This window comes from Triturus cristatus, chromosome 1_2 (assembly GCF_964204655.1).
Source record: "Triturus cristatus chromosome 1_2, aTriCri1.1, whole genome shotgun sequence".
Lineage (NCBI taxonomy): Eukaryota > Metazoa > Chordata > Amphibia > Caudata > Salamandridae > Triturus > Triturus cristatus.
The window spans coordinates 605,014,931-605,159,109 of NC_140580.1; positions in this window are offsets into that span (position 1 = coordinate 605,014,931).

Genomic DNA, 144,179 nt, shown 5'->3' on the forward strand with positions numbered 1-144,179 from the left:
AAGGAGGATTCATTGCCAATTGCTTCTGAATTTTCTTCTGAGTTTTCTTTACACTTTTGTAGGTCATCTTGGAGCCCAGGGATAGAGTTTTTACCGATTGTCTCCTCATGGCCGAGTAGCAGGCTAGGAGTAGAAGTTGATTGGGGGTTAGAGCCTGGTGTTAGCACCAGGGCCGAAATGGGGGCAGTATCAGGGTTAGCAATGTAAGCACCAGTTTGATCATTCTGACCCCCTTGACCTTTCTTTCTATTCTCCAAGGCCCTGTGTACTTTTCCCTTGCTTGGGCCGAAAATGTTAGTAATTAGAGTTTGACAGTTGCCAGAGTCCCTGGGGTTTTTTGGCTGAGATTTCTTGAGTATGTCAGATCTCTGAGTGAACTCCATGTTATCGCATTTTTCAGACTGTTCTGCCTCATTGACCTTGCCCCACTTGTATCAGTGCATTTGGCCCGATTTTCGGCAATCATTGTGGTGGGCTGTGTCACTAGAATTGTTGTGGGGAGAGAAGGCTAACTATTCTTGGCTTTTACGGATTTCCCACCCCGTCCTGCCATCCTTACTTGTCTGTTGTCAGTCCTTTTCTGCAACAACATAGCCGCAGAGCATTTCGAGCACTCATCCTTGGAAACCAGGAAGCAGACAACACACCCCCAAGTGGTCCGCATAGCTCGGGTGATAAAGGAATGGAAGGAATTTCATTCGGAGCCAGCAGGGCTCTGGAGATCGCCAAGAGGATTCTGATCAGCTGCTCAGAGGGCGAATCCGGCTGCAGGGCAGGAGACGTCAGCGATACCGGATCCAGCCGAGCTGAGACGGGAGTTGGCGGCGGGAGATTCTGATTATGCTCCTCGCCTGTTCCGGGTTGCTCGAGTCGAATCACGAGTGTGATCACGGCGTGCAGGTATTGAAATCGATCCATTAGAAATAGTTTTGATGCGCTTGATGCTTTTGTGAGGGCATACTGTACTTTCGTCACAGCTTCTGGGGGTCTGACCGGCGGAGCATCGCGGATGAGATGTTACTCAGATGCCATCTTGCCTCCTCTAAGTCTCTACATCACTCATCTCAGGCTTCTAAAGGAGCAGGAGATAGTATTATTCACAGGCCACTGGGCCATCACTTTTGCTACAAGTACTCCCTTTTAACTCCACCTAGGATGAATGCCCCATGTCACCTTCATCAATATCAGACCAGATGCAGATGTCAGGAGTTGCAAAATGCAACCTTTTTTCTTTTGGATCAAGCAGCATGTGTTACCTCCATGTTGTCTTCAATTCCTGGCACAGTCTCTTTCTTGGATGTGTCAAGTATGAAGTTGAAGGCTAGGGAGACTGCCATAGTCTCTTAGCCACCAGATTAGTTTCAGCTCCTGATGCTCCAGTGTGGTGTCAACAACCTAGTCCAAGATATGGTTCTCCACTGTCCCCAACTTCACTGGTGTTCCCAGCCCAAATTGCCTTGGCACTCAGCTGGGCCATCATGGATAGACAATTTTTGTGTGGATCTATTTCCCCATGCCTGATCACAAAACTGTTTAGGGAGCTTAAGGATGGTACCATAGGACTATTGTGACATGTATCCAAATAGGTGTCAACAGATTGTCTTAGGCAAGGCTTTAAGGGCTCTTGTTGAGACCCCTGCTGTAGAATGAGGGTGTTTATACCTTTGTGGCTGTAACAACGTAGCCCGTGAATGTAGCCCAAGTCACTGTAAAAAAGGCTTCCAGCAGAATATAAAGAGTTGAAATAAGCCTTGCTCTCAGCCTCAAAGTCCCTGTAGAACAGGTAAAGGTCTAAAAAAAAGTTTTGTTCTTCCTGGGAATCCCACAGCACCATCTCTGATGGTACAGAAGGCTTTTCTGCTGGTAAAGTGACTTCCTGTGACATGGGCAAAGGCAAGGTGTTTGGAGACAGAAGAACATTTACAAGTTGCGCTGTTTCTTCCTGAAGCACACACATCTCAAAACACATGTGGTGGGTTACCACACAGGTGTGTTACAGGCTCTGGCAGGATTCCACAGTATACTTCTTGCTCGCAAACTATGCTCAGGCATGTACACTCTTTTCAACCTGAGCAGAGAAGCTGCTGAAAAGGTTCTGCTGGTGTCTTGGGACGTTGTTAAAACTGCCACCACGACCACAAACTCTGTTCTGGCCCTGCGCAGGCATTCATGGCATAAGACAACCTTCATAAATCTGAAGGCCAGAAAGCTAGTAGCTTACCTAACTTTTGATTGAGAGAACTTAGTCAGTACCTCAATGGAATAGGTTCATCGGCAGTAGAAGAGAAAAGGGCTTAACACATTTGCTGAGCCCATCCATGCGATACTGCCAAGTCTTTCCCTGCTCTTTCAGTCTGAATGTCTTCAGTGTTCAAAGCTAGGTACATCCTTTCATTCGAGGACACTGGGTGTGACCTTGACTTCAGGAAACATGTTGCTGAATAGCAGATGTACTGAAGGAAAGAGCCCAATCCCGCTGGCCCCAAGTGTAGAAAAAACTCTCAAAGGCTTGCGCCTGTTGACCTTCATCCATGTCAGAAGAGTGTCTTCAGGCTTGTAGGCTTTCTTTCAACTACATACCATAAATGTAGACGACCATAAATGCATGGGTCCTTTTAGTGACAGTAATGAAAAATGGCTGCTCTGCTGCTTCTATGGCCTCTGCGATCCAGACTACTCGTGCCCTAGTTGGCATCCCAGCACTTCTAAGGGAGCAAGAGAGAAGAATACAGATAACCCCCAAGGTTTTTACTTTAGGGACTGCGTGAAGCACAAGATCACAATAGTATCACAGTAATGAGTCTCCCGTGTTTGTATTTATCTGAGGGCCACACTAATCATGATCTATGTGAGCCCCAATTGGCATGCCAGCGCTTCTAAAGGAGGAAGAGGGTTTCCTACTTTAAGGAGTAATCTTGCTTTTCTCGATCCCAGAAACTAGCCATGATTATTTCCATTTCTTGCAGAAGTTCCATATGTTGACTTTCACAATTGTGGGGTGTGGGTGGTGTGGAAAGAGGTTTGGGGTGCTTAGCAGGAGGAGGGGCATGTGGAGGGGAGGGTTCAGATATCCATAATGACTGCTTGTGTTACTTCAGTGCACCTGCCAGACAATGTGACTGATTTATAGTTGGAAACCAGCACTACCAGTACAAGGCACTACCTTTTGGTGTCATCACTGATTGCCAAGTCCTCACAGGATTTTTATTCCTAGGTAGCATTTCTGGGTGATTCTCATCCAAATTCCATCAAGTGAGGAAACACCAGCCCCACTTGTTCATGATGCTTCAGTCCCTGTTTAATCTTAGAATTTAATTGAATGGTCTCAGTTCCTACTTGAGTCTATACAAAATGATTCATTTTATGAGTGGTGCTATCCAAAAGGATTCATTTTATGGAGGATTCATATCTGAAAGCCTTCACTTTTTCAGTGAAAATTACCGCAATTTATCAAATGGATATTTTTTCACTAAGACCTGATAGGTTTAGAGGGTTCGAGAATGGAGGCCTCTTGCACAGGGCATGCCCCTTTTGTCAATCTCTACATGGTTTTCCCACTGGATGTCCAGTCAGTGAATCCTAGACAGACCATTACTGATCCCATCTTTGCAATTGTAGGTACATGCTTTCTCCTTCTTGGTGGGTGCCACTTCCGCTTATTCTCATCTGCATCTCATTCGCCACTGCCTTCTTAGAGTATAGGTAGGGGTGTCACTTTTCAGGAAAATTCATTAGTTCTTTGCAGAAAAGGTCAAGTTCTTTCCAGCACATAAAGGTATTGTTGCTAAAGGTCATCTTCTGTCATTGGTGACATTAGAGCAGTGAAGATTCACATAAACACATCATCTTAGTTGCCTGTGTGCTAGCATGACTTTGTGGCAGTTGATCTTGCAGTGTGGCATTTTTCTGCTAGAATCAGCAGCATTAGAGTTAGCTAGGCATTCTTTCCCCCTCACAAGTGACCAAGAACTCCAACTCCAATCCGAGGCCTTGAGTTGACCAAATAAGGGAGCTTAACAACACATTTGAAAACCATGTGACCAATTGGCCATATGGGTGATCAGAGGACCTGGATCCCCTAGGTGAAAGCTTTATGTAGTATTAGGGTTTGGGGATGGATGTTGCTGTATACCTTCCCTCCAACTACTGATTCCACCGATCCTCCAGTCTGGGTACCACAAAGGGTCCACGGTGCTCCTCAGACCTGCTCCATCATCTCCCCAGCTCTACTTGAATGTCTCCATTGCTTCAGAAATCAAAGCCTCAGGCACTGGTTGCACATTATCCAAACCAGAATTTCAAGAGTCTACCTGAAGCTCAACCCAACCAAGACAGAATTCCTGTTATTTGCCATTAACAATAAACAAGAACCAGAACAAACCTGGCTCAATTACATGAGCCTTCACTGCTTTGTAGTACAATTTTTACCTAAAGCCAAGTCACTTGGGTTCACTATGGATACCAACCTCACTCTCCATGAACACATTGCGAAAGAAAGACAGCCGGGTACCAGCCTCTCTTCTGAGCCAAACCATTTGTTCCAGAAAGCTACTTCGGAATTTCTATTCCAGCCCTCATACTCTGGCATCTGAATAGTGCTAATGATCTACTCCAGGGCCTCCCTTAGGGGCATCCTGCACAATGAAGTGCACTTCATCCAGGGACTGAAGAAATTTGATTGCAACAACTCCATCCTGATGAAACTCTGTTGGATTCCCTTTCTGGCCATCATATTCTTCAAAAAACAGTTGCATCATTTATGAAACTATCACAAGCAGTGCCCCTGCTTCTCTTGCAGACAATATCGCATCTCTGGTGGATCATGGTACACCTGCAGCTGGACTGCAGACAAAGAGGTGTAAAAAAAAGAAAATATGAGAGCGCAGACATGTTCATTCGTACACCTTGGATCTGGAACAACCTATTCCTGTATCCACCTGGACCGCCCTATGCTGCGCCTATTTAGAAAAGAGTTGAAGACTCAGATCTTTAAAGAACACTACATCAACAATCCACAAGCCAGCTTCCTCTCCACTTACTTGTTAACTTTACGCTTGTCTTTGACCATGTACAGTGCTTGGCCTTCTTGTGGCTATAGAAATGCCGTATACGTACATGATCCCCAAGGAGAAATATGGTAATGGAGGAAGGGTGTAAGCGCGACCACGTATTCACACATCTTCTGTGCATAGTTCGAAGAACTAATCTTTGTACGTCCAGATTTATTTTCTGAGGTCTGACATGCCCTTACGCAAGGGCAGCAGTTGATAATAGATGAGACATATTCATTTGTTTCAAGTTGTCCCATTTCGTCTTGGGAACCTAAATTGTTACTAGTTAGGTAAATTCATAAACATTTTGAGTCAGTTTCCCCCAACGACCTTAAACTGATTTCACAGCAGACTTTCTTCAAACATTTCACAGTGTTTTATAGGGACAGTGGTGTTCCAGGCTCTACCCTCCTTCATGCCAGTAGTACTGTTGGAGCATATTCTGCTTTGATCTGTCAGCATTGCTAGCCGAGAAGGCAGCTCCATTCATTGGACCAACTTTTTAGTAACTTTGAAGACCGATGCAACCCTATTGGCTAGTAGGCCACAGTTGTAGAGAGAAAAACGCCAGGTATTGCTCATTACTTTGGAGGAGCCCATCCTCGATCAGGTGACTGGGTCCATTCTACCAGGGTGAAGGTAACATCGGTGGACTATCGGGATGTGCCTGTCAGAAAATACCAGGTGGCTACCCAACATGCATTCTTCTGACATTACACTCCTTAGGCTTCTGGGCTCTAAAATATATGGCCTGGAAGTTCTTCACACCTGGATTGCCCAGGTCACAGCTGCCTAATGGTTTTATCCTTTTCTTTCTCACTGTCAGTTCCAGTGGAATGTACTCAAAAGTTGATAATGGTGAATAGCCATATCTTTATGGTGGTTTTTACTCTGTAGGCAATTCACCACTAAGTGCCCTCCTTATGACCTCAAGCATTCAGGTAATACACGCAAATTGACTTACCCTTTCAAAACGGGAATTGTCAATAGTGCATTTTGGTGCATGCATTGAGCTTAACGTTATATGATTCATGCTTTCATACTACCAGCACAAAATTATTTGGAACTTATATTTGCAGTAGCAGTGATAGTTACAGATGACAGTGCTTGTGTAGGTGATGGTACATGTACAGGTAGTCATATTGGTGCTACGGATACAGTTTGTACTGGTGGTACGAGTGGGTGGTGTGGTAGTGGTACAGGTATGTTGTTACGATCTCAAAAAGTTATGAATTGGATCTGTATACTAGTTTCATAATCATTATCATGCAGATTGGCTGCTGAGCACTCTGCATACTAAATGAGTAGCACAGCAAGCAGGTTAGAGGTGCTGTGGATCAGAGCAGGAACTGGGATTGCATCATCCGCAATGACAAACAAGGCGGAGCAGAGGTTCACAGGGTGATGCAAACTCCGTTACTCATAAGTGTCAGTCTCCTTCCGGACGGGAAAGCAAACATCAAGTTGGTAAAATACCATCACTCACTGCCTGATAAACCAGACAGCAAATTGGGCTGTACAAAGCGTGACTGACATTGCCTACAAACTAATGGTAGAGAGGACAGGCCCAGTCTCTGATTCTTTGTATGCTGTTTTGTGAGCTGAACTAAAGCGTGAATTACAGTCTAACAAAGCAATGGCTGAAGAGGGCACACCCACATCCCTTTTCTGTATGTAGCATTACTAAGAATATGATGTATTCACTTTCAATATTACAACAGGCTGGCGAGATGTCTCTAGGGCAAGCTAAGTGAGGTGTGACTTCTATCCAAACATAAGTTTGGAGGTCAACAACACCTCTGCCAACCCTGTACATTGAGTTAAAAAAAAGTGAGTGAGACCCATTGGGTAAAGTAGGGCCTGGTCTCAAGTGTTCACGGCCAGTTTAAAATGGGGGTTCTGGGTGTGGAAGCAGGGCCGGCTTTAGGGCAGTGCGACCGGTGCGGCCGCACTAGGCGCTGGCCTGTGGATGGGGCGCTGACCTCAGGTGGGGGCGCTGTGTTTAGCAATAATTTATCATTGGCGAGATGAGGGGCACTAATCCCCGGTGGAAGTGAGAGAATTGGAGGAGGCGGTCTTGTTTTGTGGGGGCACCAAAAATGATTGCCACACCGGTTACCACCAGCACTAAAGGCCCTGTGTGGAAGTTCTTTAGAGGGTAGTCATAGGCTGTGGACAGATGGGCTTTGCGAAAGACGTCAGTGAACTTCTTTTGCCTTGATAGCAAAGTTCAGAACCAGAGAGGGCTGTGCATGTTTGAAGTCATTCCTTTGTCCGATCAGTTCTTTTGGTTGTTATCTGGTCCTATAGGATTTGCCCTGAAGCTGATAATTAACTACTTTGAAGCCTCTGACACTAAAGATTATCTCGAAAATATATGCATTTTTTAGAAAGGCCTAGGTCTTTTAAGAGGGGAGGGAAGCATTTGGACCATGAAAAGGGGTCGGGAGCATTGTGACCGAAGAGGGAGAAGATGGGCATATCTTGTCTCAACCCATTGTTGATCAATGACATAGGAACTGAACCAACTAAAGTTGGAACACTTGACTCCAATAGCTTTGGATCAATGATTAGGCAGCGCATCATGAATGACTGCTCTGATGGCCATTGAGAAGTCAAGTGGTATGAGTATGTGTCACATTTTTTGTAGGGTGTAATAGACGTCACACAAATGTTTTGTTGTGTGATGTTTCTTTAGCCTCTTTCCAACTTGCAGCTTTTTCTTGCATCAACTAATGTATTGCGTACTGCTTGCTGTAAAATGTTGTGTGCTGCTGGACAGTCTAGTGTTTCTGCCAGCCACTCCCCCGAGGGCTGGTCCACACACACACCCCGTCACCCCTCCAACACGGACGTCACCAATCAGGTGACCCCGCTAATATAAGGGCCCGAGTGCACGTGCTCGTGGCTAGTGTTCCAGTACCATACCTAAGTGTCTGTGTTGTCATTCCGACAGTATGTGGGCCTAGGGCCCAGAACATAACACTGGCGATGATCGGGTTTTGCCCGCGTGTGCAGCCGCCGCTTGTGAAGGTAGGGTGAAAGGAATGTGCTGCCCGTGTCTAGGGCACCCCTTGCAGCTGGCTCAGCTCAGCGGAAGTCCCGCGGGGCATGCGAAGAGCCCTGGGGTGTTAGTGTGGTGATTGGGAGCCCAGCCTGCACCGGAGGTGCCCTTCAATGTATGGCAATGCAAAGTGGCGGCACCCAACCGAAGAATTGCTGAGGCTCCGGCGTGGTGAGAGAGGAGCCGGTGGCGAGCCCTGCCAACAACTTGCTGAGCCCCCAACTGAGGCCCGACCGGAGCCCACCCGCATCAGCCGCGATGACCCAGCGGACGCGGCCAGCAGTAAAACGAGGCGAGACCCCCATCGTGATACTGGAAGTAAGCGGGCGGTCCGTGGTGTGAAGTGCCCCCAGGGTGAAGGTGGCGCGGCGGAAGCCCACTCCGCCTCGAAGCGCCTGCTGGCGAAGAGCGGATGAGCGTGGGACCGCACTGCTGTGACGCCGGCCGCCGGAGCTACTGACTGCCGTGAGGCCGAGTGAGGCCCTGACCGAAGAGCCCACGGAAGCAGGAGCCCACCCTGCATGTGAGCAGCACAAAGAACCCGGCGAGCATGAGGTGAGCTAAGTGAGGCTGCTGCGGTGGGGGTGAAGAGTGAAGAGACTGAGTGCGGCCAGGGCCGCTGAAGAATGTGCACTGCAAAGTCGGGAGGTGGAGAAGCTCTCGCTCCCTGAGCACTTAAAGTACACGTTACCCCCGCATGGCCCGGTTAAATTGATTCACTGTGAAGGAGGGAAGTCTTGCCACATATGATGAGTCCCGTACAGTCGCTTCGGGCAGCGGCAAGACCAGCTCAGCGAGTGAAGCGGCTGCAGAGGAGCGGAAGTGCATGGCAAAGCAAATGCGGCCAAGAAGGTTGTGAAAAATCGAAAGTGACTGTCTGCGGCAGGCGCTGCCAAGACATATACTGCGGAGAGGGGGAAGAAGTGTCCTTTCATCCAGTTAACTGAAGGTGCACCTAGCATGACGGTTCACCCCCAAGAAGAGAAAAAATAAGAGACTCACCGCGGTGAAGATGGAGGTCCTGTGGAGGCCAGCAGTCAGCATGCTTCACGGAAGGTGAGGCTGGCAAACAAAGGATAGGAGCCGGTGGAAGAATATTCCTGCACATGCGTAGTGCCGGACCGGAGGAGCTGTGTGAGGCCAGCAGCGTTGGGAAGATGCAGACAGTGGGGCGTTACAAAAGCAACACTGCCATTGTGTGGCCAATGAGCAGCACTGCACCTGAAACGGAGGAAAGGGTGACGGCAAGGACTGACCCCGAGAGCATGCTGCACCATTCTCCCTCACCAGACCCAGATACCCTGAAACACAAAAAAATTCACAGTATCACAGAGAGCACAAAGAAAACAGAGAGGGTGAGGAGAGCGTCGTGCACGCCCCTATCAATGGTCTGCCACCTACACAAGGATGTTGCCAAGGATCCTAGTTTTTCAAGAGCAGCCATATCGTAAAGCCTAAGGAGAGCCAATGCACAACTGCACCAGAGAGAGAGAACCCAGACTGCTTTCCAAAAGAGGCAGTGCAGATGAGCTCATTTGGATTACCCATAGAGACTACTAACTCTCACGCCTGACTGCTAGGCCCAACATTGGCAGCCAAGAAAGCTATCCTAGCAGTGAAGAGGAAACTTACAGACTGTTTCTCCTACCCGAGGGGAAGAGCACTTCTTGATCCTGATAGCAGGACGTCATCACTACAACAAAGAACAAACTGGGCAAAAGTGTATATAGACAAGAGAAGTATCAAGGGACCAAACAAGGTCCAGTGAAGGCGACAGGACTGAGAAACAATAAAGCCCATGAAGACACGGCGCACAGGAGAGTCCCCCAGACCCCCAGGCCGGTGGAGAGAAGAAGAGACCCCCCAGGCCGGTGGAGAGAGTGAGAGACCCCTCAGGCTGATGGAGAGAGAAGAAGAGACCCCAGGCCGGTGGAGAGAGAAGAAGAGACCCGCAGGCCGATGGAGAGAGTGAGAGACCCCTCAGGCTGGTGGAGAGAGAAGAAGAGACCCCCAGGCCGGTGGAGAGAAGAAGAGACCCCCCAGGCTGGTGGAGAGAGAAGAGACCCCCAGGCCAGTGGAGAGAGATGAAGAGACCCCCAGGCTGGTGGAGAGAGAAGAGTCCCCCTGGCCGGTGGAGAGAGAGAGACCCCAACCAGGAGAGGGAGAGACACCCTGCTGCCATGCACACAGAGCCACCCTGATGCCACTACCAATGCCTTCAGTCAGAGAATTACCTACCCGGAAAAGCTGAAAGTGTAGTGAAATGAGAGAAGAAGCCACGCAAGTGACAAGCTCTAATGAGAAATGCGAGCACTGCACACCAACTTGTGGTGAATGGTCCCGTCGCAGTAAAGAGAACCTGGCTGATATTTCTCAGAAAAGAGATAGACAAGTATACACACTATTTGTGGCAAGTGACCACCACAGCAAGAAAAGCAAGTATACAGCGCCACCGCTGCCAGAGCAGAGGCAAGGAAAAGAGGAGACGGAAGGGCGATTACTCGCCATCTGCAAAACACTGAGGAGATTCCCAGAAGGGAGAGGGGCCCCGGGTGGCCCGAATGCAGGAGGAAGAGAGATCATAATCACCCCACCTGCACCAACGTCGCCCAGCAGTGGGCCAGAGATTATTCAGGGAGTGCCCCCAATACTGGCTTAAGACTTTGGTGTGCAACAGTCCGTTGCATGCAGGAGGAGAGTTTAGCACTCCGAGTGGCACGCCACCACTACTGACGCAAGAAAAGGGAGATACTTACCTCCCACAGCAACCATCAATTACAGCCGGAATATACGGATCCCTCAAAGCACGCCTACTTCCACTACCATCCCTGAAATTGGCGGACGCACCTGAGAAGACGCCCCGTCCTCTCTGACAGGACTGGACCGGTGAGAGGTCTGTGGCGGGAGCAAATACAAAGCTCAGAGAACACGACGGAGTGAGCAGGAGATCCCTACGAGTCTGTGTGGCCTTCTCACCACATTTTCAGAAAAGCTACGGAGTGGAGAAATACAGGACGGTAACGGTCATATTACAAGAAAGCAGACGACAACTGGTGCGCAGTGAATGTCAACAAAGGGAAGCCGTTTACCAGAGTGCACCTTTTAACACACGCCAGCCACTCGGGTGCGGGGACGTCATTCTTCTCAGTGACCATCAGCCACCTGTCGCCGACTGCGTAAAGAAAAGGGCATCCCTGTTCTGCTTACACAAATGCCAAATCAGAAGAGCTGCACCAAGTGTCCAATGAGTATCATGACTGCAAAGATTCGCCAGTCATCCCTACTCACTGCCAGTCATCACCACATGTTGGGCGAGTCGTCTCATGGCATCCACTCCATCATCTGTCATGTGCATCACTACCATCCTTGGAGCATCAAGTACAATAACTGGAGTCCTACACCACTTGCCAGAACAAGCGAGGATCCGAAAATACAGTGACCATCTGTTTAACCGGCGCATGTCCTGATCCTGGTAGCGAGAGCATGTTTCTGACCAAGACACATCCACCCCTGAAGTTTGCACGAGTGACGAGGCGGTGGCTCCAGAGTCAGAGCCCATATGCAGTCCCGGGGCAACTCATCCCAGGGGCCTCCCAGAGCGTGAGAGATGGACTTTACTGTGCCCCACCAATGGATTCCAGGAAGTAGCCAGGCCATCCAACTGAGAATTTCAACAGGTCACAGAATGCCAAGACTGTTGTCAAAGGATCAAGCGACACAATCGTCCGGTGTGTTACAGTGGACTCATCTATCCGCTCCTGATGCACCCATGTTGAACAATAAGACACTAATTGCCTCACAGCAAGAGTACGCTGGACCGATGAATATCACGTAGGTGGACCATCCCTCAACTAAAGCGAAGCTGAAAGGTCTGGATATCATCAGCACCGTGTTCGTCCCTAGATATGCCTTGTTAAAGTATGGACATGTGCAAAGACGTCTGGGTGCTCCCAGCTGCACCTGTCCACCGCTGTCCTGCGAACTACATCTCTGAACTATAAGACTTCCATTATTTTAGTTGTTTTTCTCATTCCTTCCAATAGGTTGGACTTTTGTTTGTTGTTTTTCGTTTTATTAAAATTTGGGAGGAATGTTGTATCCTGCTGGACACAGTCTAGTGTTTCTGCCAGCCACTCCCCGAGGGCTGGCCCACACACACCCCCCCTCACCCCTCCAACACGGACGTCACCAGTCAGGTGACCCCGCTAATCAAAGGGCCCGAGTGCACGTGCTCGTGGCTAGTGTTCCAGTACCGAACCTAAGTGTCCGTGTTGTTACTCCGAGAGTATGTGGGCCTAGAGCCCAGAACATAACATAATCAACCTAGACCATTTTTGATTGTGATGTGGTTAAAAGCAAGTACAACCATTTTGTAAAACTCAATCACGCTTGTGAATTTACAGAACTGGCTGTATATTCTGAGGCATTCTGTTATTTATACTTTGCTGTCTGTTTTACAGCCCTGCGCACTCCCAGGAAAAAGTGAAGACCATGTTTGGAGTTTTTGCTCTTCTAACTGGTAATTGCTCAAGCTATTTCGCAGTTTGCGTTGATTGTATTAAATGATTTGTGAACATGTCATTATTTGGGTGCTTCAAAGTGATTTTCAAATTGTTGAAATGCAAACATGTATACACTTGATTTCCGAAAGTTAGAGGGGGCAATAAATGTGCACTCTTGATTACTCCTCCCCTCTTTGGAAATGTTTCCTCACTTGTAGTATCATCAAAGACTCCTTGGAAAAATGTAGTTTTTCTGGTGTACTCGCATGGTAAAATGTATGCATGGATAATTCGGAGTACTGAAATTCGAGCCAAATGTCACGGGCAGCTTTGTAGTCATGTGAGGTAGCATCAGCTGAATCGGGGTGTGCAAAAAGTAAACTGAGGGCTGCTTTGTGGTCTTGTTGTCTGGGGCCTGCTGTACCAAGCCATTTTAGGGCAGCACAGACCCTTTGATTCGCAAACTCACAGGGCTTCCGATGTATTAAACCCATTTTGAGAGTCAGAAAAACATTTGCGACTTTCTAAATGGATACACCGGCCCATAATGAATTGCAATTAGGAATGTGGGGGGCTTGGAAATCTAGCAAGATGGCAGCTCTCTTCTGAGCTCCGGTGATCCTGCGGCCCTCAACATAGGATTGAACATGTTTGTACCATTATACCAACTCGGAACTATTTGGTATCGTTCCGAGAGGCGGGTGTATGCTCGACCGAGTTTTACAGACCAGGCTTGAGCTGCGTTTACCTGAACTCACAGGGCAGATTTAGAAACCCATTACGCCACTGTTGCGTCACTTTTCCCATGCTAACTTTTCTCATGCTAAAAGTGACGCAAAAGAGGCGTAAGGGACTTGTACATCTGTCCCTGTTTACGGAGCTTTCACGGCGGCCAGCTCTGCTTTTCTAACTTCATTCGGCTGGATTCCACCTTCCAAGCCCCTGCTGCACATTCAGCAACAAACGGAGCCGTGACACCTACCCTACATCTTCGGACAGCAATCTACTGGTGGAGCCCCGGATTGTTTCTTGTCGGTTCACTGAAGAGCACTGAGTGTAGCTGAACCACCTGCTATCATTATTGCTTTCATCTACGGCCAGACTCGCTTTATTCAAAGACAGTTCAGCAATGCCTGATAGCTCGTGGGCTGATCCATGTGCTCATTAGCTTGTGGCTGGATGTCGACCATCTACTTAACATTTAGGTGTTTTGTTGCTCGCAGCTTTGACCAATTATGCATGAACATGTGCCTCATCCAATCTAGCTGTGATCTGCTTGATGACATGCCAATCGGCAATGCTGCACTCATGGTAGACATCCTTTTGCATGCATGTCCTTTTTAATGCTATAGCAGAAGATGACATGGTAACCTTTATGACCCCCACTGACTACAGAACATTGCTTTTCTTAGATACTGGTTTAATACCCTTAAAGTATGGCAGTAGTTTAAAAACCATCTCTTTTTGTGCTTTTCTGTTATTCATACCTTTCACTAACCACATTGCAAATGGCTTTGTAAGCTGCTAAAAACTCCCTTTTATCTACTTGTACAACAGGTATATTCAATTTCATACTAGTCAATCACTATGCAACTTGCCTGTAAGTGGCTCCTGTTTAGTTAAGGTGCTCTACGCAATGGTGGACCAGAGATCATAGAGAATACAAAGACTACAAAAAGATGGGAAATGTATGGGAAAGTTACCATGTCAAGAAAAACACAAGAGGCACTGATACCCAAATCGCTTGTTAGAGAAAAAACAGATAACCTCTGGTGTTGAAGAGATATTTTGAAGAAACAAAACACTGTGGGCGACATTGCTCAGAGTACCAAAGCTAATATGTACTTATTGCAGGTGGAAGCAGCTTAGTTACTTGGGTCTATATTGGCATTATATTACTATATTTAGCTGCATCTGCAACTTTAATGTATCTATTATCCAGTATTGGGGTATCTTTCATAGATTCACATGCCTGAATCATTCCCCGTCGTCGAGATGGGAGTCCCACAGTAAAATATTCAAGCAGTGCCTCAAATACTTCATAGGCTATAATGGCCCAAGGCCATCTAAACAGTAGACTATTTATGTCCTTTTTAAAAGGACCAAATGTTGGCATCCAGCCAATCAGCTGTTACACCCTCTAGAACACTCCCAGCAGAGGCAGGTTCTCCTCAGATTTTCACCGCACGTCTTGTGAATGGGAGTCTCCCTGAGTGCTACTCAGTTTCTTCTCCTCAGCAAATCTGGACATCATGTCAGACAAAAAAGGCCTTTTCCGCCCTTGTAAAACCTGTGGGAAGAAATGGGTCCATGTGGATGATCCACAAAAGGATTGTATTTATTGCCTTTATCCAAGGCATGAGGTGAGAGATTGTAAGATATGTCGCACCTTCTCAAACAAGACCCTCAAGGACAGAGAGGGAAGGCTGTTATTGTGGCTCCAAACCACAAAACAACAATCACATTCGTCTGATGAAGAAGAGGACAGAGCTTCAACGTCCCATAAGAGGGCTAGTTCCAAGGACAGTTCCTCAGGTGAGGGAAGAAAACATCTTAAGCCTTCCCAGGACTCAAGGGTTTCATGTAAGGAGAAGGCAACTAAACACGCCTCTGTTCCCTCATTATCTCTGCCCTCTACACCTGTCAGGAAGGAAAGAGATCACCCTAGAGCTTCCTCTTCTGATCCTTTGAGTAGGAAATCCTTGAAAAAGCCATCGCCGATGATAATCTCTCTCTTGTCAATGACAATCCGTGTGACATCGTCGACGGCTACAGTGACGACAACGGCGATCCAGTCTCCTATTCTCTCTACCGGCGTCTCCATACCCACAACGAAAACCCCATCGACGCCCCTTCGTCGGCTTCAACACCCTCGACGGAGATCCAGATGACGACTGACTCGTTCACTGGTGGTCCGTCAACGAAGACACCGCCGATGGCAGAGACATCGTCGATGAAGATACCGTCTATGAAGGCACCGTTGATGAAGATACCGTTGACGACACTGTCGTCGAAGATACTGTCGACGATTACACCGTTGACGACAACACCTTCGACAATGAAATTGCCTTTCCCCATAATTTCTACACCGTCGACGCCTCCGTCAACGAGGATTACTCAGCTCACTAGAGTAACAAAGACATTCTTACGACTGTCAATGCAGGACTATAGCAAGGTATTACCTTTGCTTCCATCACATCTGTTGGAAGGGTATGTAGAGGAAGAGGATGATGATGATGGCCTCTATAGGATGGCTCACAGCCCATCTGAGCTTCATGTGAAGTACCAGGAGGATGACGAAGAGGATGAAGACTATCAGGAAGAAGCGCAATATTACCAACAAGGGTATATGGCTCTACGTCATAGTTATCAATTTAACTTTCGACCAGAACCACTCCGAAGGGACATGACCCACCTGCCGCCATAGTCAATCGAGGATCTACAAGCCATGTTGGCGGATTATAGACAAAGGTTCCCTCCGCAGCAACATCAGTCAGAGAATCAGGTACCTCAAGTGGAAGAACCTGCAGGTACAACAGGTCCTCAACCACCTAGCACATCTGTGAATATGCCCGGCTCTGGGCCAGTCGACCCCGGAGTACAGAACACTTCCTCTTCGGAAGAAGTTGTAGAGGAAGGTGAACTGCCAGATCCAATATCTGCTCCTGACCCTTGGGATGACTTTGTTATTCCAGGATTATGAAATCACCAGCATCCATACCACCAGTGCTGCCTCGTGTGGAGAAGTATAGGACTCTGGATGACTCTTCATCTTGCATCCTAAGCCAGATTTGGTCATCTCCCAGGCTGCGCAAAGGCGATCTAAGAATCCTGCTACCCCGATTAATATCCCCTAGATAATGAAGGGCATAGAATGGACATTCTAGGAAAAAGATTTTCTTCAATGGCAGCTGTGACAATCAGGGCAGCGAATGCTTTTGCCATTATTGGCCGCTATGACCGCCAGATGTGGTCTGATATGGCAGGGCTAATAGACCTCATCCAGGAAGAAAACAGACAAGATGCACACAAGATACTGCTGGAAGGTGAGCGTGCAGCTGCAAAGACAATTGACTGTGCCCTTGACGTGGCCAATACTGGTTTTAGACAGCTAGCAGGAGCTGCTGTGCTTCCACGTCAAGGATGGCTAAAAGCAACCACCTTTAGACCTGAGGTACAAGCAAAGGTTCTAGATATGGCTTTTGATGGTGAATCAATCTTTGGAAAACACATTGATGAAGCACTATTGGCAATTAAAAATGATGCAGACACCGCAAAGTCATTGAGTGCTCTGCAGTACAGAAGGGTACCATTCAGAGGTGCTAAAGGGCGAGGATTTGCCACTTACAAAGGAGGATACCAGAGGGCTCAACAATATCAGCCATATGAATCTCAATATCGGCAATCTTATAACCCTCCATCTTATCATCAACCATCTACAGCTGGTTTCTCTGGCCAGGCAGGCCGCAATCGAGCACCCCAACAAGGCCGCGATTCAGGCAGAAAACAATGAGCACATCAGGGTACCAGCCCCTCTTCCCTCCCTGCCTGTGGGTGTGAAAATTTCCAGTTGTGTGCAACGGTGGCACGAAATAACATCAGATCGCTGGGTGATGGACCTAGTCACCAAAGGTCACACTCTAGAGTCCCTTCAGCGGCCGCCAACCACTCCACCCAGGGGTCCCCCTCCCCCTCGTCTTCACTTATTGCGAAAGGAAGTCTTGGCCATGCTGGTCAAAGAAGCAATAGAGAAAGTACCATTCACTCAAAAGGGAAAAGGTTTTTTATTCTCATTTTTTCCTAATAAAAAAGAAATCAGGGGAATGGAGACCAATTCTGGACCTAACGAATCTCAACAAGTTTCTCAAGAAACAGACTTTCAGGATGGTAACGCGCTCCGATATCCTGGGCTGCTTAAACAAGGAAGATTTCCAGTGTCGGCTCGCAGTGGAAGTGCTGCGGGGTGGGAGAGGGGCAGGGTGGGGGGTAGTGGAGTCAGACATACGACGTCCATGAGTTAAGTAAGTAAATAAATAAATAAAACTATTTATCTTGCGCGCGCTGCAACGCGCTCCGATATCCTGGGCTGCTTAAACAAGGAAGATTTCCAGTGTCGGCTCGCAGTGGAAGTGCTGCGGGGTGGGAGAGGGGCAGGGTGGGGGGTAGTGGAGTCAGACATACGACGTCCATGAGTTAAGTAAGTAAATAAATAAATAAAACTATTTATCTTGCGCGCGCTGCATCACCAACGACCCCTCCCCCGCCCCGCCTCACCGCCCAGCAGCACTCCCACTGCGAGCCACCACTGAAGATTTCATGACTTCGCTCGACATGGAAGACGCATATTTTCATATCCCAATCCATCTGAAATACTGAAAATTCCTAAGATTCACGGTGGCTGGTACCCACTATCAATTCAAGGTGCTCCCATTTGGCCTCAAATCGGCACCACTGATCTTCTCCAAGTGCCTGGCGCCAGTAGCGGTGACCCAACGGTCTCAGGGGTTTCAAGTATTTCCGTACCTCGACAATTTGCTGCGCAAAGCAACAACTTGCGCAGGAGGCCAATCGAGCAACGAAAACTTGCCTTCAGATGTTCAATACGTTGGGACTCACCCTAAAAAAGGAAAAATCAGTTTTACATCCAACTCAAGTAATATCTTTTCTGGGAGCGTCCATAGACACTATCCAATGCAAAGCGTTCTTATCTCAGGAAAGACGGCTACGTCTGCAAATGCCTGCTAAGACCATATAAAAAAAGGGTCAGTTTCCATGCAAATGTACAAGTCGCTCCTGGGGATGTGCTTTTCAGCGATAAATCTGGTGCCTCTAGCCAAACTGAAGATGAGGCCTCTTCAAGAGGAACTGCAAAAACAGTGGCAACAAGCTTCGGGATCCTTCGAAGATGTAATTCGAATCACAGCACAGATGGTAGAGGCCCTGAAGTGGTGGCTTCAGGCAACAACTCTCAGACAGGCCCTTACTTTCCTACAGAGCACCCTAGATTTGGTTCTAACAACGGACTCTTCCATGGAGGGCTTGGGAGGTCATTTACAGGACTTACAAATTAAGGGCAAATGGTCTTCGGCGCAAAGAAAACAGCACATCAACAGCTTAGAGCTCAAAGCCAAATTCCTATCTCTTCAAGTTTTCCTGCCAAGAATAGCAGGCTCCTCCGTATTGATTTGTACAGACAATTCGACCAGCATGTACTATGTCAACAAGCAAGGAGGAACAAGATCCATTACGCTATCTCAGGAAGCGCAGGAATTATGGGAATGGACAGCACACCATGGGATCTCGTTTGAAGGCAGAGCATGTCAGAGGTCTGCACAATACCCGAGCAGACACACTAAGCAGGTCTCAGTTCAGTTGTCATGAGTGGGAGCTCAAACTGTCCCAGTTGGACAAGATATTTTGAAAATGGGGGAAACCAGCATTGGACCTCTTTGCAACAAAGGAGAACGCCAAATGCCAGTACTATGCCAGCAGATTCCCTCTAGCAGGGTCAAGGGGGAATGCCCTTTTAATACGATGGTCAGGGATATATGCCTACGCTTTTCCCCATTTCGTTAATTCCCAGGGTACTAACCAAGATGAAATCAGAAGGCTGTCGTCTGATCCTGATAGCACATCGTTGGCCCAGGCAGTACGCGTTCCCAGGAGTCGAAGCCCATTCGCCTGCGGCCATCCTCAACGATGTTATTGAGGGACAAGGGCCAAGTGAATCATCCAGACCCACACTCTCTTCATTTGCATGCATGGCTCCTGAATTCTTAGAATTTAGGGACTTAGATATACCGCAAGAGTGTAGGAAAATCATTGCTAAATCCCGAGCTGACAGCACTATCAAGACATATCGTTTGAAATGGATACAATTCTGTTTCTGGTGTGAACAAAATAACATTCACCCACTCCAAGCTCCTGCTGAGCATATTTTGCCGTATCTCCAGATCAGCTCCTGGTCACTTATGAACAAGGAAAACAAGGAACAGCAGTAATAAAGGCCATTGTCTCCAGGTGGGTCTCATCCGCGATCCAGTTCTGTCACACAAAGGCAAGCAAGCCTCTGACAACAAGAACTAAAGCACACTCCACAAGAACATTTTCTCCATCAGCAGCTTTGTTTGCTGGAGGGCCATTGGACAAGATATGCCTTGCTGCAACATGGAACAATGTTCACACTTTTACGAACCACTACTGTCTGCAATCTACGCAGCGGGAGGATGCAGCGGTTGGCCAAGTGGTACTGCGCCATCTCTTCAAATAAGGTCAGCCTCTTTGTTTGGGATAAGAGGAGCTCTTTCTTTACTTTAATCAATGTATTTTGTATATCTGAAAATGTATAGACAAATGATGATACAACTGTATTTGACTATTTTTTAATATATGTGAATAGTTGTGTATCTTGGAAGATTTACCTCAACCTTAGTGGTTTAAAATTTTTATTCTGCTAGAATGTTTTAGTGCAAGCATTTTATACAGGATATTGAATAAATGTTGGAAATGTTACTGTTATATGTCTATTACATTGGGAGTTTAAAGTTACATATCTCCCACCTTCCGCTAACGACAGTACAGTTTTTTGGTACTGCTTGCTATTCTGATTCAGGCATGTGAATCTATGAAAGATACCCCAATACTGCATCAGAAAATAAGTTACTTACCTGTAGCTACGGTTATCCAGTATTGGTATCTTTCATAGATTCACATGCAACCCATCTTCCTCCCCGTGGAGTCAGTTCTACATTAATTTTGGGATCCATACTTCCCACTTGTGCTTAGAAAATCTGAGGAGAACTTGCCTCTGCTGGGAGTGTTCTAGAGGGTGCTAACAGCTGATTGGCTGGATGCCAACATTTGGTCCTTTTTAAAAAGGACATAGATAGGCTACTGTTTAGATGACCTTGGGCCATTATAGCCTATAAAGTATTTAAGGCACTGCTTGAATATTTTACCGTGGGACTCCCATCTCGATTACGAGGAATGATTCAGGCATGTGAATCTATGAAAGATACCAATACTGGATAACCGTAGTTACAGGCGAGTAACACATTTTCTTTCATTGCATTGTTTATCAACACACTGTCATAAGCCACCTACCTGAATCCCAGATGATTCCAATGGGGCGATGGTGCTGTCTCCCGAATCCTCCCGAAAATTGCCCTCTGTTTACAGGAGGAGACACTGCTCTGGTGGCAAATACCAGGGGGAAGGGGTTGGGATGCAAGAGCGTGTAGAGTAAAAGATGCTGTGGCTCGGCTACCCAGCAGCAACACTGCAGCAGCATTGACACCAGCTGGTTGAATGGTACCGACAGATATGGTACCTATAAACAAGCAAATAGTAAAGCTTTCGCCTAGTATTAACTATATCTCTTAAGGTATCATCTCACGAAAGCTTTTCAAATCTTAACCAACCTTTAGTTTTGTTGTTTTGTTTTCATTTAGATTGTCCATAGAGGCCCCTTCATCAAAGTTCTCAAAACTGTAGTGAGTATGTGTAGGAAACTGGCTCTATATATACTACACGAAAGTGAGGTATAGTGTGTATAGAGTCCAGGTGGGATGTATGACGTTACAACGCACACTTTTACAACGCATGCACTTACAACGCATTTTTTACAACGCATAATCCATTACAACGCATGACATTACAACGCATGTCACTACAACGCATTTTTAAAAAATACCTTTACAACGCATTTCCATTACAACGCATACTACCTTTACAACGCATACCATTACAACGCATAATATTAAATTACATTTAAGGTAAGTATTAGATAGTATAGGGGTAAAAGTTACTTTTCTAACTCCAGGGGGTGCAACAGTAGGGTAAGTGTTGGATAGTATAGGGGTAAAAATTACTATTTTAACTCCAGGGGGTGCAACAGTAGGGTAAGTGTTGGATAGTATAGGGGTAAAAATTACTATTCTAACTCCAGGGGGTGCAACAGTAGGGTAATTGTTGGATAGTATAGGGGTAAAAATTACTATTCTAACTCCAGGGGGTGCAACAGTAGGGTAAGTGTTGGATAGTATAGGGGTAAAAATTACTATTCTAACTCCAGGGGGTGCAACAGTAGGGTAAGTGTTGGATAGTATAGGGGTAAAAATTACTATTCTAACTCCAGGGGGTGCAACAGTAGGGTAAGTGTTGGATAGAATAGGGGTAAAAATTACTATTCTAACTCCAGGGGGTGCAACAGTAGGGTAAGTGTTGGATAGTATAGGGGTAAAAATTACTATTCTAACTCCAGGGGGTGCAACAGTAGGGTAAGTGTTGGATAGTATAGGGGTAAAAATTACTATTCTAACTCCAGGGGGTGCAACAGTAGGGTAAGTGTTGGATAGTATAGGGGTAAAAATTACTATTCTAACTCCAGGGGGTGCATCAGTAGGGTAAGTGTTGGATAGTATAGGGGTAAAAATTACTATTCTAACTCCAGGGGGTGCATCAGTAGGGTAAGTGTTGGATAGTATAGGGGTAAAAATTACTATTCTAACTCCAGGGGGTGCAACAGTAGGGTAAGTGTTGGATAGTATAGGGGTAAAAATTACTATTCTAACTCCAGGGGGTGCAACAGTAGGGTAAGTGTTGGATAGTGTAGTGTAATATTATGCGTTGTAATGGTATGCGTTGTAATGGTAGTATGCGTTGTAATGGAATGCGTTGTAAAGGTAGTTTTTAAAAATGCGTTGTAGTGTCATGCGTTGTAATGTCATGCGTTGTAATGGATTATGCGTTGTAAAAAATGCGTTGTAAAGGTAGTGCGTTGTAAAAGTTGCATTGTAAAGGTTGTTCCCCGTCCAGGTGACCCCAGAGGTAGGCAGAGGTTAAAGTTAGATAGAACCTTACTCTATTTGTGGTAGAGTGGTTGAGTAGTAAGGCAGTATCAGAGGTCAGTGTTAAGCATTTGATGTACACACTCAGTCAGCAAATTAATTTACACACTCAAGAACTGAACTCTAGGCCAATTGTTTTTGTATAAAAAATATACTGTTGTTTTATTTTAGAACCAAGCAAGCCTGGCACAGGTAAGCATTACATACTTTACAGTAATACTTTGCTGAATGTAGAACAGTTTGAAAATGGAATAGGAATTGTACTTTGTTTGATTTACAGGGGATGCAATAGGTTGCAATACTTAGCAAATACAGTACAATAAAATGAATAGGCTTTTTCAGTAGATTACAGGTAAGTTACTTTTTACGTTACTTTTCTAACTCAGTGCTGGATACCTAGATTCAGCACTGGGACATTTACTGCAAACAGGTAAGTAAATACATTTTGGTTATTCGTGCGATTTTAAAAGAATATTTTTAGGCTTCAAAACTCCACACTTAGAAACATTTTGGGAGAAAATTGTCACTGTAATCCTATGGAGGGAAAACAGGTTATCGGTTCAAAGGTAAGTTATCGACTGTGGGAGTTAAGGTTCTGGGGTTAGACTCAGGGGTCCCCCAGGGTCAGTGATGCACTCTTGTTACACCCTCAGCGGCACTAGGGCAGCCGGGTGCAGAGTGTTGAGGCCCAATTTTATCCTACGGGGGATAGGGGGTCTCCGGTTGGTGGCTGCTAGCAAGCAGGCCACACAGCTGTGGGAGCGAAGCCCCTAGGGTTTAGCTCAGGGCAGGTGGGGTTGCAGGTCAGCACAAAAGGTGCACCCTCAGAGGCACTGGGGCGGCTGGGTGCAGAGTGCTGTTTTGGCGCCGGGCGCCCTGTTGTTTGCTATGAGGAGACTCCGGTCAAAAGAAACACTGCAAGCTCGGGGACGAAGATCTTCTGGGTGCAACCACCACTTCAAGGGGTAAGTTGGGATGTCTTGGGTTGGTTAGGCACCGTTGGTTGGGGCACACAAGGCCGTGGGGCGTCAGGTGCAGGGGTGCCTTTTGGCGTCGGAAAGTCTTACCCGCTCTTGCTCGCCGTACAGGGGATCATCTGGATTGAGACTGCAGGCATCGGCTGGGGTCTTGAGGCTGGTCTGGGATCTCTGGATCTTGGGTCACAATCGCCGGGGAGACATCCTCATCGTGTTTTTCCACTCGAACTCGGGCTGGGTTCGGCGGGTGCAGAGTGGGCTGGATTTGCGTTGTCCGGCCGGAGCCAGAGGTTGCAGTTGAACAAATCCGGTGTTCACGGGAGAAACAGTCTTTGGAAGTGTAGGCAGGCAGGTCCTCCGGGGTTTTTGAGGTTGCTGGCTGTAGGACACACCAGGATTTCGAAGGAGCAGATTTGAGGGGAGCCAGGCCTGTAGGGCTGATGCCAAGTCAGTGGGCGTCGTCCTCTTGTTAGCTCTGCACGGCTCTTCGGTCCTTCTTCTTATCATCTTTCTTTTTGTTTCTGGATCTGAGGAAGCAAGGTTCAGGGTGCCCCCTAAATACGAGATTTAGGGGCGTTATAGGTAGGTAGAAGGCAGGGACCAAATGGGTCCCTTCCCTGGGGAGGGTACACCACCTATTGGGAGGAGGGCATGAGCCTGTCCCTGGTTGGTTGGGTCCCCCATCCTCAAGATAGCGGGGACTCAGGGTTGTGCTTCACCTCGCCTCCCCCACCTGAGGGGTGGAGTTGGCAGAGGTGGGCACACCTCTCTCCCTCACTTGTTTTTCCCGCCGGTTCTCCCGCCCAAAGTGGGGGTCAGAACCAGTGGGGACCAGTTGCTGAAAGCAGCAAGTGGTCTGGGGAAGCTCACAAAGGCGGCATGCCTTTGAAGCTTCCCCTTCGTGAACCCTGCCCATCCTGGGGGAGGATGCTTGGCACCTCGTCCCAGGATGTGCATTGTTTCAGGCCCCCGAGAGCAGCAGGCTCTTGACCCAGGGGTCCAGAAACATGTCTGTTGGTGCAGCCTCAGCAGCCACTCAGTCGGGACACTAGAAGTTGGTTGAGTTTCAGGGGGCATCTCTAAGATGCCCTCTGTTGTGCATTTTTCATTAAATCCCACACTGGCATCAATGTGGGTTTAATGTGCTGAGAAGAGTGATACCAAACTTCTCAGTTTTCAGTGTAGCCATTATGGTGCTGTGGAGTTCGTAATGACAAACTCCCAGCACGTTATACTCTTAATGGCAGCACTGTACTTACAAGGTCTAAGAAGGGACTTAGACACTGTAGGGGTACAGGGCTCATGCACCTGTACCCTCACCACTGGTATAGGGCACCCTGCTAGAGGGGTGACTGACCTATGCCAGGGCAGTGGGTTGTAGGCAGGGCACACAGAGATGTGTTCCATGTCGACTCTTCACTATGTTTGGCACCAAAACACGCAGCCTGCAAAGGAAGTGTGTGAGTGTAGTTGTACAGGACCTCTAAGGGTGGCACAATGAGTGCTGCAGCCCTTAGAGGCCTTCTGTGGTCACAGTGCCCTGGGTACATGTGGTACCATTTTACCATTTACCAGGGGCTGACCTGTGGCCAGAGATGCCAATTGGGTTAGTTTTGGGGAAAGAACACAGGCCCTGGGAACCTGATTGGCAGGGAACCAGGGCACACCAAGTAAAAGTGCATAAGTAGTCTGGCAAAAAAGGGGGGGGGTTACTGCAACAGAAACCCACTTTCCTACAGTATGATTTAAGCATCAAACCTACAAGCACATTTGGACGGGGCTAGCTTCACTGAGCTCAGCGCATATTGAAATCAAGTCTGTTAATGTGTCACTCCTTTTCTTTATGTTCTTTTTTCCATTCAGGTTTAGACTAATGCGGGACGTTCTTTGGGGTGAGGTAAAAGTGGGAGAATTAAGGGAGCTGGCAGGACAGAGTCCTTGAAGCTGGGAAACAGGTAAGTGGCAGATGAAGAGGGTAAGTGAAGGGGAGAAGTGTGGACGGCCTTTAAATAAGACTGCTTTAGAGCGTTCATAAAAGTCACGTTCTAATTGTTTGTAAGAGGGAACAGGTCCAATTAATTAACTTGATGAGGCTTCCTTCTAGAAGGTGCTTTAGAATGTTCACAAAGTTCACGTTCTAATTGCTTATAGCAAGAAACGGGTGCAGATGATTAATTTGAGGCTGTCTTCTAGACGGTGTTATAGAATGTTCACAAAGGTCGCGTTATAATTGCATATAGCAAGGAACAGGTGCAGGGGATTAATTTGATGAGGGCTGTCTTCCGGAAGGTTCAAATTGAGGTCATCTATGCTGGTTGCCTGATGCTTATTGTGGTGGATTTTCTGGATGTTTCTGTGGCGCCTGAAACCTGACCTTGCATATTCATGGAAAAATCTTTGTAAAAGCTATTAAGCCTTTTCAAGTAAACCGCGGAACACCAGCTGCAGATAGCTATTACCAACAGCGTGTAATATGGTCAAAAATCAGGGTACAAGACGGTTGTTCATTCATAAGTGTTGGGAGGAATGATATGAGTTATGCTGGTATATTGTGATAGTCACGAGAGGTGAGTTGTGGCAGGAATCCTGACAGTTGCGCCTCCCAAAGGCATTCTTACAGGTCTTGGTTTGGTGGGGTGGAGGGCATGAAATCGTCTCACCAGACGAGGGGCATGAACCGAGGAGGCCGGTTCCCAGGAGAAGTCTGAAGGATCTTAACCGTTCCAATCTATGAGGTAATATAGTTTTCCCTGAGATCGTTTAGAGTTCAAGAGACGGTGAACTTCCTACTCTTGTTGGCCATTAATCAGAATGGGTGGGGGTATCTTTACGTGTGGCGGGGTGGTATGGCTTGATCAGTGAAACAATGGGTGGATAGTGTATTCAGGGGGAAGCTGTATCTTGACGGTGACTGGATTAATTAACTTGAGAATGTCATAAGGACCTATAAACTGTGGCCATAGTTTGCTTGTGCCTTCTAGTTCTGGGTGTCATATTGATAACCATGCCCTGTCTCCTTCCTTATATATAGGTGGGGTTCTATGCAGGTCAACGTGCAGGTCAACGTGTGCTTTTCTGACCATTTTGGCTTTTTCTAAACTTGTCCTAGCTTGTTTTTTAGTCTCATGTAGTTATTCCAATCTTTCTGTGACAGAAGGTAGCATGGTAGATACTCCTGATATATCAATGGGAAGGGCCAGATGGTGTTGTCCTGACATGAAGAAGAGTGTGTAGTTTGTGGCTGAGTGGGTGCTGTTATTATAAGTGAATTAAGCTAGGGGTAAGGCATGATCCCATTGTCCTGTGTATATGGATAGTAAGCATCTTAGTGTGGTTTCTAGGGATTGGTTGACCACTTCAGTTTGCACGTTGGTGTGTGGGCGGAAGGCAGATGACAAGGCTACCTCTATTCCTAACTTATCACAGAGTGGTCTCCCAAATTTAGAAGTGAACTGAACTCTGTGTTCTGAGATGATTTTAGTATGTAGACCATGCAGTCTTACTATATGCTTGATGAATATTTAACTACATTCTGCAGCGGTGGGTATCTTATTGAGGGGGATGAAATGTGCAATATTTGATAACATGTCAACTACTACTAAAATGGTAGTGAAGGTATTGCTTGCTGGAAGGTTAGTAATAAAATCCAGACTAATGGTGTGCCAAGGAACTTGGGGTATAAGAACTGGGGGATAGGCAAAGGCTGTAAGAAGCCTGCAAAAACAGTGTGAGTGTTCTTGTGTTGTGCACAAGTTGGGCAACCAGATACGTATTCTTGTATATCCTTCTGCATGTTGTTCCACCAGAAGTTTTTTGACAATTCCTTAGGGTTTTCGTTATACCTGGGTGCCCTGCTAATGCTGTCGTGATTCCATTGAATTACCTGACGTGTTAATTTTATAGTAGTACAATTTCTGACCTTGAAGGAACAGCTTGTCTGTCATATCATGGTTAGGTATTGTGCCCCAGTGTTTAGCTTATTTGACCTTGCTCAGCACACAGAAACTCAGCTACAGCCCTAGACCTGCCGCTTAGTTAACAATTCTGCAACAAACTCTGAGAAGAGTTTTGAGAACTGAGAAGGGCCTTGGTAATGCTTAACAGCATACTCAAGGGCACCCCAAGCAACCTAAGCTGGCATTGGACAAATCTTGTCCTTGCCCCTTTCTGAGCCTGCACCTGTGCTGGTATTTGACGGCATCTGCCATTGCTCTGATTGTGCTCCATCACCCCTCAAGGAATAGGGAGGCTAGCAGAGTGCAGTGAGCCCTCTAAAAGCCATCTGTGCCGCATGATTAAAAGCTCAGAGCATTGGGGGGAAGGTAGCAGCAATGCTACTTTTGAAGCTGGACACTGTGCATCTTACATCCATTGCCCAAGTGCATCACTCTCACATCGATGCGGGCCACAAACTGCCAGGTTCCAAGATAGGCAAGGTGTAGGAAGCTGGCTCTTTCTAAGATAAACCAAAAAGAGGTGTATCGTACAGAGAGTCCATGTCAGGCATTTTCAACGAGTAGCTCGTGAGCAACCAGTAGCTCTCCAGGTGCCTGTGAGTAGGTCTACTGGGTGAAGCCCAGCCTATTATTATAGAAGCTTTTGCTTGGTTGAATTATTATATGTATACCAAAAGTACAAATACATGTATTCGAAACAAAAATGTGCATATTTTCATAACTCATAAGCTGATGTTTGGAGAAAATTGGTTGAATTTTCAAAATGTATTTAAACCTGCTATCTGAGTTGGAGAGATATGTTACTCATATTATTACATTGGTGCCAGGGGGATTGCAGCTATGACTTTTATGCATTTCCCACATAAAGGCATTTCAAATCGATAATACTTTTTACTGATGGCAACCCTGCACCAATGTTATCACTGCTGACAATCTTAGAAGGGATGATCACCATTACATCACTACTATTAGTAGCTCAAGATGATTCTTTTCATTGAACAAAGAAAAGGTTGGAGACCCCTGGTCCAGGTGTTCCCTTGTAAGTGAACAGGGGCTTGCTCTAGCAATCCCAAGGTGCTCTTCTAGGGGGTAGTGTGATCTAGCATAGAGGAGTGTTAGACATCTGCAAAAACACACAATAGTCAATAAATGATGCGTACAACTCAATAAGGAGATCCACGCCAGTTTATAAAAAGAAAATGTATCTTTATATATGCTTAGGCACCAGAATCAATACGATCAGGTAAGTACGTTTCGCAAAAGAAATATGTTGACTTTTAAAAAGTCAGCACTTTGTGCATTTTTAAGAAGTCATAATGTTATGCTACGAGAGGAAAACCAAGTACGGCATTTAAGTACAGTACAGTGACTTATAAGACCAATCTCTGGGACTTAAGGTGATTATCGGGGAAGGTCAAAGGCAGCACCAGCAGGTCACCTCCTGTGGCACTAGGGCGGCCGGGTGCTGTGGTGCAATACAGCGCTGGGTGCCCAGGTTAGTCAATCGGGTCAGTCTTTGTGAAAAAAGGCTGCAGATTTTGACTGGGAGGCCAGTTGGGTTGAACCACACAAAAGACTCAAATCTTGCAATGCTAGGGGACTTGGGGACACCAGTGGTTTTCTTCTCCTTGGGCCGGTCCGGCCAGTTGCAGAGGGTCTTTGTGGTGTCGGGTTTCTTTGTCCAGGAGCACTCGCAGTTGAGGGGCCTACACACAGAGGCTGCAGACAACGTCTGGGAATTCACGAGGGGTGAACCCAAAGTGGACCTAGTCTCTTGAGGGCTTGGAGACCACGCTGGCACAGTTGTCTCACTTCAACACTGTTATGTGACCGGGTAAGGTCACCTAGCCACACCGCACATTTCCTTACATTGTCCTCTTTCTGCACAATAAAATTTTACTGTGACCTTTTGCACATATTTGCGTGTGTGACAGTGTTAGATTTGTTTCTCTGAAACTGCTTTGCTTACACATCTGGCTTTCTGCAACATTATCATGATGCCTCAAACACTGAGTACAAGGCATTTACGCATACTGTACTAATGTTGTTCTATCTTTACTGCGGGGGCAACAGGGCTGTCTGCATACCCATAACAATACTAATCTGCATATACATTGCAAGAATGCTTTTTATTATAAAGAAGCATTTCCGGGGGTTAGCAGAGGAGACACTTCAGCTGATGTCAAGTGGTCCCAGTATGCCAAGCAGCTGCCTAACCTCTCCGCTAAGGGTGTCCAGTTCATGTGCAAGACAGTGTTCTACATTCTTTCTCACCGGGTAATGGGGTTGGATCATCCCGTGAGGGATTCTTGGCTATACACCTACATACACTCTAGATACACATATAGAGTATGGATTGCATAGTAGGAGTATGTCTGATTACTACTTTGTTTTATATGTCTGCATATATACACTTTTTTAGCACCACGGTGGAACTATATCTGCTTTGGTGCTCGCAATCACTTTCATATGCTTCAGTGTGCTGATTATTAAACATATTGAAAACGTCCCATTGTTTATTCTGTATACTTCACTGAAAACAAGAGTGCCTGAGTGACTGAGCGAAAGGGTTCTAAATCAGTTACCACGATCCCAGAGGGGACAGGGTTGTCATGTTCAGTTTTAGCCAGAACCCATTCGCTCCCTGTTTGGGTTGGGGGGCTTATGGAGGCACTGTGAGCTAGCTGGTCTCTAGGACAACATATCCTTCAGAGGTACATGGAATCAGTCTAAGCACCTCACCCAAAGCTTGTCATCCACTAACACGCAGAGTCTATGGATTAGTGAGAACTACTTGACATGGCACTGCTAACACTGGTTGGGTTCTTATTTTTTGAATCGCCTGAGTAGTTCAATCGTGTCTTCTCAGAGATTCCTACACCCCACCAAATCTGAGACACGGATGGTGGTTGGGAATTCCGCCTCAGCTGATTAGGTAGACCCTATGTATTGGCTTTATGTTATTCAAGCTTGAAGGATATAGTTCCCAAAAAATTGTTAAACTATCTCCAAAATTCATTTTTAAACTATGGCTAATAAGGAAGAAGGGGCACGGAACATAGCAAAGAACTGCAGACATGCGGTTACACTAAAATTATTAGATTTTGGTCGTCCGGCTGCGGGTGGAGACGTTACCCTCATGGTTGAGGGACAAGAAGCATTCAGTATAGAGATATTCTATTCCTGGGTTAAATTCCCAGCTGCAAATGCTCGTACACAATTGCTTCAGACCTACATTGAGGATGAAGCACCAGATGAATACACTCCATCTGTGGACATAGAAGTTCCTCTATCTTACTAAGAACATATTAATTGGATTAAAGGTGCCCTCCCACACACAGTATAAAATGTGAAACTCGGTCCGCTCAGCAAAGAAGGAGCAACCTGGACGGTCTTATCTGCATGCAAACCGCATCCTGACACTTCTAATTTAACTGCAGCAGAAATGTATACACTATGTGGAGATTTTGTTAAAATATCCAGAAATCTTACACAGTTCATAATGCAAACACACAGTAAACCCTGAGCGGACTGCTCAAGTTGCACAACCACAATTGCCTTCTACGGGTATAAGCCCACAAACACTAAATCCTGTTACGGGAAAGATTCCCACCAGTCTGGAGCCAATTCTGTTCTGGATAACACAAAAAACAAGCCAGGTTTAAGCGTTTTTTCCCCTTGGGGACCACAGGAAAACCACAGAATACTAACTATTTTCTTACAGATTGGGAATGCCCCCCAGTGGAAAAGTGCATCACTTGTGGTACAATCTTCACTGCCGTTTATACAAGAACACATGGTACCCCTTCTCTGGCTGTTTTAACAGATGTGTTGAGGCACCAACAGAATAAGTACGGGGCAGCACCTGCCCTGGACTTCGGGATGAAACTGATGGGCAATTTTGCCACAGTGTCCGCCAATATGTTAAGCAGTTGCATTAGCTATACGCCAACGCTAGGGGATCTCACTTCTGCACCGCAGGAGCATGAATTGGCAACATTTATCGAAGAACCTATACAAGACTAGGTAGAGATAATTTGGAATCCGGACCTGAAAAACCACAATTTAAGAGTAATTCTGAAAAAGATAACTCTAAGCCAGAACTCAATTCTTCGATGAGGAAGTGGGTTAATGAAAAAATAAAGACAAGCAAAGATCACAATATAGGTCTTCTCATCAGGAAGCCACTGAAAAAGATACAATCTCAGAAACCGCAATCACATTTAGAAACTGACAGATATCAATATACTGATACACGTTCCTCTGGTTCTTTTCTGGAGTCATCCGAAACACGTTTGGAGAGAGGTGGACTGTCTGAGCGCAGATCGAAAGAGCACGTGAAACCGAAGGAGTCACAATGTCTTCTAACTACATTGTTAATAAAAAAAGAAAAATCAAAGATTCCTCAACCTCAATTCAAAAAGTCAGACTTAAAATCAGGCATGACCAGAATACTGAGGACTCTGCTTCTGAACGGGGAATGGGCAGTGACGATGCTGGACAGCGCAGCAGAAGTCACAAAAGCTCGCTGGAACCTGATGGATTATCTGGCTGCAGTAGTTCTCAGTGAACATATCACGGTGGAAACACCTGATACTAGAGTAAGTGTTCCTCATCATTTATACAAAATCACACTCCAGTTGAAGGGAGATATAGCCAGAAACATCAAGGATCTTTTTTGGGAGAACTTGACGTATGGTTACGATATTCTGTTGGCTGAAAAAGACAGGTTACCAGAGTTTGTAATGGAATGCCCAGATGGGGAAACTGTAATTTTACCTGCTTTTTCCGACCTCGTTCCAGACTAAGTGAAACATTCTTACTCCAAGGAATGGGTGTTAGCGCTAGCTTCTGCATTATGCCAAAATTACGTTGGGTGGGATGATGAGTCACCTCATCACTAGATCCTGTTGAAGTCAACTCCTCGACCCAGAGACAGCTAAAAAACAAGTTAGGTTAATCCGAGAACAACTTGAATACCAAGATGTAATAGAAAACTGCACCTCATCAATAAATAATCCTTGTTTCCCATAATGAAACCAGATAATTCATTCCGTCTAGTATTAGATTAGACATTTAAACCCATCTACCCGCACATTTGCAGTACAAAATGAACACAGTGCTACACTAATGAATAGCATTGTGCAGAAAAAATACAAAACACTAAATATCGCAAATGGATTTTTCTGCCAAAATATAGCACTTGGAAGCAGATATTTGACAGCATTCTCAGCGCTAAACTCACGGGGGCAATTTTGTTGGTAGCCCAGGTGTATAAGATTCCATACCAAATTTTCAAGGCAGATCTCAACACCTTTAAACAAACCTTCTTAAAAAACCTGGGAGCACCATTATACAAACTTGTATAGAAAGTCCTCCACGTTCCAATGCTTTACCATCTCCCCAAAGGTTTCCCCCAAGTAGAGACATCCGTTTTTGCTAGGAGCATTCGAAAATGTTTAATCTGAAAGGCAGCACAATACCAGTTAAAATCAGGTAAAGCCAATCCCCTTTGTTCAACTTGCATCTAGGTTTTTCTCAAGATAGCCTAGCTCCTTTATGGGCTCAAATAAAACTCACCACCTTCCCCTGTATTTTATCAATGCCCTTTTTAGGGAACCCAAGAGGGATAGCATTAAAAGATAGGTTAATTTAGGAAGCATAACCATTTTTATCAAATTAACCCATCCAAAGATTGTCAACTGGAGATTTTTCCACCTACTTAATAGGCTTTCAATCTCTTTGGTGACCCTTAACAAATTAAGATGCAGGATTTTATCTATACCGTTTACTACTGTGATACCCAAATATCTGAACTTGGAAACAAACTTTCCCCTCCCAGTCCGTTATGTTCTAACACATAACTCCGGTTTTAGCAGTGTTTACTAGGTAACCAGAAAGAGAGCCAAATTCCACCAACAGTTGTTTGACTCTCGGAATTGAAGTCAGAGGGTCAGATATATGAATTAATAAGTCATTGACATAAAGCGCGACTTTACAGCTATAAGGCGGGGAACTAAATGGAACAACAAGGGCATCCAGTCTCCTCTGCTGGGCGAGAGGCTCTAGATAGATGTCAAAAAGGAGATGAGATAAAGGGCAACCCTGCTGTGTCCCTCTTAGTATATTAAAACTGGGGGATAATTTACCATTAAAAAAGATCCTGGCCGATGCTCCCTCGTAGATCGCCCTAAGTGTATTAATAAATTTAAGGCCGAATCCCATTGAGCTCAAAACCTCCCAGAGAAAGACCCAGAATACTCAGTCAAATGCCTTAGCGGCATCTAACGCTGCTACAGCCAAGGGGGCAGATCGTTCTATGGCAATATCTATTGTGCCGATTAACTGTTGGGTCTGTTCCTGTATATATTTCTTGGGAATAAAACCCTTCTGATCTGAGTGGATAGACTGAGGGCCGAGCTTAGCCAATCTCCCCGATAAAATACTCATTAAGATCTTATAGTCCGCATTAAGCAGAGAGATTGGCCGATAGAAATGCGCCCTAGTGGGATCCTTAAAGGGTTTCAAAATAAGGACTATAGAGGCCTTTTTCCAGGATATAGGGACCTGTCCACCATGCCTATAGATAGAATTAAACAGAACTTCAAAGAATGACATCAACTCCTCAGTTAGAAGGCTATACACTTCATTTGGCAGAGCATCGGTACCTGCAGCTTTACCCTTACTCCCTTTAGTTATACTCAAGCAGATCTCCTCCTTAGTTATTGGGGCATCAAGAGCCTTACTACTCACATCTGTTAGATTGGGGAGCTGCAACTTCCCCCTGAACCCCAGAATGTTGAAAGCATGCTTTAGCCTTCCACTCAGAAGGAAGGGGGAGTACAAACTTAGTCAGACTTGGTCTCATCGGAGGGAGTGCACCCCTGGGAAGTATTACAATCTAAAACTGGTAATGAGTTGTCTAGATTTAAGTTTATCCAACTATCCTCCTGGTTTGTGGCATCAAAAAAGGAGATTGGGGGTGACTATGAACTGGAGTTTTCTCTCCAGGACATCGGACCTAAGAATAAGGAGGTGGCAAGGTGGTATGAGAGATTCCTGTGGCAGAGGAAAAGATGCCACTGTCCCCTTATTCTGTGTTGAGGGTAACCCTCTCAGAGGAGGACATTGAGCCAGTTTGGGATAATTCATTGAGGACTTTGTACTCAACTGTTTAACCCGCTAATCTGAAGAGGAACCATTTCTTCACTACTAATCGCCTCTATTGGACTCTATACAAAATATCCAAGTTCGCCCCTCAACCCCCCCCAAGTGTATGAAGTGTGGTTGCATAGGAGCTAATTATGTTCACATTTTTTTCTAATGTCTGTACTTTAGAGACTTTTGGGGCGGCATAGAACATGCTTGAAAAGGTATCTTCGATCGGGAGATCAAACCTAATGCAACACTTCTCCTCCTAGGAAATTATGGAGCACTAAAAACGCTGGTGAGGCGGCCTCATTAAAGATTGCTCTTTTATTTGATTCTTATCACTAGGAGGGAAATTTGCATGAAATGGAGGGACCCCTTGCCTCCAATTGCGGAAGACTAGGTAAGGGCCTCAGTTAGGATATGCTGTCTCGATCAGGGGACAGCAAAGAGCCCTAATCTGTCGAGATGGTCTAATTTTCTAATTTGGGGTCGCTGTGTGGGTGTTTGCTATCCATCCCTATGATTACACCGATTCACTGGCTGATTAAACCAGATTATGTGACTGGTTTTCAACTGTAGGCCACATGGATTCCTGGGTACCCACCACACTCCTCTTGCAACATACAGGAAGTTCAGATGGAAGCTTTGATAACTAAAGAATATTCCTCTCCAACAAGAAACAGTAAACATCAACAAATTATTTCTTCTCCCTGTTGAAACAGCCACTGTCCAATCAACTAGTACAGAGACACAAATTTGTGATTCGACAATGCAAAGACAATAAGATCTACATCAATATACTAAAGATTGAGTCATCTTCCCCATCTACAAAACCTGCTGAGCTGCCAAAAATAAACCAAATGGCATCTTGCTACTTCGTGGACTATGACGACTTCTCATCGATTCATCTGAACATGATCCACTATTGCCCCTGCCTCTCCCTTTCAAGCTACAAGTGCATGCTCTCTATCTTTTGCTGAAAAATAAGTACTTTGTTACTTCTTGGTTATACCTGTGGGTTACAATTGGATTACTATTTCTGGCCATCTGGATTGGTTTGGTGACTGTCTTTTTTCTGCTTCCGAAGGGACATTGGAATTAAAACCACACGTATCATCACACCATGAACAAAGAGTTCAGTCCCTGATGAACATTTCGGAAGTTCCAGTTCCTGAAGGAACATGATATGTATGGTCTGTTGTAATTTCCTCCACTGCTTTATTGCCTTTGCTTTCCCTTTGCTATGCCACTTTTCCCACCACCTGTAACATTCCCCAGTTGTACATTCCAAGGGAGCTTGCTCTGGAATGTTGGAACCTTGTCAGTTGACAGACGAGTTAAGTGGATGGCTGAATAAAGAAGGTTTTACACCTGCCTTCCATGGTCTTCTTCATTTCTAATTTACAGCACTGGCGACAAACTACTGAGAAGGGGGCAGTCCAGCCATCTCCCCTTTGTGTGCTCTCTCCATCTACTAGATTTGATGATCCTTCGTCGAAGGCAGTCTTTGATGTATGTGGTCAGGATGATCACCACACTAGCCAATTGTTGAATCGGAACGCTTCAATCACAGGTTGCAGTGAGGTACCGACGTGAGTGAGCCAAATTATCAACGCACCATAGGGAGTGCTGTGTAGGTTTTCGAGGGCAGTCTCAGCGTGTGAACAAAGACACGAGGAGTCTTCGTCATTTGGATTTTAGCGGAGACCTCACTTAACCAGATTTGAAAGGTTGAGGTGTGCTCCTGTTCCCCTCTAAGCATCGGCGTTGTTTTCCTATCAAGTGGCTGCTTCTAGCTCCACTGCGCATGTGTATAATGGAGTCACTACATACTATGAAGTAACGTTCCCTGCCAGCAAAGTGTTCTTTAAAGCAAAGGATGCCCCGGGGGATCGGAAGGTACTGGGCCGTAAAATAGAGATCAACAAGGTGGTGGAGTACAAGGAGTACACGTTAAGCAAAATAAATGAACTGCCTTGCTGGCTCAACTGTCCTTCATTCAAGATTCACGCAAGTATCACAGCTTTACCTGCCTAAAAGTACTTTGCAGACAGTCAAGGAGCCGTACCTAATTTATTAGGAGTGGTTGGTATAATTTCATTGGAGTGGTATCAGGAAAAAAACATATAACAGCCATACAGTGGAGCATCCTCCATGTTCATTGATTATTTTGGTTAGTGCTAAAGCACCATACATTCATCTACAACGAGGATACAAACCTCTTCACAGTGTGTCTTGGAGTGCAGAAAGGAAACTTAATTCATATATATCTACTCTTAAGACAATATCTTAAAGAATAATGGCTTCAGTGAGCATGAGTCAGCCTCCATCGTTCCTTAATGAGATAGGAGAACCAGGCATATCCTGCTCCATAATTTGGGGGTATATGGCTGGAAAATTTATGAGACCCTACCTGAACCTGAGAATGGAGGAGAAAGAGAACAAGAAGTGTTGGACATATATGCAAACACAATGCTGAAATCAGAAACTCATTTGGTGATAAGATAAATAGTAGTATTAGAACATCACAGGTTTTGTAGATTGCAAGGAAAACAAGAAACCGTAACTAATTACATTGCAGCTTTGTTGGCTGTTTGAGTAAGTTGTGTGGTTTTGGTAACGTCACAAATTCCTTAATAAGGAATCAGTTAGTTCAGTGCACAAATGACGTGCAAATCCAAGAAAAGTTGTTAACTAAAAATCCTACTCACAGAAAAGCGGTTTCAATTGCACAATCGGTGGAACACACAGCTAAGTGTATCAAGGAGATGAAACCTCCATCAGAAATGGTTGTAAATGTGCAAGAGAGTTTAGATAAGGGCAAAATCTGTAACGTTAGGAGCAAGGAAGTAATTCAAAGTAAATTGCCACAGAGTGAAAGGAAACTTATGTGTTTCAGATGTAGCAGCAGCAATCATTTAGCGAATAATTTACAATGTCCAGAGAACAATATAATATGTAAGAAATGCAATAGAAGAGGACATTTTGCGAGAGTTAGTAGAGAGGGAGAATTTAAAAGAGAAATTGCTGAACATGGTGGACATGTCAAGGAAGTTAGCTGGGAAGCACCTAATGAAAGGAAATATGTTTTTCAAGTAAGGGACATCTATTGCCAATGTGAATTTAATTTATCCCAAATGTGATGTATTTCTCAACAAGAATGCAGTTATAATGTAGGCGGATTCCTGTCGCCTTTTACCTGTTGAACCATTCAGATTTTGATAGAATGAATAGAGGAGAATATGTAATGCTAGATAAACCAGACACTTCTCCAACAGGTTACACTAAGGGACCCACACCACTTGTCAGTATGAAAGAGATGCTCATCGAATTCAAAGGCAGAAATACTGTGGAAAAAGTTTACATTGTTGAAACTGGTTCAAATTTATTGGGATGGCAACATCAAAAAGAGTTAGATATAATTATTGATCCCAATAACCAGGAACAAGTTTTTTCAATGGAGGAAAACAAGACTGGTGCAAGAATATGTGAGGAATTTCCAAAATTATTTTCAGAAAAACTGGGATTACTTTGTGAATTCCAGCACAAGATTAAGTTACAAACAGGAGCTAGACCCGTAGTGCATGAGTCCCGCCCTGTGCCTCACTTAATGAAGGAACCATTGGAGAAAGAATGAAACCGATTGTGTGGTATGGGTATCATTCAGCCAATTGATTCTTTCGGGTGGTTGGCACCGATTGGTATCGCATCCAAGGTTAAGGGAGAAGGCATTTGTCTATGTTTGGACTTGCGTAGTCTAAACGAGAACATCTGGGTTGAAAGATACCCACTTCCACACATAAACGAGATGCTTAGTACAATGGGACAAGCTAAATACTTCAGTGTTATTGACCTCCCCATAGCCTACCACCAAGTAGACCTTCATTCTGATTTTAGACCCCTTACAGCATTTATTACTCCTCATGGGGCATTCATGTTTCTTTCGGCCTGGGAAAGGCTGCAGCAGTATTCCAGAAAATAATGCACCAAATCTTTAAAGGGGTACATAACACACTTTGTTTCCAGGACGATATTTTGGTACATGGACAAACTGTAGAATCCCATGACCAAACCCTCAGATGTATTTTCAAGAGATTGATGGACGTTGGGTTGACAGTGCAGCAAACTAAGTGTCAGATCAAAGTAGCGTTGGTAGATTACTTAGGGCACACTATTTCAGAAGATGGGTTCAGACCTAAACATTGCTAACTGCGTGCAGTGAGGGAGACCTCTTATCCGCAGAGTAGAGATGAGCTCAAATCCTTCCTAAGGTTAATAGAGTATTTGGCAAAATACATTAAGAACTTTTCAGGCAAATGTAAATGGTTGCGTGATCTTTTGAAAAACAGTAAGGATTTGATCTGGCGGGATGACCAAAAAAACATAGTTGATTCCTTGAAGGAAGAAATAGTAAATTCACCGGCTTTAGGTACTTTTGACCCCAGGGAAAAAAACATCCTGACAACTGATGCTTCACACAAAGGCCTCGGTGCCACACTTTTGCAGAAAGATGGTAAGGAAGAAAGAATTATTGCTTTTGCATCCCGGTGCCTTACTAAAGAAAATAATATTTACTCTGTTGTTGAGAAAGAGGCCCTGGCATGTTTTCGGGCAGTTAAACATTATAAATTCTTCCTCTGGTGTTTACATTTTACTATTCGTACAGATAACAAGCCCCTTACATTTATGTTCGTAGTCAAGGGAATGGAACACAGCACTCCCCGTATATGAAAATGGATGCTGGATCTGGAAAATTTCTGCTTCAAGGTTAAGTATGTTCCAGGTGGTAAGACGAAAATTGCAGATTTTTTGTCTAGGTCACCTTTACAAGTAGAAACACAAGAAGAAGTTTTAAACAGTCCTTTTTTGTCTATCATTGAACCTGTGTTAACTGAAAAAGAATGGGAAAAATGTATGGAGAGGGATAAGAATTTGAGTATGGTCAAGGAGTTGATTGTCAATGGGTGGCCAAAAAAGTGCAGTGAAGTCAAAGAGGAGATCAGGACTTCTGGGAGATTTGATTTGAACTTTGTATCATGGGAGGTCAAGTTTGTTGTAACAACAAGATAGTACCACCAGAGGACTTGAGAAGGAGAATTGTGGAATTGGCACACGAAGGACACCTTGGCCGAAGCATGACTAAGAATAGAGTCAGAATAAATTTCTGGTTCCCTAGAATGGATTCATTAGTGGAACTAATTGTGAATGATTGTTACAGCTGTGTTAAAAGTGACACATCTAAATGCACACACAAGTTCCCTTTATCTGCAGTTGCTGTACCTCAGAAACCATGGAGTAAGCTTCCCATGGATATAATTGGACCGATGGATAACTTAGGAATTTACAAGTAATATATGCTAGTCTTGATTGAATACTCATTGCATTTGGTTACGCATAGATTTGTTCAAAGCACTAGTACTAAAATTGTCTTGCCATTCCCTAAGGATGCATTTAGCAAGGAAGGTATACCATCCACCATTGTCACCCACAATGGTGTCCAGTTCACATCTCAATAGTTGAAAGAATCTTTGCAAACACCTCAACATCAAACATGAAAGAACTGAGTTCTATTGCCCCAAGGCAAATGGACTAGTTGAGTGGGCCAATAGGTTGATTAAAGAACCTATTCAACTAGATGTTGTAAATGGTCAAGATGTAGAATCATCTTTGCGTGGTTGCCTTTAGGCATGTCCTACCTCACCCAATCTCATCACAGGCGTTTTACCATTCGTTTCCCTCAGAGGAAGAGAACCTTGTACTAATATGAACCCCATATGGTTGGGTGGAGGTATGGGGGTTTGTTCTGATAAAGCTAAAATCACTGAGAAGGTGGAACGACATCAGAGGAAGTACAAGAAATGGTATGATGGGAAGAATGGAATGAAAAATCCCACTTGGAAGGAGGGTGATTGGGTACAGATTAGAATGAACACTAAAGAGCATCAATGTCATAGTAAGTTCTACCCTCCATGCTGGGTGACCAAAGCCTACAACAATGTGGTTTTGCTTGAGAATGGTCAGTTATGGAGTTCTAATAGAATTGTCAAAAGCAGAAATATTTGAATTGTTTTTCTCATTATGTGTAAGGGAGGTGTGTTGTATTTCCTCCACTGCATTATTGTCTTTGTTTTCCCTTTGGTATGCTCCTTTTCCCACCCCCTGTAATGTTCCCCAGTTGTACATTCCAAGGGAGCTTGCCATGGAATGTTGGAAACTTGTCAGTTGACAGACGAGTCGGAGAGTGGATGGCTGAATAAAGAAGGTTCTACACTTATCTTCCTTGGTCTTCATTTCTACTTTACAACATGGTCCTACTGAACCTTTGCAAATTCTATATTTGTTTACATTTTCTTTCAATTATATCATCACCTCTAGTACTATTTTTGATGATTTCGGACATTGATACAGTGCATAATATGCTAGAAGATCTAGAGCAATCAACTGCATTTTCTTTCGATGATTTGTATGATGGTACATCTAAATATGATGATTCGTTCGGTTATCAACATTATGGCCACCACTTTCCTCTTAAAGCGAGAATCTCATGTGCTGTTTATAATTACACCCAAAGGGAACACTGCCGAACAACACTAAAAGGTATTTCAAAAATATTTACACAGAAGTTTGCCTATTTTTCTGGTTTTGACACATCAGACCCAGCTTCATATTATAGGCTTGCACCTACACCTGCATAAGACAATTATGCTCACAAACACCAAGCTGATATACTCTGCTTCTTTTCTTTCCCAGTTGCCTGTACAAGGTTCGACTTTTGGAAAAACACAATAGATACAAAATCAGTTTGGGGGACAAAGGACTGGCAGGCTCATAGAGCTGAGATTTTGTTTAGAGCATGCCTATTACCACACCAAGTGATTTTCCTGAACAAAACTGTGCAAGAAACTTCATGTCGTGGAATAGCTACGATGAAGGACTAGAACACACCACGTATTCCCACTTTTGCACGTTTTGAGAATTGGCAACATTTCACATGATACAGTGAGGATACACTAGATGCCATGATACGCAACTGCTCTTACAATTCGTCAGACCCCAATGGGAAGGGATTGTTGGTTTGGCTTTTAGACACTAATGGGCGTCAGTCCAGTTTCCTGGATAATGCCGAAGGGTTTAAGATCAATTGACCTGAACAACAATACGTACAATCCAAACACTCAGGGTTGTAATATTGTACAGTGTTGGGAAGTTATGCCTTGAGTGGCTAAAGACCGCACCACTGTCTCAGGTGAAAAAACACTTGTTTCTTCTGTCAGAGGACCTGGATCTCAGGGATTTTTTGTTAGGTCCTCAGAACCCATGTCAAAAGTGCTTCTTATATGCCATATACAACAAATTATGGAAAGTTTCTCAAAAGGAGGCTGCTGAGAGGCTGCATGAAATTGATAGGATTAATGTAGAAAAGGCTTTAGCAGTGGATGACAATGGCATGACCATGTTATCCTGTAGGATATATCCTTTAGGCAACATAGTGTCATCTGCAATTGACATAAAACAGCAGGACACGGACAGTCACAACTCCGGGCCATTGTGTTAAGCTGGACACTTCAAACAATATGTTCTGGTCACGACCCGTGACATTATATTAGCACCTCTAGTCTGTTTTCTTCATACGATCTAACCAAACAACATATATTGATGGCACATAGAGATGCAGAGTATACCATGTTGCATATTCAAAAATGTGACCAATTACCTTTCACCTTTGCCAAAATGCCTTACACTGATTGGATAATCCATGGATGCATTACCCTACCAGTCACGACATTCCAATTCCAGTATTGTCTACAACATCCACAGGTAGGCAGGTGCGAAGCGTTGGGGGAAGGATTTGTACATGATTACTGGGAATTACCTTTCAAGTTCAGATGCAGGAAGGAGGACACCGAAGTTTTTCTCAGCTGTTCCAACAGTGAGAATGCTTTAAGCGGGTCCTTAGTATGCAAGAACATTTCACGTCACAAGGCTTGTAATGCATTGGTTGCAAATTTGTCCGGTTATCTGAAGGGTTCTCTCGCTGCTGTGATCCGTCCGGTTTTCAAGCTGTTCTTTGATTCTCTGAGCAAAGTGAAAGCCATGCTTTTTCAAAAGGATGTGGCCTTAACATCCCCCAAAGAGACGTTTGATCTCCAAGTCTTGGTCCGCATGCAGGCTCTACTTCATACTAACTTCCCACTGCATTTTGGTGAGCTGGTCCACCGATTTTTAACATGTTTGACACAAAGGATGTAGCACACTTTTTTCAATGTATTGGCTCTGGATTGGTTATAACCTTTCAGACAGTTTTCGGAGTTATATCATCATTCATACACTCCATACTGGGAAGTTTTTTTGGAGGTCTTGTTCTTGTCCAGCTACTTGTGTTGCAGGGATTCTGCACATACAAAAACAGCAGTTGATGGACAGAATGCAGAGCAATGTCATACATTCACCCCAGTACAGAGATCTGGACCTAAATCCCATCATTTTTTTTGCTCACCATGCCATTCCATTTTGAACCCAGCCATATGCAAATCAGTCTTGACCCTGTGCCTCATGGGAACAGTCCAGCCCGAACTGCCAAGCCAGGTCCTTCCTGGACTGGAAACAAGCATCCTAAGACCGGTTTCGGGGTTTCACCCCTCTTCAGCCAGGATAGCTTAATTCCAGTGGCATGGAGAGCACGGGACCCACGTCTGGGCATACCCGACCCACTCGGGGTGACAAATGCAAAAAAAACAGTTGATGGACAGAATGCAGAACAATGTGCAGGAAACCAGGACCTCAGTGTGTAGTGGAGTACCAAAATATCCACCTCGGAACCCAGATCCCCTATCCGACTAGCTATAGTGTCTCATTCGTTCTCCGTACTACAGCGACGCTACCAATGATTAGACATCCTAGAACATGCTACTCCGTTCCTCTCAGGATACGTGGGAACAAGAACACTCTTTCGTTTAAACTCTCGTACTTGTCCACAACATGAGTAAATAGAGTTGAAGTATAGTTTAAAACGTTTATTTGAACTAACATGCTCTTTAATGCAGTACACAAGCCAATACTAGCAGCAAAATGCATAAGATCAAACAAATCAGCATAGTTACAATTCCATATAGGACAAATGGGGAAATCATATTATAATGATAGTGGAAACAGGACTATAGCGCCTTGCCACCCTCCCCGTGCTAGAAGCTAGTTTATTATAATTATAGAAGACCTCCAGGCTTTGTCAGGGGGACCCTATACCTCCGAGTTCAGATGCAGGAATATACATCTCCGGACAAGCACAGCTTTTCTATCCTGAAAAGCGTTTTCTCCAAGTGTCTTAACAAGCATGCACAGCCCATTAATCTGACTGTCTGACAGCTGCTTGCCCGTTGCTTGGCCACATCTGAAGCCTGCATTTCGTGTAGCACACAGGGAGGTCTGCTGTCTACACCATCGTTACTGCTGCCATACTCACGAGCCGGCGAGCCTGGGACTACATTTCCCATCACCCTTAACGGCACGCACGCCGCGTACCGCATCACACATGCAAGGAGGTGCTTAAGAGGGGGTCAGGGCTCCCGCTGCGCGGGAGCCCATTAATCTGACTGTCTGACAGCTGCTTGGCCGTTGCTTGGCCACATCTGAAGCCCGCATTTCGTGTTGCATGCAGGGAGGTCTGCTGTCTACACCATCGTAACTGCTGCCATACTCAGTAGACGGCGAGCCTGGGACTACATTTCCCATCACCCTTAGCGGCGCGCATGCCGCGTACCGCTTCACACGCGCCAAGAGGTGCTTAAGAGGGGGCCAGGGCTCCCGCCGCACGGGAGCCTGTTAATCTGACTGTCTGACAGCTGCTTGGCCGTTGCTTGGCCACATCTGAAGCCCCGCATTTTGTGTAGCACGCAGGGAGGTCTGCTGTCTACACCATCGTTACTGCTGCCATGCGCACGAGCCGGCGAGCCTGGGACTACATTTCCCATCATACTTAGCGGCGCAAGCACGCCGCATACCGCATCACACGTGCCAGGAGGCGCTTAAGAGGGGGCCAGGGCAACCGCCGCGTGGGACAAGCACGGGCATGTCCGCGCTGCCCCTGGGCGAAGCCTGGGCTAAGGGCAGGCCTGTCCGTGCCCGTCAGGGGCTGGAAGAGGCTGGGCTGGGCCTACCCTCTTGGCTTGGCATCGGAGACTGATGGTACACTACGAAGTGATTATTGTACCCTAGAGGCTAAGGTAGGGAGGCGTTGGGCCTCGCACGTTCTTACAATCGGCAGATTTTTATACTGATATATACTGCACTGTTGGGGAAGCTGCACACCAAAGCCGAAACGGGGTTACTAGTAACACTGAGGGTAAAATGAGTCAAAAAAAGATTCTTAAGGAAAAACAAGTTTCTGGACATGTGGGAACCCTGGATGCCTTTTTAACAAAGGCGGAATCTGTCCTGGCCCATGAAATTGAACTTACTGAGAGAAGGCTTTCTCTGGATACCCTGATTATGCAAAAACGTTCTTCTTTGGGTGGAGGGACTCTAGCTATCGACCGATTGACGTCTGGCCAATGAGTAGATGATTCGAATACTGCCACAGCTCCAGCAGTGAATCCATCTTTACCTACTGCCGATATAGATGAGGAGTGCAACACAGCTCAGGACCAATTAGTGTCCAATCAAGTGGACAGCCTGTCCGGAGGGAGGTTCACAATCATTGTGCTTAAGAACTAGAGCCTCCCAGTACCAAGATGAAAGTGGGAAGCCTAAGTCAAGATTGGATCTCCCCCAGCTGCCTGTCCATATGTTATAGTTCTGGTTAATATCCCAGAACTGAAACCAAATATGACAGAAAGCACGGAGCAGCTTATAACTAAATCTAAGCATTGGCTATCTAAGTGTCTCAACGAAAACGTCAATGCCTTCCATAATATTATTATGGCTAGGCAAGTCTCTTGGGTGGGAAGAGCTCCCAAAAGTATCAAAGGAGATTGTATCATAGTGAACTTCGATAACCATCATATAGAGGGTGAATTATTATCTGTTCTACCAAATATGCCATCATTTCATTCTGAAATCTTTGCTCTACCTTTGGGGTTTTTCTATAAACCCTGTTCTACACCACAGTTATCTATTGTTAGTTCAAATGCTCATTGGAGATCATCCCGTTTCCCATTTAACCAACTTCTCCCCCCCATAGTCTCACCGTTTCCTTTAAGGAATAGATTTGCTGCTTTAGAAGGCCTGTCCGCTTGTGACTGACTGGATTCTCAGGTTACATTACCTAGTGGGGATGATGTGTTAGAGTTACAAAAGCTGTCACCCTTGTGCACAACAACCCCGAGAGAATCACTCGGGATCTATAGCGGTTATGTCTTGGAGTATTGCAGGTTATAATCAAAAGAGGTCTAATATCGATTGGTTGTCTTTGTTGACACTGAATGACATAGTGTGTCTTCAAGAGACTTCGGAAATAGATCCAATATTTTTGAGTGGGTACCGCACCTTTCATACTCCTGCTGTACCGTCACCTGCTGGTCGGGCTAAGGGTAGTTTGTTGACACTACTTTCCAATGCTTTTCCTTTTAAAGTAAAGTCATTTTTGAATATGTCACCCTATTACCATATTATTGTAATTGAATACTCTGTGTATTATCGTTGGCTTCTTATTGCCTTTTATAATAATAAATTTGGAAGCAAACAAGCAGAGGTGCTCGCAGATTAATGATTTGCAAGATAAATGCACCAAACCCTGCAATATAATTTGGCTTGGGGATTTTAACATCTATCCATATGATAAGATACATGTGTTAGCTTGTGGAATACAGCATGATCATGGGGAGAGTGCCCCTCATTTTTGTTACTCAGAATATGGCAACAGCTTAAATAGATTATTAATAATAAATAATCCAATATTTTGAAACACTTTTGAAAACTTAACTGATCAGTTAGAACCTACTTTTTAAAATCATTTTTCTTCCTCTACCCTTGACTATGTCTTGGTCTCTGACACTATAATAGGCCTTTTTTCTAATTTTGAGAGTGTGTTTTACTCATTCAGTGACCACGCTGCAATAACCTTTTCTATGCAATCCGTAAAGAAAGTTGAATGTGCTTTTAAACTTCCTATAAATCCAGTAATTGCAAGAGAAAATGGGATTGTTTTAAAGTGGGAAAAGTAGACACAGAGAGATTGTTGACCAACTTAGTGTCCAACTGTCTTGGAGAGATAATGTTTTGTTTAGCTCCAGTTTTACATGACAGCATGATCTCGGATTTTGAGCTAATTTTAAATGATGTTAAAAATAGTTTAACCCGTGTTATCCGTAAAGGCTGGCGCAAAAAATATAGTTGGTTCGATGATGACTGTGATAAAACATTAAAAAGTCTACATATATCCTTGAAGTCTAAGCCTCGAAATATAATATTAGTGAAAGGCTTGTGACAAGCTTATAAAAAAGCAAGAATCACCAGGCTTAAGATTTTAAAGGAAGAATGGTGGGAAAATCTGCAGAAGGCTGCAATATTAAAAAGCTCGCAAGCATTTTGGTCTTTGATCAACGCTCCGTTTCTAAAAGATGAGGAGGCTATGAACACAGACACCAACGTTGACCAGGAAGATTGGGTGACCCACTTTGAAGGTCTTTTCAGAGCGGGAGACACGACAATTTTACAACCTATCTCCCAAAATTTAGAAAGAACTGAGGTTGCTGCTAGTTTTATTCTTGCTGAAACTAAGCATGCTTTAAACCAATGTAAACGAGCAAAGGCTCCGGGACCGGATGGAGTCCCTATTGACTTGTTCTTAGATAACCAAGATCTTTTGGCTTCACTTTTAACAAATGTTTTTAATAAAATTGCTCAAACAACTGCACCGCCATCGTGGAAGACAACTGTAATTGTCCCAATATATACAAGCATTTGCAATGCAATAGGTCTCGCATTTGCACGAGTTTGAGCTATTGGCATTGCAAATGACAATACCTTTTATTTATGTGTTTTGAAATCCTGCAAGCGGTGAATTAACATGCACTTTGTACTTATAGTTGTTGCTTATGAGAAGCAAGGCTGGCAGTAAAAGAGGCGCAATGACTGCCAGCAATGTTTCTCTGAAGCAAGGACTATAAATTGCATGTTTACGCACCGCTTGCATGTTTTCAAAACACATAAATAAAATGTATTGTCATTTACAATGGCAATAGTTGAAACCCTTGCAAATATGAGACCTATTACATTGCCAATTTAAGCTAGAAACAGGTAATACAGCAGATGATGAATGTGCGATAAACCCATAATTATATCTAAAATGCTGCAGATGTGGTATCACATAAATCCAGTGACTGTGGCAAAACTCATGCCTTGCAGTTTGCGTACAGGTCTTAGTGTCAAAAGCTCTTACTGATCTACATAAAATACAAATTTCATCTGCATGTTACAGCATGTGCTTTGCAGAATATACATTAAATCTCTATGCTGCTTTATTAGTCGTGACTAGACAAAACACAGATCTCTCCAGCAAGTGCATTAACCACTAGCTATCTTATTATTATTATTATTCCCTGAGATTTAATGGGCACACAAAGATATCCACAGCAAGTGCCTTAAACCCATTAAATATTTTTAAATGCAGCTTTTGTAACCGATTATGGCATGCCTTAAGATCTGATGTCACCTCTTGTGATGTCACTTCCCTTTTGGTTATGGGGTGTGATGCCGATTCCTGTGAAAGTCACAGGCAATGTCATGCACCGTGATGCCACTTGCATATTGCCTAACGTGGTTAGTCCCCACAACTTTTTGTTTTAGGACTTGTGCCCTGAAGTGATTAATAATTTGCATATTACGGTAAAAAAATTGTGTCTACCTCTGGATTAAATACACAACAAAAAGCGAGTTTGTTAACTTGAAAAAGCTATTGTTCCGGAATTTCCGAATAATATTTTGAATTCCATTTCTAAGAGTACTTCAATTACCTCCACATATTTCATCACAAGTTATTAAGGCGATGCTTTCCCTTAACTTACGGTTCTCATAAAAGACTATTTGGAAAAGTTTAATAGTAACGAAGGAAGTCATAAACTCACACCAAGTCTGCAGCTGCAGGTTTTTTTTGTAAAGCACATTCTAGGAATGCCTGCAGTCCACTGAAATACCAAACGTACATTACAAACGTTATCGGCAGTATAGGATGAACGGATTTGGAAAGGGGGTAATTTAAGGAAGCTTGTAAGAAGGAAGCGTGCGCCAGACAGAGATGAACACATGCACTACTTGGGCGCAACAAAAACACATTATCGAGTATGGCCTGCATTGTTGCAAGTGAATGACGTAATTTGAAAAGCACCGTGTCTCGACCGCAATGCCCGGTAAAAGCTGCTATTCGAGCTATTATGTTGAAAGGGGTAGGTTCTCAGTGAAAACGACGCAAAAAAGTATTCAACTCAAATAACTCTAGAGCAATATGCACGTAGAGTCTACATTGTAGATTGTTGCCACGGGCTACACTTAATGTGAACCACATGCTGTGCTCTACAGAGACTGCACTTCTACGTGGTACAGCTTGTGTCCATCTTGGAACAAGCGTTGGCCGCACGCGAGCGGCCGGAGACGCAAAATGTGGTGGGGGAGGGGGAGAAGCGGGAGTTGTGTGTTCGCGTGCGTCATCGCGATCGCTCGGAAAGCGAAAGTGATCGCGATGACGCACACGAGTTTTCAAAGTGCTGCTGGCGGCCGGCTGCGCGTGTGCACGATCGCGTGAACGCAAGCGTTAGGCCAGCCAGCAGCACTTTGAAAATCCCACATACAAAATGTCTCTTCGAGCCAGCGCAAGCGCTGGGGCTCAGCGAGACCTAATAAAGGGGAATAGGTCGATTGCGAAAAACTACAGACCTATCTCTCTGATAGATTCTACTGCAAAGCTAATGGGCCGACTGATTTTAAATAGACTAGAGGATTGGGCCTTGTAAAAAAAATCATTATCCCATGCCTGTTTGGTTTTAGAAAAGGGAAAGGCACTGTGGATCAGTGTCTGAACCTGAGTCTAATTATAGCTAAATACACGGCTGCAAAAAAAGGTAATCTCCATTTAGCCTTCACGGATCTGTCCGCAGCCTTTAACTGCGTGGCACAGCCAAAGCTGTGGCAGATCATGGAGACAATGGGAATTGACTCGAATATCATCAATATCATCCGTGACCTGTGCTCAGGTGCCACAGCCTGTGTTCACTATGGAAGGGATGGTGAGTGCACTAGATCTTTTAAAATTGCAAGAGGTGTGAGGCAGGGCTGTGTTTTTGCCATCTTTTTATTCGCACTCTATACCAACGGTGTAGAATCTGCACTGTTAGATTCCGCTCCAGATGTCCCTTATATTAATTCAGCACAGGTCCCAATTTTATTATATGCGGACGATGCTGTGCTTTTAGCTCATTCCAATAATGCACCGCGCCGCTTAGTCCTGGAATATACAAAATGTATGAATAATCTTGATATGAAAGTTAACTATTCAAAATCTTTTATTCTAGTAGCAGGTACCAAGCAGCGAAATCATCCGCAAATTATTACTGAAGGGGAAAAACTGGGAGCTGTTGATTCTTTTAACTACTTAGGGATAATGTTTGACCCCCAAGCTAATTGGTAAAAGATGATTGCTAATAGAGGGTCACAGATGGAAAAGAATATTGGGGCACTAACCAAATTTATTTAAAAAACTGGCTTAAAACCTGTAGATGTAATAAAAACAGTGTATCAAGCTAAGACCATCTCTGCTGCCGCCTATGGAGCAGCTGTTTGGGGAATGAGAGATTGTTCAAAACTACAGATTATTGAAGATAATTTTTTCAAAAGGGTCCTTTCTTTGCCAAAGTCATGTGCCAACTATAAGTGCCACATGGAATTGAGAGCACCGTGGCCCCGATTCTAATGTGGCACTCAGTATGGCGAAAGGAGACCCTTGCCTTAACAAAAGAGATTATAAAGGATGTTTTGAAATTAGATGGGGTAGATAATATTACTTGGTTAACTTATGTTGAAACCACATTGAAAGCAGTCGGGCCACTCGTCTTTTTTTGGATCCTACTACTTGTTGTTCCATCTCTAAAAATGATCTAAAAGCACAATTACTCTCTAGCAGACAGATAAGAAGGGGAATTAAAAACATCAATCTGTCAACAGTAAAAACATACTTGGCTTCTCCGAGTATAACGCAAATGGACAAAAATACAATATACCTTTCCTTCGTCACTAATTTACAGCACTGGTACATTCTGGTGAGATTTCGTTTAAACTATATCTCGCTTATGTTGGGCTCCCCCGTAATGTTTATGTTGTCTCTGACCTCCCATTTCGTCCCTGTGATCAGCGATCTGTACAGAATGATATACATTTTTTGTTCTTCTGTAAATTTTATTCTGATGAAAGGAAACAATTTATTATTCCCATTATGCGTAAAATGAACTTCAAACAGCATCGTGTGGCCCTTTATTACCTACAATTATTACCTGATCTGTTCACCTGTTTCTCTTTGGTGTCCTTTTTATTATCTGCCTTAAAAAAGAGACGTACAATCTGCTAAAATTATATTCCAAACAATGAATCGATTTTATTGTACTGTGTAAATAACTATGAATTTAGATTTGAATGCAACAATTTTAATTTCTTTTTATACTCTATTGTAATGCTGTGAAATGCTGTGAAACGTCTGTTTTATCTGTAGTATACTTTTTATGCCTACATTGTGTTGGCAAAATAAAGTTATTCTGACTGACTGACTGGAATGCACAGTAATATTAAAAGCACCAGATTTCCAGGGTTGCAGCTGTGTTCTATGTTATGGCTAGGGACGTGAGACTGACCAAAGCAATTCAACAGAGCTCATTGTTTTTTTACCTTGAACACGCTGTGCAGACAAGGAGCAGAGTGTTCAACTAAATATATGAAATACAGACAGTTCTCATGTGAAAGCGAGCAAGGAAAGGGTTTACAAGAAATGTGCCATGTAGCAACGTGAGCAAAAGCGGCAAAATGGCGGCCAACCATATACTAACTTATGGTAACTTAGCAACGTCCTCTGGCGTGTCCATATCCTCACCACACTTGTGGCGGGGATTCTTATTTTAATTTTCCTGCTCCTCATCCATGAATGTGTACTAGATTTCTACCTTGGATCCCAATTGGTTGTGCCATTGGACACTGAGGTACCGATGGAGCCCTTTAAAGGCACAGGGTTACAGTTGTCCCTGCGTATTCCTTTGTTGCTGAATGCGTTCTTCGAGCCACCATGGAATTCTTTGGCTCCTAGTTACCTGGATACAAGCTCTGCGGTATGCTTACAGGATGTCCCTCCCACAGTGGCATCTGTGGGAACTGGATGGAACCACCTTCACTCTATAAACCTGCTTCGAGGTGCGCCACTGGGAACGTCGTCTGCAGCTGCTGGCAGCGATGTTGCGACTTACATATGGAACACATAAACAATTGGCTATTCTATTTGGTGGGAACTCTTTCTGCACATATTTGCATGCATGACAATGTTGGATTAGTTTCTCTGAAACTGCCCCGCTTACACATCTGGCTTTGTGCAACATTATCATGATGCCAGGAAAACTGAGTACAAGGCCTTTACACATGCTGTACAAATTTAGCTCTATCTTCATCCACAGGGCGATAGGGTCATCTGCATACCCATAACAATGCTTATCTGCATATGCATCGCAAGGATGCTTTTTATTCTAAATAAAGAAGCATTTCTGGGGGTTAGCAGAGGAGACACTTCAGCTTACGTCGAGGGGACCCTGCATGCTGAGGCTTTACCAAGCAGGTGCCTAACCTCTCTGTGAGGGTTGTCCAGATCATTACCAAGATGGGATCCTACATTTGTTACCACTAGGTAATGAGGTTGGATCATCCAGATGGGGAATTCTTGGCTATACACCTATATACACTCTAGGTACACATAAAATAGGGATTGCGTAATAGGAGTACGTCTAATTACTACCTTGTTTTATATACGCCTGCATATGTACACTGTTTTAGCACCATAGTGGAACTATATTTACTATTTACTCTTTTGGTGCTTATAATCACTTTCATATGCTTCTGTCGACTGATTATCACAGTACGTGTATTCTATGCAAGAATCATGTTGGTTCAGTAACTTTATTGAAAACGTCCCATTATGTATACTGTATACTTCTCAGAGAACAAGAGCGCACGAGTGACTGAGCAAAATGTTTCTCAATCTGTCACCACAATCCCTGAGGGGACAGGGTTGTCACATTCAGTGGTTGCCAGAACACATTCGCTCCCTGCTTAGGTTGGGGAGGGGGGGCTATGGTGGCACTGTGAACTAGCTGATCTCTAGGATGACATATCCTATTGGGGTGCATGGAATCAGTCTAAGCACATCACCCAGAGTTTGCCATCCACAACCATGCAGATCCTATGGATTAGTGGGAACTACACAACAACACTGGCTGGAGGGCTCAGGTGCAGTGGTGCTTGGCGGTGTCTGGTTTTGTGTGGTTCCAGAGTCCTCACTGTTTTTCGTGGGGTGCTTGCAGGATGCAGGGTAGAAGTTCTGCTACTCCACGGGAGTTCTTTATAGTCTTTATTGAAGGCAGGCCATCCTCCTGGGCTTTGGATGAACAACAGCTGCAGGACAAGACGTTTTTGGCGCAGGTTTGGCAGAGAACAGCAGACAGACCAGCAGGGCTGGTGCCAAGTCAGTTGCTCTTCAGTCTTCTGCTTTCATGCTCTTCAGTGTCCTTTGTAGGTTGTCAGGGTCTGCTTTTCTGGTGCCAAGGACTCCCCTAAATACTGAATATAGGAGTGTTAGGGTAGTGTAGGGTAGTAGTCAATGGGTTACTTACCCCTGGGGTCACGACGCCCCCTTTATGACCACTTCCTGTGGAAAGTGGGCATAACCTTGTAGACAACCTTAAGATCAATCATCCTATGAAGGGAGAAATTAAAATCCCGGTTCATGTCACCGGATCAATTTGCATTATAGGCGAGTAAAACTCTCAAAGGTTCTACATCTCAAACGCATCCTAGTGGCCCCAGCAACCCTGTGACTTTGATAAGTGAAGCATCTCTGACCACATCGAACAGCATCACCGCCACAAACAGTAGCATGAACAAACCGGCAAAGCACCTTGCTGCCAACTCCATCTTCTTAGAAGTAGACAAATTAACCAGCAAGCCCCGAACTAAGAAGCTGAAGAAGTGGCTTAGGAAAAATATGGAAAAAAACCCAGCAAGATAGCAGGCTGGGTGCAAGCCTCAAACCCTGTCCCAAGATTCATAACGTCTCTCCTCAGCCAAAACCGCACCCCAAACTGTTCCTAAGTTACTGACCCCATTTGTGTTGACCCTTCCCACCAGCTTATGATCACCCACTCCCTATCACAATCCCTGCACTTAGGACCCACAATAATGATTCTGTTCACCAAAAATCAGCTCCAACTTCTGGCAACACCAAAAAATCCTTGTATACCCAGTTGGGAGATGTGATCCCCTCTGTGGATCATGCCCTACCTCTACCAGGAACTCAATTAGCCAAGAACATGGGCTCACCCATGGGGGTACTATCCCACAAACAGAAGAGCTCCCTCAGTAACTCCACAAATAATCCCTCTAGTGTAGGTAGCCCAGAAACATGACCATCCATAAAGACTGTAGTCAACCAGATGTGGGATGACCTACACACATCATCAAATCTTATTAGGGCAGAACAATATCTTGTACAGGGAAAATATCTTTTGTCTCCTTCAACATATTTTGATATGGATTCAATATCAAACCAAAGATATTCGCAGAATTCAATTTCACAGACTTGCTTTATTTACAAACACAGAATCAATGATTGTCACTTAGAGAACCCCGTTAATTGCAACCCAAGTTGTTAGCAAAAAACACACTTTTGCACAGTGGGGCATTTATAGACGTACTGCAGAACCCGAAAAATACCCCAACATTTTGAAAGCTGCAGCCATCTACCTGATTGTAAATGAATCACAAGCATTTTACGGGGAGCAAACGGTGCCTCAAATCTTAATAAACCGAATAACCTGAGGATTAGTGAGCCCGAACAAGAATTACCACGCAAAACTCAACTACAAAGTCCAAGGTAGACTGAGTATGGATTGCAGCTACGCTATCATCCAAGTAGGACAACTGCTCCTAGCAACTTCTACAAACGTTTGAATGCAGAGATCACACTCCGTAGGTCTAATCAGACCATGACTTCCTGGAACGTAGCAGGCCTAAGGCAGATCCTAACCCAAGATGAGGCATGCAATTTCGCCAAGGAGGCTGACCTCTGCTTGCAGGAAATATGGGCGCTGTCACAGATACAGATTGCAGGCTTTCATGGCCTCCACAAACTGGCTTTTAAAACAAATCATTTCGGACAGCCATCAGGTGGCCTTGTAGTCCATACAGCCACAACCACTAATCTTGAAACTACTATAGTTGACATGGAGTGCCCATCATTTTGGCAGCCACAATCAAGGTAGCGCAAACTCCATAAGAGGGTAAAACAAATTTAGTTAATCAACGTATACCTAAATAGTCACAGAAGTGGTAGAAATGCCATGATTTCAGCCTTTTGTTCTGCGCTCGCCAATTTAGTTTGCAGATTCCCTACACATGAGATCCTAATAACAGGTAACTTTAACCCGCACCGTCTTGACAATTTGGTGGACCTGCATTACAACAGATCCGATTTATTGGGGGAAAATCATCCCGTCTTAAAACCCATGAACTTACTTCCTTAAACACCTATCAAACTAGCAATAAAATTCTCAGAGCTCCATACCTTCATTTTGAGGCATCATCACACCAGACTACACCTTTGCAAACGTTATGCTATTGTCGACATGCAAAGCTTATATGGCCATGGAGAGAACGGAAAGAGGTCATCCAGCCACAATACAGTTTGGCTTGGAGCTCCTCCCATTCAATCAACTGAACATATTAGGTGCTTCCAGAGGCGTGGAAAAAACTATGATGTTAGGGAGACTAGACTGGCAAAAGTCAAGCCTGGACCTATTTGACATCTGGAAGAAGTATCTGACACAAATTTACATTAATTCCGGCAACGCAACTGGGACTCAATTACAGAGAAACCATTGCCCACCAACCACTGAGAAACTCTGATCAAAGAACGCACCATGGTACACCACTGGACTAAGGGAAGCAAAACTGCCCTGAATGCTGCTACCAGAAGATACATCAAGGATAAAACAAATCAAGTGGCCTGTCAGTTGCTGACCAATATAAGGAAAGCCCACTGTACCCTTCTGTTGTAACCAAAAGCAACACACATGTAATTTGAGTGGCTACATTTACAGTCCCTTCTATCCCCTAACAACCAAGACAAGTTCTGGCTACACATTAACACACTAAACAATAAATGTACTGTCAGACGGAATGGAGTACCAACAATGTAAGGAAATTATACACAGATGTCGATTCCATAGATCTCCTATAGAGATGCCCACACCTGGCAGGATTTAGACCCAGGGATTAAAGACGAGAAGTATGGGCCCAAGGTTTTTAATTATTTGTCTATAAACCCATCAAAGCCATGAGAGCCATTGGGGCTCCAGACCCCAGTGGTCTACTGAGTGCACTCTTCTGGGCCGACTTGCTCATCCCCTTGTATGGGACAGCTTTCAATCTTCAGCGGTCCTGCAATCATGGAAGGGATCCATCCTCTGGTCGATTCATAAAAAGGGAAGCAGTGCCACAAATTAATTGTGTTATTGGATGTTGAGGCCAAAGTCTTCACAAAAATTCTATTACATGAGCTTGAGGCATGGGCGGCTGCAGTAAATATACCAATTTTACCAAACTGGCTTTAGACACATTCTTCCACTATTGACAATATTGTTGCCTTGTATCAGGCCTATTGTGCTGGTCGCCTCTTATTGTGTTTTGTAGACTATTCTGGTTTTGAACAAACTTTGGGCAAAGCTAGCAGAGTGGAGTCCATGTCATGACTGGAACAGACACCTCTGCCACAAAACAAATCTTGAGTATACTGGGTCTGAGAAAAGGGTGTGTCTTAGCCCCTATGCTGTTCACTCTCTACACCACAGACATCGGCTGCACATTGGCAAATGCAAAGGCAAACACAATCTCATCAAACAGCGGCTCTGTCTGGCTCCCTAAGATTCAGTATGCAGATGACTCGCTCATTCTGGATCACACTAAAGTGGGCATGCAGAGTGCCCTCAACAAGCTTCACACTTAAATCACAGAGAAAAAGTTGACAGCTAATCGAGAAAAAACAAGTGATTTACAGCAGGTACAAGAAGAAGGAGAAATTAAGATGGTGGCTGGGGAACTGAACCATCTCCCAAACATTCAATCAATCAATGAAAACTTTATTCGGATCGTTGAGAATCCATAAAAGTACAAAAAGACAATTATAAAATCGTACAATAAAATAAAATACTGTTTGCACATGAGAAATAATCCATCTAAACTTTAAGACATAGTAGACCGGGCACGAACCGCAGTTTTTAAAAAAGAGCTCACACGAAAAACAAGTTCATCATCGTCCAGGGCCAAAATCATTGAAAATGCAAGTTCCAGGCTAATAGGTTTTGTTTTTTTAAAATACGGAGTTAAAAACCATTTAATATACTTCATATAAAATTTACAGAAGAATAAAAAATGTAGAGTTGTTTGCCTGCTCTGGGAATCACAAGGGCATGGCACAACACATTGGTCATTAAAATTCCATAGAGGGAAGCTAAGTGCATGCTTAATGGTGCCTGCCCTAAGGCGAAATATAAGGCCTCGCTCCCAATGACTCAACGGAAGGGTTAAATATCTGGGTGTGGGATGTATTATAAAATTACAGGCTAAATAACCAGAAACACTAGATTTCAAGGACTCCCTTGCTACCCTTTCGACATCAAATAACGTATAAAGTACTTTTTTAAATTCACATTTAGTGGGGTGCTTAGTGGTGGAGGGTTTAAGAAAAATGTCTTCAGAGTTCACGCTGCGAAAAATGCTATGCACTCCTGATAGCCAGGGAATGGTCATACCCCTGTCGCAGCGGAGGCAATCCTCAATGATGTCCCTAGTCAGTTTGGCAGCGGGGTTTTTCCAGATCGACAGCCAAAAAAGGGCTGGACGAGCACGGATAAAATCCCCTATAAAATGCAAACCCAATTCCCTATGGCATATAAAATGTGGGGAGGTAATGGGAACACAGAGAAGTTTCCTACAAAATCTATGTTCCTCTGTAATTATGTCTGAGCAACTGGCAGTACCCCAAACCTCAGCGCCATAGGTAGCAACCGGGACGCATTGAGTTTTGTATATTTTTAGGATAGCAGGCAATGCCCCGGTCAGTTTTGGACGGGGGAGGCTCAAAATTGAGTTAATGGACTTTGAGAACTTACTCCTGGCGTGGGCGATATGCCCACTCCAGGAGTTGTTCGCAGCAAAGACCACTCCCAAATACGGGAAACTGCCAGTTGACCCCAGTCTTTCTGCCCCCACAACTATGCTGCCAATATGATGCCTCTTCGGGCCGCAAGACATTACAAAAGACTTTTTAAAATTGGTCTTCAGATCTAGGGAATCCATATGTGCAACAAAGCCATTCACCAATATACGTAGTGCATTTGGGGTGCGTCCCATAAGGACCGCGTCGTCTGCATATAGCAGTGCGGGGAGAAGGTTATCTTTTATGGACGGGACATCACCGGTTAGAGAGACCAAATGTTTGTGTAGGCCGTTGATGTATATTATAAATAAAAGGGGGGCTAGGACACATCCCTGTCTAACCCCTCTGTTAACTGTAACAGGCTCGGAAACCTCACCCCCAGTGCCAATCCTGACACAGGCCTTCAGATCCCTATGCAAATAGGCCAAAAAGTGTACCAGCGATTCATCCAAGCCGTAATCCAATAAGGCCTTCCATAGTAATGACCTATTAACAAGGTCAAAAGCGGTGGATAAATCCATGAAGGCCAGATAAATTGGGCAATTACGTGCTACGGTGTACTTGCCCAAGATAAGGTTCAGATTAAGGCATTGCTCCGCAGTTCCCACTTTATTGCGGAAACCCAGCTGACAACTCTCTAAAATTTGGTTGTCCTCGGCCCATAACAGGATTTTATTATTCAGTTATAATTACCTGGGGTCTTTTTTTGTGAACATAGGCAAACCCAGTGTTCATCATCCCAAACACATCAGCAGAAAGGCCCAGGCAGTTATATTTGCTTTTTGTAAACTATACCATAAACTATACTTCCTATTGGCAGAAGCCATACTGCCAGATGCGCAAGCAAGTTCCTATTTTACCTCTCTTACAGCCCACATGCCTAACTAGGGTCACTTTCCCCCGGGGAACAGCCATTACAACGCGGTTATTACCACGCTGTGCAGTTACATCGCATGCGTTACAACGCATGCGATGTTACAACGCTATGCCATTACAAAGCAAGTCTGTACATCGACTTGCGCTAGATGGCGTGCTAACATTACAAATAGTGTAGTTTACTATCCCAACACCTTCCCTACTGTTAAGTGGACTCTAGTTGGAATAGTAAATTACACTTTTTTAATGTCAGCACGCCATCTAGCGCAAGTCGATGTAAAGACTTGCGTTCTAATGGCATAGCGTTGTAACATCGCATGCGTTGTAACGCATGCGATGTAACTGCACGCGTGGTAAAAACCCGCGTTGTAATGTCATACATCCCTTTCCCCCATACTAGATAAGTGTCAGTGCAACGCCTACGCCTACAGGAGGTTGTTTCAGCTCCCAAAATAAACCCCTGTTCGCTGCTTCACTTGGAGTTTAGCCTGAAGGGGCAGGACAGTGAATGCAAGGCTGCATTCCTTAAATACTACTATGCTATACAACAAGCCAAACCAGACACTTTAAAAAGGGCTGCAAGTGATTTTCACCTACCTTTGGTCTGATACTTCAGAGAGGACGCCTTAGACCTAGATTTTTAACATGGACACGTTAGTGTCCCTCACCGTTCCTTACACAAGCATAAAGTCAATACTGAGGAAAAAGGTTGCATACGTTTTGAGTAAGGCTGTTTCAGCATCTGTGTATACCATCACATATGCTGCCTCAAATATAAAATCTTTTGGTGAAACAAAGTTGCAATCGTATTTAAAGGTGGCACTAAACAAGGATACTAGACACAGTAGGGAGTGACTCATGGTGGTTCCAAACAATGAGTTTTGCTCTTATTGGATACCACTATCAGGAAGAAGTCCCTGTAGATTCTGCAAGTACAGAAAAGTCCATGCATCACCTGCTTTGCTGATGCGCAGAGTTTTTAACTGCATGCCGTGCTTTATTAAAAATAATGTTCTTGTTGAATAGGGTCTCTACCTGTAACAATGCGTTGGAATTCTGGATGACCACCACTGTACCCAAGTATTTGACATGGTTTGGGAAATTTGCCAACATCATTTCCACTGACATCAGGCAGTGAAGGACACAAGCACCTTGATCACTGTCACTGTGGTAGGACAGTCCTTTTATATTTATTATTTTAGGGTTCTCTCGGTATGAAATCTTTCATATACTGTTTTGGGACTCTATTGCTTACATGCTTTTATTGGTTTTATCTTCTACCTAAATCACTATGAATAATTGTATCAAGTTTAATTGATTGAAAAAAATGTATTGATAGTTATATCGGACCATATGGCCATAACTGTTTCATTAAAAATTCTTTCTTCACAACCTAAATCATGTGTATGGCACTTGAATAAGGAATTACTCCAATGACTCAGGTGTCCGAGATTTTGATTGTGAATTATAAAATGGGAGACCATCTTAACCCTGCGTAGCATAGACCAATCTCCCTATTTGATTCCCTAGCCAAGATAGCAGGTCATATTATCTTGACTAGGTTACAAAATTGGGTGGAAGCTTACGGCATCTTGTCACAATTCCAATATGGGTTCTGCCAGTGGTTAATTTGTAAAATAAAAAGTGCTGGGGCTCTCCTCAGGAGGCAGCACTAAGAGGAAAAATATGCTGGTGCAAACTGCTTCCTGACTAAAGCCCCGGCACTTATTAACCTGGAGAGAACTTGGCCTAATGGCTAGAGCTGCCGAGTTCGGAGCTGGAGAACCCGGTTCGAGTTTCGGGGTGGCTCAACATCCTATGAGTCTGGGAAAATCATGTGCGTTCTAAATAAGTGTTTCCTTAACTGGTGCTATAAGCACCGGTGCTGAGAATTAGGTGCTTGTGCTGAGCACCGCAAAGCACCGGCTCAAATTAAGCACTGGATTCCGCCCTGGAAATGGGACATTACAATAGGGCCTGAACCTAAGCATGCTAATCGGAAAGTAGACCAGGATCAAAGACTGTAACATCTATCTGGCCTTGGTCGATTTGTCATCAGCCTTCGACTGCGTTTTCATGCTAAGTTGTGGGTAATAATGTGTGACATGGGGTGGATGCATTGTTTATTAGCTTTCTAAGAGAGCTGTATATGGGATGTAGAGCCAGAGTAAGATACGGAACCAGGGGGGGTGTACACTATCTTTTAGCATAGAGAGAGGGGTAAATAGTGTAGGTGTTGTACTAGCCAACCAATGTAAGGATCCCCCAGAGGTAGGACATCGCCCTGTCCCAGCCCTCCTCTATGCTGATGATGCTGTACTCCTGACTGGAACTCCCCTTGATCTACTGCGCCTTCTTACAAATTTAGTTGAAAATATGCAGGACTTAGGACTGCTAGTCAACCAATCCAAAACATTTATTATGAAATGTGGGAGGAAACCAGCAACCTGTTGAGATATAAAAATGAAGGGTACACACATTGGTTTAACAAACACTTTCTCATATTCAAGTATATTATTTGATTACAAAAATGCTCATGGACTCATGCTATTTTTACCAGGAAGCTGCAATTTATTAAATCATGTATGGCCCTACGTAACTTTGCGAGAAGACTGGGCACAAACTCTCCTGCCACATGAGAAAGATCTACAAAGCCAAATGCTTGAGTGTGGCACTATATGGAGCGGGAGTCTGGGCACACCCAAATGCATAGCACTGCAGACTGTGAAAAATGAACTTGTAAGGTACCTTCTTGCTACCCCTAAGACGCCTCTGTATATGTTTGTCATGCGGAATTGGGGGTTTTATTCCTTACAGATTTAATAATGTTGCAGCCCATTTTATTATGGTATTATTGGGGATTGCCTCAAGGCGACCCTATCCTCACGTATACCCTGTTTTTTTTGTGTGGTTTAAAAAAACACTTTATTTACCATTTAAACAAATCACAGCAATGTGATCAGAGTTGCTCACTGTTTTGACATTACCATCGAAGCAGGTACTATGAAACATAAAGGATCGATACCAATTGTGTCATGGCTCCGATCAATAAGAAGAATAACAACAGCCAGTTGGATGAAAATAAAAGAAAAACACAATCACCACGGTCCCCCCCATCCCCTAGCAGAATCATACGTTGATTAGCGGCGGAGATATGAACCCATCCAAACCCAACAATTAGAGGAGCGGCCATATAGCGAGAGGGAACCCATCACTACAGGACAGGGAATCGCACTGGACATCTGTCGTTAGTGGACCATGAAACTGTCTATTCGACCCCGGTAGGGACAATGCTTAGTTCTAGCAGTGAGTCAGAGGCTTGACGAATGGATTCCGCAGAGGACCTGTATGGACCCCAAATGTCCTTGGGACAGGAAGAGCTAGGCAGTGTACTGGAATACACTTCACTATTGGTATTACAATGAGCCAGACTATTCAGCCAACTCTGTAAAGTGGGAACTGACCTACGACCCCAGTGAATAGCGATTTCTCTTTTGGCCAGCAGTAAGCTGAGGGATGTGAATTTCCTAACGGTTTTGGGGAAGTTCACCACATAACCCAGAAGTGCCACCTCCGGTGTGGGGTGAGGGACAGTTTGATCATGTCGCCTAGCGTTTTGTGCACTTTCTCCCAATATGGTTGTAATGTGGGGCAGGTCCAGGTGAGGTGTGCGAAATCCGCGTGTGGGGCGTTGCATTTATGGCAGGTGTGAGGTCTGATCGGGTCAAGCCTATGAGCTTTGGCAGGTGTGAGGTAAATTCTGCGCAGAAACTTAAAATGTAGCAATTCATGCCTGCTGTTGAGTGAAATGTCTTTTGTGAGTGAACAGCATTTCACCCATTGGTCATCTGTGATGGGGCGGCCCAAATCACCCTCCCTATCCTTGCTGTCCTTGTCGTCATTAACAGGCAGCACCCCAGAGCATGCCTTATAGAGTTTAGATATGAGGTGTACACCGCTTATGCTCTCGATGATGAGTGAAAGTGGAGTGAACGAGTCCGGTTCGATGGGAAATTCAGGAAGCGTGGCCCGCAAAGCTGAACAGATCCGTCTAAAAACAAAGCTGTCCATAAACGTAGCGTCATGAAACCGGTCATCTTCCGTTGCGTAAAAGATATGTCCGTCGGAATATAGGTCTCCCAGCTTTGTAATGTCAGACTTGGATAAAGTACACTGTACCAGTCTCTCACTCGTTATGAGTAGCCAGCTGGAATTGGGGAGAGGAAGAGCTGAGGAGTATAGTGTCAGAGAACCAGTGTACCGTTTAAGTTTATCCCATGCCCAGCTGGTAGTAGAGACCGTCTGTATAGCATTAGGGTCTCTGGGCACACCTTTAGGCAAGACGGTGGACAGTCGCTCAGGAAGAACGAAATCTGCTTCTGGGCGGAGGAACGGGATCCTTGCGTCGGGATGATACCAAAGGCATAGCTACATTGAGCAACGAGATAATATAGGTGGAGATTCGGCACCCCATACCCACTCCTCTCATAAGGCAGAATGAGAACCTGCCAGCAGACATGCACCTGTTTGCCCTCGCAGACCAATCGTGTGAGGTGCGATTGTATCTTGGAAAAGAAACTGTTCGGGAAGGGGAATGGGGATATTGTTAAAAAGATATAAAAATTTGGGGAGCTCTACCATCTTGATAATGGCTACTCTGCCAGCGATGGACAATGGCAGCCGCAGTCATCTCACCACCTGGGCCTCAAGTGCCCCGACTGCCTGGCCATAGTTGAGGCGGAGGATCTGGTCCGTATCCAGGTGGATGTGGATGCCCAAGTATTTGACGGAATCAGAGCACCACTCGAGAGGGAATTCACATGTCCATTGGGTTGTGCTGGGGGTTAAGGGGAAGATAACTGACTTGCGCCAGTCGATGACTAGGCCGGAGTGCTGCCCAAAATGGAGAATCTCTCTAATGAGCGGCTCTAAATTCACCTGGGGTTCTCGTACAAACAGGATGGTATCATCCGCATACAGGGAGACGAGAAGGGGACCGGTGTTAAATCGTAGGCCCCTCTGCAGATGCTTTTCCTGGAAGTGGCGGATTAAAGGGTCCATGGCAAGAATAAATAATAAAGGCGGCAGAGGGCACCCCTGGCATGTGCCGCGGGAGAGGGGGAAAGGTCGAGATAGTGTCCCGTTTAGGCAAAGTCTCGCCGTGGGGCGGCTGTAGAGTAATGCCGTGGTGGCTATGAATCCCACCGGCATACCCATGCGGCGCATGACCGACATGAAGAAAGGCCATTCCAAGGTATCAAAGGCCTTCTCAGTGTTCAGTAGAGTTGCAGCGGCGGGAACCTCGGTGCTAATTCTGTGGAGGACCAAGAACAGTGTACGAAGATTCAAAGAAGTCGAACGGTGGGGGACAAAGCCAGATTGGGCAGGAGAAATAATGAATTCCATCAATTGGGATAAGCGATTGGCGACAATTTTAGCGAGGATTTTATAATCCAAATTAGGTAGGGCAAAGGTCTGTAGGATCCTCATAAGGACGGGTCTTTGCCAGGCTTGGGGAGAAGTATAACAACCGTTTCACGGAGTGTGGGAGGTAGAATCCGTTTCTCGAGGGCCTCGGCGTACACTTCGATTAGTTGTGGCACCAACAAGTCTTTATAGGCCTTGTAAAATTCTCCAGTAAAGCCATCTATCCCAGGGGCGGAGGAACAACGGAGAGAATCGATGGCTCTGAGTACATCGGCCTCGGAGATCGGCTCCACCAGGAAATCCTTCATATCTTTCTCATCTTTCTCTAGGAATACTAGCACGATCTCTGAGAGATAGGGTTCCTGCTCCGTAGGATCTCGCCCTAGTTTAGAAGTGTAGAGACAAGTAAAATAAGCAAGGAATTCATCTCTGATTTCCGCGGTGCCCCTGAGTACCAGGTTAGTGGAAGAGCGTAGCTCGGTAACATAGGCTTTACTGTATGGGGGCCGAAGCATCTGAGCCAGCACCCGACCGGGACGCTCACCCTCGCCATATTGCCGAGTGGTTTGATATTTACCCAAAAAGAGGATCTCACGGTCAGCTGCGTCTCTGTATTCAGTGTGGAGAGCCAAACGCCGTCCCTCCGCGTCCGGGCAGGGTGCGTTCCACGTCGCATTGTCAAGGTTAGTGAGGTCCTGCTCCAATCGCGTGAGTGTAGTGCAGAGAGCTTTGAGAACAACTTCCGAGGAGGTGTGAATGGGACCCAACAGGGTCCGCGTCGCGGCGCCGCTGCGTGATCTGTGCAGGCAGGCGCGCCGGGCCTTCCACCCTAAGAAGGTGCTATGGTGAGGGACAGGTGTCTATGTATGGGGATAAGCAGGCACTTCACGGGGGTGGGCGGGAGCCCGCAACAAGCAAGGCAAGAGGCACTGTCGGTAAGGTGTAGTCACAGCCTCAATGTGGAGGGCAGCCGGTGCCTTGATGGTAAACTGGGCGACCAAATTGCGGCGGATCACCTGCAGTGGGAGGTGGCTGGATGCGGAGCTAGATGGTCGCAGGCCACGTTGTAGAAGGCCATGTGGCAGCGGAGACACATTGGGAGACAACCGGGCGCAGGGGGCAACACGCCGCCCCTAGCTTCTCCCCTGCTCCACGCCCCACAACGACCCGACGGCCGCCACCCGGGCTCACCCGTGCGCCCTGTCCCTGCAGGGCCTTAGGGACGAGGCAGAAGCACGAGCTGTGCTCTGGGGGCAGCCTAGCATGGCCATGCCCCGTTCAAGCCGAGTTAGCGCTAGGGTGGGGAGAGCGAGGAAGCGGGCCCAGACCCGCACCCGGAGTACTCACTGCTGCCTGGAGTCGCCGCACTGCTGAGGCCTCAGCCACTGTACGCCACCACTCCTCCACAATATCCCAGTCCAAGGATCAGGCCGCAGTCGCCATGCGCTCCGCCCTTCGTCCGCCGATACCCAGATCTTCGTTACGGAGGCACTGCTCCGTGAGCTGATCAGATCGCCATGCTCTGCAAGACATTGGCAATTCAGCAGTATCGCATCCGGGAAGACTACTGCCAGCAGTGTGGGGGATAGACCAGCTCAGCTGTGCCGGCTGTCGGAGCTTCAACGCTGCGCGGCCATCTTGGTCGACGGCTTGGCCACGCCCCCTCGTATACCCAGGTTGACATATATTTAACGCTTCTTTTGTGATCTGGGGCATTCTGATTATCATGAGAAACACGAATCCTTGGAATAAATTAACAGAAAAGATTTGAAAAATGAATGTATGGTGCATCTCGAGAACCCTAGATTGACCAGTGAAATTTCAAAGCCCAGTGTTTTAAAAAAACAACTGATTTTAACCACGTATGATATGCAACCCTATCTTAAATTTGTATTAAATCCCAGAAATAGATTTATTTTGACCCACCTAAGATTGGAGAGTATTCACCGCCTGTTATGTTATGTTATAGCCATTTGTAGAGCGCGCAGCTGCCCCAGCGAAGGGGCGTCCCGGCGCTGACAGCTGTTTCCAAGGAGAGCCAGGTTAGGCTGTGGGAAATAGATGGGTTTTAATGGCCTTACAGAAGGATAGCAGACAGTCTAAATGTTGAATCTTCACAGGGAGGGAGTTCCACAACTTAGCAGCCAGGATACTGAAAGATCTGCCCCCTGCCCTCGTCCGTTTCACTCGAGGAACAGTAGGCAGGATCTGCCTGGCCGTGCGTAACTGTCGGGTAGGGACATAGGGGACCAACAGATTAGATAGGATCTCAGGCGTAGAAAGTTTTAAAATGTTAAAAGCTAAGCACAAAGTCTTAAATTCTATCCTCTTAGAGATGGGTAGCCAGTGAAGGCGGCGTAAAGTCTGAGCAAGACTCGTGCGCTGTATTCTGAACTCGTTGAAGGCGGTTCACTTCCGCTTTATTGGCACCTAACAGAAGGGAATTGGCATAGTCGAGTCTCGATAATATAGTCGCCTGGACTATTAGTTGACGTGTGGCCGAATCAAAAAACCCTAATATTGGCCTCAGACCCCGTAGGAGTCCGAAGCAGGTGCCAGCGATTTTTTTGTTTGGTATGATCTTGAAATCCCAGAGTAGAGTCGAGCCAGAACCCTAGATTCTTTACCACCAGCTTAGGGGTTGGAGCACAGCCCAGGGATGAAGGCCACCACTTGGTACTCCAAAGCCCCTTGTCCTTCCCCACCAGCAGCACCTCAGATTTATTGGCGTCAAGCTGGAGACAGTTCTTAGTCATCCAGCATGCGACCGCCTCTAGACCATTCCGGAATTGAGTAGCAGCCCGAGCGTGATCATCGGAGAGGGCTACCACCATCTGGGTATCATCAGCATAGGAGACCATGGTGAAACCATGGTCTCGCGCAACTTCTGCCAAGGGTTGGACATAAAGATTGAACAGAACCGGGCTTAATACCGAGCCCTGGGGGACCGCCTGCTTGATGGACTGGACGGAAGAAGCAAAGGGAGGGGCAAAGACCTGAAATGATCTATCGGACAAAAAGGACCGCAACCACTCCAGTGCCAAGCCACCTACCCCTGCCTCTTCTAGACGGCGCAGTAGGATCTGGTGGGAGACCGTGTCAAACGCGGCGCTCAGGTCAAGCAATATGAGCGCCGCCGTTTGACCTTCATCCAGAATGGTCCGCAGGTGTTCACTCACTGCTAGGAGCGCTGTTTCGGTATTGTGACCCGGGCGGAAACCATTCTGGGAGTGGTCTAAGATCTTATAATTGTTCAGGAAGTCCGAAAAGACTTTATTTGCATGGGCCTCCGCAATTTTGGCGTCCCAGGGCAGAAGAGAAATAGGGCGGAAATTTTCCGGCTTGATGGGGTCCAATGAAGGTTTTTTTAAAAGGGGGAGCACCTTGGCCTGCTTCTAAACCAAAGGGACCATTGCCATGCTGAAAGAGGAATTAATCGTCTGCCATAAAGGTGTAAGAAGTATGGGTAGACAGTCTCTGAATTGGGCCGGCCTCATAGGATCATGAGGAGAGCCCGATTTGACTTTAGTGCTCAGGGTGAGAAACTCATCCTGGGAGATGGAGGGTATTACTGTCAATATGGTGTTAGGTTTAGATATTACAGGGGTCACCAGGTCCATGGAGCAGTTAGGGAAGGATTTATAGATAGCTTCTACCTTTTGAACAAAAAAGGTGGCTAGATCCTCACATTGTTGTTCTGATGTAATAGTTGAGGTGGGCAGATCCTTCCTCGTTTTGAAATCGTTGAGTATATTAAAAAAGCATTTCATAGGGTTTTTACTGGATGTTATCTCGTTGGCGAGATAGGCAGCTCGGGCCACATGTATGGCTTTATGGTAACATTTGATAGCGTCCCGATACCGCCCTTTATCTGTGAGGTCATAGTCTTTTTCCCAGGCTTGTTCTAGCTGTTTACATGTGGTACGCATGACAGCTAGAGAGTCGGTTTACCAAGAGTTGGAACTGGAACTGCGGCCTTTGGACCGTTTGGCAGGAATGAGAGTATCTAGTGCCTGAAGTATCCACTCACAGATTGTTTCATACGATTACTTCGGACTAGTATCCAGAGTAGGAGGGCAAGAAGCCAAACAGGCAAGGAGATCTTCCAACTTAAGCATGTGCCAGCAGTGTCTAAAGGTAGCCCCAGAGTCTGCTCTGGTCACTCCCTCCACAGGAGGGAGTGTGATGGCTATAAGATGATGATCGGACCAGCACACAGGGCTGGGAGTCTTGACCAGAAGAGAGGGGATGTTGGAAAACACTGGGTCAAGTAAGTGTCCAGCCGTGTGGGTGGAACCCACTACCAGATGTCTTAATTGACAGGCAGCAAAATCCGCAATCAGAGTGCTGATTTCCGGATCCGAAGGACGATCAAAATGGATATTTAGATCGCTAATGAGGCTAAAATTTGCAGTTCTCAGTGCTAGAGAGTGAACAGCCTCAATAATAGCTGTTTTAAATTCTGATATGGAACCAGGGGGACGATAGACTAAAAGGTCAGAAAAGGAAAAGTGTGCACTAAATGAGATGGTAAAGCAAGCGCATTCGCACCCTGCAACGTCTTCCTTAGCAAAAGTGCAGCGGAAGTGAGATTTAAAAATAACAGCCAATCCCCCACCTCTAGTCCCTCTATTAAGGGTCCGGATACTGAACACCATAGGAAGTGCAAGGCCAGGTTCAGCCACTGTGTCCTCATTAAGCCACGTTTCGGTAATAAAAAACACATTGGGAGATTCATTCTCGATAAGGTCATGGATCTCTCTATAGTGCTTAACTAGAGAACGCACATTTAAATGTAGAATTTTCTGAGGGATTTTGGTAGAGGCTGGAGGTGGTATGGGCAATGAAGGGTAAGAATTATAACCACACTTGTAGCAGCAAAAAGGCCCTTCCATTGCTGAACTAGGGTACAGACCACAGGGATTTATGCGCTGACCAATAGATAACAAAAGCTCCCTGGTATTACTAGGCTCCTCTGAATTGGAGCCGGCAGCATGCCTGGCGTCTGGCGATGTCCAGGCGAGGACGGGCGCAGACGGGCTTGCCTTAGGCGCGCCTTCAGCACACCAGCGGCGCACCCGCTGCGCACTCGCGGTTGCATCCGCTTTTGTAACTGCAGACACAAAAAGCTAGTGCATTAACCTGATTGCACCCAAGATGGCGGCACCCCGACTTCCGCAAATGAAGCTGGAGTACCAGGGAGGGTCCCATCCCTCACCTTTTCGGCCCAAATCAGTAGCAAAGGTAAGGCGATGCGGCAATGCGGCGAGATTAAAACAAAATAAAAGTCAGATAAGGTAATTAGAGTGCGATGAATAACACGTGCTTATGGAAATAAATGAGCATAAACACTACCTCCCGGCTCAAGCCTCAGGAGACTACTGTGATGCGCTCGCGGTTGCATCCGCTTTTGTAACTGCAGACACAAAAAGCTAGTGCGTTAACCTGATTGCACCCAAGATGGCGGTCCCCTGACTTCCGTAAATGAAGCCGGAGTACCGGGGAGGGTTCCTTCCCTCACATTAGCGGCCCAAATCAGTAGCAAAGGTAAGGCGATGCGGCAATGCGGCGAGATTAAAACAAATTAAAAGTCAGGTAAGGTAATCACAGTGCGATGAATAGCACGCGTTTAAGGAAATAAATGAGCATAAACACTACCTCCCGGCTCAAGCCTCAGGAGACTACTGATCAGCTTCCCTGAATTATTGGTCTTTGAAGTTAACACATTTCCCTTGTGATTGCCTGATTGCACAGAGTACTATGCACAGTCTTCTTTTGCAAATTTTTCTATTAACTTGAGAAATCACTACATTTTACCTATCTAAAACAACTTAACTTTGCACAATGTCGCCCCTCCTATCTTTATTTACAATCATTGTCTACCATGGAGATTTTTTGTAGTATTTCAAGTTTCTTGTGGGATATTTTCTACACTAGAAACAACATTTGACATTTTCCTTGAATAGCACTTTGGAACAGTTTAAAGAAATCTACTGATTTATAAATTGTTTTTTTTTGTCTTTTAAGATTTTTAAAATGTAATGTATTGTACTTTTATGATTTTACTGTGAAATCGAATAAAGTATTGAAATGAAATGACTGTGAATTTAAATTGTTTCTTCCTGAAAATTGTAAAAGTAACTCTGTTTCCCCTCTTGTGGTATTATGGGATGCCCATCAGAGGGCTAATCATTTTTGTCTGGCTAGGAAAATCTGAAGAAATAATTACCTACCTTAAGAGGTTAAAGCCAAAGAAAGGGCTTTCAGACACTCTAAGAATGCTCTTACTCTAGAGTCCATCAATCAACTAAAATGTGGCTACTTGTTCAAAAAAAGAAAAAGAAAAATCAATTTTAGTAACACTTGAAAATACCTAGCTGCTTACCTAAAATTCAAACAAAAAATTGGTTATTACTAACATTAGGTATTCCAATAGAGCAAAATAGAGGAAAAAAACTAAAGACATTTTGAACGTCTTCAAAAATTTTAACTCTAATTTATATAAACCAACCTTCACTGCTATAAAATAATCTGCTTTAGAAACATATTCCTCTAAACCGTATCTCTACGTCTAACAAAAAGTTGCTGGACAGACTTCTACAGAGGAGAGATTATCGAGGCTATGAAATGTATACCAGGAAGTAAAGCTTCAGATGGTCTGCCAATTACTTTACAAAACGTTTTCAGCCCCAAACATTCCCCTCCTTCCTGCCCCGGGTGGAGCCAGCTCTAAATCATTCCGTGTTAACAGGGAAGGTGCACTGCCACCTCCACTCATACTGTAGTAATTCTGAAAGAAGGCAAAGATCACCTTGAACAAAAAGGTTTTTGTTTTTTGTGTTCTCAGTGATCAATATGGAAGCAAAAATATGACAGCCCTGGCCATCCTTTTGGAACCACTTATCACTAAATTGATTCGTAACTCTCAATTTGGCTTTGTCAAGAGCAGACTGGCCAGCAACAATACTTGGAGGGTCTGTCACATCATTGAAAGAGCCGCCTTCCAACTCTCCCGCAGCTACCATTGCCCTCGATGCGGTGAAAGGTTTCGAAAAAGTTTATTGGCCTTATCTAGAAGCAGCTCTGGAGTGGTATGGAATTGGTGATGATTTCATAAAGATTATCATGTCCCTTTATGAAAATCCCTAAGCAAGTCTCAAAATTAATGGTGACTTATCAGATCTATTACCTCTCCAACAAGCTACATAGACGGGCTGCTCTCTATATCCCTTTTATTGTTCCTCATAACTACAGACCCACGCTTAAAACTGCTCACAACTCACCTGATGCTAAAGGCTTCTCTTTTCAGAAAACTCAACTCCAGTGGTTAGTTTGTAAAACAAAAAATATAAAATAAAAAGTGCAGGGGTTCTTGTCAGGAGGCAGCTTGCACCAGCCCATTCCTCCTGTTAGCCTGCCTAAAATAAAACAAAATCAACTACCAACCATGAAAGAGGGGTGAGGATGTGGCTTAATGGCCAGAACTGCCTACTTAGGAGCTGGGGAACCAGGTTTGAGTCTCGGCATCAGCTCAACATCCTGTGGTTCTGGGCAAATCACTTAATCTCCCCCATGCAAAATGAACATGCATAAATGAATGTGTCCTTAACTGGTGCTCATGAGCCCTTAACCGGAGCTCATGAAAAGAGGCGTTGTTGATGATTAAGTGCCGGTGCTGGGCACTGGAAAGCATCGGCTCAAATTAAGCACTGTCCAACTCAAACTCGTGGCTTACACCAATGACATTTTCACTGAAATCACTGATTGTGCTGCCCAAGCAATTATGAATATTATTCAGAGATTCTACACGTTTTCAGGCTACACCCTGAACAAAGGCAACACTTAGGTCCCCCCCAAACCCCATCTGTCTTCCTTGTATTACAGGACAATGCTTCATTTGCAATCAAAATACATTAAATAATTGGGTACTTGGTTCTGCAACAGCCTTCTTGACTTAGTCTCTCATAATGAACAACAAAGCAAACCATCACTAAAATCAAAGATCTTTTAGCAACTTAGTCTCCAAAACACATCTCATGGGGAAGGAGGGGGGGCAGATTGGATATTAATAATTTTCTATCCTTCATGCACCCAATACGTCTCACTCTTTTTTGCTCTTCGATCGACAAATTAGTTTGAGTTATTATGGTGTAACAAAAGGGCCTGAATATAATTCCAGCTACTCTGCCTACATTATTACAATAGTGGATGTAGATTCCTGTACTGGTTCAACTGTCAGACAGAATATCTTGCTAAACAGGGAGCCCAATGACGCCCTGCCAACCAAACATAGCAACCCCATGGCTTCAGATTGAATAGGATCCCTACTCTCCCTTTCCTCTGCCGACAGTCCCTACCGTGGAGCAATATATAATGTATTCCACTCTAAGCGGATCCTACAAGACAAGTCTCAAGCACTTAAATGTGTAAATAAAAACTCATCTTGTACCATGCACAAATCTACTCTATTATCCTTATGGTACAATAACAAAATTATGATACCAAGCTCACCCTATATGGGACCATATTGCGCTAAGAAAGGTATGTGCTTGGCAAAGTACCTTTATGAAAATGCTTTGCCTTTGTCCTTTGCTTCTGTACAGACCATCCATTTGCTATCTGATATGGATTTTAGGATTTCTGAAGCAAAAAGTAAAATTATCCATGATGGGTTCTTTTACCAAATCCACCTTTTAATGTTCCTCACACACAGGCAAACAGTAGGTCATACTGCCTCAAAAGTGACAACGTTCTTACTGGCTAGCAAAACTCTGTCACTCATCCAAGCCAAATGGGCATCCTATTTCCAAAAACTGGTCCGTGACCCCCCACTGAAACACACTTGTGCAAAGATCTGCTCCCAAGCACTAACACATAAAATTGTCCCTCCTCCTAAACAAACTAAACTGTTAGTGATTCATCTGTTATATTGGACTCCTGACAAGCTGTAAAAGCTAAAATTTACTGAGACCTTTTTACTCTTGATCTGTAATGTAGCTCCTGGGGATTTCGAAAATGTTTCTCATATGTAAGAAGCGTACTCCATTTTGGGATATGACAAACCACTTCAACTGTATTTTCAACATAAACTTAGTTCTGGACTTTCCAACCATACTCTTGGGACATTATGCTTCCCAAGTTCCCTTGTCAGAAATAGATCTTGCACTATTGAAACCACTCCTTTATTACATCAATGCCTAAGTTCACTGACAAATCTATCATTTTGGTGATTTACCCGCAGTGCTAAATATGTTGCCAGTGGTGGAAAATGGTCTTCTCAAGGTAAGGGTGCTCTGAAGCTATTGGAAAGGTGATGAAACCTGTCATTTGTCCATATTTCCCAAACCTTCCAAATAGTTTTCTTACCCAATTTACATACCTAAAGTTATTTCCTGCAAACAAAGTCTGGTTTTAAAACTATGTGTAAGACACTGTGTGAAAAACATACAGAGGCTTTTTTAGATGGAGGTTTCTGCACCTGCACCAATAAACTGTCACATTGACTAACTATCTGTGGGAAGTCCACTGAGCAGGTGTTAGGCATACCAAGGATATTTTTTATTTGAAGAGATATCCATGTGTGCGGTTCTTTTTTTTTTGGGGGGGGGGGGGAGTTGTATGAATCTTAAAGTTAGACATTTTGGCAAAATTTGGTGGAAATTTAACACTTGAAGATTTTAGACATGATCCCAGTATCCACGTGAATCTGCCCCAATGCAATCCTTAGACTGTGCCTAAATGGATAAACACAATAGATTCTTAAATTGGAGTTTACAGGCTTTCCATGTATAGTGAGTAGGATGATTATTGAAGAGTTGTTTCTATAGATTGTTAACCAACCTTTCTTTTCTTGAATAGGTTTATCCTTTTGTGTTGGCCAGAACTTCAGCACTGAATCAAATTGTAAGTATTCCAAGCACTACGTAAACAGTATGAAGTTGTTAGCTTGGCTTTTTACTTTTATTTCCACCAATGAAAAGCATAGTACAGGACTGTGAGAAGTTGGCCTGGTATATGCTGTCCACTAGTTATAGTGGGCACCTTGCACCAGTCCAAACAACGCCTTATTGATGATAGGTTAAAGACAACCTTTATTGAAAGCTATCCTAGTGGTAGCTATGGAGAGCAGCCTTCAGGCTAAGTCTTGAAGGAATGTAAAGCAGCTTGTTTTACCAGTCTATAATCTCTTAAGTGGCTACATGAAAGGAGACCACACCAGGTATTGATATAAAGTATATGTATTTATTACTAAACACACTCCTCTAGTCTCTTTATGTGGCTAGAGGCAAAAGCACCTAAGTTACACTTCAAATATCACAGTAAATAAGCACAATATATGTTAGGCCCTAGGGGCCAACCAAACCATATATTAAGAAAGTGGTATGAGAACCACGACTTGACTAGACACAAGGCCTAGAGCCTGTAGAATCACTGGGACCCCAAGGAACCACCAAAGGTAGTGACACAGGAGACCCACGGGGGACGTGTGCAGTGTGAGAACACAGCCGCGAGCTCCTGTTAGCTTCTCTGGGGAAAGTCTTGGTTAGAATTTTAAAGTTTAAGGACACTTAGGAGTGGACTAGGAACAAACCCTTTTGAACTTAGAGGGTTCTATGGCCAACACCCACTGGAGCACCAGAGTACTTGTGTTACCTCACCCAGGGAAGCCGGGTGCATAGGTATCAAATGGTGTCAGGTCACATTGTCGTTTTCAGTGGCAGCTTGCTGAAAAGTGCGGCTGCTGGGAAGAGGAGAAGTGTCTGAAGAGATACAAACCTGGATTGAAGATGTGAAGAACCTGAAAGCAGAGGGGACAGAGTCTGGGTCACTTGCCAGTGACCACGGGTACGATAGACGAATGCCCACCGATGTTGGGTGCTTCAGGTGAAAAGAGGGGAAGCTTGACTCTTCAGCCACGAGGACCATGAGGTGTCGATGACAACCAGGAGCTGGATTCGAGCTGTCCCACAAAGGATGTCGAGTGCTGCAGTGTCGGTGCCCAGATTGGACACAACAAGCCTTGGCAACAGCAACCCACGCAGAAAGAGAAAAGATGCTTCGGTGCGGACCAGCAAGGTCCTGGGGACTCCCCACGTGATGGAGAGTCAGGGCTTGTCTGGAGCAACTAAGGAAGCCCAATTGAAGTCAGAGTTGCCTTCACAGGGACCACCAGTCGATGGACCAGGGATCGCGAAGGAGCCTCAAGTGAACACACAAAGGGCGAGCTCACGGAACACTCGTGGAGTGTAGGCCAGCAATCTTTGGTGAAAAAGGTGCTTGGGGTCTGGGCTACACGTAACCCAATGCACAGCTTCAAAGAACATCGAGAAGCTGATACACTTGCAAATGTGCACGGTGTCCAGGGGTTCCAGTTCCTCGGTACCCACGAGGGCTTTGGGTCTCAGCTTTGCTGGGGACTCAGGTCAGCCTCAGGGAAGTCTGGAAACCCACCGTCTGGGCTGCAAAGTCTTCGGCGTCTGGCGGGAGCTTTGGAGATGCAGCCCAGTCAGATGCGTATTTGGTGCCTGCCAAGCAGGGGAGTAACTCCTTTACTTTACTTTACTTTTCAGTCATCTAGTCGTGTAGATCATCGAAGTTCTGGGATTTCTGTAGCAGAGTTTCGTCCAGGTGTAATCTAAAGTCCTGTAGTCAGGGGTTCCTTCTTTATACCCAAGGAAGGGTTTGGACTAACTCTGGGGACCCACCTATGGGAGGGTTTGGAAAGAGGGGTGGCTACACCCATTTCCTTTGTCCAGTTTCGTGCCAGAGCAGGGGCTAGTAGCCCCTGCAACTGGTTTGAGCTGGACTATGCACAGGGACACCAAATGTGCCCCAGTGCAGACTTCAAAGCACTCCTGGAGTGCTCCCACCCAGTCCTAATCCACTAAGGCCTGTCTGGGACGTGGTAACACCTCCCTGTGACAGGAAACCTACTGTCCAGGCCTCCCCTGCCAGAGTTTTGGTCAGCATCAGGAGGCCAGACCCGTGTCTGTGGCTGGCAGCATCTATTTTGTGATGCCAGGGTTCTGTTAGCTGGCACCGGGTATACCGGTGCTGTCATGTCTCTCCCTCTAGAAGGGTGGGATCATCCTCCCACACCAGTTACTGGTGTGGGGGTATGATTCCAAGGTGTTTGACACCAACAATGACATGTTTCCGTGCAGCCAGTCCAAAGTTAACGTTTACAGTTGAGTTATAATGCACTTAACAGTATATGGTCAGGCTGCATCACAGACAACCCCGGAGAAGGGATTCCAAAGGCTGCAGAGGGGCTCTGCTCATGCATGGGCACCCTCTCACACAGAACCAAGCACCCTGCCTTCAGGATTGACAAGGACTGCCATAGGGGTGACTGATAGGTTTATATGTGCAGTGATAGGTGAGATATAGTGAACCTATATCTCAGTAAGGGGTGCATGCACCACCTTACCCAGGCTGCAGTAGCAGACCTGTGGTGTCATTTTGGAGGGCTTCCCAGGGGTGGCATAATACATGCTGCAGCCCCTGGTAGGCCTCTGTGGCACCTATGCCCTTGGTACATAGTATACCATATACTAGGGACTTATAATGGCACCCCAGAATCCAATCTGTGGTGTACCTAAGGTACTGGGAATCAAATTATAAGAGAAAGTAGATAGGCTACGGACCTGAATAGCAGGTTCCCAGCCAAACTAAGTCAAAAACCATCAAAACGCCAGAAAAAAGGTGGGGGCAACCAGGTAGTCAGATTTCACCTTCCTTCATACAATAGTGTATCTTGTGCATCGGAATAGTATAATACTCAGTCTCATTTTACCATGTGGATAATTCTTTGTGCTGTGAGGTTCGGCATTATGGAGTCTTCCCTAACTAAGGGAGAAAAGTAGATTGTTCTGGCAAAATTTTCATGACAAATGATTCATTTTTATTCCATTGGCCACCCTGAGTCCCATACTGAGCCCCACACTAAACTTAATTTCAGCGATTCATTTTAGCAATTTCTTCTCCTCGATTAGTACTGTGTGAGTCACTGGAATAGGTTCCTCGCAACTTTTTTACTCCCACAACTGTTTTGCCCATTAATTTCAGGGAATTTTTACTAACAATGTGAACAGCTATCGGTTTTCTTGTTCACATTTCCACTTTATTTTCGAGAGACTGTTATGTTAAAGTAAATGATAAAAGTTTGCTAATTGTCCATAAGGTTTTTGACAGTGCAAAGAGAAGCAGGTGCCACAACAAAATGGAAGGCTTAGTCCAAAAAGTATTTGAAAATCCATTTTGAGCAACTTGCAGAAAAGAAAGGTGGGGTAATCCCTCACAACAATGATCAGAGGGCGCTCCGTAGGTATGATGTGAATGAAGGAATGAAAACACTAGCTGGTTTGATTGCAAAAGTTTGATAGGCAAGTAAAATATTGACTGTTTTGTGCAAAATAATGTAGACTGACCACAGACAGCCTTGTGTACCAGACTTTCAACAACATCTAGTTTTAAAAGGCAGTCATTAGATAGTTCTAAGAATAAACTAGCAATGTTATGTCCTGCGAGGTGAGGGGCAAATCATTTTTGTGCTAGCTGATACCTTTATCGATACTTCTGTATCAGTTTGAATCAATCATCAATCTACGTACTCAGATTATTCACTGATTTATATCACATATCGAATGCTCTACCAATGCGGTCAATGTTTTGACTGGGGTTGTGTGGCTTAGCTCACTGTTAGTATTCAAGTCAAGTTAATAATACTTTTATTTGATTTCGTAAAAAAATCATTAAAGGGTGTGACAAGCCACCATTGTACTTGTTAAATTGTATAAACATTGATAAACACACAACAAAGTCATATCCTTAATCGATAGTCAACTAGTTAGATAAAAGCAAGAGTTTGTAAAAAGTGTAGGTGGAAAAAGGTACAAAAAGTTCAATTTAAAAATTTCAAAACAATTTCTCTTTTTTGTCCAGTTCTTTGACCGCAATGTTCCAGAATGTAATGGCTCTGCAGGGCAATTGGATCAACGAGCCTCCAAGGCATTTGATAACTGCCACTCTGCATGTCCTTATTTGTGCTTTCCTTAATGACTCCGAAGAACGCTTTTTCGAGTTTCTAATAGAGATGGGCAAATGCATTTGAGGTGGAGGAAGGGCCGTTAGTATTGATATTCACAGCACCACTCCCCCCCCCCCCCTTAGCAACAGAAATATTATACATCAGAGACTGACCAGAAGGTGCTCTGAGACTGCAGTAATCTGCTGTTAGTTGTTTAAGTTGTCTTTTCGGGATTGTACACTCATTTTTTGGCTAGGAGAGAGAGCAAAGTTTTGGAAATCCGTATTGTTAGAGGGCAAAGTTTGTTAGGCCCTTACCTGCAGAACTCCAGAGTGTGGGTTGAGCCTCTCTGTCTCCTTGGAGATTCTGAATTGAGGAGCAGCTTCCAGCCCCTTAGCCAGCAAACATTGCCTGAGGTCGCAGGGACCTTCTATAGGCTGGTATTGAATGCTACAAGTTGGCACTGATTGGTGGTTGTATATGGTGTTTCTATTGGATTAGGGTTAGTGTTATTATTGGTTGAGTATTTGAGTATGTCGATTGGTTCCTGGGTCAGTGATTCTATTGATGTAGAGCTTAGGAATAGTGATCTGATTGGTGGGTAGGTTTAGGGTTTCGGACTGGTTCATGGGGCTAGGCTTTCTATTGGACGTAAGGCTCAGGGTTTTATGCCTGATTGGCTGCTGGGACTGAAGCTGTGATTGGCTGCTGTCCTATTGGTTCTAGGGCTTAGGGCTTTTGTTGAGTAGTTAGGGCTAGGGTTCCTATTGGCCAAAGGAGGTCACCTGATTAGTAGGGCTATTTAAGACCAAGGTGTCCCGGCCCTGGTGTTGAGGCTAATGGCAGAGAGGCCAAGGGCAGTTGCCTGTTCGAGACTGGTTGGGACCAGGCCTGGGCATAGTTTGCGGAGTTTCGCTACGTGGAACTCCGTGAAGTGACAAAAAAACTCAGCGGAGTTCCGCAAGTGGTGGCATGCTGTGCCGTTCGCGCTGGTCTTTATGCCGCTTGGGTATAAATTCTACCCAAGCGGCTGCTCGTGCTCGCCAACGTACTGTTCGCGATTGGGAAAAAAACCCTGCTGCACTATGTGGAGCAGAGTTTTCTGCACTCCGCAAGCTCCGCATAGCGCGGGGTGGAGAAAACTCTGTAAACTCTGCAAGCAGAGCGGAGTTCACCGCCCAGGCCTAGTCGGGATTAGGGCCAGAAATGCGGCCCAATTTCATGTACACCAGCACCCACCCCATCCACAACCAGAGTAAAACACTATAGGGGTGTGAAATTCCAGTAGACTGTTGCCAGGACATATTGTTTGGGGTCAAGGACAACACATATTCATGTTTATTTTGTCCTTGGGACAAGTAGGCCCAACCCCCTGAAGCACAAATGTTTATTTTATTCTTGGGACAGGTAGGCCCAACTCCCTGAAGCACAAATGGTTTGGCTGCCAGATTACAGTACCACATTATGGATCAGGGAAGGGCATTGTCTGCAATTGAGGTAATATTTGTGTCCATATGTTAATGCTGTTGGAACTTGTATTTATGGTTCATTAATACAAAGCCTTTATTATTTGGGTGAGCGCTCTAAGGAAATGTTGTAAGTTCAGACTGCACTACTTACAGTGGTTCCAGTATAAAAATGTGTACACACGTTTGCAAAGTTCACGATACAAGGCTACGTATAATGCTCCCAGAAAGCCCTCTGATTAGATGCAAATATCTGCAGAAGCTTGAAAGCAAGATTGATCAGTCTTTGCTTTCAAAATGAAATGTTCACAAAAATATGCAACTAGGAAAAACCTGTTTTGCTAAACTACTGTGACATTTTTGGTGCCATTTCTTTGAAGCATCATTTAGTAAAATATGATGATACATGCTAGTATTTTCAAAAATATTCATAATAGAACATCAGTGCAACCAGTTTCAACAAGATGATGGGTAACATGAAAATAAACAAGCACTGGCAAAACCAACAGGTCTGACATTGTGGTCAGCTTTTTGGTTTCTGTCAATATATGTCTTGTTTTGACTTGATTATTGTAAAACGTTAATGTTATGGGAGCTGCCATGCCCTTACCATTATAAAAAACATTTGCAAAAAACAAAAATTATTTTGAGTCTTGATATGCACCCATTGCCACAGTAGTCCCTGGTACGATATGCCCCTTGAGAAAGAGCAAAATGCTGTCACACACAATAAAGCCAGTCTGCAGATGGATAAAGAGATAGTATTTTAATAAAAACAAAATGTCTTGGTTAACGCCAGACCTAATTAGGGGCCCAATTCTTAAAAGAAATCAGAAAAGTGCACCCTGGTATATGTCCTTGCATTAGTGTAGATTTATGGCTTCTATTAATTTACCAAAATGTACAGAAGTAGGCCAGGGAATGGTCCTCGTAGAAAATATCTGTGAACTACATTTTAGCATGAGCGGATCTGTATGTGTAGATTTGCCCATGAGAATATCTGCTTAGCGTTGTCAGGAGTACATTTCCAACCTTTTTTAGTATGAGAAAAAAATAGAAAAGAGCTGGTGAAAACCCCTAAAACATGCAAGTTAGTTGGTTCACACTGACTCAAAAGAGCAGTCCAACCCTGAAACAATTGCTTACGACTACCTGCCCAATATGCAGTTCTGTGGGAAGGTGGCAAAATCAGTTAAATGCTAATATGGAAAACCCTACTATATCATGAGCCCTCACATAATCAGAGAGGCTATTATCGGAGTTATTTAAGGAAATTGTTGCTGCGATTTTTCACTACACTATGTGGCAGCAAAGGGAGAAGTAGATTTGTTTGCAGGACAAGTAGATTTATGAAGCATACTGTCCCATGGACAGCTAGATATTTTATCAAATTTAACACCCCTGACACTCACAGCACATGTACCCTACTCATTTACAACAAACTAACCCAAGACAAAGTTCGCAGTCTCAGCACCCACCTCAAAACTCCAGAAATCAAACCTATACACCCTTCTATCCCAGCTACCACACATTTGCACCATCACCTACAAACAGTACACAATTCTATCCCAGCTACCACTAACCAATGCCCTCATCACTAACACAACCCAAATCCACACCATACTTAACTATATCCCATTCAGACACACACTCCCTGCTCTAATTACTCCTAACAGACCCCTTTTTGTCACTTACAAACCTATACTCAGCCTTCCATCATTTCTCCAATGAACACCCTCCTCTTCTTTCTACCACAATAACACAACCGCACAACACTCATAATCCACTCCACCACACATATTACCTCTTGCAGCAATCAAGTCTAAGACAAACACTCTTAACTCTATTTCATCCCACACAACATAGACTCTACTCACAAACACATCACCACCCCCTTTACCTTACAACTTCCACTCACAATTAATACTATACAAACAAATCCATCTCATAAAACAAATACATCAGCCCCTCGTTTCACTACTCAACAAAAACAAAACATAACACTCACACCAGCACAACAAAATCTCGCACGTGCAACACCTCATAATACTTTGCATCACAAACTACAAACATACACCCACCTTTCAGACTCCACAAATGATCAAACTCCAATGCCAATCTTTCTACAGCAACACAGTTAATTTAGAACCCTACTACATGACCCACATGTTGCACCATCAATCCTAACTCATGCCCCTTCTTCCCTAAACAGACACAAACAAAATAAGCAACATGCCACGCTGCACAATTTTGCTTCTCCATCTATACTACACAAGGTTACACTACAAAAACAACTTAGTGCACCAACTCACTCTCAAACCCCGTCTCCACCACCTATACAGGCAGACCCATCAAAATGCCTTCTTGTCTGCTGGACGAGGAACACAATGCAGAACAGCTATACGTTTTCTATCCTCATACAGCTAATACTAACATTAAGGACACACCTGCTACAAGCACACAAAATACTGCTCACTCTTCTACAAAACAGTCACACTATCATCAAAGCATGTTCTCTAAACTGTCTACTAATCAATGCTCGATCACTCTCTAAAAACAAACATCACATCTATGACCTTCTCACTGACGCAAAACCTGACCTACTATTCATAACTGAATCATGGTTGGGAGATGATATGGCTCCAGTCCTGCATGAAGCCGGTCCTCTAGGCTATCAAACTATCACCCAAAATCGTATAGGCAAAAGAGGAGGTTGCCTAACAGGTGTGTTCAGATAAGCATTATATATCACTAAAGCTAACAACGTCTCCATAAAAGATTGTGAGGCCCTTTTTACCAGATGCAGTCCTACACCATCTTCCTCCTGTAACTTCCTGCTCCTTTACAGACCTCCACCTAGCAATGCAACATTCCCAGACCCTCTTCTAGACACGGGTTCAAACCTGATAACACTACACTCCAACCTATGCATTCTGGGTGACCTCAACATTTGGTTTGACAAACCCAATATGCCCCTTCTGAAAACAATCATCGCTGGCCTACATACACTGAACCAGCATCAGATCGTCCACAAACCCACACACGTCGCTGGAAATATCCCAGATATTATTCTTGTTAATACAGAACTAGTTACCTTTCAATGACTCCAGTCACATGGTTAGACCACCATTTGCTTGCTTTCCAACATGAAACAACACAAAACGACGCACCTAAAACCACCTTATGTGCATCCACCTATCGACCATGGAACAAATTCAATTTGTAACACTTAGAAACACAACAAACATCCAGTACAGATCTAGACGCAATAAATTCTGTTAAAAAACTGAGTGGCCATAGGAAGAGTTTGTTATCCTGATACCACTAAAAACACAACAGAACAAAAGAAAACAGGAATCTTGGAGAACTGCAGTGATAAAAGAGGTAAAGCAACAAATTAGAAAGCTGCACCGTGCCTGGCTCAAAACAAACACCAATCAAGACAAACTTCGCCTACAGAAACTGAACACATTATACAAGTCAGCTATCAAAAAAGCTAAGAAAAGGTACTATTCAGACAGAATTAAAAATGCTAAATGTGCAAATACAGAATTCTATCAAATACTCAATGAATTTCGTAAACCAAATTGCCTAGAAGGAGCTCATCCCGTTGCTCAAGATTTCACAGACAAACTGGCAAATCTTTACATGGCCAAAGCAGACACGCTGGACTCCTACACAAAGACACAGCACCAGCAATAACCCTTTTCCTAAACAACAATACAAGAGTACTCTATCCCAGCCTCTCTCCGTTTCTTCCACCTGGTTTCACACAATGAATTATGGACAAGGTCAAAGCAAGCAGGCCTTCCGGCAGCCCTTCTGACCTGTGTCCACCGCAAACCTTTAAGAGAATTCTTCTAACAACCTCTGCTTCCACGCCAGTAAGGAGAATTGTCAACAATTCCTAGACTACCCGAATATTTCTAGAAGAACTCAGTCATACATATGTCTATTACTGAAGAAAACAAACTTGGACCCACGGAACCCTGACAACTACAGATCGGTTACAAATGGACCTTTCCTGGGCAAAATGATAGAAAGAGCAGCATTCGCCCAGATGTCACAATTCATTGACATCCAGGAAGAGGCACAGAATCTGCCCTCGTCGTCACATGGGATGACCTGAAGAACACAGTTGACCGGAACAGGGTTGCTGCACTACTTCTCTTGAACCTCTTGGCTGCCTTTGACATGGTTGCCCATGAGATTCAAAAACTCTGTGACGCCGGCATAGAGGGGACTGCACCAGACTGGATCACATCCTTCCTTCACAACAGAACTAATGTCATCCATACCTCCCTTTCTTGTCCAAACCATACTTCACAAAAGCAGGGGGTCCCTCAAGGCTCTATCATCTCAGCCATGATTTTCAACATCTACATGAAATCATTACTGACACTGATCAATCAATTTCACCTCATATGCTATAACTATGCAGATGACACACAAATACTCCTTCAACTGGAATGCCTCAAAGATATTAGAAACTCATCAATTTTCAGTTGTTTCAGAGCCGTCGATCAATGGAAACTTGGAACCATCTCAAATTGAATACTTCCAAAACGGAAATACTCATGTATGGCGATTGGAAAAATTATGACCCGCTCGCCGCTTGGCCTGATGACCTGGGAACACCACCTAAAGTATCGCAAGAAGTAAGAAACCTTGAAATGGCAATGGACTCCAAGCTATCAATGAATGCCCAAGTGGACAAACTAGGAAGATCAAAAGTTGTTACTATAAAAACTCTACAACCGATCTTCCTCCATCTGGGATTTCCACACAAGGTCCAGGCCACCATCTCTATTGTTCTGTCCAAACTAGATTACGCCAATAGCCTCTACCATGGATCACCTTTAATGACTATGAAAAGACTACAATGGATTCAGACTCTGCTGCCAGACTACTCTAACATATAAAGCCACATGATCACATCTCCCCTGCCTTGAAAGCCCTGCATTGGTGACTGGTTGCCAGAAGATCCACATTCAAGCTGCTTAGTATCACCTACAAAGTGATACTTGAAACAGGACCGCTCTTCATCAGGAATAAAATCACAAAACACATTCAACAAAGGAAACACCACTCTAGAGTGACACCTCGCCTCAAAATCCCATTGTACAAGAAATAAACCATGGGTGGCACATTCTTCTCTGTTCAAGCAGCCAAACTATGGAACTCTTTACCTCCCAACATAAGATCCTCGGATAACCACCTCATCTTGTGAAAACGACTCAACAATTGGCTTTGCCCCACATAACCACCATATGCAAACAGAAATATACAGCATATCCCTCTATATATAAGCATTTATTTGGACTATAGATATCTACCTATATATGTGCATTGCTTTGTGAAAACGTGTATAACAATTGTTTTTTAAAATATAGATATTCGTTAGTTCTGCTTAACAAATGTACATATTACTGATAGTTACATTATTCTATGTTTTAACATGTCTATAAGTAACTGCATAAATAACACAATCTTTTATCATAACTATTTATCTACAATTGCTTCACTATTGAATTACAAAAATAATTTTGTTTAAATTAATTTAAAGGACAACAACACTTGAAAGCCAGAGTTTATTAAATGCATCTTTAATTGACATATACTACCTTTCTTATGCATAAAGATCTTCCATTTACCTATGTATCTATATATTTATTACTTTTCTCCTAATTCAGCATATCCAATGTACTACCCTATTTCTCATCCTATACCACTCTAAATATATCCTATACCTCAACAACTCTGATTCAACTCAAACCTCATTCTACAACTTGTTCCAATGCACTGCCCTATACCTCCACTCTCTCATTCATCCCAAACCCTATATCACTACTGTAATCCTCAAAATAAACTATTCTAGTCTCTCCCCTTCTCTTCCCCTCCTTGCATCATCTCATACCTCTTTTACTATTCAGATCTCCCAAACAAGCCTTTCTAAACCCTTACCTCTGACTTTTCCACCTCCCTTTTACTCATCCCAAACTCCCCCTACTGCTATGAACTAACAAAAAAATATTCTAGACCCTTTCCTCTACTATCACTCCTTCCCTCTTCTATCCCTCCACTATTCCTTTTCAATCCAAAAAAACAGCATAACATGTCCACTACTCAGATTAATTTCATATTTCCCGATACTAACTTCCCTGTACCTCCCCTTTACTCACCCCAAAACCCCTCCTATGGCTATAACCCCCCCAAAAAAAGAATGAAAGACAAATTCTAGACCCTTCCCTCTTTTATTCCTCCACAATTCCTTTTGGATCTAAATAACAGACTAACATCTCCACCACTCAGATTAATTGCATATTTCTCTATACTAATTACCACTAATCCTTTATGGGTTCCAGAGTAGCGTGCTACTCATCGAAAAGAGCTTCAACACCTCATCAGGGGTAGCAAGCGCTATATATAAATGCACACCTTTTCCCACTTCTATCCCTCCACTATCCTTCTCAATCCAAATAACTGACTAAAATATACACCACTCAAATTACTTTCATATTCCACTATACTAATTCACCGCTAATCCTTTATGGGTTCCGGAGCAGTGTGCTACTCACCGAAAAAGTGCTGTGATGCCTCGTCAGAGGTAGTAAGCGCTATATAAATGCAATTACAATTCATCAGCGGCACTGTGAGAGAGGTCGCTTGTGGCTTGGGACCTCCCTGCCTGATTAACTGACTGACGGAGATCATCCTGAGCATGACTGTAATTTCATCATTCTTGACGATCCTGATACCATTTAATACCACTTGGAACATCTGTCCAACATACGGCTTCTGGAAGGCTGCATAAGCTTGATGATCACAGCATTACGACAACTTAGCGCACAGAATGCTCACAAAGACTGGTTATCCTGCCACGCAGCAGGCCACTCCATTGCCACCACTGTGCCCCACTTTCCTGAGCAGCCATTGATTAGTATAGTAGGAGGGTGGGGTAGAGTGTGTGGATACAGGACAGGTTAATAAACATGACTACACTGAAACAGCTACCATCAGTATCAATGAATCAAAGTCAAGTCAAATCCTTATTTTTTATAATAAAATATTTTTTTCCCAACTCTACACCTTCAAAGGCAGGTTACAGCATTTATTATTCCACAGCACATTTCCCCCCTGAGGTCAGGGCTTTAGTGTTTCTCTGGGAAATACCTGTCCCGCTTTCTCCTCGCAATGTGTATACGGTTATTCCCCATTCACTGGTGGCCGCATCCAGGGAATGTTCACTAGTAGGCCTTAACTCAAGAGTCCATTCAGACTCTTAGAAAATAGTCACGTCTTGGTACTGCAGTGCTCCTAGTAGCGAGTCACCTGGGGCCAGGCTTGGTACTATTCATACCCGCTCCAAAAGAGTTGGAAAGGTGTATTGTCTCAGTAGTTGCCCCGTCCATGAACACTTGCAAGGCTCTGGTCCTGGTTGCTGAGTCGGCTGCACGAGGGGGCGAGACAGCTCTTAGCAAGCTCAGGCGCTCCTCTGAGCCTACGCAGTCATCTCTGTCAGCATTCGAAGGTGTTCTTGCACTCCTCTTGCACAGCAAGTTCTATGCTTCCAGGTGGTGGCTTAGTTCCAGTGCTTCTGATCTGGGTCCAAGTGATGTGGCAATGCATCCACGATGTCCTCATTCACTCCGGGGATCAGATCAGGTGCAGTTCTCACTGCTCCTAATGACCTATGGGCCATCACAGCCTGACAGTTCTTATGCTTCGGCCCGATCCTCTGACAATTATTTTCAGTGGCCCCTCCTAACACACGAGGTTCCTGATACAATTCCACACAGGCTTCCGTGCTCGTTGTTCAGCAGTTACTTCCATGGTGGCCTCACTTGGCATATGTGGTTGCCGCAACTGTGCTGCACCGACTTTGTCCTCACCGCATGGCACCCATTTCACGGCTATCTTCATTTCAGCCCTCTCCTGGCATACTGGGATCACCAGCTTGAATCTGAACATGGCCAACGACCCGATCGGTGCAGCAGCAGTCTCCTCACACCGGGAGTTCCCTTGACAGGGCTGCCAACTGGACCTCACTTCCTCCAACCCTCGCCTCTTCCTCACAGGGCACACTGGTCATTCAATTTGGTACTGTAGGTTCCAGAGCAGGTGGTCTTGGCTACCCTGGGTAATGTCCCCTCTCCCAGCAAGGAGGCTAGCAGGCCTTGCCTTCAAACTGTCACAGGCAGAAATCCTGCAGAGCTTCCCCTCCTCACACAGCCAGTCTGGCTGCTTGGCAGGTGACAAATTTGGGGGTCTTAACTTCCGCTTCTTATAGTCCATTTCCAGGCACCAAATGTGATTTAGGGTCTGCTGTGTCTCTGAAGTTTTATGTTGGGGTTCTGATTCTTTTGAAGTGCATGTTTCTTTCCCTCTTGATAGGCTGTCTGTCACAGCAGAAGAGACTCTGAAGCTGATCGTCTCACAACACAACCATGGGAGTGATTAGTATTCACACCCAATGCCAGCCGCAGTGATATGTGCAACAAAAGATTTATCCCAGGCTCCCAGTCCCATTCTTTAATTTCCTTATCAGTCCCATATCGTTCCTAAAAACTGTACAAGCCCCTTCCTTGTGATCTATCACTGAGTAATAGAGCACTCTTTGAAGTGTACAGGTAAAGTCTCTCTCTTCCTTCAGAGTGCCATCCAGATCACAAGAATGAAGCAATTCAGAAATCCGTCTGGGAGGAGTCTTCTACCTCATTTCTTAACCAGGCAGGCCTGGGCTTCCCAAAATGGAACCCAGGGTCCTCCATGTAATGTACTATTACAGCACACTTGCACTCATTGTATGCACACAGCACGCACTAACCTGTACAGTTACCACCATGTATTGTGCCATCACAGATGCACATTCAGAACACTCAACCTGCATGCACAGCTCAGTACTGTAGCCTCTCTGTATTGTGCCAGTTGAAGGCACACATACAGCCAGCACACACATTCACCATGTATTTGTGCACAACTCTACACCCTTCATGTATTTTAGTCTTCACAAGTACACATACACCCAGTGCATGCATTCACACTGCACAGCACTACATCCTTCATGTACTGCACTCCTTGTAGTTAAACATACACCCAGTACATGCACTTCACCATGCATGCACTGCACAGTACTGCTCTAAGACTGTACTGCACCCTTCCCAAGCACACATACAACCAGTGGAGTCTCACCATTCCTGCACTGCACAGCACTATATATATTACGGATGTCGGCCAAGGAAGAGTTGAGCACAGCAGTTGAACTTTAAAAAGGTTGAGTAAGCCTGTAGGCCTCACACCAGTGACACAAGTTAAAAAGGACCTGTTCATTCCTACTGCTCGCTACACTGTATACTACCACCATGGCAATCTTGTTGCTTTTCTTCTGGTGAAGGCAGGAGCCTTCGACCATTATGAAGGCAGGGCTTTGGGTGAACCTCCCAGGCCAACATGACCACAATCCATGAGACAGGCCTTGGTCATGGTGCACACGTTTGATCCCCGGTTGCTTATTATGACAAAAATCAGCATTAGGGATCCAGAAAACAGTACCTTTGGGCGGGCAGGGGTAGACGTCCTTTGCCATGCAGAAGACTTTTCTGTCCCAACAGTTGTTTTTCCTTAAGAACTTTGGGTTAATTATAACATTAATCATAAGTACTGGTCATTGGTGCAGCTGAAGCTCTGAATTCCAGTGGAACTGATTATATTCTCGTCCACATCCTCAAGACATTAGCTTTATATTTACACAATGACCCCTGCAAGAACCATTAGATCTCTGAAGCATGTTTGCCACACGAACATCTTAACTAGAAGCAAGACTATCTCAAATCAAATTGATGAAACTAAATTGCTTCCACTAAAAAAAGAAGCCCTATTAAGTCTTTTTCCAAATCACAGACTTAATTAATAAAACCTCTACTCTTTGTGAATGGATCTAGACTATACCCCATAAAGATCAACCTATCAACCACAAAAAGGGCATTCTGCCTACAGAAGACATTTGTCTCAACAGTAAAGGTGCAAGATGAAATTGGACAAACAGAGAGGTTGAGGTACTGGGTGTTTCTCCAAACAAATGTTTAGTGGTCAAGCAGTAATACATACTCCAGCTGAAGGAGTGGCTGCATTAAGTTCACAATTGAATACATCAGGTCAGCCAACCCAGCTCTATTTTAAGAATGAAGGTAGATAGACAGGTCTCCTACCTCTATGGGACGAACCGCGATTCGGTTTACTAACCTCACAGCAAGAACCGCTCGCCACTATCCCAAAACTATTGGACATCCTGGTTACCACATAACTGACTCGAATATTAGTAGTGACAAGTTCTCATATTTCATCGGGCAGCAAAACCTTTACTATATTAAAACCATTTGCAGTTTCCACTTTCTACGTCATTTAAATCACTCTCCTTGAGTCTTAGTAATATAACAGATTACTCTGGTTTTGAGAGTATGTTAGATATAAGCAGACCAGCTATCCCATACTGGTAAAGTTGGTAGAATTGAAGGAGGGATATGTTGATGATCTGAAAGAAGCTACTGTTACACAGCTTTTTATTTTTTATTTATTTGTTTAATCTGAGCCACAAATTACACATACTTTCACACACAATCAAATAAGATCACACTCCAATAATAAATATAGCATTCCCATCCCTCTGTGGCAATAAACTACCCATTGCTTTCCTTAGTGTAACATGACTTTATGTATATTATAAATTATGGAAAGTGTTCTATCATAACAGAAAGTTTCAATTCTAATTAGGGCATTGAGGCAAGAATTATGCTTTACTTCCTTCACTTTTAATTAACTCCAACCATTTTAAAACCCACTAAAAGCTTCCATCCCCATGAACTTCTGGGAATGCAACAAAAGCTCAGCAATCAATGATCAATTGAGTCCATGTAACAACCAATCAGGAACCAACAGCCTCCAATATAGTCCTTCGCTTACGTTCCCAAGTCTTCTTTCGTCACGCGAGTGATGCCTATGCTCTGGAATCATGCCCCTTGTTTCCCCGAATCCGTCCCTAGGGCAAGGAGAGAAATTAACTAAAGGTCTATCAAAACACATTAGCCGTCATGTAATATTACATCTAATTGCAATAAACTAAAGCTTGCATGATAAGCAATGAATCATAAGACCACTATCAAATCACATTGGCAACCATGTAAAAAATACATCCAATTGAGCATAAAATCTATACTTACTAGTCATGGGGAGGGAAGCCGGATCATAATTAGGGCTCCCATTTTTATGATATTTATTTTAACATTTCCGTCTGTATTTATCCATATTTATTTTTTGGCCATCAGTATTTATCCATATTTATTTTGTGGTTTGCAAAGTGGTGTCAAGAATGGTAAATTTCTGCATTTATTTAACTGATGAACAAGCACTCATACTCTGATGCCTGTAGTGTTTTAGGAAATTCAGCAGCCAAATATTAGCAAAACACTTCAACCACACATAATTATTAGCAATTTATTACAAATATATTTTATCATATGACTATATTTAAGGAGTAGTTTTTAACTCCCATGCTGTCTATCTGCTCATCTGTTGTTTTGGAATTCACAGCAGACAGCATCAAAAGTCACTAATAAGAAGCACAATTTTCTGTATTTTTCAGCTTTTAAAAATAAACACAGACCGAAAACGCATTGTTTTCTGTCTGTATTTTTCTGTAAATAAATCAGTAAAACGAAAAACTGGGAGGCTTAATCATAATCCACTTTGTGTCCTTAATAGTATTGAAACTTTCCATTATGATAGCTAGGAAATGTTTCATTCTTTGTCAGGACCGGAGGTGAGCATTATGCTAGTTCAAAGCTTGCTCACCACCAAATAAGCCATATCCAACACCAGCTGGAAATAAAACCTCTTAAAGGTAGAGTCAGAAGACCAGACAGCCGCATCCATGATACCTTCGAGGTGCACACCAAAACTGAAAGCCTTCGAGGCCATTGCCCTTGGAGCAGAATGTGTTCCAAAGGGTTTCAAAGCAAAGCAGGCCTCCTGCTTCTCCCACCTCGCCCAACAGGCAATGGTGGGAGACAAGTCAGCCCTATGCGTCTTGCTGAGAGCAATCAGAAGTTGATGTTCCCCAGGCAAACTGAATTCCTCAGAAATTTCTTCATAGGCTTTGAGGTATTGCACAACACACAATTTAGGGGAGTCTGGAAAGGTCAGGTAGGAAATAGCTCTGGTATTATATTTTGTTCATCTGCTAACAGTAAAAGACACCCCGAAAGTAGAAAAAGTCCTTCCGGAGATGTCCTAGGCTTGGTTGTCTGATACCCATCTACAAGAGAGGGGGCATAAAAGCATAGCCAGCTTCACTGAAAGCTCTTTTCTCGACAAAAACCTGTTGAGTTGTCAGGACAAAACCAGATTAAGCTCCTTATTGATGACCCAAAGAGCAGAATATTGTAGTTCTGGAGGGAGGGACAGATGGATCCCTGAAGAAGCCAACTTCTGAAAGGATGTTCCCTTACCTGGGACCCCTCCCACGTGTCCTGCCAATATGGCCGAGCCTAAGTATTAATAGAAAAATATGCCAGACCTTCCGATGCCAGCACAACCAGAAAGTTGTGGACTTGCACTGCTTCCTTGGCCACAGGATCGAAACCCTGTCACAAGCACCAACTGGTCCATCACACACAAGCCGATCTGTACCACTTAACTTTGCTGTCAGCCAATGCCCTGGAGAGGAATTTCTCAGCTTTTATCAAGAGGCCTGGGACGTTTCCTGTAATCCGCGATTCCATCCGGAACAGGGACCCTTTCAAGACCATTGATGTGGTATTTGATCTAGAATGAGTAGGGACGGAAACAAGGACAGATGGATTGGAAAATTCAGGAAAAGTTCCAGAAGAACCAGAAACCACACTAGAGATTTTCAAATGGGAGTGATCATCACCTCCACCTGCTGCCGTCTGATCTGGGCTGAGGCCAGAGTGATCATCGCAAATGGGGGAAATGCATAGCCTTTCTCCTGAATCCAGTTCTGGGGAAACGCCCATGCCTGCTGCCTGTGGGTCCAGCCTCCAGTTGGAAAGCCAACCTTGACAAGAACAAGTCGACCCCATTTGTTCTGTATTGTGGCAAATACCTCTGTATGGAGTTTCCAGAGACTGGAGTCCCAAAAATGGAGTGAGTGGCTGTACGCTACCTGGTTCTCCTGACCAGAGAGCTTTTCGGCCGTGACTGCAAAAGGCCCTGCGAGAAGCTCCAAATAGTTGATATGCAATCTGTTCTTGAGGAGGCCACAAACATCTTGTGGAAAAATCTCCACATCTCGCCCCCATCCTGAACCGCTGGCGTCCAATTTGACCAGGTCTGAGGCTGTGCCAAAGATTGCTCTCCTATAACGAGCATCAATACGGAACAGCCACCAGCTTATCTCCTCTCATACTTCTGCGGAAAGGGTGACCTTTTGGAATTAAGTTAGGCCTTTGCGTAAGTGAGCAGCCTTCAGGTGCTACAAGGCCCCATAATGCTGGGGCCCTGGAAAAATTGTTTTAATTGAAGATGAAAGGTTGGGTTGCAGGACGGGTCAAGGGATCCCTACCTCGACCTGCCCCATGGAAAACCCAGAGGTGAAACACTCTTTTAATGGACGATTGGGACTTGTCCAAAGATGTGAATGTATTGACGAACTTGCCCAATTCCTTTATAGAGGGATCTCAAAACAGTCCCCCCATGGGCAACCGCTCCTGCCTCAGAGACCGCTAGGTCCTCAAGCTTCGGATCCAACTGTATTAGAAAGGAGCGTTGATGCTGCGAAGACAACGCAAAATTTGCTTTACCTAGAAAAAATCTAGTGCGCACCCATCCAGAGAGCACCTCTGTGGAGATATGGGGGCCTGAAGACGTGGCATCCTCAGTCATGTCTAATATCTCGGTCAACAGGCCAATGGCATTCAATAACTTATCCTGGCATGCCCTCCTGGGCCTTTCTATCACCTTTTTGGGATCATTCATAAACTTGACGATGAAGGTGACAATTCCAGGGCCCAGTTTGGGTGTTAGTGCCACCTTCCCGTCCTGGGAAGGGTGAGAGCATTCTGCCTGAAGACAGCTGTAAGCCCCATTTCCAGAGATTTTTTAATACGGCCCGTCATGTAGTTCTCAAACTTCTCAGATGGGGCCCACTCTGGGGACCCAGTTTGGATAGTGTCATCGGGGTCCAACATATTAGACCCCACATCCGTTCTTGAGGGCTCTGAAGGATTATGGAGAGAAGTGGGAACTCAAGGCCTTGAAATACCAGCCTCCTCATCTGTGTCCCTGTGGGGGTCATCATCTGGGTCAGGAGACACTGGTTGATGGGAATCAGAAACCAACCCAGTTGGAACCCAGGATTTGAGAGTGGGAGGGGGGTGCTTGGAGTCAAAAAGGCATGTTAGAGACACAAAGAGCCATCATGATCAACCCCTTCTCCACAGCTGGGTTTCACTGGAATTACTTCAGAACCCAGTGGTCGGAGGGTTCAGATGTGCCCAGGGGTTCTGAGGAAACCTAGCCAGGACTGGTAGCAGTTGCACACAATTTGCTGGGAAAGGCGGAACTGCAAGGGCCCCACAGCTTCTGCCACCTCATTCATGGTCCCATGAGAGGAACGTTAGTGGGTCCTCTTCCCTCTGGATATCCTCTGTGACGTCCATTGCAATGGGGCAAAATTGCTTAGGTAGAAGCTACCCCAACTTAAATTGTGACTGGGGCACCAGCCTTGACCACAAATGTAGATCCTGGAGTGCGCTTGTTGAACGCTAATGAGGGGGGGGTCAACAGGCATATGCAGTCAGAGTTCTGCAATTTAGGGGCTGGGGTCACAGCCAAACAGTATGTGTGTGGTCAGAGCCTCACTTTGATGGGTTTAAGCCTGGGGACACCTCACCTCACACCCACCCAGTGCTAGTTGTATGAATGGGAATATTGTGCCTGGGAGTGTCCCCAAACTGGTATGCACTCTGAAATCAACAGGTGACCCTTACATGTGTCATAGCAGCATATACAGTTCACCTGTGCTGCTTGATCACTATGCTGACCCCTTTTCTGGGCGTCACTTCCAGCATACAGTGTCTGCGCAGTCAGTAGCAGAACATACAGATACCCAGGGCCTCATGCACTATAGTGCACAAAGCAATACAGACCCTGACTAGCAGGACGACAAGAATTAACAAAATAGGGCCCAAAATTCATGCTACAGACCCCGAACGGGGTGTCACTCTCCAGGCAATATTGGCTAACAAACTGGAGGCACGTGACTTCAATCTCACTGTGAAGGAAATTGAAAGTTGCGCATCCCAGCCCCAAACGCGACGCTAATAGCACCACCTAGCGGATGGAGGACAGCACCGTGCACGGAGCCACACAAAGCTGACGGCTCTGGCCAGTAGTCAATAAACAAATAAGCAATGTCTAGAAAGTGGCACAATACATTAATAATGCAGCAAATAAAACAATTATAAGGAAATAGTCATGCATGAACTTATCTCGGCTGTGAGCTGCAGAGAAAGAGGACGTGGGGACATAAGTGTAGGACTATATTGGAGGCTGTTGGTTCCTGATTGGTTGTTACAGGTACTCAATTGCTCATTGGTTGCTGAACTTTTGTTGCATTCCCAGGTTCATGGAAATGCAAGTTTTTTTGTATGCTTTAAAATTGCTGCTGTTAATTAAAAGCGAAGGAAGTAAAGAGTAATTTGCGCCTCCGGTCCAGACAGGGAATCAAATAACAGTTTAACTTCATTGGAATCTTGATAACTTCAAAAGTCAACCCCTGCCAGTATAACATAAAATAAAAAATACAGCAGGATTTCTGTCTCACAATTTTATGTTTGTCACCACTGGCACTAGCCATTAATGAAATTAAAATTCAACTTCTTTTCTCAACCTGTCTCTAAAGATTTGCCCACCCTGTAGCATAGTTTGATGTTGCTCAGTGCTTGTGTTAGGTGTCTGGGCTAGGCCCATGTAGCAAAGCTGTTCATTTCTTATATTGTCCTATTTTTCACAATAACATTTCTGCAGTGACCTTTCACATATATTTGCGTGCACAATAATGTTGGATTAGTTTCTCTGGAACGACTTTTTTTTATACATCTAGCTTCGTACAACACTATCACAATGCCCAGAACATCATGTATAAGACCCTTCTACGCAGTATGTACAAATGCTGTTTTTATCTTCATCTGTGGGCGATAGGCCTATCTACATCTCCATAACATCACTAATCTATACGCACATCACAGGGCTGCTTTATATTAATCATCCCATAAGATTAGTAGAGGAGGCACTTCAGCTGACACCAAGGGTCCCTGCATGCTGAGACATCACCATGCAGTGGTCTGACATCTCAGTAAGGGGGGTGTCCAGTTCATGACCAAGACAGGCTCTTACATTCTCTCCTGCCAGGTTGTAAACCCGTTCTATAATCTAATCAGACCTGATTTTTCGATCAACCATTGGACACAGGAACACACAGACATTTTATGTTCCATACAAGCTGATGATAGCTTGCAAACATTTGCACATGTGTAAACACAACTAACCTGGTACTCCACGTAGTTGCTGGACCAACTGGGTATACCTATATCATATTCAATGAGGTTGATACGGTACCCATTGCATACAAATCACATTTGTGTACCAACTCTGAAATGCGTTTTACACCCACTGAGAGAATTCTCACAGTGGTACAGACTGCTGTAGTGAGAGAGAGAGCACTGACTCAGGGTAGATGCATAATTGTTGTAACCCCAGTACCAACCTTAGAGGCTATTACAATAGCGAGCGTTCCAAATGCCAAAGCATTACCTCCAAGTTGGATTCAATGGTCTAACTCTCACTGCAATGGATGTAGACTACAGATTCGATTCTACATTAGAAACACAAGCATTCCTGCAGTACGAACAAGAATATCCTCTGCCGAATGAAATGTTGCCTCTAGATCGATATGAATACATAATTTATACCGATGGATCTGCTTAACCTGCTGTAGGGACACTACACCAATATTCCACGGCATACACAATTGTAAAGGGGCGCATGCATGATGCAAAGTTCGGTCCTGAAAAAACACACATGCAGTTCCTAGGGGACTGCGCTGCGCTGCGCAGCTAGCAGAACTCAAAGGCTGGATACTGGCACTTCAAAGTACGGATCCTGAATTTCCCACACTTGAAGTGTGTGATTCATATTATTTTGTCCCGTCTTATAATGAATATCTTCACTATTAGGGCCAAAATGGATTTCGAGATTTCAAGGGCTGCACAATCGAGCACAAGATGCTTTGGGAACAGGTGGTGAAGCTGAAAAAATGCTTGCCAAGGGCTCATGTTATCCATACATTGAGTCATCAACGTGTTGGAGTTCACGTTGAAGGGAATTCCATAGCCGACGAGGCTGCAAAGGCAACAGTCTTACTGCCATTGCTGCAATCACTCATTTAAGTATGAGATTAAACAGATGCATCATGGTGGCCGTCAATACTGCCCGCAACGACACCCACCTGCCGAAAGACTTTCCTACAAGTTAGATGCACAAAATATTCCTTATGCTCAGATTCCAGGAGTGGGGATAAAGTAATACCAAACACTGATTGCGGATTGAGATTAATACTAGCTGCACACGAGGGTCTGAGTTCAGCCCATGCAGGGGTTACTGTAACAGTCTTTTTACTGAAGCAGCGCTATTTGTGCCCAGGTCTAACTAAAACAGACCAAGAACTTTGTTCTGAAATGTGACATCTGCCAGCAGATGAATGGCTCCCCCGCAGCACGCCCATCTCAGACTCCTCTTTTGATCTCAGGCAAGCTTCTGGCAGTTGTTTATTTGGATCACTGCAGCCCCTTACACTTAGATGGGGCCTACAAGTACATTTTGGTGGCAGTAGATCCATGCTCATTGGGACATACGCAATTGGCACACTACATTCCAAACAGGGGCCGGCTCTCGGGCTTACAATGAAGCCATGAGAAGTTTGGGTGTGACCTTGTGGTACTCCTCCCCCTACCATCCTGAGGAAATTTGGTAGTTGAGAGAAAAAAACGGCACTTAAAGCAGTCCTTAGCAGCAAGGGTATTAGGCTCGGGTGGCAGTTGGGCCAATCACCTATATGGGGTCCAGAGGACACTCAATAACATGCCAAGAAAATCCCTGTCTGGTGTAAGAATGTGGGTACCAGACCTTGCCAATGCCAACGCAGTGACGGCAGAAACACTATTTGACATCAATGAGCATTTGGCTGTTTTACAGGAACTCAATGAATTCGGGAGTGCACAAAGCAACATTCAAGTAAAACGCACTGCCATTGGAGAAGTGAAGGTCGTACCGGCAAGAACTGCCTGGATCCCAAAGAATGGGGACCTGGTTAGAGATACAATTGTGGACAAGAAAGAATTCTGGCCATCTTACAAAGCGCCTGTACCTGTCCTGGCTGTTGAGGGTACTAGAACTGTACTTCTTCCGCCCTTGCCGGTCACAGAGACAAAAGGTTTGTCTCTATTGATCTGATCAAACTGCACTATGTGGCTGGGTAGCAGCCACACTTCTCTGGCTACCGTTCAGGAAGTTCAGATGGAAGCCTTAATAACTACAGAAGATTCCCCTCTGCAAAGAGAAGGAGTAAACAACAATGAAGTGATACTTCTTTCTGTTGAAACAACTACAACTGTACAATCAACAAGTAGAGAAATCTCAATTCAAAAAATTGACTACGTCTATGTGAATATGCTACAGATTGAGTCTTCTCCCAATTCTACAAAACCTGCTGAAATGCCAAGAATAGACCGGACTGTATCTGGCTACTTCGTGCATTATGACAACTTCTCATCAGATTCAAGTGAACCTGAACTGCCAACGTCACCTCTCCCTTACAAGCTACAAGTCTATGTTCTCTACCTTTGGCTGAAAAAGACATACTTTGTTGTTCCATGGATACATCTCTGGATTACAATTGGATTACTTTTCCTGGTCTTCTGGATTGGTTTGATAACTGTCTTTTTCCTACTTCTAAATGGACACTATCTCCCAGAATGCTTTACAGTACAATTTATTAACTTGGTTCTGAACCACATGCATCATCGCACTCTGAACTAAGGTACCTGCCCCTGGTGAACATTACAGCAGTTTCTGTTCCGGAAGGGATCATTTGGGACAGTGTAGTATCTTCATGTTGTGTTATTATGTTCTATGTTATTTTGTTCCTAGCTGCTCAGCCAGTGAGAGTGTTCCGTGTGGAATGTTGGTGTGTGGGCCATGAATGGAATGCTTGAGTGACTGGTGTGAGTGGTGACAGTTGGTGGATGCGCTGAGCAGGGAGCAGGCTTCTCCTGGTGGGGCTGCTGTACAGGATCTATGCTACATCTTGTCTACTTCAATAAACCAACTTAATCCACATCCTACCAGCGTGGACTACATTACTACAGACAGGGTATGGTATAATGTTTATGGCCCTACTGAACATTTACAAATTTCTTTAAATGATATCATCACCTCTAGTACTTTCTCTGATGATTGGGACATTGAAACTGTGCACAATTTGCTTGCTGATCTATCTAATGATGAATTGTATGATGGTACATCTAATTTTGGACACATGTTTTGTTATCAACATTATGCTCACCATTTCTTACACAAAGCTAGTATCCATGTGCTGTTTACCATTACACTCAATGGAAACACTGCCCAAACGGTAGTTCAAAATAATTTGCACAGACGTTTGCTAATTTTTCTGGTTCTGACACGTCAGACCCAGCCTCTTATTATAGGCTTGCACCTACACCTGCAAAGAAAAATATGCTAACCAACACCCAGCTGATATATTCTGTTTCATTTATTTCCCGACTGTTTGTACAGAGTTTAGACTTTTGGAAAGACACCATAGACACAAAATCTGTCTGGGGGACAAAAGATTGGCAGGTCAGGGAACTGAGACCTTATTTAGAGAATGCTTTAGACCTCATCAGATGATTTTCCTGAATAAAAATGTGCAAAAAACTTCCTGTCTTGGGTTGGCAAAAATCAGGGATTTAAACACACCTTGATTCCCGCATTTCGCGAACTGGCTACAATTAACACACTTCAGTGAGGATGCACTAGATACCATGATACGTAATGGTTCTTTTAATTCATCAGACCCCAATTGGAAGGGATGGTTTGTTTGGCCTGTAGACACCAATGGGTGTCAATCTAGATTTTGGGGCAACGCAGAGGGGTTTAGGCCTGATCAGCAATATGTACAAACAAAACACTCTGGGGTGGTGACATAATAACGTGTTGGGAAGTTGGGAAATGATTGGCTAAAAACCTCTACACTCTGTCAGATGTAGCAACACTTGTCCCTTCTTTATGATGACATGGATCTCACTGATTTGTTATTAGGTTCCCGGAACCCACATCAAAAGCACTTCTTGTATGGAATGTACAACAAGCTGTGGAGCATTTCTCAATAGGAAGCTGCTGAGAGATTGTGTACGATCAACTGGGTTAATTTAAAAAAGGCTTTGGTTGACAACGGTATGACCACATTGCCATCCAGAATTTATTCTTTTGGCAACATAGTGTCTTCTGCATTTGACACAATACAGCAAAACACGTCTATTTTACAGCATGGACAGTCACAACTATGGTCCATTGTAATACTGAGCTGAACGTTGCAAACACCACTTTCTGAACACGTGCCATGGCATTCCATCAATAGTACAAGTCTGTTTTCTGCGTATGATCTAACAGAAAGGCACATAGTAATGGCATGAAGAGATGGGAAATATACCATGTTGCACTTTGAAAAATGTGCCCAATTTCCTTTTACCGTGGCTGTGACACCATCCACAGACAGGATAATCCATGGTTACATCATGCTGCTGGTTCTGACTTTCCAATTTCAATATTGTCTCCAATACCAACAGATAGGCAAATACAAAGTGCTAGGAGAAGGCTATGTGCATGAGTACTGGGAATTACCATTCAGGTTTAGATGCAGGAATGGGGGCACAGGTGGTTCTGACTGTGAGGCTGCTTTAAGTAGGTCCCTAATTTGCAAAGACATTTCTTTTCATGGGACATGCAATAACTTGTCTTATCTGAAGGGTTCCCCAGGTGCCGTGATTCATCCAGTCTTCAAGCTACTCTCGACTGGGAGCTATTTGATGCTGAATGATCAAGGCTGTTGTGGAATGGAACCAGGCATCGCTTATCTGGTAACTGTTAATTCCATAGTAACTTGTTGCACGCAAGTACTGTTTCCACCTGCCTGCACAGTAAGGGAGGCAACGCTATGGCCTTCGATTAATGTTTCCAACATACGATTTGATTCTCTGAGCAAGCTGAAAGCCATTCTTTTTCAAAAGAATGTGGCCTTAACTTTGGCCAGAGAGATGTTTGATCTCCAGGTTGCATGGTCCTCGTCTCAGATACAGGAACTACTCCACACTAATTTCCCACTACATTTTGGGGAGCTTGTTCACCGTATCTTTAATATATCTGATACGAAGGGAATAGTGCACTTTTCTAAATGTGTCGGCTCTGGACTAGTTAGCACATTTCAAATGATTTTTGGAGTAAGACCATCTTTCAAACACTCCGTGTTGGGATGCGTTGCTGGAGGACTCCAGCTTGTCCTGCTACTTGTTGCTGGAATCCTGATTTTAATGTTTCTGTTCCACAATGGACGTCCCAGTTCAACAAGGAATGGAGATAGCACTGATTGTGCTGCAGTGCTGTGGGCACATGGTACACTGCTTCGGCACACCTCAGCTTCGAGAACTAAATGAGCACTGGTTCTTGTCCTTCAGGCCTGTTTGGCTTCACTGTGTACAACCTGTATTCCATTGCCTGCTTTGCAGCCACAAATGCATATTGAATCTATGCCTAGGATCACAATCGATTGTGCCACTGGACATTGAAGTACTGATGGACCCCTTAAAGGCCCATGTGTATTTGTTGTCCCCAGTGTATTCCATTGCTGATGAATTCATTCTTAGAGCCAACCGGCTCAATGATTTGTTAACTGGATGCAGTCCCTCCCTCAGAGTTTGCTGTGGGAACCGGATGGAATCACCTTTGCTCCGTAAACCTGCTTCGAGGTGCACCTCTGGGACCATCGTCTGTCGTTGTGTTGCATCTATCGCTCGGAGCACATAAACAAATTTAGCTTTTCTGTGTGGTGGGAACCATTTGGCCTGTTTTTAAACAAATTGAATCAAAACAGCTTTTGTTTTATTTTTCTAGGCACCATATTTTTCTGAGTGCTAGGGATTTCAAATAGTATAATTACTTTTTTGGGCTTTTATGAATATTTTAAAGGGAAGCTTGCTTTTAGATGATTTTAAAAGTGGTTTTTGACCTTTTTAGTCCATTTTCATTACAGCCTGCTGGCTTTTAGATAGCTGTTATATATCGACCCTTAGTATGAGGAGTGGGTGTTATGTGCCCTGATAGGCCCACGTAGTGAAGCTGCTCATGTCGAACATTTTCTTATTTTTCACAATAACATTTCTGCAGTGACCTTTTGCAGATAATTGCGTGCACAACAATGTTAAATTTGTTTCTCTGAAACTACTTTGTTTATACATCTAGCTTTGCATAACATTATCATGATGCCTCGAACATCATGTACAAGGCCCTTGTAAGCAGTATGTACGCAGGGCAACTGACTATCTACATATCCATAACATCACTAATCTATACACACATCGCAAGGCTGATTTCTATTATAAAGAGCATCCCATAAGATTAGTAGAATAGGAACTTCAACTGACACCGAGGGTCCTTGCATGCTGAGACTTCACCGCACAGCGGTCTGACATCTCCGTGAGGCAGTGTCCAGTTTGTGACCAAGATGGGCTCTTACATTCTCTCCCACCAGGTAATGGGGTTGGATCGTCCTTTGGGGAGGGGGGTTCTTGGCTTTACACCCACACATTCTAGGTAGACTTACAGTAGGGTTTTGCATAGTAGGAATACGCCAGATAACTGCCTTGTTTATATGTCTGCATATATACACTGGCTTAGCACCATGGTAGAACGCTATCTACAATTTACGCTTTTGGTGCTTGTAATCACTTTTATCTGCTTCGGTCTACGGATTATCGAAGCACATGTATTCTATACAAGAATAACATTGCTTCAATAAATATATTGAAAATGTCCCTCTGTGTATTCTATATATTTCTCTGAGCACGAGTAAGCACGAGTGACTGAGCGGTATCTACAAATTACGCCTTTGGTGCTTGTAATCACTTTTGTCTGCTTTGGTCTACTGATTATTGCAGCACATGTATTCTACCTCCAAAAACACTAAGAGGGTGAGGGAATATCACTCTTGTTCCCCCAGGGTTAAGTCAGTTAAACAACTAAAGAGTGACAAGGGAAAAAGAAGGAGCAAAAAAACACGGGCAAAAACCAAAAAGAATTGTTAAAAGAACCCTCACTCACCAACCTAGTTGGTGACATGCTTCATCATCGGGTTCCCACCAGAGAGGCCGAGTGCCTCTCTGGTGTGCTACAACGCCTGAGTTACAGCGGAGCTGGTTTTTGAATGTGGAGGGGAGTGGAATTAAAAGGTAAATGGTTTTAACCATCAACTAATTTAATGTCGGCAAACCAAAGACCAATAAAAACGTGAATTGGGCAAGTTCTGGCTTGTTAGGTTAACCAGAGCTTAACCAATTAGTGATAAGGTCGACATGACATGTTTCTGCTTAAATTTGCCCAATTGGCTCAGCTTTCATCAGGACCACAAGGGTCTCCACGGCGGTATGCGCACGCTAAGGCGCACCCTAACCTGTGGAGATCGAAATGGTAAAACTCACGGTTTTACCGAATAGCCATCCTAGTATTTCCGGGGCTATAAATGTCTGAAAAGGAAGAAGACAGACGTAACATATATAAAAACATAAAGAGACATAATTTCGTCGGTTTACATTTATTTCAATTTTGCTCGTTTTGGTGAATAAGCAATTTGGTAATCCCGTGTTGTGGAGCGGGAGTGGGTGTCTCAATAGCAATTGTAGCTTGAAACGCTCAAAAACGAGTGATTACTCGTCACAGAAAAAAGGGGGCTCATAGAGGTATTCTCCATAAGACCCTGTGCACTATTTGTGTCTGCATTCGATTACATTTATGTGGTGTCAGGGTTATTGACAAAGTGCAATCGTAGTAGCTAATATGCCACTGTGTATGCCGTAGGAATAGCGGACTCGTGCAGTGATAGGCATGCCGTAAACAAGCGTCTGTGGTGTTTGCCAGGCGCCGTTTGCTCCAGAGCATGTCTAGCGATTACAAATTAGTTGTGAAAAAACAGCTGCATGGATAAAAAAGGGGGTTAAAATCATCTTACTTAAGTACTCGATGTTACTAACATCATGGGTCCGGGAGGGGGGTAGTGAGCTATAGTTTCTGTCAGAATGGAAGACAAAAATTAGAATGTTGCGTTCTCTACAAGAAATAAGACGAACGCAACTAGTTTCTAGCCAAGGAAAGGTTCCCCAACTTACTTCCATGCTCGCACACTCCCGCAGTCAGCCTCGATCTGTCCTCCTCGGCCCGGATATTAGTGAGTGAATGAGGAACACGGAAGTAAATACTCCGTGGTTCCAGTCACGTGGTTCGTTTAGGCGTATGGGTGTGCGTGATGCCTTCCGTGTATGTAAAGAGTAAGGAGACCTGCTCGTATTGGTTCATCCTTCGTAATGGACAAAATGAACCGGCGTACATAGTTCGCCAGGCGAAAGATGCTAAAAATGACCATGTTTAGGGGGGATACCTAGAGGAATACACCGATTAGAAGGGAACCCATTAAAGTGTTGTGAATACGCTTTGTATGTTTGAAAAACTTCGTGAAAGCATTCAATTTAGTTCTCCTCTGTCATGTGAATTTAGAAATGGCATTTATGATCTACGGATTTATAATACTCCCAGTAAACATGATATTAACAACTGAGTTTAATAAATCTAAAAAACGCCATTTTACGGGGGAAAAAAACAGAAAACGTAAATAGCCTATTTTAAACTTTCAATGACTAAGGGCAGGCCTTGTCACCATGAAGTTGGAATGATGGGGAAGTCTAGTGACAGCGAAAAATGGCAAATCAAAGGCATTTAATGTGGAGAGAGCTGCACGGAGGCTATTATAGGTTATAACGTTACAGTGGCTTGTTAGGATCTGTAATTCAGTGTTTTAATATCGAACTCCAAGGAATATTATCATTCAAACCCTGAAGATGTGTCGATAAACGATAGATCCAACGTTGCTCTTTTTCGAATAGTAATTGTTGGGTGTATGGTCCAGGCTTCAGTTTCTCAATGATTGTCCACTTCATATCATTTGGTGTGTGGTTTAGCAGCAAGAAATGTTCAGTCAGTTTTGTGCTCTGCTTGCGACAGCGAATGGTGCTGCGATGTTCGCAGATGCGTTGCTTAATCTTCCTGCTAGTCATGCCGATATATTTCAGTCCGCATGAACAAGTGATTAAGTATACCACATCAGTGGAATTGCAATTGGTATGCATTCTCTGTATCCATTGCTTGCCTTGTTCCAACGCCAAATACTTCGAAGGTGATGTAAGATGGCAGACACTGCACGATCCGCAGGGGTAATGGCCAACAATAGGGGGAAGACCCCAAGCACTGACGATGGATTGGTCCTGGTTTCTGTCCGGAATCTTCGGACGGGTATGTACCAGGGAATCTTTAAGGCTCCTTGCTCTTTTATAGGAAAATAAGGGTTTCTCCCAGTCATGTTTGTTGCTTGTAAGGATATTCCAATGTTTCTTAATGGACTTACATACTGCGTTGGATGCTGCGTTGTAAGTTGTAACGCAAGTGAGAGGTATTGAGTCAGGATCGTTTCTCTCATGAACTTCCAAGAGTGCTTCCCTATTTTGATTGCGTGCGCGTTTGTTGCTCCTTGCAAGTATTTTATCAGGGTATCCACGGTCTTTCAATTTTCTTGTGAGATCACTTGCCTGTAGCTTGTATGTGGAAACCTCACTGCAATTTCGACGTAGACGAAGATATTGGCCGAAAAGGAGGTTTTCCCTCAGTGGACGTGGGTGATAACTGGTGAAATGTAGCAGATTGTTTTTAGCCGTTGGTTTGTGGTGAGTTTTTGTTTGTAGGGTCTCGCCTGTCCTGGTGATGACCACATCCAGGAAAATCATCTCTTCTCTGTCATAAGAATGTGTGAACTTGAGGTGAGGATCACATGTGTTCACCCAGTTGAAAAAATCCAGTAGAAGTTCCTCTGTGCCTAGCCAGATGAACAAACCTATGCTAGCCCTGACTACACCGCGCCAGCTAGGAACGATTACAGTACCGATGGTTCATTTGAGGGTTCCACCGCTAGTGATTCCAGTGGTGACAGCTACAAAGCACGCCAACGGGGAAGAGGACGGAACAGACGTTGATACAACAACCAGACCTGGCACCCTTTCCAACAATCACCTTTCCAACCCCCACCGTTCAACCCGATGATGGGTTGGAACCCAGGCTTCTTACCACATCCCCAATACCAACAGAACCAATACGGCCCTCCTTTTTTAGAGAGGGGCAGAAGAGGCCGGGGACGCAGAAGAGGATCCACCCAAGTCCATTGGCAACAGGACGAAGTAGTAGGGGACAACACGCGGAGCAAGGCACAACGACCAGGCCCCAGCAATCAACGAGTTTGATAACGAACCTCTCTTCTGTAACACTCACAGCTGATGAGACCTCAGTTCTGGAAAAGGGGTTAGGTTTTATACCTACAGCCCGTTTTGATCGTTTCAAACTGAGATGCGAACTCTCAAATTTCTTTAGGAAACTTAAGCTCAAGAGTTTCTTTGAAAAGCGTCCTTTAGACAGTACCCAGCCACAAGTGAGTGATACAGGGTTTAAGGTGAAGTCCACTTTCACCCCTCCACCTCACGCGATCCCACCTGAGATCAGAGCGTTTGAACAGGCAGTATCAAATGACATTGAAGCTTTCATGGAACCTGACCGTTTCAAGAACATGAAGACCAGTGAATTCCAAGCTTTACACGCCTTACAAGCCAACACGGATATCGTAATAAAATCAGCGGACAAAGGTGGCGGAGTAGTAATTCAAGATACCACGGCCTATGATAAGGAATGTAGACGCCTCCTCAACGATCCCATCAGCTACACTCCTTTAGATGTGGATCCCACTCAAGAACTCCACAGCACCATTCATGATTTGGTCGAGAACGCTGAACTCCAGGGCTCTATCACCAAACAGGAAGCAATTTTCCTCACAACCAGTGAGGCTACCATCCCTTATTTCTACACGCTCCCGAAAACTCATAAGAACAGAATACCACCTCCTGGACGCCCCATTGTTTCCGGGATCGGCTCACTGCTGGAACCATTGTCACGGTACTGTGACTTTTTCCTGAAGCCACTCATCCAATCAACCAGCACCTATCTTAAGGATACGAAAAGTCTACTGGCTCTCCTACGCGAGATCACACTCCCTGATGGAAGTCTATTCTTGGTAACAATGGACATTGAGAGCCTCTACACCTGTATTCCCCAGGATGACACCATTGATGTAATTAGGAGCACTCTGGAGGCGAGCACCTGGAACTATACAACTCCATGGGAATTTGTAATTGCTTGTGCTACCCTTGCATTAAAAAGGAACTTCTTTGAATACAAGGGTGATCTGTTTTTACAGTCAACTGGCACATCGATGGGCAGCACCTTCGCGCCTTCGGTAGCAGGGTTGTACGTGTTCAATTTCGAATGCAAATTCATCCTAGACTCACAAAATCCTTATTCGTCCAATATATTCTTTTGGAAAAGATATATTGATGATGTTTTGTTCATCTGGCTAGGCACAGAGGAACTTCTACTGGATTTTTTCAACTGGGTGAACACATGTGATCCTCACCTCAAGTTCACACATTCTTATGACAGAGAAGAGATGATTTTCCTGGATGTGGTCATCACCAGGACAGGCGAGACCCTACAAACAAAAACTCACCACAAACCAACGGCTAAAAACAATCTGCTACATTTCACCAGTTATCACCCACGTCCACTGAGGGAAAACCTCCCTTTCGGCCAATATCTTCGTCTACGTCGAAATTGCAGTGAGGTTTCCACATACAAGCTACAGGCAAGTGATCTCACAAGAAAATTGAAAGACCGTGGCTACCCTGATAAAATACTTGCAAGGAGCAACAAACGCGCACGCAATCAAAATAGGGAAGCACTCTTGGAAGTTCATGAGAGAAACGATCCTGACTCAATACCTCTCACTTGCGTTACAACTTACAACGCAGCATCCAACGCAGTATTTAAGTCCATTAAGAAACATTGGAATATCCTTACAAGCAACAAACATGACTGGGAGAAACCCTTATTTTCCTATAAAAGAGCAAGGAGCCTTAAAGATTCCCTGGTACATACCCGTCCGAAGATTCCGGACAGAAACCAGGACCAATCCATCGTCAGTGCTTGGGGTCTTCCCCCTATTGTTGGCCATTACCCCTGCGGATCGTGCAGTGTCTGCCATCTTACATCACCTTCGAAGTATTTGGCGTTGGAACAAGGCAAGCAATGGATACAGAGAATGCATACCAATTGCAATTCCACTGATGTGGTATACTTAATCACTTGTTCATGCGGACTGAAATATGTCGGCATGACTAGCAGGAAGATTAAGCAACGCATCTGCGAACATCGCAGCACCATTCGCTGTCGCAAGCAGAGCACAAAACTGACTGAACATTTCTTGCTGCTAAACCACACACCAAATGATATGAAGTGGACAATCATTGAGAAACTGAAGCCTGGACCATACACCCAACAATTACTATTCGAAAAAGAGCAACGTTGGATCTATCGTTTATCGACACATCTTCAGGGTTTGAATGATAATATTCCTTGGAGTTCGATATTAAAACACTGAATTACAGATCCTAACAAGCCACTGTAACGTTATAACCTATAATAGCCTCCGTGCAGCTCTCTCCACATTAAATGCCTTTGATTTGCCATTTTTCGCTGTCACTAGACTTCCCCATCATTCCAACTTCATGGTGACAAGGCCTGCCCTTAGTCATTGAAAGTTTAAAATAGGCTATTTACGTTTTCTGTTTTTTTCCCCCTGTAAAATGGCGTTTTTTAGATTTATTAAACTCAGTTGTTAATATCATGTTTACTGGGAGTATTATAAATCTGTAGATCATAAATGCCATTTCTAAATTCACATGACAGAGGAGAACTAAATTGAACGCTTTCACGAAGTTTTTCAAACATACAAAGCGTATTCACAACACTTTAATGGGTTCCCTTCTAATCGGTGTATTCCTCTAGGTATCCCCCCTAAACATGGTCATTTTTAGCATCTTTCGCCTGGCGAACTCTGTACGCCGGTTCATTTTGTCCATTACGAAGGATGAACCAATACGAGCAGGTCTCCTTACTCTTTACATACACGGAATGCATCACGCACACCCATACGCCTAAACGAACCACGTGACTGGAACCACGGAGTATTTACTTCCGCGTTCCTCATTCACTCACTAATATCCGGGCCGAGGAGGACAGATCGAGGCTGACTGCGGGAGTGTGCGAGCATGGAAGTAAGTTGGGGAACCTTTCCTTGGCTAGAAACTAGTTGCGTTCGTCTTATTTCTTGTAGAGAACGCAACATTCTAATTTTTGTCTTCCATTCTGACAGAAACTATAGCTCACTACCCCCCTCCCGGACCCATGATGTTAGTAACATCGAGTACTTAAGTAAGATGATTTTAACCCCCTTTTTTATCCATGCAGCTGTTTTTTCACAACTAATTTGTAATCGCTAGACATGCTCTGGAGCAAACGGCGCCTGGCAAACACCACAGACGCTTGTTTACGGCATGCCTATCACTGCACGAGTCCGCTATTCCTACGGCATACACAGTGGCATATTAGCTACTACGATTGCACTTTGTCAATAACCCTGACACCACATAAATGTAATCGAATGCAGACACAAATAGTGCACAGGGTCTTATGGAGAATAGTAATACCTCTATGAGCCCCCTTTTTTCTGTGACGAGTAATCACTCGTTTTTGAGCGTTTCAAGCTACAATTGCTATTGAGACACCCACTCCCGCTCCACAACATGGGATTACCAAATTGCTTATTCACCAAAACGAGCAAAATTGAAATAAATGTAAACCGACGAAATTATGTCTCTTTATGTTTTTATATATGTTACGTCTGTCTTCTTCCTTTTCAGACATTTATAGCCCCGGAAATACTAGGATGGCTATTCGGTAAAACCGTGAGTTTTACCATTTCGATCTCCACAGGTTAGGGTGCGCCTTAGCGTGCGCATACCGCCGTGGAGACCCTTGTGGTCCTGATGAAAGCTGAGCCAATTGGGCAAATTTAAGCAGAAACATGTCATGTCGACCTTATCACTAATTGGTTAAGCTCTGGTTAACCTAACAAGCCAGAACTTGCCCAATTCACGTTTTTATTGGTCTTTGGTTTGCCGACATTAAATTAGTTGATGGTTAAAACCATTTACCTTTTAATTCCACTCCCCTCCACATTCAAAAACCAGCTCCGCTGTAACTCAGGCGTTGTAGCACACCAGAGAGGCACTCGGCCTCTCTGGTGGGAACCCGATGATGAAGCATGTCACCAACTAGGTTGGTGAGTGAGGGTTCTTTTCACAATTCTTTTTGGTTTTTGCCCGTGTTTTTTTGCTCCTTCTTTTTCCCTTGTCACTCTTTAGTTGTTTAACTGCACATGTATTCTATACAAGAATAACGTTGTTTCAATAAATATATAGAAAATGTCCCTTTGTGTATTCTGTATATTTCTCTGAGCACGAGTAAGCATTAGTGACTGAGCAATAAGGCCCTGATCTGTTTCCACGATCCCTGAGAGGCCAGGGTTGTCATGTTCAGTGGTTCCCAGAAACTGCTCACTCCCTGGTAAGGTTAGGGGGCTTATGGTGGCACTGTGAGCTAACTGGTCTCTAGGCCAACATATCCTGCGGGGGAGCCCGGAATCAGTCTAGGCACCATCCCCAAAGTTCATGTTGTCCAACAATTGTGCATATCCTATGGATTAGTTGGAGCTACACGACACTTGAAGTGAAAAATAAGCCTGCAGGTACTCTGTAACAAAGTACCTGCTTGTTTCTGAGAAGTGCCAGTAATCCAATTAAAAGTATTACGTTTTTGTCGAAGTGTAGTTACTCTCCCTCTCAAAATAAAAATGTGTCTTTACTCAGTACTGGTCCATTTAAAGCACTGATATTGCTACATTCCAATATTAGAAATAATACATCTTGAGTGCTGTATCTGAAGCTCTCTAAAAACCGGTAATAACATTTTCTTTCTTTTGATTTTTAAAAACGCTGCAAAAAAGTAAATTATGGCAAAGGGTTCAAGTGCACTGTGTGCAACATGGACAGATGTCCTCACTTTGGTGGTTTGTATTATAGCTTGTAGAGCTGTATTTCCACTTTATAAATGACTGCTCTTGACATATTCTCAGCTTCAGCATCCAATTTCCAGTATTTTCTGTTTTTATATCTTTTAAATACTGGTGTAGCTTGCCTTCATAAACAGTGTGTATTCAGTGTACAACCTGTGATCTATTCCGGGCATCTGTACAATCCGCTTGCAGGGGGTGATATTTTAGCATATTTTTTTTATTTTTACTAACCCTCAACTGCAATTCATTATGTGTAAAGGCTGAAGACAAAGTCAGGGCCTGCAAGACTTTAAATAAATGCATAGTTCCATGGGCTACATCCCTCAATTTTAACTGGCATTTTAACAGATACCTAATGAGCCCATTCATGATGACCATAATTTCACACCATAGTTGAAAGTTCTATGCCAGTATCTTTGTTTGATGTTAACAAGACCCAATTCCAGTAAAAGCGCAATGTTAATTGAGCCTTTTAGCAGGTTCAACCAAGTTCTCCAAATTACCCTTTCTATTGATTGCAGGTGTATTATATCAGTTTCCACCATGATTTCAGAACCATAAAGCAATATGGTTTACTATTTTTAGGGTGTACATTTCTTTTAGTTCCTCAACAGACTTGACCCAGAGCAGAGTCAAATTCCTTTAGAGATCAAACAACGGACTTCACCTACTGCTCCTGGGAGGCCATATGAGCGTTAAAGTTAAAGATTATTTTGAAAAGTATACCCAAATATTTATATTCCTTTATGACCCTAGTTTACTGTATCTGATCCACCATTTTAGCTGATCTTGCTTTTTCCTTGCTTTTGAAAATATGATTTTTTTTTTGCAATATTCATTTTTAAATCATAAGCTAGGCAGTAGTTTGTAAAAGCACCCAACTGCTTCTCAAGGCCTAATGTTGTTCGATCCAACAGAATGGTGTCGCCCGCATAAAGTATTGATGGAATTGTCTCCCCTCCTAGTTTTGGTGAAAATGTACGGCTGGGATACTAGTACACCAGAATATTTGATATTTACAGGGAGAAAATCAACAGAGCCAATATGCAACCTTGGCACAAACCATTTGGAGTGTAAATTTTCCTTGTTAAGGCTCTGTTGCTTCTCAATTCAACTGGGCTTCAAGAACCATCATGTAATTGTACTTTCAATTTCAGTATACCTGGGAGGGGGGTTATATTCCAGTACATTTGTTTTTCCCAAAGTTTACCTCTATTGATTGTATCAAATGTGTTAGATAAATCTATAAATGCTACATAAATTGCTTAGTTTCTTTTTGTAATATAATCCTCCACTAATAGTTTTAATACAAAACACCCATCAATTTTTTAATGGTTCCTTCTGGAACATTTGGACTTTTAGGAGGATGTCTTCTTTCTCTACCCATGCTTCTAAGGCCTGCAGCAGGTGTTCTGCGTAGATTTTACTAGGAATATCCAATAGGGTTATCATTCTATAGTTATTGGGAAATTCTCGAGGCCCTTTTTTAATAATTGGAGCTCGAATGCTCCCCTGCCAAGAGTCTGGTATTCTATTCGAGCAAACTACATTAGCAAATGGGTGTAAGCACACATGCCGACAAGTCTGGATCCAATTTTAATATATCTGCTGACAACCCATCCAGTCCCTCGCCGTGCAAACTATTTAAGTTTTTTATTATAGCTGTCGCCTCCTTTATTGAGGGTATTAAATTATTCTCCACCCTACTTGTATTCTTTGCACCCAAACAGCTACCCAAGTATAGTTGGCGAATATAATTGATCAATCTTTCATATTCCATTCATATAATTGTGGTAAATATTTCATTACCGGTACTATTTTTTTATGCGGTAAAGTCTAGTAAGAATAACTCAGTAAATATAAGAGGCAGAATCCGTGGTATTAGAGGTTTTTAAAAGGCTTTATTCCTATACAAAGGAATACAATTCGAATTGTAGGCTTCTATTCCATCACCACGAGAGTTCAGGAAGGAAGGGCATACATTATTGACAGATAAGCAGTTTTATAGAAAATGCATTACAGTGAAACAGATGCAAGAGGCGTAACAGCTGATAGTACAGATAAAAGGTGCATACGTAACTAATAGAGGCGGATATATGGGTGTAATTTAATAAACGTCATCATACATGATGTCACAAGTGGGTGGATCCATAAAAGAATCTTGCAATGTCAGCAGAAATATTTGGCAGAGATGCGCGCGCAGCCGCATGACGTGTGATTGACGTGCAACTAGAGGGTGAAGGGGACTTGACATTTAGCTCTACATGTGGAGACAGAAGTCTGGGGGTCATGTCAACCTAATCCCAAATCATATCTAATATCCTATGTTTAAAGAACTGTGTTATCCAAAAGGAAAGGTTTCTAGAGTAGAATCTATTCTATACTGACTGTTAGTGCGTGTACAAGCGTCTAAGTGTCTACATGAAATGCGAGGGGATAGGAATATTCCATGGTAACGGGGCTATGAATTACTTGCATGAGGACAGCGAGGCCTGGCCCTTTGCACGGTAGCTGGAGGAATGTTTACCTAAACTACTAGACAGGAATGCATCGGATGAGGAGCGGAGTAGATAATCTTGAAGGTGAAATACAGTTTTTGGCAGGCAATATGCTGGATCAGGCACCGTTAGCCGCGCAGGGAGTAGGACAAAGTTCATGGATACAGATGCAGGCTCAGACTGGAGCTTTCAGAGGCAGAAGACAGGAAAAGGCTTGATGACAGAATTCAGGGCCTACTCGCCTGAATCTGTAAAATGTGGAAAGTGAACCACATAAAGTCGGTGGCCTTTCATACTTAGGAATGGAATATCTGACCCATTCATGGCGGATCTGAAAGAGGACATGTTGACGGTGGACGCACATGTATTTGCGTCTTCAAAACTGGAACTGGAGGGAACATACATGTACTTATAGCATGCACATGGAGCCGTTGGGGTCTACGATAGGGGACATAACTGATCACAAAATTCATATTTCCTCATTCCCTCCTTGTCCCCTACGGACCCTCAGGAGATATCGATCTTCATCAATCCATCGATCTGTTCATATAGCATCATTTGTTCTTCTTTCTTCTTCCGGGATCTTGAACGAAAACTTGGATGTGGGATACACGATGTGGCACACAGACCACAAATCGCTGGCCCACATTGTAGACATAAGCAGCAACTGAATAGTATGAGAAAGCCAATACCTAGGAAGGATAGGATTCTCCATCCCCAGGCTGACAACACGCCCCAGAACCAACCGGACCAAGTCCAGGTGCCTGGACTCTGGTGTATCTGGCTTATAATCTTATGAAGGCGGGTTATGGCTTTATATACTGACGGCGAATTTTCTGGTATGAAAATGCAGCAACTTGATCCGATGACCCTACAAGCTCCGCCCCTATCGGCCAGGATGACGTCAAGGACAAGACGATTTTGAAGCACAACAATCCGCATAGCAGACTGCTCTTCTGTTAAATTGCCTAAGGCGGAAATAGTCTCGTTCACTACTGCTTCAAGGGTTCTGGTTAATCTACGTATCAGCTTACTATTAGTGACTGTACCTATATAGGGAAAGAACCCTTTATTGAAATCTGTGTATTTTTCCCATGCTGTTTCAGTGTAATCGACAATTGGGAGATCTCTCTGTTGTCTATTGTGTACTAAATGGGTATTTCTATGATAATCAGGAGGGGCTAGGAAAACAGGTGGCAGAAGGAATGCTATGTAACAGGTACCATCCCAATCTAAAGGTAGACATATATATGCGGTCTGGCCACATATGAAGTAGGAATGATGGGAAGCTCTAAATGTAGACTTGCCTTGATCACTGAATTTTATTACAGTGTTGCATTTACTATGGCCCATGTGTATGGAACCATTCTTTCTTACACATAATTCCCCTTTTACTGGGAATACTGACATGACAGGCAAGATTGGTGTAGCTTCAGATTCAACGTTCAGGATCATGAGGTTAAGTGTAAAATTACCTAATCCATATACTTCATTTTCTAGATCAGTTCCTGTTCTTTTGGGGAGTCCCTCCTTGTTAGGGTAGCAGACTTTAAGCAAAACTAGGTTCAGGTTTCCCCACACCCAGTTGTCTTGGTAAACTGCGGAATTTGAATCTAGGGAATTAATCAAACTAAACCATGCTCCACAGGAGCCATTGTGTGTGAACGGATATGGAAAGAGGGGCAAAACTCCCTTATAGTTTTGATAGGGAGGGAGTCGGCCACATATCCAACAATTTGTGGCATTGCTGGTCTGATGGGAATGATGTAACATACTAATGAATGTGTTGTTGCGCAGCGCAAATCTATAGGACAACTCATGCGGAGGTAATTCGCTAAAAGAATGTTCTGTAGTTACATTGTAAGCACGCTTAAGAATAGGGTAATACATGTGCAATAGTATGCTAGAAGTAATGATCAGAAGACTTAGAAAAAACAAAATTAATAATGTTACTATGCAGTGACTACGAAGTGATTTACAATACGCATGCTTTTTAAGCTGCATTTGTTGATTTCTTTCTCTATTCCGGTCTAGAGGATACATGTCAGAGACAAATTCAACCGATTCACCTTGGAGAGGACTTAAACAATCAAATTGTCTGACTTGCTAGACCTCAATTTTAGTTTGTAAAGTTCTGGTTTTGACTTCTCAACCAAGGGGAGCTTTGAGTCTGTCTGTGAGGGAATACAAGGTTGAGTATTCACACTGGATGGTAGTCCATAAAATTTCTTGATATGACTCGAGTGCAACCACCCTTTGCGACCCTCAATCTTCACGGCTGTCCTTGTAGTTAGTAGAACTAGCTTCGGCGACTTCCACCTAGGCTCCAGTTGGGTCTTTCGGTCGAAATTCCGGACCAGAACCAGGTCACCAGGAACCACGTCATGGGGCTTCCCCCAGTATTATCGGGAAAAGCTGCGGCTACCTGTGAACGACAAGATTGTAGTGCAGACATCAAGGAAGCCAGGTAATCTGTCAGCATATTACAGTCAACATCAGTGATTTTGCGAGGTATAGGCGTCCCCCACATATTTGGTGGTCTACCGAAGATCACCTCGTACGGGGATAGCCCAGTTCGAGAATGTGCTACCATTCTCATGTAAAAGAGCGCAACTGGTAAGGCTACTATCCAATCGACACCTTTTTCCCTACATATTTTGGACAATCTAATTTTCAGAGTTTGATTATGGCGTTCCACGAGACCTGCTGCCTCGGGATGTCGGACACAGTGGAATTTCCATTGGTAGCCTAACAAAAGGGAAACGTGTTTCATTAGTTCGGATGAGAACGGCTGGCCGTTATCTGAGTAGACAACACGTGGTAAACCGTACCGTGGGAAGAATTCTCGAACTAACTGTTTGGCAGTAGTCGGGGCAGTGTAATCTGAAACCGGGTAGGCTTCTGTCCAACGGGAAAGAGCACAGACAACTACGAGAACATATTTGAATCCTCGACATCGTTCCATCTGGATATAATCCATCTGGAGGACTTCAAAAGCATGATCGGGAGGTTGAAATCCACCCTGCTCTACGGGGATGCTTTTACCTGGATTAAACTGACAACATATCATACAGGTACGTACTTTCTGTTTAGCTGCTGCTCGCAAGTGTTTGTTGAACCAAATGTGTTGAATGCTGTCTAGCATAGCTTTTTCTCCTAGGTGCGCTGGACTATGTATTGTGTTAATGATGACTTGAACCATAGAGTCGGGAAGAAACCATATAGATTTTTCCTTCGTCATCCATCCTTGACCCGTTTGGATCCCTCCTAATTCAGTCCATTTCTTTATTTCTTCTGGTGTAGCATGTGTCTGTATGTCAATTACATCAAGGGCGGGATCCTTAACTGTCATGCAATGTTTTGGTGTCAGAACTGTTGTCTTTGTCATGTCAGTTGCGTGAGTCTGATTCTGAGCAGTCTGTTTAGCTGTTCTGTCAGCTAGGTCATTACCCTGAGAAATGATATCGGTAACTTTTGTATGGGCTTTGCATTTCATAATCGATATTGCAGTGGGTAGATGAATCGCGTCCAATAGGGTTTGAATGAGGGGTCCGTGTTGGATGTGGGCACCGTGAGAAGTTAAATAACCTCTCTCTCGCCACAGTACGCCGAAGTCATGGACGACTCCGAATGCATAACGTGAATCTGTGTATATGTTGACTTTCTTATTTTTGGCTTGAATACAGGCTTGTGTCAGAGCAATGAGCTCTGCTGCTTGAGCTGACAAAGTGTTAATACAATTTGTTTCAATGACTTCAGTGTCTGTTGTGACTGCGTAAGCGGCCACTAACTCTCCTGTACTTGTTCTCATACATGACCCATCTACATACAATGTCAAGTCTGGATCTGACAAAGGGATATCTGTCAAGTCTTGTCTGGGTTTCGTCGTGATAGTAATGACTTCGACACAATCATGTGCCAATGGATCTGTTCCGCCCACTGGTAACAGTGTGGCAGGATTTAACGTATTACAACGTCTGATTTCTATGTGTGGCTGAAATAATGTCAATTCGTAACCGGTGAGTCTCGCTATAGTCAAGTGTTGTGTTTGTGTGCGGTTCAAAAGAACCTCTACTGCGTGTGGTACTTGTACTGTCAGTTGGTGTCCTAACACTATGGCATCGCTTTGTCTGATTGCTAAAGCTGTTGCTGCCACCGATTTCAGGCACGCAGGAAGAGCCTGAGCTACTGGGTCTAATGTACTAGAGAAATAAGCACATGGTTTGTGTGATCCTGCTTGTTCCTGAGTGAGTACTGACAAGGCAGTACCTTCGCGTTCTGTAACAAAGAGTGTAAACTGTTTACTGTAACATGGTGTTGCTAAGACAGGTGCTTGGCATAAAGCTTTCTTTAAACTTTCAAAGGCGTGTGTATGTTCTTGAGTCCAAGGGAGGACAGTCGATGTGGCTGCCTCCTGTGTTGTCAACTGGATGAGTGGTTTTGCTAGAAATGCATATTGAGGGATCCACTGCCTACAGTATGAAGTGAGGCCTATAAAAGCCCGCACCTCCTTTTGTGTCTTGGGTGGTGGCATGTTAGCGATTAACTGGATGCGGTCGGGTGTAAGCTGCCTTCCCTCCTTGGACAGCGAGTGCCCAAGGTAAATAACTCGCTGGACACAGAATTGCAGCTTAGAAGGGGACACCTTGTGTCCCTTGTCAGCCAAAAATTTTAAAACCGTCTGTGACGCTGTTTCACATTCAGGTTCGCTTCGGGCGGTGATCAGCAGATCATCGACATATTGAAGCAAGGCAGTGTTAACTGGCATGTGGATACTGTCAAGTTCTCGTTTCAGTGCTTGGCTATAGATGCTGGGGCTTTCTGTAAATCCTTGAGGTGCGCGTGTGAATTTAAAACTTCGTCCATTTAAACTGAATCCGAACAGATATTGACTTTCCGGATCTATTGGGACGCTAAAGAAAGCATTCTTTAGATCAATTACAGTGAAGAACGTTGCTTCTGAGTCAATAGCGGTTAATAATGAAGAGATATCTGGGACCACAGGGTATTGTGGTACAATACATTTATTTAATTCGCGCAGATCAATAACTAATCGATATACTGGTGGTGCTTTTGGATCCGTTCTTTTAAGAATCGGAATTATCGGGGAATTACATACATTGGAGTCGGTTTCGACAACCACTCCTTGTGCAATGAGCTCGTCAATGATTTGCAGCAAAGCCACAACAGCATCGGGTGGTAACTTGTATTGTCGCATTCGTGGTAGTATTACTCCTGTTTTTAGTGTGACACGATATGGTGTAATGTTCATGCAGCCAACATCAGTGGGGCCTTGTGCCCATAAATGTGTAGGTAAATTCTGCAGTCGGTGATCCATGTCTCTGGACACGTAGTGACCTTTGAAGTCACATAGAAATAGTCGTACTCCTTCCGGAGAACAACATATTATAGCTCCTAGAGCTTTCAATGTTTTTATACCTAACAAGTTTTCTGGACATGATTTAGTAAGCAATAAATCTGTAGTACGTGTCAATGGACCGATCGTAAGTGGAAGAGGTTGTGTTACGTCATTAATTATGGGTTTTCCTGAGAATCCAAGGGAAATATTTTGTGAGCCTGAGAGGGGTGCCCCTGGAACTTCACTGCGTCTTATAGTTGTTCTGCTTGCCCCTGTATCAAGTAAAAACTTTCTGTCTTCCCCTAATAGTTCACTATGTACATAAGGTCCCTCTTGGTCTACAGGAACCTCAATAAGGGGTAAGCCAAATTCCCTCTCTAGGCTATTTCATGTGTATCGCTGATAATCGGGATAATCTGCTTGTGCATACTGATACATCTGTTGTGTTGTTGCTTGTGTTGCAGCAATAGGCTGCGCTTGTGGTGGTGCTACGGTCTGTTGTGGAGCTCCCTGTTGCGGAGCTAGTTGTTGCGGAGCTAACCTACGTTGTGCATGCTGAGGGATTTGTTGTTGATTCTGATCCTGTCTAGGTGGACGTGGTCTCTCCTGGGTTCTACCTGTAGCAATATTATGCTTCAGGACTGGACAATCGTGTATATAATGACCTGGTTGTTTACAATAGTTGCATGTCCCTTTCGTAGGACCTGCGGAATCACCCTTATGATGACCATCAGCTGGAACTGACTGAGCAACAAGCATTTTCATTTTTGTATCTTTCATACGTCTTTGTTCGTGTTCTTGTTCTTCTCTAATTCTATTGTGGTGATATTGTAACATCTGTAACATCTGTGATGGGGTATTACCTTGCCAGGTACTTTCGAATTTCAATACTCTATTCTTGACTTGTAGCAGAGAATTTTCAACTAATTTTGTCACAAACAGATGTGGATATGACTCACTACTGGCTTTTATGCCACTATTTATACCAAAACATTTTTCAAATCGGGAATAGAAATCACTAGTGTCTTCATCTGGCTTTTGTTTACAGGCTGATATCGCACCCCAGTCTTCCTTTTTCGTAGTTAATAAACGTGGCAGTACCTGCACTAGTAGTCCTGCTAGTGCTGTAGTCTTTTCCCCAAGTCCTGCTCCTGCAGCTCGGGCCCTTTCTTCGTTTTCTAATGCTGTCCAATCTATCTTTTGGTCTCCCACCTCCCATTCCTTTTCTTTAAGTTTCTCATAAACACCAGCGGGTAATAGGACTTTTAATATTTTCATAATGTCGGGGTAGGTATACTCTCCCATGAGTAACATGTCCTTTATTTCACGGTGGAAACCTGCTGGATCCTTGTCATGGCTGGGTACTACTTTCTTCATTTCTAATAATTCCAGTTTAGTTATAGGCGTGTACACAAACACGCGTGTAAAGTTATTACCGTCACCTCTGATTGGGTGTACTTCGCGTAACGGGTTCTGTCTATCTATGTGATACATTTTTCTTCCTATGATGGGAACTGGAACGTGTTCTGGGCATACGAAAGTTAAATATTGGTTTCGGAATTCTAGAATCTCTTTAATCAAATCAGTACCTGACCCTCTCCATATATTCGTGAGTAGTTCTGTCAATATGTCAGGTAAGGGTCCTGGATCGGAGTGTTGGCTTTTATATAATATAAGGAGGTGTTGAATCATGTATATACTAGCTAAACGCTGTTCGTAGGGGTCAAGATTCAGAAACGTGTGTGCAAGTACATCATCATTGTAGTCGCTGGGACTGTCAGCCCATTGTACTGCTGACCTAGCTAATTCTTGTTCGTCCATGGAATCGAGCATATGGTACCCCCTTCGATCTCGGAGTAATTTATCAGCGGCTTGGAATAGGTGTTCGGGGGATTTTGTATTTAACATAGGATTTGGAAAATGTCTATTATATTCTGGACGTATTGGTCGTATCTGATCATTAAAGCCTCTAGTATTATTATGGGGTCTTCCTCTACCTACGTAAGCTATCGTCTCCAATTGTTCTGAATCTTGCTCCTCCTCTTCTTCTGATTCTACTCTGTCTGTTTCTCGTCTTTCTTTATGTATTCGTTCTACTTCCTTGCGGATTTTTCGACACATGGCGATTATACACGCCTGTCTATCATGTTTCTCTTCTGATATATTCTGACCCCATTTGACAAGTTTTTGCATGGTATCATGATCTGCCCCGGGCCTGTCTTGATTCCTAATTACACAATTTATGAAAAAACGTAGTAGTTGTCTTTGTACGTCCACTTTCTGGTATTCCATAGCTTCGTTAATACTTTCTGAACCTCGCCCTGTTTGGACAAAGCGATATATATTGTCTAGGTGTTCAACCATTCCTGGTATCGTCATTAAATATAATGTAGCTCGTCGTATACGTAGTGATGATATGAGCAATTTGTCCTGTCTACCTGGTACTGGGTCGTATCTACAATCCACAAGCTGTTCTTTAAACATGTCGGATGTCGCTAATTGGGGTGTACGTTGGAGTGCTAAATCTCTAAGGGTCTGTTTGTTTCGCGGCGGGGTGGCAAACATGTCTGTCGTACCTCCTGTAGCACCGTCTGAGGCGCTAGGCACGAAAGGATTCGTTGGACGTAGGATAGAGATTGTAGATGCGGGAAAAACTGTAGAAACGGACGGACCTGTGGGAACTTGTGTAGGAGTTTGTAGTTGCGGGGGTACAGACGGATGCTCTTGGTGTTGAACACCATCGGCAAGCGGTGTGGGTGGCATGGCATTAGCATACTCGGGAGCTACGTCATCTAAATAGGAGGAAAGGAAAACGTCCTTTGCTGTTTTGGGATGTGTTTTGGGATGTGCTTTTATCGGGAGCAATGGAGGAGTTAAATCTTTTGGTATTTCCGGGATAGCCTTAGGTAACCCTTCGGCCAGAAGAGGATACATACCATTCATAAGAGTGTTCCTTTGTCTATCTACTTGTTCTGAGTTTACTCGGGTACCTTCCTCAAGTAATAGATTTTCTCGGGTTTTATTTGAATTCTCTCTACCTTTCTCTTCCTGTCTGAGCGCTTTTTCTGTACGTCTGTATGATTCTTTACGCCATAATTCAATGGCATCTTTCTGTGACTGTCTGGCTTTCTTTTTCCATAATTCTTCTTCTACTCTCATGATGCAATCTGCATCCCAGGTCCCTGCTGCGGGCCATCTCTGATTTTCTGGCAAATCCTTGGTGTAATCCACCCATAAATCAAGAAATAATACGGCATCTAGGCCATGCTTATGATACATAAAATACCCTGGAGTGTCCCTTGGTGGGATGGGAACAGCTTCTTCGAGTACACCTTTTCTAGTTTTGATCTGTCTTAGTTTCGAAAAGAGCGGCATTTTTAGATCTGGTTACTTAATCTTAAACATACTTAATACAAATAAACACAATAATGAACAGTCATTCACACCACAATGTATAGAACGTATTAAAACATTTAACATTTAACAGTTTTAACGAACAATGATAACTAATAGAAAACTAGTTACTGACATAATACTGACATTAGATAATACTTATTTATATGCAAGACATACTATATATACTGCTAAACAGTACAGATACACTGCTGAAACAGTGCAGACCGGATTTGTGTACCCAAACCCGTCTTGACCGGCACAGACTATGTGCACGTTAAGTGCCTCCCCGGTAATGGTACTCACCGGGTAGCTCGGAACGGAAGGCCTCGGAACGGAACTGAAACTGGACCGGACTGGACTCGACTTGATTGGACTCGGAACTTCGGAACCTGGTGGGCCTCTGTATACCTCGGATCTTGCTCTCTCAGCTAGGCTCTGGTCGGGATACTTCGCACTTCTCACCGCCTCGTCTGGGTGTTGATCGCAGCCTCAGTTGCCCCCGCTTGGCCGGAGGGAGATACAGGAAATCCTGCAGGTACGCGTTTTTGTCCGTTCAGCTGTGGCAGGAGACCGGGCCTGCAACGCACCTCCGGCGCGTGAGATGAGAAAGTGTCCCTGTTCGGGCGCCAATTTATGTGGTAAATATTTCATTACCGGTACTATTTTTTTATGCGGTAAAGTCTAGTAAGAATAACTCAGTAAATATAAGAGGCAGAATCCGTGGTATTAGAGGTTTTTAAAAGGCTTTATTCCTATACAAAGGAATACAATTCGAATTGTAGGCTTCTATTCCATCACCACGAGAGTTCAGGAAGGAAGGGCATACATTATTGACAGATAAGCAGTTTTATAGAAAATGCATTACAGTGAAACAGATGCAAGAGGCGTAACAGCTGATAGTACAGATAAAAGGTGCATACGTAACTAATAGAGGCGGATATATGGGTGTAATTTAATAAACGTCATCATACATGATGTCACAAGTGGGTGGATCCATAAAAGAATCTTGCAATGTCAGCAGAAATGTTTGGCAGAGATGCGCGCGCAGCCGCATGACGTGTGATTGACGTGCAACTAGAGGGTGAAGGGGACTTGACATTTAGCTCTACATGTGGAGACAGAAGTCTGGGGGTCATGTCAACCTAATCCCAAATCATATCTAATATCCTATGTTTAAAGAACTGTGTTATCCAAAAGGAAAGGTTTCTAGAGTAGAATCTATTCTATACTGACTGTTAGTGCGTGTACAAGCGTCTAAGTGTCTACATGAAATGCGAGGGGATAGGAATATTCCATGGTAACGGGGCTATGAATTACTTGCATGAGGACAGCGAGGCCTGGCCCTTTGCACGGTAGCTGGAGGAATGTTTACCTAAACTACTAGACAGGAATGCATCGGATGAGGAGCGGAGTAGATAATCTTGAAGGTGAAATACAGTTTTTGGCAGGCAATATGCTGGATCAGGCACCGTTAGCCGCGCAGGGAGTAGGACAAAGTTCATGGATACAGATGCAGGCTCAGACTGGAGCTTTCAGAGGCAGAAGACAGGAAAAGGCTTGATGACAGAATTCAGGGCCTACTCGCCTGAATCTGTAAAATGTGGAAAGTGAACCACATAAAGTCGGTGGCCTTTCATACTTAGGAATGGAATATCTGACCCATTCATGGCGGATCTGAAAGAGGACATGTTGACGGTGGACGCACATGTATTTGCGTCTTCAAAACTGGAACTGGAGGGAACATACATGTACTTATAGCATGCACATGGAGCCGTTGGGGTCTACGATAGGGGACATAACTGATCACAAAATTCATATTTCCTCATAATAGTAAAGGATTGAAAGGTTCTGACCATATTATTCTTCAGCCATTCTTGCACTGGACGTGTTCCGAGTTACGCTGCACCTCTTTCTCTGGTCCCCCAGCCAAGGGTCAATAACAGGGGCTGGTGATCATTGCCAGTTAATTCCCCTATAACTAAATCCTCAACTAGATCGAATGTGTCAATACATTTTATTGCATAGTCGATTAACGAGACATTTTGCCATTATCAAAAGTAGGTTTACCCAGTTGATCTCCTTTTTCATCTTCCATTAATAACTAGAACTGGATTCATTTAAAATATTCACATTTGTCGTCCCTTTGGCATCACCAGTTTAATTTGTTAATAACTGGGACGGAATATTTAAGCTTGCCACCCTTTCTGCTTGAAATTCATCACACAGACCAAGATTGTAGATTTTAGCATTAAAACCCACAAATAACAATAATGTGCACTGGGGATATGTTATATTTCGTATCCAGGAGGAGTGTCCATTGTTGAGCTTGCAAATCCTGATGGTTATTTGGTGAAAGATATGTATTTATAACAAAAAAATCTTTGTCTTCTCTAGTTTTAAAAGGGACATTCTGATTTAAAATTGTTCAATGTGTAAATTCCTTTCAGATCCTCCTCAACCTTATGTCTCTTTTGTGGATATTATTGGAAGAAGATACCCATGCCCTACCGAATTACCTTTCACCGCATTTACATTATAAGTAATAAAATCCTTAATCACCACATCACTTGACTCCCAAGTTTCCTGTAACATAACAGTAGCATCTGTGTCCTTCAGTTTCTAAGCAAACTGTTGCCAATTCCTTCTTAACCCAGGGATATTCTAGGACATACAACGTATTAGATTATCATCACCTTTCCCAAGGGGAGCATTTAGGAATCTGGTTTTCTGAGTTTGCTGTTGCAATCCCAATCTAATTCCAATCGTCAATTTTTGGCAAGTAATATTATTGCAATCCCTATATATTAGTCTTCCCTGATCTGTTTATGTTCTCACAGTTCACTCGCATTCCCCAATAACTTGTTTCACATCTGTCCAGTCATTGCCCATAACCGGGGCATTTTCTACAAGATAAAGATGTCCTTTGTCTTCCTTATACCTCTGGTTAACATTTAAATTCTAGACAGTTATTTTCATAGACGTCATAACCAGAGCATTGTAGATCATCAATTACAGACTAGGACCATTTCTGCTACTAGAATCAATTGGAAGTGTATCACTGCAGTTTGGCCTTTATGCCTATTATTACTGTATTTAGGCAATCTAACCAGGAATATATATTTAGAAGTTATCTTTGATAGTTACATGCTAAAATGTCAGAATTCTTGATCGGTTTAAGGGCGGTTCCTGACCACCATTAGCAGAAATGTCCACCAACAAAATTATTCTATTATCGATTTCTTGCTTGTCATAATTTGGCATTTTTCTTAAATACTCCACCACACTATTATCATGCCATCTCGATTTACCTCCTGGTAACTCCTTTTCTGCTATGTTCTGAGGTACAGACTTAAGTGTTCCACAAGCCATCGCACCCAAACTACGCTGAACGATCGACTGCTCCCTCGAGACCACCACATTCCCAGAGCAGGCGGTAGATTATTTTTCTAACTAGCAGATAAGTCCTGGAACGATCTCCCACTTCACCTCAGACGGAGCCCAGCACTGCACCAGTTCAGGAAGGACTTCAAAACCTGGTCTTCGACTGACCCCCAACGGAGATGCCCCCCAGCGCCTTAAGACCCTCATGTGTGAGTAGTGCGCTTCACAATCACTGATTGATTGATTGATTGAAATGGGGGGATTACCAGTAACTCAAGGGCTAGTATTTTTGATTTTCAATAGCTTAGATGGCACTTCGCTAATATATCCTCTGGCTTTTCTTCAGATGTTGTTACATTTGCCTGTTTTTTTACTCTAAGTGGCAAAGGCTTTATTTTTCTCTTGCCTTTCGCTAATATGTTTTCTGGGTTTTCTTCAAATGTTGTTACATTTGCCTGTTTTTTTACACTAAGTGCCACAGGTTTTATTTTTCTCTTGCCTTTCCACTAACATTGGCTTAAAAATAACGCCCTCACAAGTGTCCAACTTTACTTCCTTCAACTTAGCTTCACCAATGAGATAATTCTCCTCCTTCCCAAGCGATGATGGAATTCTAATAATTCTCCCACCCTTTTTTTTTTATTGTTCTTCAATTCATACTTTTTTTTGTGGACTATTTTTGTAGATCTTTTTTTGGTCTCCCTTCCTACTACTGTTCTTTTGGAAGATTGAAAAAAAATCTCCTGACCCTTATGTTCTTGTCCATCCTCCAACTCAGACTTATGAGCTTCACTTGCCCCCTCAATGTTATACAGAATATCCTTATTAATAAATTCTGTGCATGGCTCATCACTGTCCTTAGCTTTCTCCTTTACTAAAACCTCCATTGAGGGGCAACATATCTACTCTGACCCTTCCTCTGGATCACCAGGATAAACCCCATTTTAAGGGTATTTGGGGGTATGACCTGCTACTTCCAAGTTGGTGATTTGCAAATGTAAATGCCAGGTCTCTTGTACAGGGTATTAGGCACTTGATGAATGTAGGTACTAGACTTTTTATTATTCAGCAGTTGATTCCAGGCTTGAAGATTTATGAGGTATTGCAATAACATTTCTTAAATCTTGGCTATGATCAATATCATTAAGTTTTGCCAGGAGTAAGGCTATAGATTCCAGAGTATTACTCATTGGCATTTCATCTCCTGGCAAGGCAGCTTCCCCCCTCTTTATACTCCTGATCTCCCTCCCCTCCTGTTTTGGTTACTAACTCAAAAACATCTTCATAATGCATGGAGGGCAAGTAGATGTGGGAGGGATGAGAGAATCTTCTTGGGTTACCTTGCCTATCTATCTTCCTTCGTATCGGGTTTACCTCTTTCACTTTTATGGGACTAGATGCTCTTTCCGAATGTTGGATATTCTCTGATAACTTCGAGCACTATGACATCTCATATTGTCCGATTTTATTGTTATTCATACCCGTAAGCGTATACTCATCACTTACCTTACATTCATTATAGTCCTTATATTCACCCCCAGCGTCTATAGTAAACCCTTTATCTGCTTCCTGGGACATTATACCTGACCCTGGGTCTATATTCTTTGCTAAATGCCCAGGTGAGTTACGGATAATCCAAGATGAGTCACTATTTCTATCACAGTGTACCAGTGCTTGCACTTCGATCTGCACACCCACCTTAGGTACCGTTTTGAAACTCTTGCCCTTAGATTGTTTGGCCTGGTCTGTAACAATTGCTCCCAGTTGATCTCTATCTGGCTTGTTCTCTCCCAAGGTTTCTATAGCTTCATGAGGTACTGTTACACCATGTGCCTCCATTGGAGTGTTAATATTGCCTTGAACTCCCAAAGAGACCTTTTTATTCTTCATCTCACCACTATTCACTATTATGTCATTTCTGATTGAATTTGTTGTTAATCTTTGAGGGTTGGGCTTTTCCATTTCATTTTTCTTTACCACTCTAGAGTGCAGTGTTCATACTGGACTCTGGGAGATTCTGGCCTTTCCTTTCTTTTCCAGCAGTAAAAAAACAGGGAACATGCACTCGGGGAATTTATAAGTATTATTGTCAATATATTTTCAATAACTCCAAAGAAGCCACAAGTATCGAGTGACCAGAGAGGAGGGTTACCACTCCACAACACCCTCAAGGCTTTTCCATTCCTCTCTTCCCGGTGCCCCATAGAGAACAACCTCAGCTTCAGAGTGGTGCTGGCCAATGTACTAGCAGGGCAGAAGCCGGGCATAGGTACAGCCACCGGTATGGGTACAGGTCAGTAGTCAGCCAATAGCTATCACATGTCCAGCACTATTCAGCAACACTAACCAAATATACAGCTGTCACAGAAAGTGGGAGAGGATCCTTACTTTTGCAGGCAGTCTTGAGTGGTACAGGAAAGTGCCTCCTTTTGCATGGTTCGCCCCCACATTTTGCCTGATGTGATTTCAAACTGTAAGTGCACTGGTTCCCTGCCAACCAGATTACCATTGCCAGATCTTTAACAAACACGGTGCCACTTCAGCTACCTCTGTCAGTCCCTAGTAAATGGTACCCCTGGTACCTAGGGCATGGATACTGAAGAGGGTCCGATGGGGCTGCATCATAGGTTGTGCCACCACAGGGACCCCTCACTAAGGCTATGCACTCTGCCATTGAAGGCTGCTTGAGTTGTGGCAGTGAAATCTGAAGTCGGCATGGCCCACAGACCTGTGCCATGCCACCCACACACTGCATAATATGTAGGTAAGTCATCCCTACAACAGGCCTTTAGCCCTAAGGCATGGTGCACTATATTCGATGTGAGGGCATCTCAGCATGAGCAGATATGCCCCCACAATGTCCAGTCTATTCTGAGATATTGAAAGTGTACAGGGAAGCCTTAAATAGTCTATGGGCTGGATACTTGTCAACACAAGTTTTCTAGCTCCAGGATGGCTTCACTGATTCGTAAGATGTTTGGTACCAAACATCGTGTCTTAAGTCCTCACTGATGCGAGTATGGATTTAAGAGATTCACAGAGGAGACCCTTTTAGAGGGTGCCTGGAAAACCTACCAAGCATTGCTGTGGTCCCTGACTAATATTCGCCAATCTGCCACCACCAGACAGGTTTCTGACCTCATTGGGTAAGAGCCAACGCTCTCAGAGGACAGAGACAAAGCCTGCTTTGGGCAGAGGTGATTCACACCTCCACCAAGACAGGATGGCCTTCCTGGGTGGGAAGCTTCAATGGCGATGCTGCCTTTGAAATCCAAACCAGGAACCTCCAAATAGTGGGGGAAGTCAAGCCCCCTTTTCTGCTCCACTTTTGGTGGGATAAACGGCGGGACATTTAGTTTGATTGGGAAGAGGGTCCCCACTTACCCTACACCACCCCTAGGGTGGAGCAGGAGATGTGAACCCCCCACCTGAAATTCACCATCTTGGGATGGTGGAGCAACAGCCTATCAGGGCTAGGGTAGTGCCCCATTACAGGGGATGTGGTCACTAGATGGTTAGACACCCTAAAGGTAGGAAGCCCATTGGCTACTACCCATCTCCCCTGGTAATGCCCCTAAATTCAGTATTTAGGTGGCACCCAAAACCTGAACTTCAGAATCGATGGACAAGAGAAGACCAGTGCAAAGAAGAACCGTGGCATGAGAACTGAAGCCCTGCTGCAGAAATAGAGCCTCAAAACCCTGCCTGCTGCTTCAAGGACTCGACAATCACTGCCTGTTGTGTAATCCTGAACCTGAGCACCTCAAGCCTTTAAGAAACCACTAAGAAGCTTCCTTGGAGTGAAGGTATACCTCCCCTGCACCCTGCAGGTATTGATCCTCTGAAGTCCTGTTTGTCGACTTGCTGCTCCCTGATGACCTCAACACAGCAACAAAGCAAGAAAAAGTACAACAGCCCAGAGTGTCTGATTTAACTCCATGCCCAATTTGGAGTCCCCAGGACCTACCGGAGCTGCAGTGCACCAATAACCGGAGTGCCAGACCCCAAATGGCAAACACCTGCACACTGGACTCTCAAAGCACCGAAAACAAGCCCCCATCGAAGGACATTGAGACACCCAAGACCCACTTCCTTAGTGGCACAGCTGTCCAGAGATCGCCACTCGAAGTTGCCTTCTCTGGACTGAGAGGACCTCAAGATGCATGATGGCTAGCCTGTTCGCTCTGCATACGGCCCCACTGGCCCCGGCACCAATGAACCAGCTGTGCTCCCATGGTCACCAAGCCCTTGCAACCTCCACCTTCCAAAGAGACCCACTGTAAGTCCTCTTGTGCATTGTCTCTTCAAGTGGCCCCCTTCAACCCTCGGCACTCTGCTCCTGGCAGATCTGGGATGCTCCAGACCTTCTCCTGCTAGAACTTTGGACCTGGTCCTGACATCGACCTACAACGAGAAGGGGAACTTTGTGAATTCATTGCCTGATTTTTCTTTGCATTTTTCATCTTTTTTTCCCCATTGTTTCCAATGGTGCGTAATTGTGCACAAAAGTGATATAATTTCTTAACTTTTAAAAATAATAACTTTGAAAGTACTTACCTTAGAAACTGTGTTCTTGTTCTCAAAAATTACATAAAAATCAACATTAGTATCATTGCCTCTGTGAGTACAACAAATTCATAGCACTACCCTCAGATAAGCCTAGCTGTTCGCCCTACACCACCACAAAAAGAACTATCTGCTTTTACCTCTGTATACCTTTTGGGGATTCACCAGACTCTCCGCACAGTGTACTTCATTTTAGTACACTTATAGAGAGCCAGCTTCCTACAAGTGGTAAGTCTCTGGGACATAAAGAGTGTATATCAGAGTATAAATCCCCATTTACTCAGAACTCCCAGTATTCCTAAGGCTCCTGCAGATTACCCCCCAAAGGAAGATTTAGTAGCCCGTCCACTGTGACGCCCCATCAGATGGACCAACGGACATTGCCACTTACCTCCCCCCTCTCTGGCTTTCCCGCTGCCACCACCTCCAACAACCACCCGGTTCCAAAGTATCAAAGATCCTATATAGGGGATTTAGATGAACCCCTTTAACTTACTTCACTCCGCCGTTGTGGTTGTTTGAGTTGTCCGCACCTCGTTGCTCCTCCAGCAACCAGGTATTGGTACCACCATGTATCACAAACAGGCCCATGTGTATGTGCCTCAAGGGCACCTGCTATGCTGTTTGACCTTGTCTAGTGCAAGCCACTAAGAAGCTTGCTCGCCCTGCACACTCTCAACCCTGCATCTTCCCACCGTGGGAAACATCCTTTACATTGCATGCGATACATCGCAAACCATTACAACGCAAGTCGTTACAACGACTTGCTGTAGGGGACAGAAGGTGTTGGATTTCAAATCCAACACCTTCCCTACTGTTGCACAGACTGGAGTTGGAATAGTAAATTATACTATTCCAACATCCAGCGCCCCCTACAGCAAGTCGTTGTAACAACTTGCTTTGTAATGTAACAACGTGGTCATTGTAACAACCGCGTTGTAATGGCATGCGATGTATCGCATGCGTTGTAACGTCCCATACTCCCAGACCCCCCCACACCAATCTTCCAATAAAAAAATAACCTGGACACGTTCGCCGTATACTCCCCTGCAAACTTAAGTTTTTACGGTTTTGGCCCTGCATCACATCAACTTCGCTGGAGGTCAGAGGCTCAGCGTTTTTTGGCAGGCATGAGCATGGTCGCGCTTCGTCGTTGGAGGCGTGTACGTGTACAGAGGGAGGAGCCTTTTGAGGTATGCTCTTGCCTTTTTCATATCCAGTCCAGTAGCCTGGGGTAATAAACCACATATATCCTATTGTAAGGTGAAAACATCTAGTACCAATGAAAGAAAATTGCACTTTTTGTACATTTGGTAAAAGACTGATTGATCCTGCAGAGCCAAAAACCTAACGGAAACTCCTTTTTTACATGAAATGTTAGCTTTTGTGGTAGCCATATAAGTTGGTGTGTTGTTTCAACCTCACTCAGTGTTTTTTTTTTTTTTGTGGCATGGTTCACCTTTCTTGGAGACCTTCTCTTGTCATGAGCACATGCTCTAATGTAGATTTTGTTTGCATTGGAGTTAAAAAGTTAAATTTAAGAAATATAATCCATGCAGGTGCACCACCAAACCCCTGACAAATTAAGAATTGTTTAAGGATCCTCCAGTTGGTATTTTAACCTCTAAGGTTTGACCTTCAACAGTCAAAATATCAAGAGCAATGAGCGGCAGAGGTATTATAGAAACTACTGTCTGTACAGTCCCTGGAAAAAATAAGTATGGTTTTGCAGAGATTAGGTAGTGACTCTCTGCTCCTATGTAACTATCCCATTGGTCCAAGCTTTCCCGTGCACCACGCAACCATGTAGCATATAGAGAATGCCACCTTTTAAACTCTTCTTGTGGTATGGTGGATGTGACGTCAGCCCTATAGCAGTCTGAGAACCATAGTCTCATGCTTATTGTTGCTACTTCCCTCTGTCTTTCATCTCCTGTAATTTAGTGCTGTAGCCACAGTGCTGGGTTTGGTTACGGCGGAAAGATGGATTTCACAAGTTTCAGGTGCAACAGAGGTGCTTTCACTCGTCATTTCATTTGTTGTAGTTTCAATATATAAAAAACTTCCTTTAATCTGGCCAAAAAATTGGAATAATGGTTCCAGATGTTCAGAACAATCTTAAATGCATCTCTCAGGGCCTATATAGCTGCTCTGAGGGACGGAATGTGGAACATGAAGTTTGATTGGTCTTAAATAACGGGGATATTTGCCTTCTGCCTAAGGGGGTGTGTGGTATGGTGGCAGAAAGGTTTCTGCTGACTGAGCACTGAATTGCAGCTGCTTGTGTACCTGGGTCAGAATGTTGTTATGCATTTGGCTTGATCTGAAGTTCTGCATTTGTGGTGGATACCCTCTGGAGGCATGAACATAACTGCAATGGAGAACCTGGACATGGTGGTGGATTCCTTCTGGCCAAGACAGTAACTGTAATGTTAGCAACAGGTTTAAAAACCTGTTGCTAACATTGCTGTTTATAGTGTTTGTTTAAGGCATACTTGTCTGCAACAGTTAATGCTGGAGAGAACTTGTGAAATGGGGAACGGTAGTGGTGCAGTAGCCTAGGTCTCTAGATTGTGGATTACCTTAAACAGATGTGCCCCTGCACCCTTGACCTCTCTGCTACGGGTGAAGCAGCTTGAGGGGAGGGAGAATGGCGCTCCATGCCATGCCTCATCTGCTCTGGGTGCGTATAGAAGAATCTTATAGACTGGTGCCAGATAATAATACGAGCACAGAAGTTCCATTGTCCCAGCTTCTCAACAACTTCACAAATGCCGAGCACTAGCAGGAGCGGTTGTCACAAGAGAGAAGACTAGAAGAAGCTCCAAAATCTCCCTCTTACTTTGAGTCAAATAAACTGCTGTTGTGTGAATTTTTGTACCAGGCGAGACAAACCATGACGGACACAGTGAATGCTGGGGAGTGTCTGGGCGAATTACCAGCCAGCAGAAATCCCAGCCGGTGTATCTACAAGTGTGCTGTTGTGAGAGACCAAGGTAGGTTGCAATCTCTCCACAAGAGACTCCTCTCAAATAATTCATGGTGCCCTTGTTTCTTCCCTGCTTACCACCAATCATGGCCACAAGCATGGGAATGTCCTCATTCATGTTTGACACAACATCTAAACAATCTGGCTAAGAAAAGCAGCAAGGTACTACATAAGGACCAATGCCCTGTGGTGGCTTAAGTAAAGTCCAGTTAGATAGCAATATCAGAGGGTGACTGGGCAGGACCTACATGGAAGCATGATTAGGATTTGATGGTTAGTGTTCACGCTGAGCACCATTTGAGAGAGTTGGCGCAAGTGCAGACTGAGGTGAAAAACGTTGCACATTTCACTGGTCCCCTCACTCCAAACTCAACATGCAAATACTTAAAGTTCAAAAGGAACAAAGGTGAATATGGCTTTTCCTTGGTCACCTCGGATGAACAAAACTACTTGCTTCTTGGCTCAACATATATATAATGATGTCCCAAGGGAAACTGTTCTTAGCAGTACTGGAGTCATCTGACAAAGATGAACAACAAAACAGAAATCTACAGACTCACTGACATCCTCTTGCACCCAATGAACCATGGCTAGATCATAATTCAGGTTCCTTATATTTTACAGTCACTTAACCTAACAAGAACAAAAGCAATATCATTTGCAGCATCAAAAACGAGCAAAAACAGGAGAAGAGGTAACAAAAGAAAAATAATATACTACTTTGTTTAAGAAGCCACTACATTAACTTTCACCACATTTACAAATGTAACTAGATTTCCATCATTTAAAGCTGTGTACTGTATTGGACGCTCGCACTGCTTTAAAGTAAGTTCAATGCACTAGCGTAGACTTAACTGCTTGTGTTGCACCCAGATTGTAAGTGGCCTTAGATATACAGCAGAGCAGGGATGAAGGGGGTTGATGACAACTCAAGTCTTACACTCTGTATCTAATGAAAACTATTGGCTGGAGTCCACTTTTGAAGAGTGAGGGAATTAAATCTGTAATTCTGCCAACTGATATTTGGAAATTTGATATGTGAACTTAAAAGAATATTGAACAGGCTCTAATCTGTCTCATACCCTAATTAGCTTACTGTAAACCTTAGCGTCAGCTATAGAAGATAGGCCTGCATGGACGGAGAAGTCTAAGATAAAATACTACTTATCCGCCAGTTGACACTTTATGACTGGGAGATAGATTGGCTTGCATCTTGCCCTGAGATACACCCACAGAGGCTTAGCTGGTGGAAATCCAGAGGATATCGATTTCAGGCACAAGAGGACCAATAGCTCATGAGGAACCTCAAGAGTGGAGCTCTGTGATGGGCGAGCATGAAATTGATATTCAAAGAAAAGTAGTAGTTGGAAGTTCTGTCGAAGAAAGTGAAAAACATGTGAAATTGGGTGGTGCATGTGTAGGGTGAGTTCACATGGGACGAAAATAGGGAAAAAAATATTCTTTATATCCATGGCACCTAGAATTTCATGAGCTGAATCAAAAGAAATGTCTAAGTTCAATTCCTCCTCAGGGTCTCTCAAGCAAGATGACATTTTCTGGACATACGGTCTGAAGAAAAAATAAGCGTTGGGGGCAATAGTTCTATTAAGGATCCTATAACTGAAATTAAGTTATCTTCCTTGTGTATCCTTGGTAAACTAAAACATGGTGAATAGTGGGATTTTCAGCAGTTAAAGCACTTCTGCTCCGCCCGCCATCCAGCATCAAGACTCTTTGTAGTACTGCTCATTGTTAAGCTGATGGTGATATTCCTCTCTGTAATCAGTCTGACATAGATGGACAACAGCATCTCCTTTGTCTGCTTGTTTTAGAATCTAATCATCAGAAGGTTAATTGTTGTTGAGCCTCCCTTCCACAGTTTGAGAAGTTATTAAAACCAGGAGATCAGTTGTTATCAATCATATAAAGATCCTCGAGTATCCAAAAGCGTGGCCCTCTAAGCATATACAGTTGCGGGGAGGGAGGAGTGCGGTGATTTCCACTGAACCTGGTTTCTGATCACCCTGCATTCTTAATTGGCTTCTTACCAATGTCTGGAGGTGTTTTTTTGGGGGAGGGGGAAATTATTTTGGTTCAGCACATGTTTTTTTCAAGTTCGAGCAAAAATCAAAACACTTGTTGAAACTTTAATTTTCCATATCTGTTAATGGGCCATTAGGTTAAACAAGTTCAGGTCTGGGGTTGATTGCCTTTTTGACCCTTTCTCTGCTGTGTCATTTTAGTAGTCTGTTGTGGCTTGTGCTTGATTACAGTCTTTGGAATTTTTATTTTCTTTCACTTTGCTTTATCTGTTAAAAAAGGGACCCTTGAAACTGATTAGCAACCCTTGAAAAACTGTGGTGTCCAGAACTGAGCATTTTCTGTTGCTAGAGGTTCCCGGTGCCTCATCCCAAATAATCTCCCATTAGCTGAAAGTCCAAATTTGAGATTGGTCTCAGTTTCAGGTTGTTTTCTCCCTGGTCATGGAGGTTGTTTACTATTGCTGTATCCAGGTAGATTTTATTTTGGGAGAATTTCGGTATCTCATAACCTTGTAAACTATAAATCTGATAGCCCAGAGCCGCTCCAGAGGAAGGTGAGTGTCCCAAGATGACATAGAGAGCATCATAGTACTCTCATCTGGGCCCAAATCTCCCCGGCTCCAGGGAATGAAGGGAGGCACAGGAGCGACTCTTGCATGGAGTCCTCAGTACAAGGGTGTGAGGAGATTCCTAAAACCATGTCATGAGACGAAGAAGCCCCGTAAATCCGTGACTTTGATCGCACATGACTATGCTCACCGTGCGATGGTGACTTGGACCGCTGACATCGTTCACGGGATTCAACACGATGCTCACGGGAATGGCCTCTGGAGCGGCTCCATATCCGAACCTCAGACTGCGAAGTCGACCCCTTAGAAGTACTGGAAGTCCCCGACGACCGTGTTTTTAGGAACTTCATTCGTCACTCACAGAGCCTTAGGTTTCAGCCGTTGGCAGGCGTTGCACTCTTCGGCGTCATGGTGCTTGCCCAAGAACCACATGCAGATAGCATCATGATCCGCACCAGACATCTGCCAAGCACAAGACCCACAGGGTTCTAAATCCAGAAGTCATAGAGAGCTCTGCACACTGTTTTAGATGAAAAAATCATCACAGCAGGGCCAAAAACAGCCAAAGATATGCTTCTCTGGATCCACGTTACAGCGTGGAAAAGAAGAAACTGACGTCCGCAAACCAGAGGGGACTTCTATGGCTCCACTGACGTCACAATCGTAGTCGACATCACAGAGTTTTACTGCGCCGTCCCCTGGCGAGCAGAAGTAGTGCTGAAAAATTTCCGGATCCAGTCTGATGCCTGGGGGGAATTCAAAAGTTAAGAAATCTGCTGCTAGACTGCCATACCAGATAATACGTAAGGTAAGTAACTTGTTCATTACTGAGAAAATTCCTAACACTGGGATGTCAATATTTCTCAGTTAACCTTTTCTTTTAGTCAGAGAAGGACTGTGAACTGTTAATTATTCCTTAACACACATTTATAGATAAACAAAAGCATTTAATACCTATTTATCCTATCCAAATGATGAATTTTTTAATATGACGGAACACCTCACCCAGTATACAATAGCTTGCTTCATCTGCTTACTCTTTACCTTGACCAAAGCTAAGGCACAAGGTGGGTTCTCCTGTGCAGGTGTTTTTTTATTTTTTTAGGAAAGGTGTGTGAATTATGAGACATGATTTTCCCAACTACATAAAGGGAGAAACAGACCTAGAGCTACAAATGTGTTGGGGATGATAGTGCGCTTCACTTTTTATTTGTAGCGGCCTTGTTGCATGCTAGAAACAATAAAGTAATGATGCAATGTTATGATGCAAATGCCATGGTAGTCATATATTGGTTTCTATCCTTTGTAAAGGCTAACTGCATCGGAGCATTCATTAGGAAGAAGTCTCACCAGTCAACCCTACACATCAGTCCCCCAGTGGGTGTAGTCAGTTAAAAAGTGAAGGGAGGGGAAATAATGTCAAAACATGCAAATCTTAAGAATATAGGTAGGCCACCCTGAGACCAGAAATAATTGGATACCCCACAATCTAATTGGTACAGGGTAAACTTAATCAAGCCAGTCTCGTTCTTAATTGAAAAGCTGAATTGTCATCACACATCAAAAACTACAAAAACATTCTCTTATATCATTTTTATTTATTTAAAACATTACAATTTTATAATTGACGCACAGTCTTAAAAACCTTACAGACAATGTCATTACTTAAAACTCCAACCCACTCTATAGCATCTACATCAATCATAAGAATTTGTTGTGACATCATTTTGTTTGATATTACATATACTGCACAGTTATCATAAATCATGTCATAATCTACAAAAATGTTATGTTTCTTTGTACCCCGTGGGGGAAGATGAAGATTTACTTCCAATCTGTCTCCACGAGCGGGGACACAAAGCCCAATAGACATCAGTAATTATTTATAAAAAATGGGGTGGGGCCTATTGGGTTTTGCATCAGGCCCTAACTTACTCCTAAAGGTCTCAACAGTCTTTCTGCCTCTTAGAGGCCAAGAGCATCCATGTGGCAAATGAGAGGAAATGTGGTTTCTTTTGGCATAGTTTTGAAAAACGGGCTGGTAGAGATGGGGTAAATCCAGTTTTCTCTCCCTATGGCGAATGGCTGTACTATTTGGGCTCTGAATCAGCCAGACATTAATGACCCCTACGAACCATGGACATTTCTGATACTGAGAGACCCAAGGGGTTTGAGGGTGGTATGACTTGTGTTGATACCAGCATGTTTACATGAAGTTTGCAGAGCATTGTGGGTAAGAGAAAGTGGCAGGATCCACATAGGTCAGTCCACCCTGGACTCCTCTGGGCCTCTAGTTTAAAAAAATGTCTGGGTTGGGTAGGTTTCCCTGGGTGATGGCAAAGCCCTGGCCCAAATAAATCTGGTACAAATTGCCTAAGTGGGTAAATATTGAAGGGAAAATCTTAATATCTCCATGTTGCGTTGTGGGCCCTTTCCTGCTGCGGATACCATTTTGATTGAGACAAGTGTGAACACAGAATAGTTGGATATTTGTTGTTATCCATTCCATTTCTCTCAGCTTTTGACTTCCAAATTTAACCCAGTGTGCAACACTTTTAACAAAATGCTCTTTGAATTACATGATGTTGTGGATAGTCCCAAGTTTAGTGGTGTACAAATAAACACTATCCCTAAACCTAGTTTTCAAAGCAAAAATTCACTGGGTTCCTTTTTACCCAGTTCTCGTTCATTAGCTTTCACCATATGAATTGATGAATGGTAAGTACACCATGAAAAATCTATACAAGCTATAGCTCAATTGTTGGCCTTGGGTACTGCATGCTGTGGACAACCAACAAACACTAATTATCCCTGCGACCAGAAGGGTCTAATAGTATGATACTCTTCAAAATCAGCCATTGGAGAACACATTCCAGATGGCAATTGTGACCTATTTATATTTATCTACTTGTATTAATTTTTTATTTCAAATATTCATTTCTATGGGAAAACCATGATCTATTTACATAAATGACCATCTGCTGAATTGATAATTTTGTCTACGTTTCAAAAATGTAAACCTTCCTGTGTTCACCCCGGGTTTTTACACCTGTTCTTGCCACAAACTGCAAGTAGATAGAGACCACAAAATTAGAAAAATTGAACTGCTGTTAAAACATTTTTACTACTCTGGCTATTCCTGAAATGTGGGAAGACGGTTATCTGGGCACAGCAAACCTTTAGTTAATGCCTTTTTATAAACACAAACCGTAATTTCTTGCACAGCACTTTACCCCCAGTTTGCCCCTTCAGGGTAACCTACAAAGCTTGTGTACCTTTAGAATCCCAGAAATGTGGCAAAAAAGGACACGTTGGCTTGAATACCTTTTGTTGAAAAAAGTTATGAAGGTCCAAGCATGAACTCTCCCAAACATCAAAGAAAGGATCAGCACTTATGGGTAATCAGGGGTGGTGGAAGTATCAGCAGTTAAGGGGTAAATTAATACAAATGCTAGTCTTAAAATGAAAGTATATATTTTTATACATGTATAGCTCCCAATCTGAAGTAAATAAGGAAAGTCTTTTTTACCTCACTGTTTACCTGAGATTGTTTGTGTGGACCTTAATCTTTGGAGGATTTATTAAGTAGGATTTTTTTGTTTGCCCTCTTGTTGTTCGAACTGGAAAGTCAAAGCTCTCCAATTCAAATTCTAAATGACAAAAGATAATCCAGGAAATAAAGAACTTTTCCTTAAATCTTGTGTCTGGGGAGACCCTTTTTATGAAATGCATATGCTTACTAAATTCTTAAATCAATGGGTGTCAGCATGGTTACTTAAAACCAAAAAATGTCTGTTAGACAGAGCAGGAATGTGGGCTTCTGTACAGCTTAGACAAGATTGGGAATATGACTGTTCATTTGGCTCCTAAAGAGCTGACCCCAGATTGTTGGAGAGCTCCTACTTGAGTTGTCATATTGAATTTACCCCGTCTCGAATGGTATGTGGCATTTTTTTAAATTACATTTTAAACACCAATTAAATAACTCTAATATAACTCTATGAGTAGTATGGAAAACAGGAGGTTCTATATTTGAAATGATTACTATATGATTGTTTCCATGCTCGGAGATTGACCATTTAGAGAATAGTGAAATTTATAAAATATAAAAAAATATACTTTTCATTTCACACTGCCAATATTTAACAATAGACTAAATATTAGCCTCCATGATCAGAAAAAAGTATCTCAACTGTAATCTGCCTGCTGTAAATTCTGACTATGCAGTGCTTATATGAGGCAGCCATAAGAGACATGATAGCCCAAACTTGCCACTGTCAATCTTTGGTGATTTCTAAAAGGAGCTGCTTCCTAATCCACCACTAAGGACAAGTTGGAATATATAGCAACTATTCCACTGGGCAAGATGATCTGGAAGGTAATGAAAGCTTTGATTAGGGGGCTCCCAAGGGCTTATACGGCCAACCTGCATAGTCAGAACAAATGAGAATCTGCACTACTACAAGTTAATTGCCCTGCTGTTTTCTCATGCTATCGCTATTACTACATATGATGTAGTTGCCACCTAAGTATGGCTTGCAGGGCTAGATCATAATACATATAGTAGCAATAGCCTTGCAGACTGAAACAATTCAGTGTATATAAAAATGTTTTAAAAAAAAGAATTTCTTAGGTTTCATGCTGAAAGACCAAGAAAATAAATGATATCCAGCAAATATGGACTGAAACGACATCCTATTTATTGCAAATCTAGTGAAATTTGCTTCTCCTTCTTCCTCTGTTATATGGAGATATTTTCTGAGAATACGTGTCTGTCACTCGATTTGATATTTCTTTTTTTTTTTTTTTTTTTTTAAAGTACGTTTCTATTTTATTAATATTATTTCTAATTACTTGGATTGTTGGACTCTTGCAAGCAGAACTTGGAAGAAGACCTGAACCTAAAGGTAGCGGAGGCAGTAAACAGTTTAGCTATTAGTAAAGGAAATTAGGACTGTAGCTAAAATTCCATATTCCTTAAAGTAAGGCACCATTTCTTTATTCTTAAAAAAAGTTAAGATGTCGGTATTTGGACGAGTGGTGACTTTTTGAGGGTATTCTAATTTGATAACACTAAACAAGCGATAGGGATATTAAATACTTCCTTTTTCAATTTCTACAAATTAGAGCTCATTTAAAAATTATTTTTCAATGGGAAGAAATCACTTTTACAGCAATCCAGAATTTGTGTTTAATCCTAAACATTTTACAATGCAGTTATGGAGATAAAAAGATGATCTACATGATCTACTGAATTGGATGTATTGGGTAGGGTCGTATGTCGGAACCACAAAATTCCCTAACCACGCCTGCTTAATAACGCGGTCTCAATAAGGACCGCATCTTAACTACGCATACCTTTACCACGCATACCTTTACCAGGCATGCCTTTACAACAAATTTAGTTGTAATGGCATAGTTGGTCAAATAAAATGCCTGGTTAAGATTATGCCCTAACACCCGCCTTGAGTTCTAAAACCCAGTTACCTGCTCCGAGTTCTCCCCGACCCCAGCCCTACAAATAGCCTAACAACCTGCCCTAACTCCTAAAAAAGGACCCCAGCACTGAAAACACCCCATCCCTCCTGTGCCCTGAGCCCTAAAACCCCACCCTGAGCCCAAATCCCAAAGCCCAAATCCCACCCCTGCCCTGAGCCCTATATCCTTGTCCCATATTTTAAAAACATCCCAGCCATAGCCCTAAACTACCCCCGAACAACCCCTCAGCCCTGAAAATTACCATGATCCACCCCAGCCCACAAAACTACCCCGACACCCCCAGCCCTTAACCCTAAAAACAAAGCCCGTAAAACTACCCCTGACCCACTCTCCAGCCCAAAAACTACCCCAGCCCTGCCAACAAAACTACCCCTGACCCACCCCCCAGCCCAGAAAACTAACCCCTGCCCTACACCCTAAAACCTTGACCCCATATTTTAAAAAAATCCCAGCCCCCCACCTGAGCCCTAAACTACCCGACACACCCAGCTCTCCACCCTAAAAACAAAGCCCAGAAAGCTACCCCGACCCCAGCTCAGAAAACTTCCCACGACTCACCCCAGCCCACAAAACTACCCATGACCCCCCCCCAGCTCCCCACCCTAAAAACAAAAGTACTCACAAGCTCACTTCCGACCCTCTACCCAGTTCACTTCCGACCTGCAGACTAAAGCGCTAACTACCACTGACATCTGAACCACGCAGATGCATGATTTACACGTCCGTGGTTACGCATGCCGGGTTCAGCCACGCGTAGTACAGACTACGTGGTTTAGGCTGTTTCCTATTGGGTAGACACATTTATTCGCCCTTTTTGATATCAAACAAGCCCTTCTACATCCATTTTGTCTAAACACCCATTTGTTTAAGGGCATTGCAATTTTGCACTATTTATGTACTTTTATGCATTACCTCTGAGAATTTCATAATGGAAAATCAAAGACCAATTACGATGGCTTGGAACCAAAAACCACTTTTCTTATGGAAGAGGGACCAACGTTAACGAAGCACGCACATTACATTTTCCTATACCATAGATAGAAGATGTTGGAGTAAATACCCTAAATTATTAAATGGATTCTTTTTGGATCTTACCTGCCAATGATGACTAAACCATTGGTTTTGAATTAACAGGGCAGATAGGAGGTTTTTGTGTATATGATTTAGCCTACAGAACACTTTTTTTGTCTCTACAGCGTCATGTTAGCCAAAACAGTAAATGCACCAATAGAGGGGATTTTGGTCAACCCTTTTCATCCATTGATTTTCAGTGGTCATTTGCATTTTGCTTTCTCCCACTATTGCCCTAAATCATGGCACAGTGAGCCAGCCCTCCACAGGATTGGCTGTCTTGCCCTGTGAGTGATGTAATTTGTCTGGTCATGTGCACCTCTGTCTAAGAGTGCACTTCAGTGCCAGGGCTGATGGACGCTATACTCTTCTGCCAATGCGTTTTTCTTCAGTTCATCATGGTTTAATTTTTAATTAATCCTTGTTTGCCTAAACATTCCAGCAATTTAAAGCCTATTTAAAAATTTGTACGTCAATTAACAATCCTGTGATGTGCACTACAACAACAAAATTACCTATTTCTGTCCTATTAACGCTTTTGCTACTAGGCCTTTTCCCCACCCAGCTTTCCCCCAGTTCTCCCGATAAAAATAGTACCCACTTGTGTGGGTAGGCCTAGTGCCCACAACAGGAAATGGCCCAAAATGTACTGTGCACACTTCAAAATTATCTATAGCAAAACTACCTAGTTTTGCGAGGGAGTCCCTTATGTTTTTGGTCCCGGACTCAGCGGCCATCAAGGGAAACCTACCAAACCCAAACATTTCTGAAACCAGGTAGTTTTGCGATCAATCATTTTGAAGTTTCCACAGTATGTTTTGGGACATTTCCTGTTGTGGGCACTAGGCCTACCCACAAAAGTGAGGTACCATTTTTATTGTCAGATCTGGGGGAACGCTGGGTGGTAGGACATTTGTGGCGGCCTGGTGGTCCCACAACTTTCCCACACAGAAAAGTGAGGAAAATCTGATTTCTTTTAGCTAAATTTGAGGTTTGCAGGGGATTCTGGGTAGGAAAATGTTGGGAGATCCATGCAAGCCACACCTCCCTGGACTCCCCTGGGTATCTAGTTTTCAGAAATGTCTGGGTTTGGTAGGTTTTCACAGATGGCTGCTGAGTCTGGGACCAAATTCCATTCACAGCAACCACATTTCCCAAAAAAGTACTTTATTTTGTGCAAATTTGCATTTTTTATATTCAGCCATAATGCCTTTTTGTTGCAGCATGTTTAAAACTCATTAAGGTTTGTCATGTTTTGTCCCATTATAAAGATATCATCCTGGAAAACACTAAGGCCCTCATTATGATGTTGAGTGGAAAGCCATCAGACAGCTCATAGGTTTCGTTCTGTACTATGATACTGGAGGTCGGAGGGAAGCCCACAGGGGAATTCCACTCTGCTTCCGAAAGACTCATGGAGCCCATCAGGGGGACGGGTGAATTTGTGAACCCAAAATGGCAGCTCCGCTGTCGAGATTACAATGCCACTTTCTGCCTGCCCTTACATGGCGGTCCACCCACCATGAAAAGGTACGCAGAAAGTGAGTTTT